Below are 119,293 nucleotides of genomic sequence, written 5' to 3'. Positions count from 1 at the left end.
CTGTAGAACTATTTGGTTCTCTTACTGGGAATAGCCTGGTGCTTCCTCCTTTTCCTTTCTTTTTCCTGTCCTCCCTTTTCCCCTTTTTCAAAGCTGTGAAGAAAGTGCTGGATTTATTATCATTCAATGTTCAAGGTCTCAAGATCTTCAGTCACATACAGCAAGCTAATATACATGTTAAATATAGGAAACTTATTTTTTTAATAAAATGTGACATTAATAGAAAAAACCCTACAGAATTAAGAATGAGTTATTTAAAACCTTCCTGACCTGGTTTAACAAGATGACTACTGCATGTGCTTGGTAAGTGTTTTTTATTAACATGATGGTGGGCAATGCTGCAGTGTTTTGCAATCTTAACAAGTTTTACCAGTGCCTTTTCTGAATCAGATTTGTTCAATGGAAGTTAGTAGGGTGGGGACTAGATAAGTTTATATAATAATTACATGACAACACTTGCACTCTATGGAAAGTATACATTGTATATTTCTTTAGACCATTTAGGATTACAAGTATTTTAAGAGTAGGCTGACTTCGTTCTGCAGTGTAAGGGATCAGATGGCCACCTAATTAAATGTATCTGTTTGTATTGTTTTTCAGGTTGGGTAGAATAACAGTTAAGAATTCTTACTAAGGTTTTAGATTACTTAGCATAAAAAATGCATGTACTTGTGCACATTTGCAGGATAGCTGCAAAAGCAAAGAGACATCTAAGTAGTCCCTTGTGACATTTCTATTTTTCCTGCTGAGAAACTGAGCACACTCTTTAAAGACCAGAGACTTCAAACAGAAGTGATTCTTGAGGTTGCACTACATTCTTGTCTTGGAAGAATCTGACTTCCAAACATTCAGTAAAGAGGGAAAAATCAAGTGAGCTTTTTAGCAAGATGAGGAAACTATGCTATTGATTTTCTTTTTTTTTTTTTTTTTTTTTTTATGTCTTGCATAGCAAATGAGTAAAGCAGAATATGTACTATTTTTAATTTCTATTAATATAGTACCTCTGGAAACTGAAATACTAGACTTCTCTTACAAACAAACAGCAGCAATTTCCTTAATTTAGTGATTCATTTTTTTCCCCTTCAGATTTTTAAATAGAATGTATTTTTGGTCACTGGTTAAAGCTTTACATTAATAACATGACACTTGTATTTTAGCATATGAACAGAAGTAGGTATAAAGATGCTTGTTCTTTGCAGTTCTGATTCTTGGGAATGATGAGAGGTACTGCAGTCTGGATAAAGATTTTATTTTTATTTTGGTACAACGCTTCTTTCAACAGTCTGTCTTTAGTGCTGCATGCTCAGTACTGAAGACCCTCTGTGCAATGATTTGGGTTCACAAAGGTACTTTTCCCAGTTTTTTTACTTTCCCCATCTATGTCTGGAAGTCAAAGGGGAGCTGATGTTACAAACCACTCTTTGAAACAGTGAGGCAACAGCCATTTTGCTTATCTTTCACCACCATATTTTTGAAGTAAATCCTTTCTGCTTAACTCAGTAATGCCAGCGCAAAGAAGTGATGAAAGATGTCTGTTTGGTAGGCTCCAGTCTGGTTAAGGGAGGATGTAATCTGGAGGTGATTGTTCTCTGAGTTGTGGTCTGTTGTAGTTTTCAGATAGGCTTGATTTTGCTTGTTTTTAAGAAATTTGCATTTGGAGTTGTGCAACCCTGTGGTTGCAAAAGGAAACTGGGTAATGTACACCATTCCTTAGGGACTCCTTACTCAGTTGTGAGAGTAATTGCTAGCTACAACCTAGATTCAAACAGCCAGGCCGTTTCTTTGCTAGGCTTTTTTTCCGTTTGTTTGTTTGTTTGTTTGTTTTCCTTAGTTTTTTTTTTTTCCTGTGAGACTCATAGTTGATGTTCCTGAGGGAGCGTAAGCAGTGCTATTTCCAATGCGTGATACTTAAATAAGCTACGTTCATGCATGAATATATGTGAACAGAGGGTTATTTGGATTTAAAAGTATCCAATTTCGAGTAAATGAGACAGACTTGACTTACCTGCCTTTTTTATTTTTGTCTTCCCTCCTTTCTTAGTTGTTAATGCTTGTTCGTTATTATCTAACTGTCTACAGTTCTTTGGGGTATGACTTTACCCAAGCAATCATCAGGTAAGTAGTTCAGCAGTGGGAGGATGAAAACTTAAAAATTTTTTTAAAAAAAATTCTCATACATCTGCAGCAGTAGGGCTGAATGTACTTTATAAATAGATGGTTTATTTTAATAGAATAATCAAATCCACACAGTACATCTGTCCATTTGCACAATGTCATAATTTTAGATGATACTTAAAAGTTTCATTTTCAGGACCAGGTTCTCTTCTACTGTAAGCTGGATGCATAAGGTAATGGGAACCAGACCAGTTTGATTCAGCTATTTGTTCCCCATAAGCTGTGAAGATCCACTTAGAGGAAAAGCACTGTGCTCTGGCCAGCCTGAGCTTCCTGCATGTAGAGTCTGTGTAGACTCTGGCCTAAACACCCAGAGATTAAAAAATGGTAGATTTCCTCAGTGGCATAACTTACAGAAATTTATCAACTATTTACAAAAAGCTATATCTGTTTAAACATATTCCTAAGTTTAGGAACTGAGTTTACTTTTGCACATACACTGATGTCAACTAAATATACTTTAACTAAAGACACCGATGCTGTCTCACAGCAGTAGTTTGCAAACTGTTAGCAAACCCCTACCCTCATTGTCCTCCAGATGTAACTATTTAAAACAAGCTCTGTGGCAGTGTCTGTTTACATCAGGCTTCTCCTTCCTAACACAAATTTTGAAAAACTAGTGGGTTCCCCTGTCTTGGTTTTGGAGACAAAACTTCAGGAGGAAATACTCCAGAATGAGTGTCTCTTCCGAAGGGGAAGGGGCCTCCCCTTTTCCTCCACCAATAAGACAAGTGGGTCACAAGAAGTGAAAGTGGAAAAAAACAAAAAAAACCTGTTTATTAACACACAAAACAGGGTAGAACAGAATAAAAAAAAACAAAACTCAAAATACAACAAATGCCCAGAGATAGAATAGACACATGTCTCAGACCAGCAGGGGCAACCCCCACAGGCTCCCTGGACTGGCGAGGAGGGAAGGGAGGCAGTGAGGCAAGGGGAAGGAAAGGGAAAAAAAACCAAGAAAACCCAACAGAACCTTTCTCCCACAAGCCGTAACACAAACCCAAAGCGCAGCACAGCGCTCCTGGCGCACTCCCTCTCTCCCGAGCCCTGCCCAGCCCCAGAGCCCCCGAGCCGCTGGGCTGAGCCGTTCAGCTGCCCCGGGTCCATCTTAAAGGCACGGCGTCCTTGGGCATTGAGTGGACGGTTCAGGAATAAAGCAATCACCTCGGGACATCCCCATATCTTTATGTGTATGTAAGAAATGTGGTGGTAGCCTGGAGAGGGACATTACATTGGACCAAACCTATGACATTAATTACAGGAACTCTCAGGAAATACTTTGGAATTTCAAGTTTCTAGGATCTAAAGATTTAGGAATGGTTTGGGTTGGAAGGCACTTAAAGATCATCTCGTTCTGATGCCTTTTCCTGGTCTTAAAATCAAGAATCAAAACACAGTTAGAAGGGAAGAAGGGATTTTTACCTCTGGATTTATTTTAAGGATCCTTAGGTGCACACGTCTAGGTTGAATGCACCAAAATGCACCCCGCAATGCACACACACGATAGATTGGGTGTATATATATATATATATATATAACCTTATAGGTCTTACTAATTAGCGTATCTATCAAAGATTCCCCAGTGGGAGGCTCGAGTGAGCCCCCCTCCCCGAGGAACCTTCTATCTTAGTTTACAGAATGTGTTCTGGAGAGGACCTTGGGGTCTGGGGCACGCTGATCCCTAGCTACGAAGCTTCTAAAATGTTTAGTCTCCTAGCTTTACACGTAAGTCTAAGAATGTCGGCTAAAAAACACTAAGAATACAGAAGTTACAAAAAGGTGTAAAAAAGAAAAGGCAAAAAATCATCATGGCATCAGTTCCAACCCTGCTGCTGTGGGCAAGGACACCTCCCACTAGACCAGCTCAGAGACCCATCCAACCTGGCCTTGATGAATGCACTGTTTATGTAGCAGACTGAAAACTGTAATTATTTTAGTTATAGAGAATTTCTTATTTGCATCTTCAGGCCAGAAAATTTATTTTATACTATACATCAGTAATATGCCAGATAGTGTGTCAATTGTGTAATACAAAAAAATCAGGCTAACACCAAAAGAGCTCTATTACAATATGGCACTTTTCTCACAGAAAATGGCACTAAATAAGTCATAAATTGTACTGGAATGCAAACAAATGTAGTATGTTTCTTACTTAATGTTCCTCAGTCCTGAAACTGAATCTGCTTTGTAAACAGTATTGTAATAATATCTCCACATTGCAAAAGGGCATTAAAAGGCCGTGAGAATTCGCACAGCTTCCTCCCATCCTATAAAACCACTGAAATTTCTAGACTTCAAACAAAATTTGCACTGCAAATGAATATTTAGATTCCCAAATCAAGAAAACATTTTTAAGCAAATGTCTGTAACAATGTGTTGAATGTGTTTGTATGGACAGTTACAATGCAATATTTAATTAAAATGTCACATAGCTTTTTTTTTTTTTTTCCTTTCGTGGAAGCCAGGTCTTTGTTTTGCAATGACAGTGTTCTGTGAATGAAGAATATATTAACTAATTTTTTGCACTACACCTTACTGTATGGTCTTTTTGTGAGTTTTTCATTCTGCTGTCAGTTATTTTCTATCTTTCATACATGGTTAATGAATTTGAATGCAGTATAGTTAGCCTGATTTCTGACTTGCTTTCTCGCTTGCATCCCTGTGTCTTGGTTGTCTGTGTAAAGCAAGTAAGTTTGTGGAGTCAGCAGAGGTTCCCTTTTTCATAGGGACATTGTTGAATACAAATAGTTTTTTGAAATTTTTTTCAGGCCAGTTAGATGCTAGGTGGGGTGAACCTGGCTTCGATCTTATTTTGTCCAGTCAGAGTTGCTCCACATCATTGTCTCCACATTGCAAGTAGAGTGCTGGAGTTCAGGGAAAGATGTCAAAAGCATTTTAGTTTAACTAAGTTAAGCTACTCTAAACTGCTGAAATTCATGCTTCAGCTACTCTCACTTGTGAGCATTGAAAAGTAAGCTTAAAAAGATGCTTGCGGTTTACGTAGCTACTTGAAAGAAACCAGTTTTGTGGTTAGGAGAACTGTTTGCCATAGACTGAAATTCTATGGACCTGAGATTTATCTGAAGCCAACATTGAAGTGAGTGTTTAATTCTGTCTTCCAATTTTTGTTCTGTTCTATACACAGTGAAGTGCTTTCAACTGTATTTATACAGAGCTGGTTTTTGACTGCTCTGGGTTTGCAAACTGGCAAATCTGACCCTAAACATCTCACATTGGGGACCCGAAAATAAGAACATAGCTAATGACAGCTGAAAAATATTTGTAAGCAACTTGCCAAATGGATAATTTTCCTGTAGCAATAGGTCATGTACTCATGTTTGAAAAACAGTATTTAGATGATTAAAAAATACTTTTTTTCATTACATTCTCATGAATAGGAATCATATAGCTCGTAGTTGTCTTTACTGTGAAATTTTAAGTGCTCTAAATACTGACTTAGCATCTGTTGAGAGAATTGGTATCTGAAGAAAGCATTACATGCAATCACGTAGAAGTTTGTACATGAAAGTGGACTAAATTAAGACTCCTTGTACAATTTAACAATTTTTGCATGCTTCCTACCTTCTTGGTGCTTATGTTTGTCTTGTTTAATGTGTATTTTGCATTGTGCACACTTTGGTTTATCTGACTTCCATTGTCAGTATATGATGGTCACACAGAACGATTTCCACAGTTCTCGGTTCTGTTACTCCATAAGCGGTCATAGTGTGTTGTCATTTTCATGCTTACTTAGATGAAAACGTGTGAGGGGAGAACTTGTTCTGGTGGTTGTTACAGATTTTACCCAAGCACCATTTGTCCCTTGCTGTTTTCCATCCTTCCAAACCCCTGATGAGATCCCTTGTGTACTGGTTCTTCTCCCAGTCTCTCTTGGCTCTTACTGTCTGTTAATCTTTATCATGTCTCTAAGCTCAGTTCTTCAATGTACACTCCATAAAAATGGCCACTGCTAGCTTTTTCCCTATATGACCCTGGGTTGCCAACTTCATCAGCAGAGAAGCTGAGGAAGTATGGGCTGGATGAGCAGGTAGGGAGATGTATTCAGTAAGAGCTGAACATCTGATCCATGGTACAGTATCTGGCTGGAGGCTGGTAACAAACTGACCAGAGGCAATGGACACTAACCAAAACACAAGAGGTTTTCTCTGAGCATCAGAGAAAACTTTTTTACTGTGAGGATGACCAAGCACTGGCATGAATGGCCCCACGAAGCTGTGGAATCTCCATCCTTGGAGATACTCAAAAGCTGTCTGGACATGGTCCTGGGCAGCTGGCTCTAAGTGTCCCTGCTTGAGCAGGGGGTTGGACCAGATGACCTCCAGAGGTCCCTTCTGACTTTGGCCACTCTGTGATTCTGTGAGCATGCTCTGAGTTCCTGTACTTGGTGTGACACCTGGCTGACACTGCTGCAGCGGGAGTGCTGCAGTTCCAGGTGTGCTGTTCTGAGAATGAAGCTACAGGGTCAAGGCCAGCCCACAGCTGACACTTATCAGAAGTTCACAGTTTTGCTACATTTGGTTGCATTTCAAGACTGTTGGCAAAAGGCACATCTTTGGCATAAAACACAACTTGCTTGGCAAATTTAAAAGTATGCTACAAGTCTCTAGGTAACTTTATTAGAAAGTATAACCCATGTTCCTGTTCTTTAACAGTGTGAGCAGAACCATTTTAGCTAGCATTCAATTTGTAGCGAATACCTAATTTGGAAAACTGTAAACTGGTCAGCCAAAGGTTAGTGGAGGTATTATAAGCAACTGAAAGCAAAACACAGCAGTTTTTGATACCTGCTATTTTTCTGGAATAATTTGAGTAGTAGTCCAATTCCTACAACTGTTTGTGAATAGATAGGTGATTCAGATTTTTAGCACATTTAGTAACTGAGTCAGAACTGGACAATTTGGCATTCTCTGGGCCAAATAAGCATGCCAGGAGAGAACGTCATGCTACAGTGAGTGTTTAAGTTCTCAGTGAAGTCTGCCTTATCTTGCACTTAAAGTCCTACCAGAAGGGGTTGAAGAGCTGGGGGTGGAATTTACATGTGGATGTAAAACCCAGCTCAAGGGCTGCTCACCAGCAGGAAAGCACTCATGATGAGGTTTAATATAATCTAGTTATCCCACATATGGGAAGGGTATGGGGAAGCAACTTGAGTCTGTCTGTGCTTTTGGTAGTGTTCAAGTGCACGGGTAACTGTGCTGCAAAGGAATAGAGAGAGCTGAAACAATGTGCTGCTTTGGCAGCCTATTTTTCTGGCAAAAGAGCATTATTCCTTCATACAGTAATCAGTGGTCCCTCAGCAAGTTTGGTGAGTGGTTTGCCCAGATGGATAGCAACAACAGAGTTCACATCTTCGAGAGGGGATTTATTCAACAAGCAATGTAAATTAAACTCTATCTGTTCTGTATAATAACCCCACAGCGATAAGTGAAGGCCAGACAGGAGGGAGGTGCCTGCAAGAGCTTTGCATTCCTACCTCAGCAGCATTAGTAATCTTCCTTTTCAGCATTTTTCTCATGTATATTTTTTTCTTGCTTCTTACATCAACATGAAGCTAAGAATTGTGAATTAGGTTATTGCCAGACCTCCTCTGGTCCCTGCTGACAGCTGTGTTAGAATTTCAAGGGGATTACTTATCTGTCATAAACTTTTCTTTCCCAAGACTAGCTCAAAAACTAAAGTTAAAAATGCCTAACATGAACAGTCTGAAATGGGATGGAAAAAAAGTCCTCAAGGTATGTTTAACAGAACATAATTGTTCAGGAACAGACTAGATGAACAGTGGCTTTTACAGAAAGATTTACAAATTAGTTAATAACCCCATAGAATTCCCTTTGCTAAGAAGTGTGAGAAGCTCTCAGTACCCTGATCTCAGTGCTGAATCCATACTAAAGTTCATTTAACTGCAGGTGAGTAGCCCCTGCTCCACGAAGGAAGGACAGCCCAATTCCTGACATCCACAGGTTACCTATTTACTGCAGGCTACTTTTGTTTTTCAGATGAGCCTGTGGTTATTTTTTTGACACCTGCTGTTCATCACCAAAAAGGAATTCCATACAGGTGATCACAGAGTGCATCAAGGGGGAGTGGGGGCAGGAAGCTAAAATTTAAAAAAGCCAACCCTATGATAATTGCTATTGTGTGTTATCTGTGTGGCTTTTCCTGGGTACTCTTTCCTACACTAGAGCTCCTCCCTGTCCTCCAGATGATGTATCTAAACCAGTGGGGCCCATTCTCTTTTTAAATATGCATGAGAGTGGGCCCATGATATCTTTGCCGGAGAGAAGCTTCAGCAGAAACAAAAGAAATTCTTTCCCCAGAGACATGGGGCATGTTGTACCAGGAATGGAATCCATCTGTCTTCAAATACTGGGATGGCTCCAGGAATATCTTGCAGCTACCCTGGGGTACTGTAATCTCATTTTCCTGTCCTCACCATTTGTGTTTATAGAATGAATAGGCTCACAAAAGTAAAACAAAAAGCAGTGGACTTCAGAAGGATTGCAAGTTCACAAGTCAGGGATTCCCCTTACCTCCCTTCATGCTATTATTTATGCAAGCCTCATTCTCTGGAGCTTTCAATTCAAAATAATCTATTTGCTTAATTGAATTATCCTTTAAGGAGAAGAAATTGAAAGATGGGGCCAGTCCAAGAGACTTACTCCCAGTTAAAAAACAGCTTCAGCAACCAGCCACATATTGCTAGGGGTGAAAATGCAAAACCATCAACCTTCCTAAACTAACATGCTGTCAAAGAAGAAACTATTCGTGAATTGAAATGAAACAGGAAGACTTTAAATAGGAACTCTTACCTTAAAACATAATGTCTAAAATTTTTTGTTACTTGTATGAAGCTGTTGAAATACAGAAGGCCTGTGGAAAAGTTGGAATATTAAAAAAATTCCGGTGTAGTCAAAATAGATGTTCGTGTAAAGTCTGCAGGAAAGAGAAAAAAAAAAGATAATTTCACTACTGTCAAAATTGGAGAATTATGTATGTGCACATAACATTAAGTGAAAGGGAGCAGATAAAATAAGACTTACACATTTATTTCCAGTAAATAATTTACATGATAAGGAAATGAATGGTGTTTATCTAGAGTAAGCCTGCTTGGAAAGAAACCAAAGATTGATCCTGGAAGGAACGTCATCTACTACTGCTAAAATCCCAGCAAATTTTTTTGTTCTTTCTCTGTCTCTGAACATAAGCTGCTAAACCTTGAGCCAGTTAGAAATGTTCTTTTGCAAACATATGAGCAAGCTATTCTTTATCCAGACAAATAATAGATAAATTGTGCTGGCAGCTTCAATAGCCACATTTGCAAACTCTGCATGGGTAATTCCAAAACTGTTACATAACCAGTGATTTTAGTTTTTATCAGAAACTGATTGTAAAACTATAGAATAGTTTTGGGGGAGTATTTTAAGTGCTAAACCTGAATACTCAGCTGTTAGGAAACGCCAAGAGTTGATGCTGGCAAGCTGTGAGGTATTTTACTGTGACCACATAACACAGATACAGTGTCATTACCTCACATCCATATACACTTGGAGTTTGCCAAGAAAACTGTGTAAAGTAAATGAACTTCTGGCCTCATATTAAGTCATTGGCTGTGACTTAAGTCAGTGCCCATGGACATTTTAGCAGGCAGAACTTTACCCATTACATGTGATGTGTAAAACAGTTGTAGCTATGTGTAATCCACAGGGAAAGCCAGCTAATACCACCATGATTCAAACACAAGCCTTCCGCCTGGATAGATGCACACAGTAAAGGCTTGTAATCAATGTCAAACCTGATTTTTCCATGTAATTTTTCATCATAAAATGTGGGGAGAGAAACTGAGCAGTCATGATACTAAACACTTAAGCACAACCATCTCAGGAGTGAAATTTCTAATCATGCAGGTTTGAGAGCCTTTACCTTTTCCAATTTCTATTGAATAGTCTGAAGTTTGATCCACTGAGTTATACATAAGAATTCACTTTCATTGAAATTTAAGTAGGATATGGTATGATATTCTTTGAAAGGAAAACGTGTAATATCCTCTCGGGGTTTTCTGAGAAGTCGCCTGGAGTGCTTTACCCGCTCATCCTTTCAAACTACCATTTGTCAAGGCCAGGCTGGATGGGGTTCTGAGCAGCCTGGTCAAGCAGGTGTCTCTGCCCATGGCAGTGGGGCTGGAACTAAATGATCTTTAAGGTCCCTTCCAACCCAAATCATTCTGTGATTCTATGAATACAGATGTAATATCCTCTCAGGGTTTTCTGAGAAATCCTCTGGGGTGCTTTACCTGCTCATTTTTCCTACCATTCAACAGCTCTGACAAAATATGGTGGTTCCTACAATTAACACATCTTTTTAAAAAATATCTGGCAACTTTAATGACAAAAGATGTTTACTATCCATAACAACATTCATTCACATTAAAATGTTCCATTTTAATATCTGGGTGAATGAAGACACCTTGGACATCTGGAGTATTGTCAGTTCTTTGCAGCAGGGCTACAAGACATGCCTGTGCATGTTCAATGTCAAAATGTCATACTGCCTTGTATTGTTGATCTTTCTGCCTTTGGGATGCCCATGGAATTCCTGGTAGGCCATCCAGAGCACGGCGTTTGCACATTTAAGATGGTGCTAATGTAGCTCTGGTTCCTCACAAGAGACCCCCTTGTTGTGGTGTGCACAGTGTGAGCCTGCCCTGAGCTCAGCAGTGCTGACACGCCAGCTCCGTGCATTGCCACTTGCCAAAGGAGGCTTCTCCAGTGCTGTTCGCCCCGCCTGGTGCACTGAGGCGTGGGAGGAACAGGGTGATGCCCAAGGCACTCTGCTCTCCCTCCCAGCCTCAAACTGCATCTGTCCTTATACAGCTATTAAACAAAGACTGGTTGGCAGCTCCAACCCATCTGCACTGTTCCTGGTGTTCTCAAAAGTCTCGGTTAGACTGAAATGACAGAGGTTCATCCAATTTTCCTAGGAATGAAACCGGAAATGCTCTTTACATACAGGCAAGGGGTACAGTAAAACATGTTTTGCCTTGTATTCTCTTTCCACTTTCCCCCCTTCTTTGCTTAGGTTGAAGTTCTTGCACTCAGATTTCACTTGAGAGCTTTCCTGTATTTTCCCTGAAGATTCACAGAACAGATGTTGCTGTGTCTTGGGTTATTTTTAAATTTTCCAGGGAGAAAAGAGGGGAGAGAGTAGAGACATGCTTCTTCCGATGAGGGAGAGGCACATCAGAGGGTGGGATAGTGCTCAGCATTGCTTGGATTGTTTACACTGAAAGTATTTTGTTGATCATTTCCTGACATTATATCCTGTTTTTCTAAAGAGGTGGTTTTAGCCAGTCACCAAATTTACATTTTCATTTACTTGTCCATTCACTTTTTTCCCCCAGATAACAATTATCCTTATCTCTCTCACAAATAAAACTAAGGCTGACCGTACAAAGTACTGTGCTGAAACGTAATGCCAAAGACAAGCTTCCATTCTCTAGAAGTCATACAATGTTTTAATTTGTCCAAGTGAAGATGCCACCATCAAAGTCACTTTTCAGGCATGTGGAATGTTTTATAAACCAAAACAAGCTCACAGCACATTTCAGGAGTTGTAGGAATGTTAATGTGGACACAGGATTTAACTCCACCCATGCTCTGCCCAGGATGCAGGATTACTCATGCACCTAATGTACTGCCATTTTCCTTCCGTGTGTACATCCACTCTGATCCTTGACAGAACCCCCTGAGTTTCTCTAGGTTCTCCCTAGAGAAGCCCCTGGGATTTCTCTTTGTCCTCTAAAAGAGGCCAAGGCATTGTTATGACTATCTCATCTACATGGGCAGCTATGGCTGGAAGAAATCTGTGTAAATTATTTATTAGCTAGTGGCTGTACCCACAATGTCCCTGGTGTTGTACAAACACTCAAAAAGGGTGCAGTGAAGCACACCCTGCTTAAAGAAAGGTAGCTAGGGCTGCAAAATCAAGGAAAACACAAGATTTTGATGCATGAACTGTTTTTTTTTGTCAGCAAAATACGTAGGAATGAACCATCAGGTGGAGAACAAGGAGGCTTTGCACATACAGTCGGGGTCATTGTGCTACTCACGAACTATTGTGTGGAGAGAAGCACAGCGCTATGCGAAAGCTGACAAACCAGCTGGCAACGCTAGGAATGAATCGTGGTAAAGCCAAGGGACAGGGAGGCGACGCAAAGCTGCCGCACGGGAGGGTGGCCGTGGGTAGCACCAGCGGTGTGACAGCCTGGCTGAGCATGATGCAATGCCGTCCAGTTGGGCCACTCTCCCCGAGCCACAGCAGCGCACCAGCCACAGGGACAAATAGCTGGGCGTAGGCACATGCCAGGGAAATCCCGCAGAGCCGAGGCTGGCCCTGGGCTGCCTTGCAGGAGGTACCGGGGGCACATGGCTGGGGCAGACGATGCTGTTCTGCATTCAGCAGAGGGTACGACCATCGCTGTTCCCACCCGTGTAACATCCGCCAAGGCAGGACCCTGGGGACACGGCGGGGACAGCACAGGGCCAAGGCCAGGGCCAGGGCCAGGGCGAGCAACCGGGCTGAAACAGCCTCAGACTCCAAGGTTTGTGCAGCAGGAGAGCCGCCACCTGCTCGGCACCTTTCTTTATGGCACGATGTTCAGTAAAGATAAAGACAGTCCCCAAAAATAACTCTTTATTGTTGCAATCGCTATATGTAACCCCATTGGTAAAAAACAGAGGAAGAGACCCAACTCCCACAAAATAACCACGGGCCAGCCCCTCAGCACCACCTCTGCCACGGAGGCCACGGGCTGCGGGCTCGGTGCGCCCGAGGGGCACCGGGGCGGCCCCACCAAGCAGCCCCTGCGCGGAGGTAAAGCCGGGCCGGCCTCCCCAGCTGCCCCCGCCCCCGGCCGGCCCTGTGGCGGTGACGTCCCGGGCCGGGCCGGGCCGTGCCGGGCGGCGGGGGCGGCGCAGAGCAGCGCAGCAGCGGCGGGAGCGGCAGCAGGAGCAGCAGCGGCGGCAGCAGCAGCGGCAGCGGCGGCAGCAGCAGCGGCGGCGGCGGGACCGGCGGCAGCAACAACAGCAGCAGCAGCAACAGCAGGAGCAGGGCTGGCAGCGAGCGGGGCGCCGAGCGCAGCACCACCACCTCCATCAGCAGGTAACGACGCGGCCCCTCGGCCTCCGCCGCCCCCTCCTCCCCGCGGCGGGAGGCGCCGGCGCTCCGACCCGGCCGCGGCGCTGCCCCTCGGCTGCCCCGCCGCCCTCCCGCCCGGGCAGGTGCGATCGGGGCGGGCGAGGCAAGGGCCGGGCCCTCGGCGGGTGAGCGCTCCCGCCAGCGCACCGCGGGACCGACCTGCCGGAGCCGGGGCTTCCCGGTGAAGTGCGGTCAGAATCCCTCGGGACTGAGCTTTACTTCCTTAAATTAACTGACGTGGGAAATTCTTTCCTTTGTTAGGATTGTTTGGGTTTTTTTAGTGTCCTCTGTGAAATCCCATCCCTGTGGAGTTACAGCTGAGCTCCCTTCCTTGCTTCAGAAACATTTCTGTGCTGGTGGGATTATCCTTGTCACACGAAATAAAAATTTTACAGCCTTTACTGGCCGAACACAGTATGACTGGTAGTTCAGTGGAAAAACATCTTCTGGAGTATTTCTGCTTGAAGTACTTTTGCAGGCTGCAGTTTTGGAGAGCAGCGTGTGTCACTGTGATGTACAACTAAAAACCAATATCCCATTCCTGTGACTTGCATTCATTACTGAATAGGAAAACTTAAAAGGGTTCGTCCCCTTAATGGTCTAGAATACGACTTGCAGTGCAGCAAATACATTGTTGGTCCTTGTCTAGTACTTGGCTCTCAGGGTCTGAACTAGTAAATGCCACTAGAGGCCTGTAGGATGGAGCTAGCTGAACTAATTGATGACTGGTTCTGTAAAAGGATGGTTGTTATCTGTTGTTTCAGCGAATGCTGCTGACTCTCAGCCCTGTTCTTACAAAGGTACAGAGAAGTAGTCTGTCGTGACTTGTGCCCTATCGTGCTCCCAGAGGGAACAGACCTTTGCGGCGACCTAATTTCTTACAGTTCAGTTGGCATCTCCGGGCTGCAGGGCGGCCTATGGACTGGTTCACAGCAATCCGAGTACAAAGGTTGGCCAAGGGACTGAGTCTTCCTTCTGTTGCAAGTGTGACAAATTAACAGGGTGGAGATGAACTCGTGAGTTAAATGTCATCGGCGCTTTTAAACTTTGTTTTTTAGTGAAAAAAAGCTTAACAAAAATAGAAATCTTTTAGTTTTTAAAATCTTCGTTTTGAAAATTTAAAAGTATAAGCAAATCTCTTGCAGTATTTGTTTAAATATAATAAAACTGCTAACACACAAGTTAACTCTGAAATGTATGGTTAATAAAATAACCGCAGAAGATCTCAGTGTTGTTGAGGTGGGAGAGAAAATATCAGAATTATCAGAGAACAAGTTCCAAACCTTTGTGATGCTGCTTTTAATAACGTAGAAATTAAGATTTAGCTTGACTGTATTTTTACTGGATGTGTTTTTAATGTGTCTAAGTTAATAAACTATTTAGTGAAGGTACAGTTATGCCTTTGACTGTAAAACTATAAAGCCAGCAGTGCAAACATAAAGGCAGTAAACTTTCCTGGAAGGCTGAATAGCTTTCTGAATTAAAACCATGTCAGTATTAGCTTGCAGAAATTCTAAGTTGAACTAATTTCCCCACCCCCATTATTTCTAGTCAGAGTGGGCATTCCTCTATAATCTGCACTAAGTACTGTGTCCTTCAGCCTCCGGCATTGCCATGTGCCTTTGTTTTGATAATGGGTCAGTATTTTGACCCATTAACAATAATGTTCTCATAAGGAAGGTGAAATAGCGCTTTCTTGTGCCTGGTCTGCCAGGGTGGAGAAGGCTTTGTGACCCAGTCTAGCCTTTGTATTTTTGTGGTATTTGATAACACTGGTCTGAGGAAAGATTTCAGGATTTAGAAATTTTGACAGTCATATGAGTGATGTGGCAAAGTTGAGTAGGGACTGACTTTTTATCAGTACAAAATGTGAAAGCATGCGATTAAGCTGGCAGGTTCAAAATGAATAAAAGGGGTGTGGTTTTGGTTTTGACCCAATGTGTGGTTAGTTAAGCTTTGGAAATCCTTTCTGAAGCATGTGGATACTGAAAGTTTACAGGGACTTGAAAAGCAGCGGGACAAATTAATGGAAGAAAAATCCACTAAGGCTGACTTGTGCAGGGTACTTCAAGTAGCTCAGGGGGTCACCAAGGTGAGCATGGAGCCAGGGACAGTAGGCTGGGAAAGTGCCATCAATTATTTATCGAATTTTTATATTACTTTCAAGCACTGACATAATGCAGACAACAGACCCAGTAGGGCTGCTCTTAGGAAAATTGTTCATTTGAAGTAAGTGTTTGAGAACAGCTGAACCAAAGGGACCACATCTAGAGATAGCAAGTCTAGGTGATAATTCTCAGGAAATGATTATGAGTCACCATCAAACTGGAAGTCAGTTTAAGCAGTGCCAGGGGCAGTTCTGGTACCTTTGTACTTATTGTCATTGATGTCTTTTATCAACAGAATTAGCACAAAATCTGAAGGAGACTGAGCAGGGCTTTCAGACTGTGTTTTTGATGCTCTACTTTGGAGGACAAGAGGTTTTTGATAAGTTTGAAGGCAGTAAATGAGTACAAGATACTGTTTTCTGGAAGAAGATCGCATAATGCAGATGGGTAAAGTTGACTTGGCAGCAATGCCGTGGAAGCAGATCTGAGGGTTCAGTGGGATCACAGGAAGCACAGGGATGCAGTACTGCTGAAGTTCAGAATTTAGCTTTTCATACTAGTGCAGCTTAAGTTAACAGAATAATGTCCAGTTTTGGCCACAGCCTGTTAAGAAAGATAAATTCCAGTGTCTCCATCTACCAGAAATGGTCACCAGGGCTTAGGAAGGTTTTGGAAAACATATCTTCAGGGACTGTGTTTGGAAAGTGTGTTCCACAAAGGCTATACAAGCTCATTTTCAGCAGAAAGAGGAGGTAAGATGATAGGACAGGAAGATTCTACAGTCTTAAAATTAGTGACAAGTGGTCTGTGTTCTTCTGTCAGTGACTGTATCGAAAAAGATGAAACTAGTTTGCACCAAAGACTTCATGGAAGTTCTTAAAATCTGTTATGCCTTAGGGAAAACTTAAAAAAACTGAGGTTGTGCAATCTCATTTCTGTGAAAGTCAAATAGGACTTGTGTTAAAGATATATTAAAAACATTTCTCAAAACTGTTTTACTTGTTCTCACGCAGGGGCTTGAGCTTGATGATTTCTTCAGGTGCTGTTTGTATTTGGGCTTGAGTTTATGTGGAAAAAAGTAATTTCAGTCCTCAAAAAATGCACAGTTTCTGTGATAAAGTCCTAGAATCTTTCAGTTGCTGGTCATCTCATGTTACAGCTTAAGGCATTTGGTTTTAAAATAATTAGTGTTGAGGCAAACTACTGCATTTGACAGCAAAATGTTGTGGTTTAGGAGTATAGCCTGTAGGAAATGTAGGTGTAGGACCATACTGTGATTTAAACCAGGAAAATCAGAGGGATAAAACCTGAGGTATTCATCATCTACTGTAGAATATACTGTGTGTGGCTTCATAACTCGTGTCCTAGCGTTACAGCATCTTTGGGTCTGAAACACTTTTAGAAAGGACTTTCTAAAGTCCTTACTGAAAAAAAAATGCTAAATATCATATGTTTCTCATTTTGTTTCTGCTTTTTAAAATATGCACAGGCATTTTAAAAAGGCAACATTTTAACATAGCTTGCCATCTGTTTAAGTTTCTACTTCATTATTTCTTGGAATGACTGTCTTACCTTTGTAGTAAATACTAGTGACAGTGACTTGTATTTCTGAAGTATTGTTGGTACTGTATCAATATAAAAAACACATAGGAAAAATGTAGTTTTTGAACTGATGGCTGTGGATAAATCTTCCCCTCCCCCCAAAAAACCCCAGTAAAACCCGCAGTTTTGCAAAGGTGAATGTGAAGCATCAGCAGCCTTCGTAGATTTTATGAAGCCTCTGATGTCAAGAAAAGGACCAATAAATCCATGGGCACTTTAGTCTCTGGTAGAATCATTTCTGTAAGTAATGACCATACAGAGTTAATATACGTATTTAATTGGGGAGAGCATGCTAAAATTGTCTTTTGATAAGTGACCATCTTAGAATGCCTATTCAGAAAAACTGATTTAGCCAAAGCAAGTTCTTGCTTTTTTGTTGTTGTTGAGCTGTGTACAGAAATGGAGCAGGGGGTGATGAGGCTGAGGAGAACTTGTTCGGTTTGGTCCTGCTGCTCCAAGGCAAAGCCTGTTGCCATCTGGCAACAGCATAGCCTGGCCTTGCACAGGTGGTTTGGGACTCCCTGCTGCATGCTGGCTTTTTCCTGCTGAAAAGGGACTTGCAGCCAGATGACATTTAACCTGCAGACACAGTGCTGGCTGCAGCTCCTGTAGGCATGTGCAAGCTCTGTGAGCTAAATTGCAGCTACTGTCAGTAGCAGGGCATGCATGAACGCTTAAGTGTGGGTTGGTGTCTGGCTGCTGTGGCTGTGCTGCAAGTCATACCCAGGCGTTGTGTCACTCCTGAAGCACTTCTGTCAAGCCAAGGGACCTTCGTCAGTGCTTCTCCTCGCTCTGCAAGTGTGTGGATGAAGGGCAGTTTCTGCTTGCTCCAGGGAACGAGAGACGGATGAGGCATCTGGAATTAAACTTCACTTTTTGTATGCACAGCTTGCAGCGCTGCTGCTGTGAGGAATGTGGCTGGTCTCCAAACTGGGATCTGGTCCTGGCAGTGCTGAATGGAGGTGTCATGAGCACTGTCAGAACTGGGGTGGCCACATCTGTATGTACATCTTTTGGGGCTTGATCAGAGAAATTAAAAGAGAAATTCTCAGTCTTGAGCTGAAAGTCTGAATGAACCCTGGATTTGTAAATGCTCAATAGAAGACCTTATTTATCACAAAAGAAAACTTTTTTTTCTTTTTTAAGCAACATCTTATAAGAGAGCTTGCTGAATTTATTTTGCAAAGGTAGTTAAACAGACAATTGAATTAAGAGTATTATTTACATATTTCACGAGCAAATTTGTTTTTCTTGTAATTAACAAGACTTAGCACACTGATTTGAAATTCGTGGAAAAAAAAAAGAGAAGTAGAGAATTTAACAAAGCCAGTTGTTCACAAAAATCTCTTCAATATTAGCAAGATCTCTGGCTGTATTTTACAAAAATAGCAGCAACTCTCTGAATTATATCTAAATGTTTCTATGGATCCTTCAGGCCTAAGCTGAAGCCATGGAAATATTGTTGCTTTTTGCATTTTGAGCAAGTTCAGCTTGTGATTTGTATGATCCAGAGCTCCATCCCTCTCATCTGCTATATTGTCTTTGTTGCCATGCTCTCAGCAAGGTTTTGATCATGTCAGGTGTGTTCTCAGTGTTCCAGATCCAAAGGAGCCAGCTATAAGGTGATACTGCAGTAGCCATGTTTAGGAAGAAGGTATCTGTGGGAGGACAGCATGTCCTTCTCCAGTCTTTAGATGTGACCTGTGAAGGAGGACACCCCTTCTATGTTTACATCTGTGCTTCACTCTTTCCTGATTTCTTCAAGTGCAGCCCATCACAGCTGCTCTGTAGTGGGGGAATTGATAGCAGTAAAACTCTTTCACAAAGTCCTGCATGCCAAAGATAGACAGTTTTGCTGTGTCTCCTTTTGTCTTGTCTGGGTGAGCGCTGTGTGCAGGCACACCAAACCTGCATATCGTGGCACTCTGCTTGTTTTAGGGGAGGCATTGGAGAGTTTTGGGGAAGGGATGCTCTGTAGCTGCTCATCCAATTCAAGGTTTAACAGTATGCGGTAACCTCATGTGCTGTTGGCCTTGCTTACGTACTGCAAAGTTTCCAGGACAGGGAGCAGAGCATTCAGGAATGAAGAATCTGACAAACATTTTTGATGATTTCAATTTTAACAATTCTGTTGGGCTGCAGTTTTGTGAGCAGTTGGGCTGAGGTGATTGCCTGCTGGACCCTGAAAAGAGGAAATCTTAATGGCTGCATCTTCTGCGCCCTTCCCAGCAGTGCGGATGGTCATGGGGCTCCTTCACACTCCAGTGCAAACTGCTGGCTCTGCAGAAAGCAACAAATCCCATCACCTTTCTTTTTTCCATATCCATGCTGCAGAGGTTGAGCAGCAGAGATGAGGGGAGGCAGATGAGGGGTGATGCGTCATTGCCGTTCAGTTCACGCTCTCTCAGGAAGCCACAACATTTTTTGCAGTCTCTTAGACCTGTGTAACCTTCATTGCCTCTACCAAAAGTTAGAAAAATACCTCCAGAGCCCTTTGCAGAGAGAAATATAGAAATAAAGAGTATATGTAGGGAATTTAATAGAACTGTAGAATCACAGAATGGCCTGGATCGGAAAAGACCCTAAAGATGATCTAGTTCCAACCCCCTGCTGTGGGCAGGGACACCGCGGCGCAGTCACACACAAGGACAGAGTCATAGAGTAGGATGGGAGAGGATTGTAAAAGACCATGGACTTCAGAGGGCCCTAGGATAATATGGACTTTTATTACTGTGTAAAGATAAAAACACTTGGGTTTAGTATTTGTGGTGGTTTTGGGGGTGGGAATGAGTTTATTTTGTGGCTTTGGGTTGGTTTTGGTGGTTTTTTTTTTTTTTTTTTTTTTGGTTTTTGTTTCCCAGAATATTTTAAAAAGATAGGAAAACTGATGATATAAATCATTGTCTCATTTTCTAGGCTCCTATTGAGTTATTTTGTCATTGTTTGCTGATTGCTTTAAAGCTGTGGCAGTGTTCATGCAAGCAGTCTTTATGGCAGGTGCTTGTGTACACAAATGGCATTCTGCAGAGCGTTGTATCTCTCTGCTGTACAGCAAGGAGTGTTACTTATGTGGACATGCCAAGAATGATGCTGTTTCTCCCTCTCTCATACTTGTTGGCTTGCTTTTCAATGGCTGTGCTGTTGGGCCTTTTAGTCTTCTTACATTTTTTTTCCAAAATAGAACCTCTAATGGTTTTTACAGATTTTAGTAGCTGTTCTTCTTTTGGCTGTGTTTAAGAGCATTGCTTCAGATTTCAAAGTTCTTGGGAAATAGAAGAGAGATGGGCTGTTGTGTGGAATTGGAGCTGTTGGGAACAAAGCACTCCTGTTTCTTCTGTACACTTGCAGTTTTGCAGATGGTGGGATGATCTCTGTCTTCGGTTGTCAGCCTTTTACAGTACTCTTGCATCTTCTCAGCTGAAATTAGTTCTGGTCAGACACTCGATCTTGGATTATTTAGACCTTGAGATAGTGTTTGGTTTACTGCATGAATGTCCTCTATTAATTTTTTTTTTTGTGTGTTTGGACATGCACTATAGACTTTCTCAAAAGTTTTACCCCTTAGTGTTTTTTTTAGATAATTTATACAAGAATGAATTTTAAGTTTTGTTTAGGGGAAAGATGTTTTTTGAAATACCTTTTGTGTAATACTCTGATGGTAATCTGAAACAAATTTTAGATCTTGTTTTATGTTTTGCTGTAAAGTTCTACATCCTTTCAAAGGAAAAAGAATATTTCTTACTAATCCAGGGAGAAGAATCTTAGCCATGAAGTTTCTTAGCCTTTTATGATGCTGTACAAGTCATAACTTGCTCAAAAGGTCAACACCCACAGAACATGTTTTTTTACAGTTCAGTGGTCTAAGTAGCTGCTTTTCTTGTGGCCGTAGGAATCTTTCCTATTGTCAATGAACATGCAGTCTTTTGATGATATGACATCTGATGCTATGGGTATTTCTGGGTTGCACACTAAATTATATATATTCAACACTAAAGCAGCAATGATAAACATAAATAATGTGTTGACCATATACTCTTAAAGATGATTCTCTTTCAGTTTAAATCCTTGCAGCTTTTTCCAGTTTTGCATACATGTATGTATTTTTGTAAAATATTACATCAGATTTCTTTTAACTTTGAACTGAAAATAGCTTATTTTAGCAAGTGTTGGAGTTTAGCTTCTTTGGTTTTGTTACTACAGAGTTCTGTGTCTGTTCATGTAGTAGTCAGCCTAGAGGGGTTATAATATGTAAAGTTGGTTCATATACTTATTTTAAATTGCCCTTTGCAGCTTCTGTTACAGTCTGGGATCAGTTACTGATCTCTTCAAAAGGAAAAAAAAAATGATGCCTTAAAAAAATAAAGTTCTGTTACTTCCTGATTTTTTTTAGATTTTTTTTTTGTTGTTGTTTAATAAAAGCTTGGGATTTCGAGTGAGTAATAAGTACTGACTGCCTGAGTACATAGGATGGAAGTGGAAATTTATATGGTTAAAAAAAGCCAAACCAGCTGTTTGAGATGAGTTGTTTTCAGTATTAATCCTGGTCTCTTTACAAATCCCTTTGGAAGAGAAGAGGGCAGACAAAAGGCACTTCATGTCACTGGCTGTTTACTGAGTGACTCTGCTGCTTTCGCCCTAGGATGGAGGTAGAACCAGGGGAGCAGGAGACTACTGGTAAGAGGAAGAGTATTTTGAGGTGAGCTGCTTCTTGAGAAACAAGTGAAGGCTGAAGGGTGATGCCAAGGTGGGAGAGTCTGAGGAGCCAAGAGGACCAAAGGGATCCCAGCAAGTGGAAACACTTGGAGATTGTAGCAGAAGAAAAATGCTATTTTGACTGCTTTAATGCAAAACTGGTTAGCATCAGGGGCTGCCCGTCCTACCATGCCTGGGCAGGACTTTGCAGCCATGTTTTCCTCATCGAATGGAAGATGCTGCCGGATGCCTGTACATGTCCAGGCACTGACCCTGGGTGTGCCTGCTGTGGGTGTAAGACCATGAGGCCTTGCAATTTGGGTAAAGTATTTCACCCCAAGACAGGTAAAGATTTTGGAGTGACTTCTGAAGGTGTGCAAAGGTGGTAATTAATGAAAGCTAATTGGCTTATGTTTTTCTAGGACTCAGCATGTGCTCTCTAGCAGCCTCTCATTTCCATTGGTCATCTTGTTGGAAATGTCCAAGAAGTTTTTAGGGGATCCAGGTAAGACAGGAGTCTTCTCAAAAGGAGCTGTTAGTTTCTCCACTGTACATACTTAAGGGAGAAATTTGAATGGGCAAGATGCAGCTGTGTGTGAGGCTGCTGTACCTTTGTTTTGTTCAGTTTGATCAGCTGCTTCATTCTAAATTTGTGGCCTAATTTTGTGAGGAACATCTTAGAGGCAGGCGAACCCCCAAAACTAACCGATAATCTCCAGTCTGACAATGGAGGAGGCACATCTGTGTGATAAAGAGGACTTTCTTCCCACACATTTAATATTATTTGTTTCATGCCTTTGTGTAAGGAAAAGCTGTGTAACTGTCACACATGCAAAGACAGAGGAGAACTGAGTTGAATGTGAAGTAATAGCCATATTTTCAGAAAAAAATCAATTTTATGTTGTGAGAAATTAGCCTAGTAATATTAGCAAGCATTTAAACAATGATTGGTGGGGGTGCTATTTATTTTTGAAGTTTGTGTTTTAGCAGACTTCAAGTTGCTACTGTTGAAAAACAAGGGTTTTTTTTTTCCTTTTTTTCTGACAAATCACCACTTCCCTCAAGTATCTCCTGCAAGTGTTCGGACTATGCTGTATTTCTAATATAAGCTAAAAGCTTGTAATAGTACCCAGGGAAGTAAAGAAAAACTATTGTACCTTCTCTATTGTTACACCGCTGTCAAGGTCTTTGTTTCAATACTAACAGCAAGAAAATGTGGGAGGAAAATGAATGATTTCTAAAAGTCTTCCCACAGGTGAGGAGCTTTTCCCCTTTTTCAGGTACCAGGCTGTCTTCCAAGGGCTTCCACCCAGCTGGGACAGGAATGGCATGGTGTGGAGCTTGGGTGCTGCAGGCTGTAGCAAGTAATGGGGATGCAGACCTTGGTTCAGTGATACCACCTCTTTGCACTGTTGCATGTAATGGCAGTCTAATTTTGACCCAGATGCATGGGATAGCATTCATCTGGAGTTCAGCAGAGTGTAGAACATAATGAAAGCTTCAGTGTAGCATGTCACCTTGTTAGCATGTCACCTGGATTGCCTTCCTGGGTTGCACTGTGTCTTGCCTGTCATTCATCTGCCTGGATCACTCTACTGCAATCTGGATCCTTACTAGTGCTTCATGTGCTGATATTTGTTGATGGCTTCACAACATGTCTTCCTCTGGATCAGACGTCTTTTTTCAGGATCAGCTTCTGCCCTTAAAGAATCCCTGTGTAAGTTATTCCCAGGACACATGCCTTTTTTTTTTTTTTTTTTTTTTTCATTTATGTTACTTCTTCCAGGATATCCTGCCTTTTGTGTTTCACAACTTGCTGGCAATGGGAAGGATTTGCATGGCGTCAGTCCTGCAGATGAGCATGCAGCTTCGCATGCTCTTTGTGGGCTGCATATACCAAGACAGGTTGCAAATGGAGTTTGTACAATAGAGCAAGTAAAACTGGCTGCATCAGTATGGTTTTCTGAGGATGAAAGAGATGCTGGTTTTGCTTTACTTATCAGCCAGGCTTGGTGTCTAGTCAAAAGGGTAGTGGAGAGATGCAGGACAGAACATCTGGTAGAAGCAGAATTTGAAGATTGGGAAGAGAGTTTTAATCAAAATCCGTATTTTCTTCTTTGTTTTCTTCCTTCTCTTGTTGAGAATGACCAGTGTCATACCAGTTAGCACTGGATTGGGGATGGCTGTAATTACTTGAAAGCTGTCAGCCTGCAGTTAACCCTGCTCATCAGGCTGAGGTTTGGAGAGTGATGTGGAGGACACATTTGCTGCAGGGAGCATTCCTCTCATGGCAGGCTTTGCTCATATGTGTGCCCAGCACCGCCTGAGAAGCCCTGCAGTAGAAAGTGCTGGCTCTCCATGCGAGTCAGCAGGAAGGAATACTTTCTGTTGTTGCAGGCTGTTGTGAGTTGCTGCTCTGCTGGGGATTCCTTTGGCTTTTCACAGTGGTCTTTGCACCAGATGGTAACACACTGAGCTTGTTCTGGGTCAGCAAAGCCCCTTGTCACTGTGCCAAGAGCACTGTCACAAAGAAAGCCCTATGCCTTTTGCCACCTAAAATGCATGTGAATTCACTACATTCCTGAACCAAAGTAGCAGTCAGTCTTCCTGTTTTGAAAAAATGGAAGTGGAGAGAGTACTGTTGCTTTGAGATGAAGATCTGCTTTTCAGGCTAATTTTAGATGCAGCTTAATGTGTAAGGGAGAGGCAGTTTAGAGTAGAAGGGCTCGACAAGGGGAGTAACTACTAGAGGTCCAAAGTTATTAATGCTGTGTTGAGCAGGGTGGTGTAGGCAGAAGCAGCCACATAGGAAAGCATGATCTGGAGCAGTTGCTGCTGAGCTGGGTGCATGCTGGACAGGGGAGGCTGAGCAGATGTGATTCACCTTCCAGGCAGAGCCTTGCTGACTGGCTGGGCTCAGAGCCTGGGCACAGGGCAGGATTAGCACAGCTCCACTGGCAGAATGGGCAGCTCCAGGCCTCCTGTGTTCCCCAAAACATAAAAGCACTCCAGAGCATTGCAAGGAGTTTTTTAGATGATAGTTTTAATACTAAATGAGAGTTTCTTTCTAGAAAGAACTTTTTTCTTAAAAAAGGCATTTTGAGGCTGAGAGAAAAGATAAACTAAGGGATTCCTAGAGAAGGGGGAGAGGCCAAGTATCGAAGAAGATGAAAATCATTCACTACAATCAAAGCACATCTTTAGTCAACTGTTACAATAGAAGAGCAGGTCAGGCAAGAAGTCAGTCCTCTGTCCTCTACCTCCGTGGTGCTTTTCAGTATAAATCTAGTTCAAGAGACCCTTAGTGGCAAAAGCTTACAGAAGGCTGCTGTAGTTATTAGAGCGCTTCCTGGGTGTTCATCTCTAAAGCCACACCTGGTGTATTAGGATTTCCTATGCTGTTATTATGGGACACGTTTCCAGATTGCTGTCAAAAGCTTCTGTATCAAAGGAGGATCATCACACAGCACAGGCTGCTGGATGCGTGAAGAAATTAGGTAAACTACAGCACCCAGTAAAACTTGAATGAGTTTTAGAGAGTGGAAGCTGAAAAAACAAATGCTGTTTTGATAACCTTCGAAATATAATTGTGTTCTCTCTTGTACTTGAATGTCAGCAATTTTTGCTAACTTGTCACTTCTAAGAAACGTTTATTATTACTTAACAGACATGTGGTGATATTTTTATTTTAGGAAATTTAGATTTGTGTTCTTCACTGGTCATAACACTGTGAAGTTAGCCAGCATGGTTCACCCTTGTGTCTGAAGGCAGCATGGAAACTGGATGTGCAGGCATTTGAGAAGGCATTTGATTGATCTTTTTCCCCTTATTGTTCCCAAGTTATTGGAGTTATTCAAGAGGCATGCTTTTTTTTTTTTTTTTTAAGTTAGAGTAAACTATTATAGCCAGCAAGTTCTATTTACTAATCACCCAAATAAAGCAGAAACTCTGGAAGCTGTGAATTTCTTTTGAACAGAGCATTGATACCAAAATGCAATGTCATGTTTTTAATTTATTAATAGAAATAATAAGATAATTCTTCATACTTTGCGTCTTTTGTCAATAAAAGGAAGCACATACTTCCCTGTAATTGAAGACAGGTATGCTGCTGTGGAGGGTGGAACAGGACTCTTTGTAAAGAGAGGTGGAGTCTCCATTAACATGGTGTGACGAGGGTACTGATTCATGTGTTGATGCCTTTTGGAAAATAGGTCTGTTGGTTGTGTTTTGCTTTGGCTTTTTTTTTTAGTTCAGTGTGTTTAAAGTTGTATCAGTTGGGCTGCTCTGTACTACATCTTACTCTTTTTGAGCTCAGTTGATGTCTTGCCTCAAGACTTTGTATAGGTCGCTGGGAGGTGGCTGAACCCCATGTGATTGTTGCTGTCTCAGCACCAAAGCAACTGGAGTTTTCTGGGCTCCTGAGGAAGCGCCTGACGTGTAATAATCCTCCAGGGTCTTCGTCGTAGTCACATTCTACACAATTGTTTCTTTTATACTGTGTTTTGAATTTTTTCTAAGATGACCTTAGAAGATCTCTAATCATATGATGATGTGAGACAACTGGAAAGCTTTTAGTTTTCTAGTTGCCATGAATAATTCAAACCCAAAAACTCATTCCCAAGGTGGATTTTTTTACTCTAGAAAGGAAATACAAGAAATCTATGAGGAGTTCACTATTAGCTTCCCCCTGCCCCTCCAAGATGACTCTCAGGTCATTCAACAGTGTGAAGAAATATCCATTGTGAAATCAGGTTTGAAAGATTTCTGTTCACAAGGAGGAATTTGAATTAGTCATATCTAACTTCCGTGTTGAATTCTTGATCATTGTAGCTTAAGCTCCCGTGGAGCTCAGGTTTTGAGTGAAAGAAAATATATGGAAATATATATATCCATATATCTGAAATAATATATTTGCTGGAATGTAGGAAGTGCTGAAGACTTCCAGACTGGAGTTCTAAATAGAATGCTTGAGTGAACTTGGCTTGCAGCATTGTAGACCACAAGTCAGGAAGCTGAAGAGGATGCTTTGTAAAGCCCTGAGAAAGAGATTCATCAGGTTGTCTTGTTGTGGGTCCACTGATGATAAGTCTCACATGACCTCACAGTCTTTCCTTCAATAGCAGTACAGTCTCTTCTGCATTGTATTCCTCGTCTTTTAAAAGCTAGTTATGTATTAGTTTTCTGTGAAAAAATCAGAGTCTGTTTTGTGGTTTGCTTTCTGTAATCAACAGGGTGAGGGTCTTGCCTGTACTCAGGAATGTATCAATTAAATGTTCTTAGCATGAGGACTTTGTGTGTGACTTTTTGAACTGTCTCCTAGGCTTTGTGATTGACATCATTAACAATTCTGAGTCCATGGAATATCTGCAAATGCTGAAACCAGCCAGGAATTGACTCAAGTGTGTCTGTCAGAGGGCACTAGTGCTTACTTTTGGCTGTATCTATGTGACATCTTGCAAATCAGAGCAATATTGAACTAGGAAGAAAAAAAAATCCAGTCTTAATTTAAAGTCTGTGTTAGTGTGTGGGGTATGCCCAGCCCCTGCACTGGAGGGATCTCTGCTGAGATAAGAGATTTTGCAATCGCCCAGCAGGAGTCCCTGGAAAGGCAACCACTTCTTTGGTGACAGCGAGAAAAGACAGACCCACAATCCTTTAGGAGACCCTATGCAGATCCTTCGTAACCCATTGGTCCTCACCCATCCCAGATCCTCTGTAACCCAGTGGTCCTCACCCATCCCCTGTATCCCAATAAAAGCAAGCCCTCTGCCCCTGTGCAGAGAGAGTTGCTGTCCCCTTCGCCGGAGGGGACCAACAACAAAGCTGCCTCTGTGCGGAACCAGCCACACGGGCCTTCTCGTCTCTCTCTGGTCTGGTTTGGCCTGGGGGTGCCCTGCAGAGCTGAGCTGGAATCACGAGCTGACAATCACTAAAGAGCTGACAGCCCCTGCACGGGCCCTCCTGCCAGCAGCTGAGAGGAAGACACTGGGCCTCGGGAAGGCGATTCCTTTCGGGACTATCTCTCCGGACCAGTCACCTCTTCCTGGGTCAGAGCTGCTGATCCCATCACCAGCTGTAATATTAGTGGTTAAAAGTAATTCTTCAAAACATTTTCAAAATTGTGTTCAAAGTAGTTCCTGTTTCTAGTGTATGTGGTCTCTTTCCACCAGCTGTGTATCACTGCTTTTTCTGCTAGATTGAAGTATTCTGTAGTTTGTTTTCCGTGTAAATATTACATATATTTAACTTGTCATTACATGACCCTTACCATTTTTTATTTGGCAAAGAGTTGTTTAAAACCTCATGGAATTTCTGTGTGGCTGGTACTGAGCATTTAGAGGAAGGTAGTAAAAATGTGCAAGATGTTTTGCCTTAACCTTAGAAGAACAAAGGGATGTGTCTTCAAGGTTAGAAATTAGTAATAAATGTATTTTCAGTGGGAAGGATTTTGAAACTATAGATTTAGATTGTTCTAGAATTTGAGGAAGGCTTTAAACATGCTGCTTTTGATCATGGAAGGTGTTAGAATTAAAACTTAAATCCTCTTATATTTTTTCTGTCTTTGAAGCATGCTTAAGAACTATTTCACGTTATCCTCTTCTCTAATTGATTAACTGGATAATAGGTTTAAATGTGCCAAATAACAAAACCCATGGGTTTTATAGCAACTGATCTGAAATTATCTAATTAAGTTTGGGTTTTCCTCTTGTGTCACCTGGGTGAATCCTAATGATGTATAGCAGGTTGCATTAAATTGGGCTGTGCCTGCTTCTTGGAAACAGTGTTGAGAAAATCAGAAATTTCTTCAAGAATGTCAGTTAAAGCACTAAGCAGAAATGGCTGTTTCGTGCTTTCTGGTTGTTCTCACTCATTTAGGCAAATCCATTTGATTGCCTTTCTTGATGGTTTTGCTATTGAGTATATTGACCTCCCATGGTATATGTAGACATATAGCTGAGACATGGTTTGAACCTATGATGTCAGTTTTGCTCATTAAAAAATCATTTAGTCTTTTTGATTTCTCGACCCCCTGAAATTTCTGCTGAGCACCATTCTGCTGAATTTCTGTCAGAAATTTCATGTGTGAGGTCTTTGAAATATTACTTTTTTTTAATCTCCTTTTTGGGGCCAGCAGTTATTTTTAACTGTTCTTAGAGGAGTGTTATTTAAATCCTAAAGTTTATATGGGCCAAATTCTGTGATCCACATAAAGTGCCCTACTTTTATAGTGGAGAAACACTATGAATGTCAACCATACTTGACATGAGATAGCTCAAGGAAACTGGTACTAAGTTCCAGAAGGTTTGCTACTGCAGGTTCTGTTACATTTTCCTTTTTTCCCCTTTATGTTGCACAAACCCAAGAACAAAAAATACAGTTGTTTGGTAAATACTATATGTACACCCTTCTTTTTGAAATAAAATAATTTTTGAAATAAAAAAATATTTTCTGATGATCAAAGTCACTGTTTTCTAGATAGGCCTTGAAGATCTGAAGTCAGGTTGTGTCCAAGTAATTCAGGCCATGCTTGTATGTAGTTTAGATTTTTTTTTTAATTTTAAAAATTTTTTAAATGTTGCAGGTAATATCAGTTGGGAAGATGAGAAAACCTGCTAAAATTTTTTTCCAAGCTATGGAAAAAACACTGGGTTTGGGAAGGTCTGAGGTTTAAACCTGAATCATTGTGAAAATATGCTTAATGTTTTGGATATTCTTGTACTGCTGTATCAAATATTTTGCTTTTAGTAAAGGGAAACTTTTATGTCTACAAAAGGATTGTATGCTCCTTGAGTCTACTCGTAATTCAAAGTTCTTGCAGACGTACCTTGTTTATTTTTAACATAGAACCATAGAATGGTTTGGGTTGGAAGGAACCTTAAAGCTCATGTAGTTCCAACCCCCGTGCCATGGGCAGGGACATGTTTTACTAGACCAGGTTGTTGAAAGCCACACTTCAGGATGGGGCATCCACAAGATCTCTGGGCAACCTGTTTCAGCACCTCCCCACCCTCTCAGTAAAGAATTTCTTAGAAGTACAGATCATACACATTAGCAGAGATATTCTTCCATTGTTGCTGGGACTGGTTCTGCCTGAGCTGGGGAGAAGGGTACCAAGAAATGGGAAATGGGACTTTTGTCCTGCGTACCTCTTGTCCTGGCAGAGGGATGAGGGAGCTTTACTTGGGGTTTTTTTTGGTGGTGGTATCTGTGGTTTTGTAGGGAAGAGTTAACATTGCACCAATCTTGTATTTGGGAACTTCAAGCTTCTGTGTGTGAGCTTTTCACATTTCCCTTGAGGGTACATTTAATAGTATTTTTCAGCGTGTCTTTGAAACAATTTGGAGTGGTGTTTTATATATTGTCCATAAATGAAATAAAAGTTTACTTTTTATAATGTGATGTTGGAACAGGAACAGAAATTTTGATACATGGTTAGGTCTGCACGATTGTAAATGCTAGCTGTGCTTTTGACTTAAAGCCCTAATTCAGATCTCTCCTGTCTGACAAGCAGCAGGAAGATTAATCTCTGGAGAGAGGAATCCATACCCCAGTTTTACACAAAACACAGTCATTAAAGTTATTTGTAGGCTGAATAAGCACAAGCCTTTGTTCGGATTGCTGAGCAGGGTTATGTTGAAACGTGCAGGAACAGGATTTACTCGCATTCCTGTTGCTGTTGCTTCCACATTTCCAGTCCGCAGTATCATCTGATAGGGAGCCAGTGGTGAGTTACCAGCTGAGCATAGAAGTGACTTTGAGACCTGTTTGGTAAGACAACAGTGTCTCTGTGTGTCCTTCCACAGCTGGGGTGAGGGCTGCTTGACAGGCACTTGGAGTGCAGTGTCCCTGGGTGGGCTGGGGAGAGCTGCCTGCTGGGGGCTCACAGGATGGGGACTGCTAAAGCATCTTGGGACAGTTGAAGTGGAACTAAAGATAATTTTAATCATACTTTGTGTTTAGAGGGTGAGATCACTACAATTATATAAGCTCTGAAGGGTGGAACTCATTTTCAGCTGGTGTTTGTACTCTAAGAAGCATAAATTTAAAGTATTGAACTTTGGAGGTCTAAGGCAATATTTTTGTGTTGTAGTACCTATAGTCTATCCTTGAGGAGGAAAGAAGGAAGAAAAATGTAAAAAGCATAAACTATCTTTGGATTGTTTTAAGACTGTTTTTCCTGGTTAAATGATGATGTATGATTGGTAGCTATATATTATATGATCACTCGTGCTTGGTATTAAAGAATAAAGCCTAGATTAAAATGGCAATGAAGTTGAAGTGCAGATAAGAAAGGGGGAAAAGTACCGTAACCTGGTTTGTCACTATATTAGAACCAGAGTCTTTTCTCATGCCAGTAACCATCAGCAGCTGGATAAAGAACGAGTAGAGGTGTGTCTCCATTAGTGTTTTAGTTCATCTTAGGAGTTTACTATTGTACTGAACCTCCTAGTTGTCTGCATTTATGGCACTGCAGGCCCAGGCACCAAACTGGATCCTGTTTGGATGAAACCAGACTGGAAGATGCTCCTTAGAAAAATGCCTGATAGTCTGCAGCTGTAAATTCATATTCAGTCAAGGGGACCAGTCTAGAGATACGTGGTACAAACTAGAATTAGTAAAACCCTCAAGATGCGCGTAGTATGGGCACTGGTCCCTCAGTGCTGCTGTTTCACTGTTATGCAGTTACTCCTTTTGTACCATGTTACTTGCTAACGGAGATGTATCCCTTGAGTTTAAAACTTATCTTTCAGATTTATGTCAGGAAAAATAATGACTTGGAAAAAAAAAAGTGTAAATAAATATGCCTTCTGTTTCTGAAATTCTCCTTTTATTGACATAATGGGTATTGTTAAAAAAGGAAAAAAAGAAAAAAAATCCAAGCCAGGAATGTCTTATATTGACCATTCACGTCTTCTATAGGGTATCTTTGGTTTTGAAAGCATAATACTTTGTTTGCTCTACAATGCATTCAGTTTAATTCAAAATATTGTAGGAAGGACTAAAGAGCAACAAAATGGAAGAAGTGTGTTACTTAGAGTTGAAAATAGTATAGGTGTTTTCATTTACCATTTTGTTCCTGAGGTGAAAATTATATATATGATCCTAATCCCACCACAATGTTAAATTCTTGAATATTTTTTAGAGAGGAAAATGGAATTGAAACTAAATATTCATGTAATCGAAAGATAAAAAGGAAAAAGTGCCCATGATAATTGCAGTATCTTTTTATTTAGCAGAACTTCACTCTGTTGTCTGATCTTAGATCCACTACCCCCATAAAAATGTCTAACCATCAGATTATCACTGGATGGACAGTTCTTGACATCTAGATCGAAACCATTGCAGCTGATTGAAGTGAAGACTGCATGGACAGGACTTCATGACCTGGTGTTATTTCTTAGGTGACATTCCTAGCCTCTGGAGATGTATTTTTCATATAAAATATTTTGCATAGTCTGAAATGAAGGCTCAAGTGCCATGAATAAATGCTCTTACCTTTGAGCTGCTGACCCCAATTGGGAAATAGCAGTGGCAGCATGACAGTGCTCATTCTCCCAGAAATTTTTTCCAGCTGTAATTGTTCAGGAAGTTTTGAATTTAAAAACACCTGAGCTGCATTTTGTGTCTGAATTTACAACCTGAGTAAAAGCTTTTCTTGACTCCGCTTCTTGGTTCTTTGCCAAAATAAGCAGTCTGATCTTAGCATGTGACTGTGGTGGTTTGTCCTCTGCATGAGCTTCTGTACAGAATTTGTAATTATGTTTAAGGGCTGGTCCTGGGAGCCATGATTCTGCATGAGTTATTTTCTGTTTACTTTTGTATCAGATATATTGAGACCGTGTGTGCCTGCGGTTACTGTGCAGTTCCCAGCCCCAGGGGTGGTTCTATTGCCTGTGAAGAGAGAGTGTGTTTGCTCTGTTGCCTGCACGACGACACCTGCTATTGAAAACCTCAAAGGTCTCCCAGATTTTTTCTAAAATATGCATTCAGCTATGCCTGATCTCTTGTGTAGGTCTTTTAACACTTGGGCAGAAAATTCATAACCATTTTTGTGGTGTTGCTGGTCGGTAATTTCTGCTCGTTGATTATAGCAGAATCATGAGCGGAGATCCTCTTTCTTTCAGCATTCATATTAAATCAATAAATAATACTTTGTACATGATGGGGATGGGCAGAAACATTCAGGTAATGTATTTGAGGTATTAAAATCAGTTGGTAAAATGCAGTTGGACTTTGATCTCAATCTTCTAACTGTTTTCTGAACAAGAAGTGAGCATGATATACTTGAGCTGGATTTCTTATAACTCATGGTTCATAAAAGTATTGGAGCTATGGGAGCTGCATCAGTCAGTTTCTGTGGCTCCCTGGGATACTGAATCAGTAGTAAGAAAAACAGCCTGTTTGTCTTTGGCTGTGGTGAAATTTGTGCAAAGATTAGTCCAGAGTCTATAATCTGCATGACCCTGTACCAAGGTTTAGGGAAGCCTAGAACTTTCTCATATCTTGGAGAGAGTAGTGTCTTACCAAAAAATGAGAGAGTTGAGCTGTGGTCAGGATGTGGCTAATGTGGAAGTTGTTGTGGTCTGCAGTTTTTCCCTGCTGCCAAGATTGCCAGTGGTAATAGCAGATTTTGTCTCATTTGTTGCTGGTCAGATGCCAAGCCTTTACTGTCCTTGGCCTTCTGTGAAAATACAAACTATTCATGAACAGTACAAGAATTAAAGGTTATTTTAGAGTCACAGAATGGTTTGAGTTGGAAAGGATCTTTAAAGAGATCAAGTCTAACCCCTCTGTCCTCACTAGGTTGTTTAAAGCGCCATCCAACCTGACCTTAAAGGTTTCCAGGGATGGGGCATTCACAGCTTCTTCAGGCAAAACTCATTGTAAAGAATTTCTTTCTTACATCCAGTCTAAATCTATCCTTTTTCAGTTTAAAACTGTTGTCCCTTGTCCTGTTACTAGGGGCCTTGATAGAAAGTCTCTCTCCATCTTATAGGCTGCCTTCATTTATGGAAAGACTACAGTAAGGTCTTCCTGGAGCCTTCTCTTCCCCAGCTCTCTCAGCCTTTCTTTATATATAGAGAGATGTTCTAGACCTTCGATAATTTTTATGGGTTTTAAGTGGATTTTATTCCTAAATCATATATTCCAGATAATTTTTTTGAGATTGAGAGGGTGTAAATGATCTTTTGCTGTAATTACTATTTTTTTGTCTCATAGTAATGGGCCCACTATACTCATCTTCCCAAGGAAACTAATGGATTTGCTGACACAACATGGTCTGTGTCCCTTCTTGGAATAGCTTTCTTGTCTTTGCTGTTAAAATTGTCTTAAATGACTCTTACGATCTTTTATGTTAAAGAGTAAGCTTTCAGTCACCTCCCTCAGAATTACTTTTACCAATGAGATATGTGAACTTGGCAGTAGATTCTACTTAATGGATTATTGATTTATTTGTAGACAAGATTTGAGTAGATTTTGACAAGAATCTTCCTTTTTTAGTTGTGTGTTTCTGAAGGGAGAGTTTATCCGGAGTTCACTGGTCTATAGCTGATTGTCTGTTTCAGCTCATTGCCTATAAACTTCACCCATACTTTTTGTAATAAGTACAAGCTGATATGGAGAGAGTAAAAAGGAGATTGAAACTGGTAATGTAAGTATTTTTAGGAACTAATTCTGTCTCTGAAAGAGTTATGGATTCTGTACAGAGAGGGATGGCAGTAAACAGCTCCTGGACTATACCTTTTAATTTGCAGATTGTGACTGTCATTAGTTTCTAGTATTTTCTCCTCTAATAAAGTGGCCAAATCAAAATACTATTTAAAAACATCATGCTATTTGTTATATTGGTAGTAAGTCAGAAAGCACAAATGTATTTTTTTCCAGCCCAGGCTCTTTGTATTGGTCTGAGGTCAAGCAACTGAGCTTTCCTGCACACACCCCAGCAGCCTTTGATGCTGCCATCTGCAATGCTTAGTTTATTTGACTTGACTTGGATCCTGGCTGAGTATGTATTCTTATTTGTCTAAAATATCAGTTCCATTTTCAGGTATGTATCAGGAAGAGTTTGGCAATGTTTTTTTATTGTTGCACTTCAAAAAACAAATTATCATGCAAATTTGTCTCTGTTCAGTTATTTATGCGTATGAATTTATCAAACTGATAAAACTCAGTGCAGGTTGGTTGCTTGCTTATTTCTGTATTTGCTTAGTTTCATTTGATTATTCTGCAGCAAGAGGGTTATATAGCTGAAGTTCAAAACTTGACAAGACATGGGTTCAGAGAAGTGGCCAGATATACCCTGTGGGATTTCTGAAGCATTTGCAGGGGCAGCTGGGGAGAGCAAAGTTACTGATAGGCTCCAGCTTATGATTCAGCTCTTGACTTTCTCTGTTGGAATTGTAGGGCTGCTTGAGTGTCAAGGGCTTAGCATCACTCTTCTAAAAGTACAAAATAGATGATATTGTCACTAGGTAGTGTAGGCTTTCTACTTCAAGTATTTTTCAGTAAAAAAATACTTAAGTTGTGCAGAGTTCTTGAATTGCTGGTGAATTAACAAAAATTCAAAAGCACTCAAAAATGGGGTTTGTTTTGTGGTTTATTTTTTTCTGTTTGGTTTGGGTTTTCCCCCCTTAAATTGGTGGTTAGGACTATTCCTCTGATTTTTTTTGTATGGAGGATATGAACTTTTTTGGCTTTATCTGTGTTCATATGAGTTAGAATAAATTACTGGGATTCAGTCTACCTCAGCCTGTTTTTGAATCGGCTAGACAGAAACTGGTATAAAATGCAATATATGCTTCCTTTAACTGGTACAAGGCTTTGCTGGCCACACCAGCGTGTGCTTTAGCCATCACTGATAGTGGTCTACAGAGGATTAAAGTTCCGGGATCCTGATTGCTTATCATAATGGGCAGCTTCTGCAGTTCAGATTATGGAAGCCAGTGACCAGGCATTGGTATTTCTCTGACAAATAACCAGTATTTATGAGAAGTGATCCATTTTGCTTTTAAGTATTTGGGAATCAAATTAAGGACTTTCTTACTGGTTTTTTTTTTCCATTTGCATATTAGATTTTCTACTTTCTATGCTGGAGGCGAGGTCCCTTGTATTTGGTAGACTTAGGTCAATTGGTTGCTTTTGTTTTACCTTGTATGCGAAGCTCAAAGAGAGACCGATGGCCGCACAGTCTTAAAAGAGAATAAATGTATCAGTTCTTATACTGGTCACCTGAAGATGAGTAATAGCTTGGCAGCAGCACATGATGGGTGGGGAAACAGGGCACTCTAATTTGACAATAGGAGTGTATGAGATACAGAAGATGAATGGGTGGGGAAGGCTGGAAAATGACATAACCAGAGGAGAATTTAAAGTTCATTAGCTTAGAGAGAGTCATCCTCAATCTTCAAGAGGTATTTGTTCTTTCTCATGTTTACACTTGGAAAAGGTGGTACCTTTTTCACCTAAAAAATGAGGATATAAACAAATACACCGTTAAAGTGCTAGCTGAAGGGGTTTGAAGTTACTTGACCTTGTTGAGGCTGTTCATGGAATATGATTCAAGCCAGCGTGCTTGAGCACTGCTGCCAGTGATCACACAGCATGACTACTGCCATAGGGATAGTTAACTCCAGAGTTCACCTTGTCTGCCTGAACTACTCCAGCTAGATTTGCAAAAGTGCATCCTATGTGTTCTTTATATATCATGAGATGGCTTAAGATACTTTTGATTTTGCTTTGATGTCTTTGTCTGTTGGGTGACTTCTGCCTTGGTATGCCTTTTTCTCCCCTCTCGCTGCCTGCTGGTTTCACTAGGGCTGACTTGCAAAGCCTGGAAGAGTTAAGTTGAACAACCTCTTTCAAAATCTTTCTCATGGCCTTGTTAATTTTCTTCTGTTTTTTCTAATCCTCATTTCTCTTTTGTTTTGCTTCTGAGGTAGTGTCCAGACCATAACTGAGGAGCTTTTTCTTTAATTTTAACTTTTCTGCTCAAATTTGACATGGTGTTTTGCTACTTTTCCTCTTCCTGCTTGTTGCTATTACTGGAGTAGGCAGTGCTGTTGGTTGAAAATGCTTATGCAGATCCCCTTGGCATACTTAATTCTTGGTTTGTCAGGAAGCTCCACTCAGGTTATTTTAATGAACAAATGGGACAAAGACCTCTCTATTTTCTTAGTAGGAACTAAAATAAGAACAATGTTCTTGAGAGAACAGTAGCTTAAAAAGCTTCCAGAAGAGCAAGAAAATCAGAGAGGAAATCGTCAGACCTTGCTGATTCTAATACGAATTGAGTTTTAATTTCTCAGTATCATAGTCAAAAGGCCACAATATCTGTGGTTAGAGTTTTACGAACTTCCAAGCTGTACAAAATTCATCTCGGTCTTGTATAACAGCAATTGAATTGGACGAATACTTGCTACTGAAGTTCACCAAAATTTTAAAACTAGCTAGAATTTTGTTAATAACTTAATTAGAACTACCTTGCTGCAACTAAGAGCTATTTCAGCTTAGCTTTCATGAAATTTAAGGGTTTTTTTATTTGTTTTGTTCTCATTTTGAGCTGTTGCTGCAGTAGGATATTACTGCATAAGCCATACCTTGACCAATCCAGTCAGTACTTGCCATGGAGTGAGCAGGTGGGCAAAGTGTGCATGGGGGACAGTTAGGTCAGGTGCCACAAACATTTTTGTTGCTCATGGGGTCTGGTGAGGAATGCATTAAAAAAAACCCAACTAAATCCGGTTAAGCAGAGTCCAGTGGACAAACACTTGGTCCTGCAGCCCCCATCTTTGGCAGACTGGAAAACTGTCCACTGAGGCTTTTGCAGCCAGTGGTTTTGATTAGGCTTAATAAAAGTGAGATGTTGCCTTTTGGTAGATTTGATATTCTTGAAGCTGGAATTATTGTTAACATTTTTATAGGGTCCCTAAACAAAGCTTCATATAAGATGGTGGCTTGTTTCTTTTAATGGTCTAAGCTAATGCTTCCATACAACAGCTTGCAGAGAGCTAAATCTATTGGCATTGATGACATGGAAGCTGCTTGTTGCTTTCAATTTATTTTTTAAGGTGTATAGAAATTAGCTTTTCTTTCTTCCCCTTTCTGTATGCCTTGGTGCTTCGCCATTCCATCAGGTCAGGTACAATCCATGGTCATGATTACCTCAGGATTTAATATGAGCCAATATCAATCTGCTGATTAACATGACATATATGTTGTTGTCTTCCTTTGCTAAGTCTTATTTGATCTTCCATCTTCCCCACTCCATGTCATCATCTCACATGGTACAGAATGTTTGCTGTTTCTCCTTTGCTGGTGTGCCACAAGTGATCTTTTACTGTGTACAGCCTCTCTTGTGGACTCATTTCTTCTGCCATACTTGCAGAGTTGGTGTGTTTGTTAAATTTGCCTAAACTCTTCTTCCTCTAGATTTCCTGAAGCTTCATTGTAACCTCCAATGGCAGATTTCCTTGTCCATGTGAGGTTTATTTGTATTTTTTGAGCAATACTGAGAATTTAGCACTTAGTAAACAACACCTGAAAGACACTTGGCCTTACAGAAATCTGTTCAGTTGATGTACAAATTATGTTGGATAAGCTTCCTACAAGAGGTGCTTTTTTAATGGGCTACATTTTTGTTATATGAAAGGTGCATATACGTACAAAAGTGCTGATTGACTGAACATGATGCATGTGAAAAAGCATGAAACGTATTTCAAACCTGATGGCTCCTGAGCAATGCCTGTATCACCTCATTTTCAGGATGATGATATACATGAAGCATTCAGTTGCTGTAGGGGAAATTTCCTGCCATTAATTGAATTCCTTCTTTTTAACAGCTTATTTTGATGCAACAGCCATTTAAATATTTGCTGATAAGGTAATATGGTTTTTTTTTCCAAAGTACTTGTTCTTAGTCAGACCATCTCCTGCCCTGCATAAGTACTTCTCAAGGTGGTCAGCAGGGGAGGAGGCAGGAACAGGGAGCAAAGCCAGGAGGGTAGCTGGGGTGAAGTGGCTCAAGCAGCAGTTAACACACAGGAAGGTGAGATGGTTTAGAGGAAGCTGTACAGGTCTTTGGCTAATCCTGTCCTTACCACACCCCTTCTTTTGCTCCTTAAACTTTGTTCTTCCAGGAGCATGGATGTTCCAGGCAAAGGTGTTTTCAGAAATGATATGGAATATTGCAGTTGTGCTTTACTGATTAGGAATTGCCATGTTTAATGTAGAGAAAATAAGATTTCTCCTTTGCTTTAAGCATGAGGGACTGTCTTGTCTTTTCTTATTGAATAGTAAATACAACAGCAGAGGAGGTAGTTCCAATGTGAATGCTAAATACAAGTGAATACAAATACAAAAGAGTGGTTCATCTGGAAATACTACAGAAATCAGTTTCTGGCTGCTCATTATTGAAAACATGCTGATACATGCAAATACTCAAGAAAATGAGCATGCCATGAGAATAATTTCCTCAGCTGTTGTGCTTAAGTTGTCCCAAGCAGTCAGAGCAGGTAGCTTTAAAAGAAGTTTTTATCTAGTAGTTCTCAGACGTGGAATGATTACTCTTTATTTTACATGCATATATCTACAAAAGGTAGTGAAAATTAACAAGTCAAGATTGAGATTTTCAAAGCAAGCTGGTTTTGAAGGTACTTTTGTGCTGTGCTGTAGTCCAGTCCGTTTCTTCTTTTCCAATTTGGCAGAAGTCTCTGTTTGACAGAGTTACTTTGCTGATGTTATTTTAGGTAAGAAAAAGCTGCAGTGTGACATGGATAAACTAGAATGTGTTAGAGCAGAGTTTTGTTGTGAATTGGAAAAGTAAATAATAAAAATAGAATCAGTTTAATACTCACTTAAACAATGCATTGTAATTAGCTCAAATAAATCTCTGCTATATCTGCAGTTCATTTGAAATACTGTGTCACCTGCAGTAGAGTGCTGCAATGCTGTCTGAGCTTTGATTTGGAGAAGTTTCAGTTGATCAGTAAACTAGGGTTGCAAAAGTAATTTGTCTGACAGTAAGCTACCACTATGCATGAATGGTTTTTTTTGTCTGGTCTCTTCTTTATGTTTACAGGACCATTCCCAGAGCATTCTCGTGCGCCTGCTGTAATCAGCAGAATTTTGAGCAGCTCTTAAGCACACAAGTGCAAGGTGTTTTTAGTATAAAACAACCTAGATGTTTTACTGTGATAATTTACTACTATACCTATTCTAACTAGTTTATTTTCCTTGGACTTAGCCATTCTAGTGAGTTACTGTTGGTTGTTTAATGAACTCTAATTTTTCATTTGTTTTAATTAGTTAATTGAGCAATCAGTACAGTGCCTTGGTATATAGCAGACTGTTCATAGGATAGTAAGTAGGATCAGATCATGCAAATGCCTGCCTCTGGGCTCTGGCAACAAGTTTAGAATTGCATTACCATATTTTGCCTTTGTGGAATTCTTTCACCAGATGGTAGCATTTGATTTCCTTTTGAATAATCTACAACACCCAAATGTAGTTGTATTACATTCTTTTAAAATCAATACTACCTATGTAAACGTTAAGTGGGAGGATAGTGTGTCAACTTTCAACTGAGGAATTCTTAGTTGTTTCACATACTCAATTCATTATGTAGATAATTTTTTTGTGAAAAAAAAGTCATTAAACATTCTCCAAAAAGGGGAATAATAGTGCACAAAAAAGTTACAGAAATGTTGGTGGGTGTTTTTCTTGGAATCTGGGCAGTGATTTGTCTTGCAAGTAGTTTGAACACTAGTTCTAGTGTTTAGCCAGTGCTGAATGTGTTAAGTACTCCTACTGGTAGTTAAGGCAAGGTCTATTATTGCGTACCAATTATGAAGAAATAAAATCTGACATTTGAAGGAATAGCTATTAAGTTTACCGGCTTCAGGCAAAGGCTTATTTTATTACTATCCCTCTCCTGCTCAACAGAGAGGAAAACTCCAATACTAGGTTCCCGATGTCTTTCTATGGACTGTAGAAAGAGAAGAGGGCAGTTGGCTTCCCACTTCTAAGCATAGCCTGTGTGAATTCTCTTCTTCATTTTGGAGATGTCGTAATTGTGGAGACCAAAATGATCTAGCAACTTAAAATCAATTACTTGAATATATGTTGAGTGCATATATACAAATACAAATGTGGGAGATAACTTCACTGGTCTCTTTTTTTGGAAGCGTCATTCTGGTGACTCCTTGTGTTTGGTGATGTTGCAATCAAATTTGTTGCCTTAGAGCTTTTAGCCTGGGCATGAGTCTCTTTGCTTTCATTGGTTTCAGAAACAGTGTGCTCTTTTAGCAATATGGTGGACTGCATGTAGACTGGATTTAGATGGATGCATATTGGGAAAAAAAGTTTGTTCCCACTGATAGTTTCTGTTCACTGTAAAATGTGGGTCTGGAAACTGGCTATTCAAGAGCTTGTTTGGGAATAGGCTTCATGCATTTGTCTCAAGGCAATGGCACATACATCAGATGGGGGTGTAAATAATAGAGCAGATAATACCTGGTAGGTTTTTGTATCCAATTTCAGTGTGCTCCCTGTCAGAGTCCCAGCTGACAGAGATGGAGTGGTGCCAAACCCAAAATGTTACAACTGGTTTTATGTCACTACTCAGCCAGAAGACTATGTTTATTAAGAGTAATTGTCCCATGAATAACTTCTTCACTTGTATTTAGTTTGCTTTCACCCAGTAGCTTCTTAGATGCTTGCAAAGCCTCAGGTACTTTTCTTAAACTTGCGTTTCCTGGTGGTGGTTGAACTCAATCACTGCTTTGTCCTTCAAGAGGAGTTTTTCAGCTTGTGATACTTCCCTATTATAATTTATTAATAAAGTATGAAGTAGCCTTAAGAATATGTAGGAATGCAAAAATCCCTGTCAGTGAACAAAGAAGAAGCATCTGGATGTGAACTGGGGAGGTTGGATTCTAACTTTTGCTGAAATTTTGGCAGTAATTTCAGGGTTTGTTTCTTGTGTGACATGTTAATGTCCGGAGCCCTGACCATGCTACTTGGGGTGTAAAAGACAGCCTTGTTTTTAGTGGTTGTGTGACATATCGCTTAACTACTATTTTGAACTAGCGTTTTAAAAGGAAATGATAGGTTTGTGAAGAAATGAAGGCTTGGTTATATCCAGAAATAAACTCAGCTGTTTAACAACTATGTCCACGATGGCAGCTGGATCTAGAGGTCAGGTCTGGCTGGGAAAAAAAAAATCCTTTTTCAGTACCATAAACTAAAGAAAAAATGGCCAACAGCCAGTGGTGAGTGAATACAGATGTTGTTTACAGGATTTATCATATGGTGATGGCAACATATGATGAAGATGCTGTTTCATAGAGTTCATGGACTGTGGCAAAATGCTGGAAGTAAGCAGAAGTAAATGTGATACTGCAGGTTTTAGAACATAACTTTGTGTGTAGTTAAAAGAAGTTAATGTGCTCTGTTCATGGGAGAAAAGTAAATCACAAGTTTTCTGTAATTTCACATTAAAGTTGCCAAGGAACAAGACAGCTTGCTAAGACCAGCAGCATTCTCAAAGAGATCACAGCCAGCCTTTTCCTTCTCTTCAAAATTTTCTAACCTGTCCTTGCAGGCAGTAAAAAGCAGGTCGTGCAGCATGTGCTGACAGATCCTCTGAGGGGCAAGAGTGTCCTTTTCTGCTCCTAGTTGTACAGCTTTCTGGTGGGCCAACTACTCTCCTTACTTGCTGCTGCTTATGGCAAAGGGGTCTGAAGCCTTCATTGTTTGTGAGAAATTTTGGATCCTCTTTTTCCTTCAGATATAGGAAAAGAAAAATGTGGGACACTTTCCCAAGCTTTTCCTAGACTTCTGGAGTTTGCTGCCAGTGTTTTCTTTGCTGCTTGGCAGGCTTGTGTCTTCCATGCTGAGAGAGGCAAGTTACACCTTGGTGGTATGAGATTACTTTTTACAAATTTTGGAATCACTAAAACATGTCAGTTTAGTATGTGAATGAGTTTTGGAGGGGAGTAAGGAACAGCCAGGAGAAGTGAGCCTTTTAAGCTGAGTGGACTCAATTCTTACTAGGGTAAGGACTATAAAGTAGATTAAAAAAAAAAAAAAAACCAACAAAAACCAAACCAACAAAAAAACACGAAAAAGGGAACCAATTCAGCATATTTAAAATGGCACCATTAGCCATTCAAAGTGTGCCAACCTTGGCAACTTTCCTGGTTAGCTCAATGGGTATAGCATGCAATCAAATCCTCCTTTGTAACTGGGAGCTTATTTAGCTGTATAACTTGAGGAGCATAAGGTTTGACTATCTTGGCCTTTGCATCTTTTTCACTTGCACATCAAAGTTCTTTCAAAACAATTTTCATGTCATTTTTTGATAGAAAATAAAGTTCCTTAAGAGGAAGAGCTGTAATGTTACAGTATCAGGAGGATCAGCCTTTAAAAGACTTACAGGATGATAAATCGAGACCAAAAATATTTGTGGGTTATTTGAAAGCCATATGCTCAGCCACACAAAAAGAGTGAACACATTCATTTGTCTCAAATGCCAAGAGACTGGATTTCTGCTCACATGCCTCAACATGTGCTGTTGCAAAAATAGAAATATTTGTACACCAGATCAAGTACAGACAAGTATTTATTAGTCATATGACCCACTGCATGCATATACATATATATGTGTGTGTCTTTACATGTGTGTCCATATATGGCTATATACACACTCCTAGTATATTCTTGGCTTTGAATCTATCTTGCACTTCTAATTTGATCATGAGATAGACTCCCTTCTTGGTTCACAAGTTAGGGCAGCTGGATAAAGAGCTGCAGGGAGCAGTGTGTGGATCCCATGAGAAGTGGTTCTGGTCTTGAAAATCTTTTCCATGCTGAAGCATGAAGGGGTGTCCTCTGTAGGCAAAGCATTGCAGGTTGTAATTTGCTTCAGTCTGCAGGGACTGTCACCCTTCATACTGAAGAATAGAAATAAACGTAATAAACTAAAGTCTGTGAGGTAAATCCTGATGGTTTATTAAATTTGTATACAAAGTGTTTTGATTAATTTTAGTTTTATTTTTTTCTTACAGGAAATACTGGATAGATCCCACAATGGAAGACGGGAAGCCCGTTTGGGCTCCACACCCAACTGATGGGTTTCAGATGGGGATGATTGTGGACATTGGCCCTGACAACTTAACTATTGAGCCTTTGAATCAGAAAGGCAAGGTAAGTGTCTCACAAAAAATGGAAAAGAGAAAAAACATACAAGAAACCATCTTACCTGTAGGCCAGATCTTTGCCAGTATCTTCAATTGCACACAGCCTGAAGGAGTGGAAAATCAGTTTTCTGTTCTAATTTTGGCTAAGGATCTTTGTTGAGCTTTAGCTTGTATTGCAAATGACCCCTCACAGTGATGAGAAGCGTGTACTTTCTGTCAGTTATCTGCATGTGCATTGAGTATGTGCTCATGAAAGAGAGGAGGTTTGAATCTCCGTAGCCATTTGATTCAGTACTGTATGCTTTATTTTTCTCAATTAGACACTGATTAAGAGGCTGTTGTTGAGATTAGCTTCTCTCTTTTCCCTTACATGCATAGGAAGGGTCCTACAGGGATGTGCTAGGCCCTGGCTAGGATTAGATACTATTAGACTGATGAAGACTGAGAGATGAATCCTCTTAACTCAAGTACCTTGAAAAGTAATATGATGTCAAACAAAGGTTCTATGGAATTGCTACATCAAATTAAAGTCAAAATAAATGTAACTTTTAAAATGAAGACATAATTCATCCTAATTAGGGTGTTCCAATGGCTTAATTTATCATGACATCTTTCCGACTCAGTATGTCATAACTAAATGTCAGTTTTTACAGGAAGCACCTTGTAGCTATCAATTATCCTAATTCAAATGGTCATATTCCTGGGCTGTACAAGCTAAAATAAGATCAGCACCATTTCAAAAGTTGTGATTTCAGTCTTTTTGAATATGTTTTTTGTGCTCTTTCTTATAGTTTTGTCCTTTCTCTATATTCAAGGATGTAAAAAAGACAACAATGTGTTTTGTAACTTCTTTTCTTTATGTCAGCAGTAGTAGAGAATGCCTTGTCACAGGTCAAAAGGTTATGCAGCAGTCCTTCCTTTAGGGGGAATGTTTATAGGCTTTCTTTTTTGTGCATCTTGGAGAGGAAGTTGATTTTGCCTTCCTTAGAAATACAAAGCAAGTGTAACATCTGATTTTTGAGTGTGAGAGATAAAAGTCTATAGGTTTCGTAGTAGTAGTATGGATTCTTCAATCTGAGGAAGAGCAGGATTATTCAGACAAGGATATTAAATATTCTAAATCTATGGCTAATATTAAAATTACTTAAATAAATTTCACCCCCACTGCTATTTCTGTCTATATTCCCAAATGGTCCTGATGGGATAAAGAGCAAAAGCCTCTACATTGAAACAATAATAAGGCTAAGGATATTTCTGAGTCACTATTTATTTCTAACATACCCTCCTTTCAGGGACCATATATAAATAAAAAAAAAACCCAAAGCAACAAAAAAAAAGATCCTAAAATACAAATATTTTGTTTCATGGTTTTCTTAACAAAAAAAAAGTCTCTTTCGTCTAGAGAGTTTGTTATTCTGCTGTTGGCTGTTTTAAATTAAGCAGATCAATTAAGAGCCTAATGTTCATTCATCTAAGGGAACAAACACTTCACAGTCTAAATGCTGTAGAGACTATGGTCCTATATTTTTAACTAGAAAACTTAATTCATTAACCTTATATTAACTGGTGGAGTAAAAAGTTTTCATGGTTACCTTCTCAGTCTTCTCAAGGTGTCATTGATTTCTTTTTGGAGAAACATTTCTCATTGCTTTTTGTCTTTTTAAGAAGACTGTCCTTGTGCACTTAGATCATTCATTTGAAGTAGTCAGCATTAATACTCATTATCGCTTTGTTTTCTTAAAAGGGTAGTTCAGAAGTGCTCTTCAGCAAGAATGCATGATCAAGCAGCTCCAGGGTTGCTCATGATAATTACAGGGAGGAGAGGAGTAACCTGATCTTGTAAACATATCCAGGCAGTGTAACTTATTATTATTTTTTAATCTGGGTCATTACCATGTCATATGTATTCTCTGTAGGCACTGGTAGCTTACCAGGGGTCAGAGTCTGAAAAGGAAATGTGTATGCATGTGTTTGATTATTGCCTTTTATGACACTATTGTCAATAACTGCAGTAAATGCTGCAAGGCAGCAGTTTCACCCTGTCTTAAACCCCTCCCTCCCATCCCCACCCACGGCAGAGTGCCATCCTCCCAGCTCCGCCTGCCAAGCTGTGCGTGACACCACAAACCAGGTCAGAGAACAGATCCAACTTAAAAATGGAGAAGTGGAAAGTTTTCAGGATGGCAGCAACCAGTGGAAGGGGGGCAGAGGAGCTGAGGCCATTGTGGTGCCTGGTTACTTCATATTGTGAAACCAAGTTACCCAGTCCAGACTCTGTGGAGGTCCATCACACCAATTCACTTAAACCCCAGTAGCAGCAATTTTGGGCACCACAGCCCATCCCCAAGTGTTTACAGTTCTGTGCAGAGGCTGTACAGGGGGGAGGTGGGGATCTGAGTCACCCAGCCTGCCCTGCACGAAGAACAGTACTGTGAGCTGCAGAAGCATTTTATTGGAACAGAGGATGCATGTGTTATGTGATAGGAACCTCTTCCCAAAAACTAGATCATTGGCTTGCAAGGCTTATAAATGCCAGGACTGGAAAAAAAGCCAGAGAAACTGGAGAGTGCTTTGCTAATGAGCATGGTCCCACACAGAGCTGGAGTCCTGCCCTGAGAATGGGCTCCAAACTGGATTGGTGGTACCAGAGCTGGTAGTCCTGGCCCATGGCCCACCAGCAGTCACATGCTGGTGTACAAGGAAGGAGTCAGGTAGAAAGGGAACCAGCTGTTAAACTCAACTAGTATTGCATTTTCATTTCTCCTTAAGAGTGTTCTTTTCTGAATGTACTGGGATTCATAACCTCAGATCCTGTTGCATATATCTTTTTGTTCCTTGAGGCTATAACAGGGAGAAGGCAGATGACAGTGAAATTGCCAAATGGGGAATTTACTCTTTTCCTGGAGGTAGCAAATCTAAGTAGAGTGATTAGGAAGAGATGCACTGGAAGGGCTTGTACCCTGAGATGCCGTCCCGGGCACCATGGGGCACTGAGGAGTGGGGGGCAGGCATTTCTTAGAGCATCATCAGTCATGAATTTCTGGCAGTCATTGGGAGGGTGTGAGATGCTGCAGATACTCACTGACACCCCTTCTGCCATCGACTGAGAGACACCTATGGCTCTGTGCCACTTCTGAAGGGTCACGGAGGGCTTTATGGGCCACCTGCTCTGGTATGCTGTGAATAACCAGAAAGGTATTTTTCCCAGCTAAGTATGAAGGAATAAATGTACTTTGAAAGCAAGGATCAGAATGTTCAAAGTTCAGGGCTTCAAGCTAAGGTGGTTTTGTTGTTTTTTTGTTTTTTTGGTTTTTTTTAACAGTGAGCACAACTTGCTTGCACAAGTGAGACATGCTCTTGTCTGTCTTAACACACGGTTTGTACTGCTGTAGGTTGGTTTGTGAAATACAGCTGAGAGTAGGGATGTCTGCTGTCTGTATGTGGAAGGTATAAAGGAAGGCATGGTTACACATATTGGATTACATGGTAGAAAGAAGATCCTGCTTGAATGGAAAGATATCTTTTTTCACTCATCTAGTTTCTGGGAGAGTAGTTAAGATGGCCATTGGATTTCAAGGGTTGCTTCATTACAAAGATGACAAAAAAACCCCTTCAGAACCCCCTAAACCTTGTTTTGCTTCCTAAGACCACTCTATTGTCTCCTAAGATTTATACCCTCTCCACTTTCTTAGATCAAGCTTGTCCTAAGCTATGATTAATGCAAAAGTCTTCCCTCAAGTATCTGAAGCGTTTTTTCCTTAAAATAATTGTTTAAAAAAAATTGAAAAATGGGACAATATAGTAAAGAATTTCTTTGGATATTTTCTTATTGATAGATCTGGGATACTTTGCTCATTTTCTATTTAAAATATTAGATTTTAGTAGCTGGAGGTCTGCACATTTAGCTATCATACTTACCTATGTAACAAGTACCTTACCTAGTGTAAAGCAGTATTCCAACTGTGACATACAGCAGTGAATTCTTTTGATGACATAGTTGAAACTATACTTATGTTCTCTTGTCTAAAAAAGTTCAATGGAAAAACATTAGCTTTCAGATAAGTCTTCATTTTGCTTTGTTTTATCATCTCTGAAATACTCAAGAAATTTATTCACAATTTACATTGAGTGAAAAATGGAGGAGATGATACAGCATGAATTCTCTCTTTTTCTTTTTTTCCTTTAAATTTATCTTTAATCAGAAGGCTGAGTTTGAGGAAATTGAAAAAGCCCCTCCTCTTCTGGGATAGTTCCAGCATGGCCAACTTTAGTTCCAGAAATGTTACAGTATCAGAGGTTTATGAAGAGTCTCACAGAATAGCTGGGAATAGCGTTCATTTTCTCCTGTCATTGTTAGTGGTTAATGGGTTTACACATTAGCAGACAAGAACAAGAAGTGAAGTTACATTTTTGAAAACCTGGTTATACTATTTTTAAACTTTCCTACTGTTTCACGTACAGGAAACTGATTATGTGGGGAACTGTTGTATTCAAATACATCTTTACCAAACAAGATTTGCCTTTACTGTTGACAAACTTGTAGAGAAAATGATTATGATAATATGTAGTTACTCTACAGAGGGAGAGGGAGGAAAGGGTGTGGTGAATCTCTGCTCTGCCAAAACTCTGAATAGCAGCAGGGGTCTTTGTGAGGTAGGTAAAGACGCTGAAGGCTTCCATGACCCTGACAAACTCTGATAAAGGATATTTTGGAGGAAGTTGGTGTGATGGACGTTCAGATGTTCCAACATCATCAAGCAGCTTTGTTTCCCTTAGGAAAACATCTTGAACATATTTTTCTGCATTAGATTCTGATAAGGAGATGACAAAATATACTTAATTATGACTACAAATTGCATACTTTATGATAACTTGGTAGGGAAGGGATATTGTAGATTTAATGTTTTCTGTCTGGCAGTAATTAGTTCTGCTCTGAGACATTTTTAACCCTTCCCACTTCAAAGAGAGTTGGAATATGTGGCTGTTAATGATGGTGTAAACCCCAGGAGCTCTCATACTGTTGTGTTCAAGCAAATATGAAACAAGTTGCTGTCTTTCTCCTGAATTTCCCTGTGAGAGATTTCTCATGGGGCTACCTTGCTGAGTACAATATTAAACAAACAAACATGTTTGTTTATTAAGTTAAGTCTTGAGATCCAGTTGGTTGCCGTTTCAAATATTAGACTAGACTTCTTGTCTCCATTTCCACGGAGAAAAGGAGCCTGTGCCTGCAGCGGCACGGTGGCTGTCGTGTTTAATTGGTACAACAGGGGTTTTGTTCATTCATCGCTAGCTCAAACAAGCTATTACTACAGTAAACAAAAAAGTATAATTAAAAATCTGCCTTGTACAATAGGTATTTTTGTGCAGATGCTGTAATGCATGTGTGCTTGGATGTTTTTCCTTCCTTTTTACAGTAATATAAATGATGATTTCTGGAGATGAATAAAGAAACAAAGTTGCTTTTGTTATGAATTTTTCCAGTTGGATGTGAACACTTGATAAATGGTCGTTTTGTATAACTGGAATACAAGGGCTGAAGGAAGGTCTTGTTTTACTATGGTATTGATTTACTGAAGAAAAACCCCAATAAAAAACAACCAAAGCTACAGTATTTGGTGGTACAGAGGATGTTATGTATTGAACATGAATATTTTAAGTAGGAATGTTTTAAAATAGCATATGATAATGACAGCACAGTCCTTTGACTGAACTAATGACTTGCATTTTATTCTTTCTTCTTTGCAAAACTGAGGAAGTTGTGTGTCACTTATAATACTGTTACCTTTGCAGTACTTTTTTAAGTCTTATTTTTTGTATTGCACAGTATGACATGCAGTTTTTGACCTGAGGATCAAATATTATTGTGCTAAAATATATATTACAGTGAATTCATTTTTTATAATGTAGTGTAGTAATAGAAATGCAGCAGCTTTTTGTCTGCATCTAGTAACTCAGTAAAATTTCCAATTCTGAAGTATAAAGCTGGTGACTTCATTTTAAATCATACACAATTACAGTGCACTCCCTTGTATGATTGCATGAGATGTCTTTGAGCTGTATTTCTGGTTTATGGAATTCTGACAATGTTAATGTTTCTTACCAAACAGACTTTCCAGGCTGCTATCAGTCAAGTGTTTCCTGCAGAGGAGGATAGCAAAAAGGATGTGGAAGATAATTGTAAGTTATGAGTTTAAAAATAAATTATGCATTTGAAAAAAATATCTGCAATGAAGTGAATATTATTTCTTTACAAGCTTCCTGTTTCTTCCCTGTCATCTTTGTACGAATTTATGTATGACCTTTGCTAGTCCTTCAAACTTCTTAAAGTAAGCGCATTTTAAATATCATTTGTTGTGGTTTTTATTTTTCATTTGAACGCCTTAGAGGAATGGATAGTTACATAATTTCCATATAGAACTGTTACTTGACTTCAGAAATACTCCATTCAGCATTATCGGTATAACTGGACTTTTTATAGTGTGGCCAAAGACAGTGTCTTTATCAGCACCTGTATTGTATAGCATTTTCCTGCATTTAAGGAATTTCTCAGATAGCATTCCTGTGGAAGTAGGGGTAATGGAAAATAAGTATTAAGATTACCTTCCCAAAACTGGAGATGGGAATCGGGACCACTGAAAATTGATAGACTTGAACTGGATACAGGAGTGCTGGTGGAGAAGGAGTTTTGAGGTGAGCTGGTGTAATAAACATCACTGTTGATCTGCAGGGCTTTTATTTGGTTAAATATTTGATAGTTAGGTGGATGGAAACAGTTGTCAAATCTGGGGAGAGGGGAGAGAATACTGAGAAAGCTGAGTTACTGCTGTGATCAGCTTTTAGAGAACTATTAAACAAATATTTTTCTACTGCTGCACTGTATGAGCAAATCACAGAGCCTCTCTGGTCTTGAATACTGATGAATGCAAGTCTTATAAACATTTCCTATAGTGTTTACTCCTTGGTGAAAATACTGATGACTTTGTAAATAGTGGGCAAAAGTATCTCCTATTGTTCTTCATTTAAAACAGAGGCTAGGGATCTGGTCTAGGTGATGTAACCCAGTTTCTATCCTGGAATAGGGTTTAGTATTTATGTCCAGTCACAGGAAATACAGCTGTTACAGCTTCTCCATAAGAAACAAAAAGATGATATCTGAGTCTTACGATCTGACTTAGATGGTGCAGTGTCATTAGAACTAAGCTGATAGCCTTGCTCCCAGCTGGTTATATTTTTGCAAACAGGATGTGGATTTAAACTTTTCAAAGCTGGTATCTGTGTTCTCTGTACATGGTGATTGTTAGGGAAATGCACTTAATGTGTGCCTCTGTCCCAGTGATTTTACTGAGATGTCCTGACACCTCTGTGTCCTAGTCAAGGAATTGAAATCTGGAATGAGATTATGGAAATAATTTGAGATTATGGAAATAATTTGAGATTCCAACAGAATACTATTCAACTAAATTAGTCAGAGAAAATATCTTCTTTGGCTTCCTGAGTAGAAGATAAAAATGCTTTGTTCAGTAATCCTTTCTGTATCAAACATTATTTTAACTTTCCTAACATATTCTGCCTTGCTGGTCACAAGTTGCAGTTCATTTGCAGGATGTGTGAATCCAAAATTCATTTTCTGTCTCTGTCAGAGAGCATTTGTGTTGGGTGTCATTGATTTTTAAGAAAAATAACTATACTGAGTGTTTATAATACTGTTCTAAAACATTCTGAAAGGTGGGTATGAGGACAGGGTATTGGATAAGACTGTTAAAAAACCCCCATATCTACAGATGCAGAGCCTTGCAATTACTTCATAAAACAATTTTCGGTGGAAACCCTGCATCATGGTATGTGCAAGAGAGACAGTGTGAGTAAATTTGACATTGACTTTTCCTCAATTTTTAGTGCCTCACTTGACTTACGTGAACTTTGTGTGTGTGTAAGTAAATATATGGACAACTAAATACACATACATACACTGGTTATATTTAGACATGAGCCATATGAATATTCAGAATTCTCTCTCTCCAGTGACTTCCTTTGCCTCTGGACATGGATGCCTTTTCTAAAGGATTTAATATAAAGAAGGTGCATTTTGAATTTGCTGACATAAGGCTTAGTTTGCATGTCTTGAGGTGGTGACGTTCCCTCGGGGGAACAAGCTCCCTTGTTGCGCACTGAGTCTGCAGGTATAGCTCCTTCTATGAGGAGTTGTAATGAGAGCACTGGGGACACAATGAAATCTGGGGTCCTTTGCTGTTTAGAGAAGCTACCTAATAAAAAGCGGATGATTACCAGTTTCCTTTAAAACATACTGCGAACACTGAGAGGTTCTTACAGTCAAGATTGTTCAAAGACAATTACTGTGTAATAGTTTCTCAACTCAGTACTGAGAATCCAAATTACTTCAAATTGAAGTCTGCTAATTTTTTGCCACCCTGTCCCCACCCAGGCACATACAAGGGGAGAATGAGACTTCAGCTTTCATTAGAGCAAGCAGGAGTTTCTGTTTCTGGCCCATTTCCTTTTAATGTCTCTTTCTCTTGGGATGACCCCAATAAAAGAGGTGAAGGCAGACCTACAATTTGTGGTCTCAGTGCCATTTTCTCAGCCATGTGAACCGAGAATGCCTGGGGAGGGGAGGGCGAGTCCTGCTGTGCAGTGCTGGGTGTCTGTGCTCTGTTGCTGCAGCTACCCATGACTCTGGGGTTGTGGGGGACTGTGTGTCTGCTATGGTGGCAGAGGAAGAACTGTGGTGATGGGGGCCAGCCTGTTGTTTCATGAAGGAATTGTGCACAGCCACGATTTCCAGGCTGTCGTGATCCAAAGGGAGAGTTTACCTAGGGTAAAGCTAAAGCATGCCTTGCATGCCTCTGCCAACACAGGAATATGAGTGCAAGGGATTTTTTGGAGGAAGGTGGTTTCTTCTGAGCAAACCAGAAGCTACAAGGTCCTTTGAGAAGTGGGAATGATTCCAGGTATTTGAAACAAAGCTGTATTTAGTGATGTAATGGAAGGAAGGGCTGTTATTCAGCAGAGCTATGCAAGCCAAAGGGAGGCTGCAGTTGGCTGGTGAACCTGACTTTGCTTCAGGCCAGTGTAGTGCAGGTAGGAGGGGACAGAGCCACAGCCACTCCTCAGTTCACAGCAGGAGGAAGGGTAAAAGCTGGAAAACAAAAACACTGATGTTTCTGAGAAGCTCCCATTTTCCTTTGCCACTATACTTCGGTTCAGCAGGAGGAGTGTTGAAGGAGATGTTAAGAGCTGCTTCAGGTATCCTTGTGGGGCAAGGTGGCTGGGCAGGTTGACTTTAGGTCATGCAAACTGGCAGCCCTTCTTGCACATTTGTGTAAATAAGTTAGAATACTTTTTTGCTGCTGCAGCCCTTGAGAAAGGGTATCAGTTCAACTTGAAACAATCTTAGTTGGTCATTATAGATGAGAAGTGTGTATGTGACCCTTGTGTATGGTGCAAGGTAGTGGTTACTATTACAGAATCACAGAACCAATTAGGTTGGAAAAGACCTCTAAGATCACTGAGTCCAACCTATGACCTAACACCACCATGTCAACTAGACCGTGGCATTAAGTGCCACGTCCAGTCTTTCCTTAAATAGAAAGGACATTAATGCCACAGTGCTTACTCCGTCCACAGTAGCTGGATGTATACAAGTTTTTATACTGTATTACTGTAAGTTTTATCACTATGGCAGTCAGTCAGTTTTAACTATGCAAAATAATGTTGTGCATTTGAATTTTAAGCAGTGAGATAAAAAGGATTGAGGATATTTGAAAATGGAGGCTGTCTAATGAGTAATGCCCTCATTTGGTTCAGGGATAATATTTTTAACAGCATTACAGTGGGAACTGGAAATGACCTCTGTAATTAAGGCTGCTGACACTTTCCAGTGCTTTGTAGCTGAAAACAAGGACCAGCTTTGCTGGAATGTGAACCTGTACTGTCTGAGCTTTCTATGGGTGCCACCACCCTGTAACATTTCAGCAGTTACAGAATCACAGAGTATTCTGAGCTGGAAAGGACCCACAACAATCATTGAGTACAACTCTTGAATAATAGCCCATACAGGGATCAAACCCATGACACTGGTGTTAGTAGCACCATGCTCTAACCAACTGAGCTAATCTTAGGGTCAGGCGTTCTATGTTAAAGAGCAAAAGGAGAAAAATACAGCTAGGTGTTGGTGCATTAGCTTTTTTTTCCCCTTTTTCTCTGAGGAGGCCTAGTACTAACAAAATTCAGAATTGAAGCAGGGAAGGTTGGGTTAGTGCCTGGTGTGAAGCTGCTGCTGCTGCTGCCTCCAGATCCCGATTAGATGTTTATATTCATCAATTCAAAAATCACCAGTAGCCACCTGTTACTCCAAATGTCAGCTGGGTGGCATTAGCCTGGGGACACTGTGGCTGAGATTGGAGAGGGGAGCTGGAAGGAAGGAAACAGTCATTGGTAGGATTTTGGTAGGCACCAGTTTCTGTGCTTAGAGGCTGGTATGAAGGCAGACGCACCATGTTTGACTGACAGGCTTGTTAAAGGAGCTTACACTGAGCAGAGCCTGTATTTGAGGCTCCTGCAGTCTGACTCTTTGTTCAGCAGCTTTCTGTAACTCCAGTTGTACAGTTAAGAGTAGGTCTGTGGTTTTTAAAATGCATATTGAGTCACTACTTCTGCCTCGAGACAGTGTAAAGAAATTATAGGATTAAACTGTAAACGAAGAGGGGAAGAAAATTCTTCTTAAATCAAGATTTAGTTTTTTGTCTGTACATGAAGGTAATCCTGAGCTCTTAATGGTGTGTGATTGTTTTTCACTTGCAGGTTCCCTGATGTATCTAAATGAAGCCACTCTCCTTCATAATATCAAAGTTCGGTACAGTAAGGACAGAATTTACGTAAGTATTGTGTGTCATGACAACCAGTCTAATAGAGATGTCCTTTCAAGAGTTCACCAAGTGTTTCCAATTCTGGTTTTTTCCCTGTAACAGGACTGCTAACATAGAAAGATTGAGGTTGTAGGCTTTTTTTTTTGCCTTTTTCCCCTTACATTATACTTTGAGATCAGAATCACATTTATTACATTATTGCCAGCTAATTTTTAGCGGGCAGAGCAATAGATTTTTCTCTACATGACTGTTCATGTGCAACCAAAGCACAGCACTGTATCACAGATGTTCCTACAGGTAACTTACTTCACTGTTAACAAAGATGGTTTTCTTTCTTCATTATTTTTGAACGAAGCAAACAGGTGCCTTCTTTGACACCTCCTAGCTCAGATGTCCATCTTAATCTTTTATATTGCTATCAAATTGCCTAATTGTACTTAATGAATTCTGACTAAATTACATTTTGTCCTTGCCATCTGCCCAGACACTGACAGCTGTGAAACAGAAGATAACAGTTTTCTTTCTTTCTTATTTTTTTTCCTCATAGAAACCTGTCTAGGGTTAATACAAAACAGTTCTACATATTTTTAAGTGTCTGTGTTAAAATAATCAACTTTTCTTTTAGCATACTATTGTAAAATTAATTTAGCTAAACCCTTTTATATAAATGTAAAGGAAAGTATAATTGTTTTCTTCTGTTGCATTTAATTTACATAGCTTTAAATTTTTTATGGTTCAAGATCAAGCACCAGCTTTAAAATAAATAAATAAAAAAGACCATTTGAATGCTGTTTTGGAAAAATAATCCTTAAAGAAACCCAACCAAACAATAAAACCCCCCAAGGAAGTAAAATTTTGAATATGAACTGATCATGGGGTAGGATAGTATTTTTGTTCATAAAGCCTTTCTTCAGTGTAAATAAGTACTACAAATATGTTTTCCAGACTGTGTGTATTTTCTGAAGGAAAAAAACGAAAAAAACCTTTTTTTCCCAGTTTATATTTTAACTACCTTTCCCTTGTAGACAGTTTCATGCCTTCTTTTAAATCTTGGTTGACAATATTTATCTTGTCATTAAAAGGAAAATTAATATTAGTACTTGCAACTCTTGAAGAAAAGTTTTCCTTCGGTGAAATAAGTGCTGAAAATAGAACCATCTAAGAAACGTCATATATTGTGTGTTCCAGCCTTCTATTAATGTATCACAATAGTGTCCAAATTTCAATTTTCTAGGGCATTCTCAGTAACAACAAAGCAAATAAGGTATTCAGATTGAAGATTTATCTCATTTTCTTCAGATCTTTTCCTGCAAATCTGATTTTTAATTTGATTCTGACCCTTCTTCTTCCCTGTATGTAACCTGGCAATTATAACCAAGCTATGAGAGTTTTTCTCAGAAACATTTAAAAAACCCCCTCTCTTCAGTCTTCCTTATCCTATGGAAAGGTAAAAAGCAGCCTTTGTCTGAGAGTCCTCTCAAATTCCTTCTCTGTGTGAGAGAACATTTGCATTCTGTATTTCTCTCAGTGGAAGGAGCTATAGCTAATTTTCTCTTTGCTGAATGCTTTTATTGCCTGGCTTGAATGCATTCCCAGGCAGGATCCCGTCAGTCCTTCCTGCTGAGTTGCTTCCATTAGATATTGAAAAGCTATCCTCCTCACTGGAGGACAGTGTGTTATGCTATCCACGAGCTTAGTTTATTCGCTTTTGAACAGGAGATTTTGGCGTCCTGTCCTTGATCCAGTAATGCAGACAATAGGAAATCATTTAAAAGGAGGTTGGAAGAAAGGTCAGATTCAGGACATACTCCGCAGCTCGGTGATTAGGAAATTTTCCCAGGATAATTTCACAGAAGTGCTGAGAAGATAATTAAAATAACTCTGAAAATATATCCTGTCTTGTATTTGCATTAGCTGGAGAGAATCATAAATGCAATTGTTATACAGAGGCTATAGTTTCCAATGATAAGACAGTTGCTCTTAACCACTTGCTTGGATACTGGCTAATAATTTTCTGTTCATTGTTTTCTTCACAGACCTATGTCGCCAACATTCTTATTGCAGTCAATCCATACTTTGATATACCTAAGTTTTATTCTTCAGATACTATTAAAAAGTACCAGGGTAGATCTCTGGGAACATTGCCACCGCATGTTTTTGCAATTGGTATGTATTGAGCCTGTATTTGCCTCTTTAAAAAAACCCATTGAATACTTCAGAGTTATCTGCAAATTACCACCTTTAGCAGTAATTAATGTATTTTGAACTATTATAAAATAAAACCACTAATGGCTAAAATTGCAAAGCTTCTTATCTTTGAGATGCCGTTTGAAGAACTTGGAAATTAGCAACCATGACAACCCTGTTAGAATTCTTCTGCACTTCCAGTCTTTTAAGTCTAAGCAGTATAAAAACATAATTTGCAACCATTGGAAAAAAACTAAAATAAATAAAAAAGAAATAAAGAAATTCAAATTTTATAAGTGAAAAAGGCGTAATAATGATAGGCACTGTCTTTCAGTGTAGTAATTTTCTTTGTCTTATATTATGTTGCCAGAGCACATACACTGTTTCCTTTTATATGCTTCTGTTGTAGTGTAGACAGAAAGTACATTGAAATGTTAATTATGGCATAAATCTGATTTCAGTCACTTGAAAATAAAAAATAATTGGAAACTATAATCAAAGTTTGACTTGTTAAAAGTCTTCTCACTGTTTTATATTTTATTTTGAAATCAAAAGTATAAATACCTGGGGTTTAATACCAGTTGCATAACAAGAGACAGTTTTTCCAAGTTTCTTCAGATGTTACTTGTTGCAAAGTACAACTCAAAGTTTCCCTGTTAAAAATAAATAAAAGTAACATTGATTACTATTTTGTAAATACATGTAATTAAAAAGATTTAGTTCTAGATGGTTGATTTTGTTTTGTTTTATCCTGGATATAGTTTAGTAGGCCTTTGTTTTCAAGACTGAGTTCTTATATCTCAGTGTTGGAAGAATTACTACTGTAGTATAAATAAAAGGGAAACAGACTTTAATAAACTGTAAGGCATTCAACTGTAGAGATTTAGTTTTTATTCCTGAAAATGTTACATTTTAATTTTTCCTTTGTAGCTTAATTTTATCCTTGCAGTTCTGCTGAGTATTAAGTTTTGTCATGTTAACTGTATTCTTCTTTTTAAGCTGATAAAGCATTCCGTGACATGAAAGTGCTTAAGATGAGTCAATCCATCATAGTCTCTGGAGAATCAGGAGCTGGCAAGACAGAAAACACTAAATTCGTTTTGAGGTTTGTGTGTTTGGACCAAAGTTATTATGTGAATCTCTTCTGTTTATGCATTTGGTTGACATAGAGGCAGAGCAAACTAAGGTAATCAGTAGGTTTACGATACAATCAGTAAGATATGTATTAGCTCCTACGTGCACTTTACTACAAGAAATTGAGTTAAATGCTGACATGATAATATGCAGAAACAGCTACATACTCACAGAAGCCTTAACTCAATTGTACTGACATCATGTAGTTATTATGGTCTGTGATGCATGATGCAGTCATTTTGGTATTGCACATCCGGTATTGTGGCTGATAAAAAATCATAACTAGACATTTTAACTGTTTCTTGTTGGTTTTGCCATAAATGTGTATTTCTGTGTTCTCCCTTAGTTTTTTTTGGTTGGTTGTTTTTTTTAGTTTGCTTGAGTGTCCAGGGTTTTGAACGCTAATATGCTTTACCCTAGTTCACTGAATAAGACTGAATAATGGGATTTATTTATTTTTTTATTGATGTTCATGTATGACCAATACTAAATCAGGCGTATTAAACTACGTGGAAGCCATATTGCTGATTTATATCAGCCTGCCTTCCATATTTGCATTATCCTTTAATGGTTTTTCATCACTCTGGAACACTGTAACTGGAAAGAACTGCTCCATTAAATACACCTATATAATAGGTGGCCTGATTATGCAGGGAAGCACAGTGCGGGCAGTGTAAATACACTCCCTTCCCCCCTCCTTGGACTTGTATCCCTCTATAAATCTTTAATTCCCTTTTCCCTAACGTCATGTATTTTCTAGTATTTATGTACAGTAGAAGTATTATCTTCCACATCCCGTGAAGAATTGTCACAACTGTCTGTCTGTCCTTCATACAGCTCTGTCTGCCCCTGTGCAACCTCTCATAGATAGATGCAAGAATTACTGCAAGGTGCTGGTAATGATTTCTTACAGGGCATATCCTGACTTTATTCCTGCTAAGAGTAACAAAAAAAGACAGCAGGTACTGGGAGAATATCTCATGAGAGATGCTCTTAAAGGAGATTATTCTTCTGCTTCTCAGCAAAGGAAGAGCTCATTACACAACAGACGAATATCACTGCTGTTGCTTCTCCCCACCACCCTCCACCACAGAGTCCATGTACAAAACATAATTGAGTTTTAAAAGCTGGAAGATTTTACCCTTGTGTGATTAGAAAGTAAAAGGTACTAGTACAGCTCTTTCAGTGCTTCTGAAGTTTTTTGGAAGGCCCCATTTTCAAGAACTGTTTTTAACTTGTCCCAGATTCACCTGTGAATTTCCATAAAGCATGCCCTGTGTGCAGGGGAAAAAAAAATTAAAAAAAGACCTGAACTTTGGAGCCAGTACATTGTGGTTTTATTTTCAAATTCTTTCTTCAGTTACTAAATTGAATCTTGCCTTAATTATACACCTGCAAATTCTTATCCTCACCATTTCTATGTGGATTTTTATTAACACTGATAGTTATGAATACAGAAATTGTATCCATGGAAGCAGTCTTAAATTCAGCAAATAGACATGAAACCTTATGTGCTTACTAAGACTATTAATAAATACAGACAATACAGTAATAGTTTGTTTATATTTCTATTAAACAGTAATTTTCATATGCATGTCTAAAAGAAATTTCTAGCAGGCCTTGGAATATTGAAAAAGGAAATTGAAGTGTGCAAGAGTATTTTTGTCTTAATGAAAAAGAAAAACTAAAAATTTAAAGAAAAATTAAAGCTTATTTTAAAGTGCATATGTATTTGAAACTTAAAATCAGCATACTTTCCGTATAGTAAATGGCTAGTATTTTTGCACAGCCATGTTAAATCATGTTTAATTGAGGTAACCTGACATGAATGATACTGATATTTTTATCTCGGTTTACAGATATTTGACAGAATCCTATGGTAGTGGCCAAGATATTGATGATAGAATTGTAGAAGGTAATGAATTTTCTTTTGTTTAACTAAAGGTTCCAACATTACTTTTTTCAGAAATGTGAGTCAACAGCAAGTGAATAAAAGCTAGCATAGAAATACTATCAGACTTTCTAGGGCATAATTTACAGGTAGTTTACCTTGATCCTAGGTTCTGAAAAATTGGTTTTTTTTTTTCATGATTCACTTCATTTTTATTTATTATAGTATCATATAATCATTGATCTAGAAAACGTTTACATGTGTGTTTGAATTGAACTTGATGTACTCCAGATAGTACCCAAGGTGGAATTTTAAACTGCATAAAATCTGCAAGGACAGATTTTATGTTTTTTCATTACTATCTGTTAGTACCAGGAAAATGTAATTCCTCCTCCTCACCATCAAGTTCTCAAAGTCAAATAAAGCAGGGAAGTTCTTTTAAATTATGATTCTGGGTCATTTTTCTGTTACATCATTTTTGCCAGAAATCACAGAATTCAGATTAGCACTTTGATTGTATCTATCTTTACAATAGACTCCCAAACCAGGTAAAAAGAGACTGTGTTGAACATCCTCATTGAGACTCTTTAATGTTACATGTACTTCCTAATTGAACTGAAAATAGCTTTTTGAGAAAATACAAAAACAAACAGCCCTCAGCCTAACTGAGCCTCATACATCAGTTTTAGTCCTCTATAGCATATAGTAAATTTATTTTGAAATTTCTTGACTCTGTGTCTTTTTCTTCAAAAAATTACTTACTTTGCTTTAAAGTTTCCTGTTGTCAAATTTCAACCACTTATTCAAGAGCAGTACTGCAGGCTTTAATCTCTTGTTGCTGTAGGTCTGCTTAAACCAGTTTCTTAGTGAAATCCACTGTGTGTTAAAGGCACTCAGAAACTGGGCAAGAGTTGGATAATGCCTGATGCAAATTAATTGGTACTTGTGGGTATTCCTCAAAGAGTTTGGGCTTTTTAATTTAGAACAGCATCTGATGCATGAATTCTGAAGGTTTTTAGGCATGATTTTAACGAGTATGCTTATGGCATATATATTGCTGGAGGAACCTTCAGCCTAGCTGAAAGACCTCATACAATTTGGCTTGCTTCATAAGCCTTTCTTTAAAACTTAATATTACCTAAAATGCCTGAATAGTTATCAAAGATCTTGTAAAAAGTCATATTTGCATTTTCATAAGCTTTAAGTATTAAAAAAATGAAAATACAGCCAAATAAAATACAGCCAAACTAAAAAAGTTAATTCTCATGTCCTATTACATGATGCATTATCATCCACACTTTGTCCGAGCATTGATGTTATTTCTTCATTCTTTAATTTTTGTAGGAGCAGATATGTAAATGGTTGTCAGTGGAGTTTTAAATCTGAGTTCCTGCTCACTTAGTTTCCAGTGTTTATTTTCAGCTAAAAGCCTCAAAATATCTTGCAGATATTTTTAGTGGTTTATTGTTAACATGATTCAGTAAACTATTTTTCTTTGATCTTCAAAGCTAGTAAAATGCAGTCTTTCAGAGGCCTTCTATTTAATAACTAATAAGCAATTTCAAACTGCTTAAAATGTGCATGATGTTTGTGGTGTGTATTTATATGTATATGAGAATTAGATTGCTTGCTGCCATTCATTCTGTATGGGCTTTAATGTGCTGAAAAGCAGCAGCCAGTAAAAAATAAAATAGTCAGTCACTTAATTGACCTAATTTGAAAGGGCAATTTTAAGTGGTTTTTGAAATCAACACACTTTTCTAATATGATATTTATTAATTCCCTAATCAATCTAATACATTGCATGCATGACATTTAAGTGGCATTTTTGTCTGCAAGATAAGTGGGTAGTTTAGATTTCATGAATAAAAACTAATTGGGAAGTGTCAAATTCTGTGTTGTCTCATATAGTTTATATATCAGTTATTTACCTACTTCCTGTGGAAGAACATCACTGAATAATTTTTGGCATTTGTCTGAATTTCTTGCAGTATTGATTCAAGTACTTTGCAGTGTTACCTGGTATTAAAGTACTTAATTTATGTTCCACCACAATATATCCAGTATAATTTCCAAAACTGATTATTCCTAATAGGTAGTATTTTTCCTTTAATTTTCAAACCTTATTCCAAATAAGTTCCCTGATTAAATATAATATATTTGTTTTCTCTTTCTTTTCAGTAGTTTCTTGATTGAATTTTAACACTACAAAAATTAATTTTTTTAAACAGCAAATCCTCTATTAGAAGCTTTTGGAAATGCAAAGACTGTTCGCAACAACAACAGCAGTCGTTTTGGGAAGTTTGTTGAAATTCACTTCAATGAAAAGGTACTGGCATTTTGTTACAGATAACCAGTGATATTTTTTTTGTCATAAAATGGAAATGCTAGACTGGCAGAAGGCTGAATGTACTTATTAGTCTTGCAGCAAATAGCCACTGTCCTACTTTACAGATTTTATTTGTATTGTGTCACTTTGAAAGAAAAACCAGAGCCACACTGTACTGTCTCATTACTGGAACGCAGTGGCAAGTCAGTAGAAAAATTGCTTCCAACCACAAAAGATCAAAAATGGGTCCCTTCATTGCAAAAAAGCCTGGATGAAGGCTAACTCACTTGCTGTTAGGTATTCATGCATTCCTTTGGTGCACAAGTAAGCGTGAGTTGCGTATTAGATATAAATGTATTTAAACTTCAAATGAATTACTGATTTTTTTAATGCATTTGTATGAAATTTTAGGACCTCACATAGTAATCTATGTGACAGAAGTCAAGAAACTGGTTTTTTAATAGGAATACTATTCAACTGTGTATCTTGAGAAGAATTTTCTTTGTGTATAGTGGTGTTTGGGTGGCATATGTCTACACACGTTCCACAATTAAGGATGACTGTATGGCTGGTCAGTATGTCCAAGCTGAAGACTCCTGTTGATGTTCTCTGTGGAGATTACATACATGCTTCTGCATCCTTCTGATTGAGGACAGACCAACTGCAAGATTTTGTTTCTTTTCTTGCAGAATTAAAGCTCGTTATCTGGTCTCGAGCTTGCAGTCTTTTCCTAAGTTTTCATCAATTGGTTTGTAATTTAACTTCAGAGCTTTTGTTAATAGTTTAGATAGTAAATAACTAAATTCCTTCCTGGGTAGAGAGCCTTTATCTGTTGGTCTGGGTTGTGTTAATAAACCCTTATGGAAGGGATCAAAATTTTTACTTGAAATGATGGATTCATGATCTCTCAGTTTACTCATCAAGACTGACATGGTGTTTCAGGTCAATTACTTAAGCTGAAGCAAATAGCCCTCTGAGTATCTTGAGAAACTGCTTCAAAGCTTGTTTCAGCTTTCCACTGCAAGATCAGCCTGTTTACTTGAGCCCCTTTTTTACAAGACATCACACCTCACTTTGTGGTCACCTTATTAGGTCTGGTTTCTCAAAGTGATATGATTACAGACTTGAGACCTCCTGAATAAGTGAATGACTGCATAACTATAGTCAAATTTGTCAGTCAGTGAATCCTTCTTAGTTCCTGTAATGGCCGTTAAGTTCAGGAATTTCCTTGCTATTAAGATTTCTCTAGGTACAGCAAATTTTATCATAGGCCAGATAACAAATGGCTCTCAAAATCTGTGTTAGAATTCCTTCTCCGAAAAGAAGTGCAAGTGTTGGAAATAAAATGTTGTGTCATAATTAATTTGCTTAAGATCTTGTCCAAATATGTATTCTATAATTTTAACCCTTCCTTTTATTTTACAAGAGTCTCAGTCAAATGCAACTAGGAAAGGTTGTAATAGCACTGTCATCTAGTAAGGATGGCTGTAGTGATGCTCTTTGCTGTAACTCCTGAGATTCTGCTATGGATTTCTGCTTTTTGGGGTGAAGAAGATCCTTCTTTTAAGAAGAGTGTATGTATATACAATACATGAGCTGGGGAGAGAAGTAATGGTAAAGGCCATGGTTTCTTTCCTAGGCTTAATATGTATTAGGTATAGATAGATTTTAATTGTCTTTGGAGCAGTTGCTATTGAGTGAGTCATGATCAGGCAAATGTAAATTGAAAACCTGAATATCAAAATAATAATCCAACAAATATTCAGATAATCAGAAAAATATTTCTTTTTCCTAGAACTCGGTGGTTGGTGGATTTGTGTCACACTACCTTCTGGAGAAATCTAGGATCTGTGTGCAAGGCAAAGAAGAGAGGAATTATCATATCTTTTACAGGCTTTGTGCTGGTGCTCCAGAAGACATTAGGGAAAAGCTGTATCTAAGCTCTCCTGACAACTTTAGGGTGAGTATCAGAGTCAGCATTTGTAAAACTTGCCATATTGTCATACATGGATTTTTCATATAGATCATATTAAAATCTCTATTTATTATCTTTGACAGACTCATTCCTATTAAGAAAATCAGGGGGGTTTTTTTTGTTAAATCTATTTGATCTTGGAATAAAGTTACCTGACGTTTTTCTTTACTGGAAGAATTCCTATACTTTTTCTCTGTCTTAAAATTGAGGAATCTGTGCTTTTCCAGAAAATGTGCTGTTGTATACCCACCCAGCTGTTAGTAATGCTGCTACAGACTCTTCTAGAGATGCAAAGTGTGAATTTCTTCAGTGCAAAACAAATCTCCTCACTAATTCCAGTCAGTTCTTTGCTTGCGTTCTGTCATTTGTTTCCATCTCTCACCACCTCTTGCCTTATGTTTGGCTTGGAACATCATGGAAGCGGAATTTTGTGTATTCCCAAAATATGCAGGCCAAATCTCTTGGGTTTTGAGGGGTTTTGTAATACAACAATGTGGAATTACAAAGACATAAGCTAAATGACTGTCATCTCTTTAGACTCCCTTGATCTTAAATGAGATGAGAAGCCCCTCTAACAAAGAATTCTGTTATTGTGCTGATTGTTTTCTCTGTTGGTCTATCTTCCTACTTGGATTTCTAGATAAAACTTGGACTGTGCTTATCTGTTGCTTTCCCTTCTGTACTCAGTTCCATCAGAATTCAGCAGAGGGCTAGAAGCTTTAAATACACAAATGTCCTACCAGTTTTGTGCAAAGCGGGGGTTGCACAGGTGGGACCTAAATTGATGCACTCACTGTGGGGAAGGTGGGGTACACTGGTCACCAAACAGGCAGCTGCTGCCTCTTGGCTTGGCCAAGTCAGTCTCTTCTTAAGGATGAGCCAGGAAATGGGCACAGAGCTGCACTTCCATATTGTGTGCAGTGTACCTTTGTACTGTGGTATCAAGGTGATCTTACTTTACCTATGTGATGGAAGCTTGATCTCATGCTTATTAGGAAAGAACTGCTTCCATTCCCTAGAAGGAAAGTTTTTATTTTGAAACACCCAACAAACACAATGCTTAAAAACACCCAACACCACTTATATTTGTAAAATGTGGATTTAGTTTTCAAAAATTTCTTCTTTACTCTTCAGTTACTCTGTGCAGTATTCCCTTGTATGTTTTAAAGCTAAAATATTGAACAGATTTTCAAGTACATGTTTTTATTGTGCAGCCACTTTTCAATTAAAATATATTTCTTGAAGTTAATAGCTTTTTATTTCTAGAATATGTGGCCTACCTGCTCTTGGAGATTTTTTTTAAATCAAGAATTCTGCTCATGAGAGCACCCAAGGTTGTAGATATCAGGGTCAGACTTAAAACCTTCTTAAAATCAGGCTGGTGCAGTACAGTAGTTAAGAGCCTGAGTTCTTTTACAGAGGACACTTTCTTACATATTTAATTTATAAAGAGTTTATTGTCACATCAGCCTTATCACACTGTGACTTTTTTTTTTGACTTCTACTAAGATTGTAGCAGGCACTTGAATTTCCATTAAGGATTTTATTGCTTTACCGTAAGTTAGTATTTGAATTCTGAGTTCCTTGCATGTGAAAGCTCCACTGTGCATGTTAAATTAAAAAAAATTAACAGAGTTTTTCCTCTCCCTTAAAGTAGATTATCTTTAATTAAAAATCAAACAAACAAAACCACAAAACCTTAGGATAATTTTCATCTTTGCAAGCTTGTAAATGAATATAAATATTCTTAAAGTTTATTACCCATATTGCACTAAATTTTCATCAAGTATCACTTTATAGGAGATTTTTAGGAAACCAAAACTGTAAAAGATCAATTTTCCTCCTGAATTTGCATTTCTTTTCTCAAGATTTTTTTTTTGGTGTTCTTTATTCTCATTTGCTGTTTCTGAATGGTTCTGGATAAGCACACTTGTGTCACTTTTTTTTTACCACGTTTTGTTGACTGCATGTCTGTCTGGTTCAGAATTCATAGAAATGCCATCTTTCAAGCTTCTGATAATAGATTGTGATATTTATTATACGAGGCAAGGTTTGATGATTGATCAGTATTTTCCTATCAATACTAGTTTTGTTTACAAGAAAGATATTCATAAAAAAACCCTCATACTCTAAAATTGGTTATTTAGAAAAACTCATCCCTTAAGTTACAGTTTTGCATTGGCTCTATTGTGCCCCTTGTATTGTGCCTTTTAGCTTATCAAATCAAAGTCCAAATTAGGGCCAGTTTGAGTTCTAAGACTCAAGTCTGGTTTCTCTTAAGTACACTTTGTTGGAAATAGGACTGTCTCCAATTTAAGGTCTTTTTGTTTTGCTTTGTTTTTCACAGAAGCAAAATATAATTAAAAGATAAAGGATAACTTAATTCTCTTTACCCCATGGGCTTGCTTCCCTTTGACTTAAGTGGTCCCTTGGAATCTTCCTCCCTATACATTTGGCCATTGTGGCATAGGGACACATTGCTCTGGGCATGGAAACCAAGACACTGCATTGGCTGCACCTGCCTGACCTGTCCTTTGGATTTCAGCAGCACTGATGGCCATTACCTCTATATTGGTTCATCCTTCCCCTGCAGGTTCCCTGGGGAAGTGAGAATTTACTTGCCAAGGATTATGCAAATAGTCCTGCAGTTCTGCAGGTTTCTTACTCACCCATTCTCCAGCACACCCACATGAAAGCCGGCAGTCCTGGGTGCTCGTGTTTTAGGTTGCCCTGCAGAGGTTTTCAGAAATTCAAGGTCATGAGGTAACCCTGTGCTGAACCTTGTAGGTCTTTGTGCCTTGGACTGAACCACATGGCTGTGAAAGTAAAGCTGCACAGTAAATCTGTAATTCTGTACCTGGAGTATAGTTGATGGGGATGAGAAGCTGAATTTCTTTCACATCTAAATTTCAGGAAGAGAAGTCAGATTTGCCTTATGTTTGGGTTATTGAAGTTATAATGGGGTGTTGTACTTCACGAAAAAGAAAAATCAAACCATACAAAGCAAAACTCAAGTACAATGATATTTAGATGTACTATATGATAACTTGAAACTGTCTATATGTGTTCTTTAAAAATATAATTTCTCCCCGATTTAATATATAAATTTACTCAAGGTTTTCACTTTCAAATGAAAGCCATTATCTTGTGATTAAATGTCTTCTACTAAGTTATTATTGAATGCCATACTGGTTCACATTCTCAGCCTGTCAGATAAGTTTCCACACTTTCTTTTTGAAAAGTATGACCTTTTTCACTTCCCATCCCCAGTTCCTGGGATTGTGTTACTAATGCTGTAATACAGGGATATATTGTGTTTAAAATACGCTGTGATTTGCATTCTTATTGGCTGATAAAGAAAACTTCAGTACTTTGTTAAATACCAAGCTAACTTTAAACAGTTGTCACTTTGTTTTAATATTAAATTTATCACCAAGTTTTCTTCTGCTGTTAGAAATGCTTTGAAGAATATTTTGGGGTTTTAGAATTTTGCATGTAAATTTTAATCAGAGAGTAGAATTGTCTGTGTTCACCTATTAGAAAACATCTTTGTTCAGTCAAAGAGCAAAGAATCAGTTCACTTCCTTCAGACAAAGGGCTCTGTCCAAGCTTTTGGACAGAGTTCTTACATTAGCTGAACAAATCAGAAAGAAAAAAGCTGGCGATCCCATTTTGCTGAAAGCAACAGTAATTATTTAAATCTAAATTCAGTCTGGTTTACTGAACAGTAAATCTGAGATTACTATACAACATGAGGTGGATATCAGAAGCCAGATTCTAAATAAGGCTTCTGCTTAGACCATGCTATAAGCTTTAAATATTCTTCAGGCTTTTTAATACACTATGTCTCCTACTACTTACAGAAATACTTCACTGCTGAGGAAAAATAAATAGTTTCATATTACACGTAGGCCAGAAAATTAATTCTTTTGGTTCCTAATTTTGGTTGTCTTTTCTGTAATCCTGGACTCCTTGAATAGGTTTAATAGAATCAAAAATTAAGAAAATATTGTGTAACTTAATGAATATCTCATTGTGCCAAAAAGTATTTTAGTTCTCAAAATCAAGAAACTTTCAACAGAAGCTTGGTACTGTTGCAGTTCTTTAATTTTGTAGATGTAAATAAATATGTTTTCAAGAAATGAGTTACGAGCACTTACCGTGTTGTTTGTATCAAATGCTTAAATCAAGCTGTGTAGGGTAAGCCTTAAATAAAAGCATATGTTTTCCTTACTTCGGTCTTTAAGTATGCATTTCCACTTTTTTATTGTTACAGTACTTAAATCGAGGCTGTACCAGATTCTTTGCCAACAAAGAAACAGACAAGCAGATTTTGCAAAATCGCAAGAGTCCTGAGGTACGTTTTTATCGTCAGTTACTTTATATTATTAAGTAATAATAGAGATAGAGTTGAAAGTGATTAGAATTTTACAGTGTGGAATGAAATGTTCATTTTACACATCTTTATAGGTCTGAAAGGGTACTCTCAAAGCTGCTGTATTCAGAACTCTGCTTTGGAGTTCACTCCTAGAAATACATTTTAACATGCATCATAAAATCCCAAATGGAACAGTGTATATAAAATGGTTTCCTCTTCATTCTTACAATAATGTAACACTTAATGATGCAGCTTGTCTTCTGTGGCAAACGAAAATCTAAAACGTTTTGCAATTTTCTTTTTTAAAATCTTAACTGCTGGTAGGAATAGGTCAGAAGCAATGTTTTTTTCTGAAGCTGTTTTTTCTACCTGGAGCTTTGAAATCATCCTCCAAACTGTTCTATAAATCACTAGTGCAACCTCACTTCTAGCCATGACTATATTCTCCTTGGTACATTTTAAACGTTTTTGTTTCCCCTTGCTATTAACTGCTATTTATGCCAGAGCATGGCATTTCCTGGATGAGAGTCTGAAGCTTCAAAACATTTATATCTTCTTGCTCCATCTCTCTTTACATTTTTTAGAACTGGAATTACCAGAATTTGTTAGCACTTAGACCTTTGAGCTGTTCACATGAGGATACTAAAGAATTTGTTCTGAATTAGTAGTATATATGAATTGGAAGTTGTTAAAACACTTAATTAAACTCTACTCTGTTCTCTAATAAAATTTTCATCCACTCATACTTAAAGTATGAAATTCACATTTGTGTAGCTGGAAGCTATTTCAAATATTAATCAAATCCATATTTGTGATTCAGTAGCAGGGTAAGCTGCATACATATCTGACAAAAATACAAAAATAACTTTACTCAAGAGCCTCTTTCCATCAAGTGGCCATGCTATCTCTCTCATAACCGTCTTGAAGCTTGTGCTCAGCTATGAGAGACTGTATAGATGCTTCATTTGCTCAAATCAACGTTGGTAGGTCTACCCCTGGATTTCTAGTGGGTGTATTATTGTAACACTGAGCATGTAATCCTGACTGTTGTTAAATGTAGGCTATTTTCTATAATCAGGGCTGGTGGAGAGTGAGATACAAAAATATTTATTTGATGTCACTGTGAGGCAGAAAGCTGGTAGATACTTCATTCTTGTCAAGCATATAGGCTAGCATTGGGGAATTTTGCCTCAGTTTACCCAATTTGCCTTTAATGAAGAATTGTAGTGAGTAGGCATTGAGTATCAATATTCACTTATTTTTGCTACTGGAAGATGAACCTGTGCAATCTTCTGTTATTGATGTGATTTACCGGTGGGTGTTCTGTCATAAAACTTGTCCCCTAATGCACTTGAAATAAGAGAAGACTTGATTTGAAATAAGTGTTTGTCTAAATTAAAACATACTGAGAGTATAGTTATGAAAATATATATAAGACATGAAGTAGCAGAACATATGAGACCATAATACTTGTACATAACTGCCATGTCCCTTTGAAGGCTCAATAAAGGATCAAATTTAAATTATATTTAAACCAAGCATAGCCATTTAAACAGGAAATATCATGCCTTGTGCAGGTTTTTAAATTGGAAATTTAGTATTTGCTCTGTCATTTTATAAAAAATATTTAAGTTTGTTTATTTGAATAAAAATAGCTGGAATAGTCAATTAATACTTCAATTATTTTTGTGTTTTCCTTATCAGGAAGATGAGGTGATCATTTTACATAATTAACATGTAGTTTAATGTTATTGATGTGCCTACATGTTGTGTGAAGTGAATTTTTCAGATGCATGTGGTGCTTTGTTTTGATAAAAATCATGTTAGCTTATTTAATATTAACAAGGCTATTTAGTTAATTATTCTCTTTAATTGAAAATATTTAAAAATAAGTGTAAAAATGTAGCTCAGTTTGTGCATGTTCATGTAGTTTCCTGATTGCATGCAGATGTGTTACTTTCTACTGTTTAAACTGGTTTATAGCTAAAATAGCTTTCAATATATTTAAATTAGAAAATCCAGCAAAATGTTAAAATTGGTATTTCAGAACATAGCCAGTATTCTTCTAACCCGTAGAGCACTGCAAACAACTTTTCTGTTTCTTAATTACTAGCAAAAGCTAACAAGTATATTTCTCTAAATAAGTCTGTTTAGAATAGGGATAACTGTCCTCTATTTATCCTGTACTCCTTTCCCGTGGCCTGCCATTCTGTCATCCTATTGCAAGGACCTCCATCTTCTTTCAGCTGCTTGGGGCTAGAAGAATTTCTTTATGTTAAATGCTCTGATAGCTCCCTTAGCCAAAGTCTTCCTTTCCCCTGCTCAGTATCTCATATTCCCCTGTCCTTAGCAGTCACATTCTCTCTAGCTTTGGCTTTCTGAATATAGTTTGAAGCTTGCTTTGAAATTTAAGTTTGAAGATCATGCTTCCAAGTATCAACAATTTAAAATAAATTAAGGTTCTTGCGAAGCCTATATTGTATGAAGAGCTCGAATCTCTACTTAGTTTGGCATGCTTTTGTATGCTTTTTGTTATGACTTATTCTTGGCTGGAAATAGTTGCTTCCATTTACTTTGCAGCGCTTACATAGAATTTTTGTTTCTTCTTGTTTTATAGTATCTTAAAGAAGGTTCTTTGAAGGATCCACTGTTAGATGATCATGGAGATTTCAACAGAATGTGCACAGCAATGAAAAAGATTGGACTGGATGATGAAGAAAAACTTGATCTTTTTAGAGTAGTGGCCGGTGTACTTCACCTTGGAAATATCGATTTTGAGGAAGCTGGGAGTACTTCAGGTTGGATGAAATATAAATTGTTTTTTGTAAAAATACTGAAAATGCCTCTTGATTAGAGATATTTCCTTTTCATGTGAACTGCTGCTTTAGAAAGCTTCTTTGTGTTCACAGGTAATTCAGTCTTAATTCACCCCGTTTCAAAGTCAAGTTTACCTGTTTGTTTTAAAGTTGCACTTTACATGCTCTGCAAGCAAATAGGCTTTCACTGCAATTGTTCAAGAACTTGTTCAGTGAAAAGTTGGATATAAAGAAAAGAGCCATTTTGTGTCTCAAAACAATACTTGTGTTTTAATTATAGCTTTAAAGTCCAACTTCTGTATAATGTCATGAAAAAATACCTTGAAATTAGAAATTAGCAACTCCATCTGTAGGGAAAGGCACTGTGTCCTTTGGCTTCCAAAAATAACATCATGTTAGTATTTTGAGATGTGAAGAAAAAAAGTTAAAGCAAAAACTTAGGTAAATATAACTTCCTAATTTTAAGACGTTACTGGCAAGATGAAGTAGTACAAGCGTAGTTGGGACTTAATTGCAGAATGTGCATGAAGGTTGATGAAGGAGAATTAATGCGTTGGGAATTGTCCTTCTTACCTTACTACTGAAATCAGCCTCTCTAAATTGAGAACTGCTGTCCATATATTCCTGAAGGACTGGTTCCTCTGGGTCTGGATGTGCTACCAATACAGCTATAGTAGAAAACATAAGTATGTAGGTCTATCTTGAGTTGCAAGATAGACTGAAATTGGTTCCTCTTGGTCTTACTTCAAGTATGTATAGTTGTTGGTGCAGTTGTTTGGAAGAGCAGACCAAAGAACATTTTAAAAGGTGTTCTGAATTAAATGAATTAAATGAGTACTAACCTTACAGGTTCACTAGCTTCTGACCCCAAGTACAGAATCAGCACAGAAGTGTACAAAACATTCTGTTCAGAAGGGATCATGGGAGGGCTCTAGTCCCATGTGTCCTGGTCAAAGCAGGGCCAGTGCTGAATTCAGACTGGGTAGCTTAGGGTTGGTACATAGGTGGGTTTTTTCTTCTTTTTATTTTTTTTAGATCTCTGTACTATGTAGATCAAATCAGAACCTCCCCAGTGTCAGTTTATGCTGTTGCCATCTTCATGAAGATGACTGAAATGAACATGATTAATGTGAATGAATCTGGGAAGATGCAGGTGTACAGAAGGGTAGTAGCTTCATGTAATTCAGCAGTAAGCTTCCCAGAGAGCTTCCCTGTTTGGGCCTTTTGTGAGCTGTGACTTAAGCATTGATAAAGTGGAACAGTGAAAAAGGTGCAAATGTGAGTGGAGAGGCAGTCTGGGGAGGCAAATGAACAAGAAGAGTGGGAACCACTGATGGTGAGGAAAGTCAGGGTTTAGAAGAGGGAAGGTCACCAGAAAAGTTACATCCTCTAAATACTGAAATTCAGACACATTTTTTTCTGGAATAATTTTTTGAATTTCTAAAATGTAAATGAACTTCTAAAATGTAAAAAAATGTATTGAACTTCTAAATTACAAATACAGGTTTTGTTCTTCCCTCACCTTGTGTGTCTTTGCACAGGTGTGCATTCAAACTGTTCCAGGCAGTGTCTTACTAGAGACCCTCTAAAGTTCTGTTGCTGCTCTACTGTGAACAGGAGGAAATACATGTAAATAAGTGCTAGATTTTACTAAAGCAGGTGGTGTTCCAGTTGGAGATCTCTGCTGGCTGAGCCCAGGCGCCGAGGCAGGTGCAGAGCAGCACGGAGTGCACCCCTTGGCTGTTTGCCTGGGACATGTACAGAGCCTTATCTGAAAAATCCAAGTGCCAGGAGTCTGCCCTAGCAGGCACTTCTGCTGCATAGCAAGGAAGCCTGAAGGATTACAGGAACATCTAAGTTCAGAAGTTTTAAGTCACTAAGTTAGTTTGTAAGGCTTAGCACTTATGCATTTTGGGATAGTTCTTCCCTACAAGCAGGATGGTTTTTGAACAGCCTGGAAAATGTTCTAGAAATACGGAATTTCATGCATGTTTTTTTGGGCGGGCTGTTATTTTTGTGTTTGTTTTGAGGGGTTTCCTTGGGTTCTGAGAACTGACTCTTCCCACTTAACGGGTCGGAAGTAATTCCCAGAGGCAAACGGTTGATTCCCTCCAGGCCGATGCTGACGGTGTGTGTCCGCAGGGGGCTGCACGCCGCGCGCGCGGAGCCAGGCGGCGCTGGAGCGCTGCGCGGCCCTGCTGGGCCTGGACGAGGGCGACCTGCGCGGGAGCCTCACCTCGCGCGTCATGCTCACCACGGCAGGGGGCGCCAAGGGCACGGTCATCAAGTGAGTGACGGCAGCGGCGGGGCGGGAACGGGGCCGGGGCGTGAGGGAGCGGGGCGTGAGGGAGCGGGGCGTGAGGGAGCGGGGCCGGGGCGGGAGGGAGCGGGGTGTGAGGGAGCGGGGCCGGGGCGGGAGGGAGCGGGGTGTGAGGGAGCGGGGCGTGAGGGAGCGGGGCCGGGGCGGGAGGGAGCGGGGTGTGAGGGAGCGCCCGCGCTGCCCCCGCCGCGGGCTGGCACCGCGCTGCCCCCGTGTTATCCACCGGCACAGTCGGCCCCCCTCCCGCGTAACCAGCTGCAGGTGAACTGAGGTGCCCTCGGGCCAAACGCAGCTGTCTAAAGCGCTTCCTTTAATGGTCTACCAAGCACAAGTACACCCCCATGGTCCTACAGAAATCAGAGCGTGCCGAAGGCTAGCAGGCTTACAGTGCTAGTCACTTTGAATAAGTAACTCCTGCGTTGTATAAAATCTCTCATGTGTCAGTGAGTACGCTGTGTGGCCAAAGTAAGTATAGCAGTCAGCCAGTTAAATCCACAGACTACGCAACAAATTTGATATGCCAAAAGATGTAACAGATACGTTGTATCAAGGGATGTTAATGCGGTCCTAAAGTCTTTCAGAAGACAATTGAATCTTTGTCATGAGGGCTGCACAGTGCTCCCGTGAGTGCTGCCCTGCAATAATTAGGGCTTGGATGCTTTAATTGGAGGGCAGTATATTCACCCTTCTTAATGTCTCAGTGATCAGTGTCCTTGTGTTTGTTACATCTAGTTCTTCTGAAATCAAGTTTCAACTTTAAAAACACTGCTGCAGATGGTAATCCAGGAATGTGCTGCTTTTTGCTGGTTTTGGTAAACACTAATGTAATCTTGACTGCAATGTTAATAATGTTTCCCAAAAATATTGTTAGAAAGTGTGTTATTTTGTTTGGTGGTTTGGTTTTTTTTGGTTTCTTTTTTTTTTGTTTTCTTTTTTTTTTTTTTTTTATTTCCTGAAGCTGTTATCAAGGTAACTTCCTAGGCACAGGAGCAGGATAGTGATTTCTTTCTGTATGCACATGGAGAAGGAATAATGGCAAAGAACATGTCTAGACATGGTACCAGTGATAACATTTCAATACCATGAAATTTATGACTCTTGCAAGACTGAGTTTTTTATGAAAATGACAATACAGTTGCCTTTTATTTATGAAAAACCTCTAGCTTCCACCACAAATTTTCTCTTGCTGAGATTGATCCTAGCATACAAGCTGTCAGGGGTGCTAACCAAGTTGTCTGCAAATGAGCTGTGTATTTTAACATGTAGTTTTCAATGTTGCATATATTCTGGAGTTCAAGGAAACACCACGTTAAAAACTGAACTTGGACTAGGCAGTTTTGAGCACATGAAAAGCAATTCTCTGTGTTCAGCTAAACATATCAATCTTTTAGTTAGGAAGCTAATGAAGGTTCACTTTTTGGAAGAATACATGTGTGCTTTTTATTGACTTATGGAAACAATCAGATTTTAGTGAATTGGAAATACTTTATTCACATTACACCAGAAGTTTAGTATATGAAACGCCTAATTATCTGTATTAATGTGGTTTATTTACATTCCTTGCGTATTTTGTCTTTGGAAATTTATTACGGAAATTATTATTATGGAAAAAGTTCTAATACAGTGACAAATGGCAAGTAGTGTTGGGGGGAGGGTGATGTGTTATTCTGCCTTCAGTTAAAAGCTCAAGATATAGACCTCTTAATAGCGTATTCAAAAGTCCATTTCTGGAGAGTAAATTCTTCTTCTCTCGCTGCCCAGTGTAAATTCCTCCTCTGTCTCTCCCACCAGTTACTAGAAATTGGGGACTTTGGGTAATTATCATCTTGCTGCCTTATCAGATGATATGGAGAGTTACAAGTAATTTTTTCCCTTCATTACAACCTTTATGTGTAGGAAAATGTTGGTCTTGCAAGAAAAAGTGCTTCCAGTGAAAAATATTGACCGAGCTTTTACTATTTGCTCTTTTCCAGACCATGTCTAAATTGACAGCAAAATCCTTGATATATTCATCCAGGACCACCTTTATCAGTATTGTGGATAACATTAGAGTTGAAAATTATACATTATACAGTGCAGATGGTACTCATAGTAATCCATGGCAATATGAGCATTGAGATTTTGAAAGTCAGTAACATATTTTACTTAAATCAGGTTGTGATGCACAATAATTGCTGATCTTTCTGTTGACTTACTGCTTACCTGGTTATTCTCCATCTTCTATTTGTATTTTTTAATTCTCTTCAGCTTACCACCACCCACTCTCCTTTACTGAGATATATCATGTGGATTTTTACATTATGAATTTTTGAAAATAATTTTGTATGCTAATCTTGTTACCAAGATTTTCTGCTTTCTTAATTCAGTATTATTAGCCCAGTTTTGAGAATACCCTTAATTTCACATTCCTTTTAAGTGAAAGTATTAAATAGAAGCAAAAGGGCTTAGAAGAAGTTGTGTTCATGTCAGATTCAGATGACACCCCACTGGAAATGCTCTCAGTGAACTGTTTATTTAGCCTTTGAGAACAGATTAGTTTTGGCTGTTGTACATATAACACATAGATAAAGCTTGTCTGTATAGTTTCCTTTTGAGAGTGATTGGTGGGACATATCAAGCTACCACCATTATAAGGCACACCCTGTCACCACTTCTCAAGTGAAACCGTCAAAGAAGGTTTCTTAATTTTTGTTACAGCTTCTAGTTTACTTTGGATTAAAACTGTAAAGATTTTCTGATCAGCATATTTATCCTGATAAGCCTGGGCTGTTATTAGCAGTTTGCAGTTTCAAAAGTCTGCAAACACGAGGAGCTATGTTTTTGTGCCAGCAGATCTTATTTTTCCCCAGTGTTTTATTTTGGGGGTGTCAAAAATGAGTTCAGCAGACTCCTTACAATATCTCAATGATTAATGCATTAAGCCTCTTTTGCTAGCATTTTCAAAACTTGTGCATCTAAAAGCAAACATACTCTAATAAATACACCAATATCATCTTCTCCTATGGCTTACTGCATGTACAAGGAAAGTGGATTGGACTGTTTTAGATACTGGTTAAATAGACACCACTTTTTCTGTGGCAGTGTGGTTTAGAAACTACTTGACTGCTATCAGTATTAGAATTTTGACAAGTACATTGTTTTATTTTGTTCCAGCAACCCAAAGAGCTAGTCATTTCTCTCTCTTTCTTAGGGACCTTTTGTGTGCAAGCAGATCATGTGAGTCCTAATAGGTCACAGTGAATAAATAGCTCGGCTGAAATCACTGTGCTCAGAGTATAACAAAGGCTTTGTTCTGCTGGGCACAGTGGAGCCAACAAGGAACAGAAGGAGGGTGATGCTAAATGCAGTCTCCGTGAATTTTATTAAATACTCATGTGCAGTGAATTGCCAGGGGGACTTGGCTACACTACGTCTATCTGTCCTTGTCTCCCAAAACCCCATAATAATTACCTTGTTGGATTATGTTTTTGCCATCCATGTGAAGTGTGTTTACAGAGAGAAATAATGTTGTTAGGATTCAAAATCTGGTGCTTCTCCTAGACTGTAAATGTGCTACTGTGCTACTCTCTTGCTCAGTTTCTTCCTTTCCAACAAGACTTTCAAAGAGGACTCCATCATCACAAACTAAATTATTTTACAGGGTGAAAAAATTAACTTGTATCATTTCAGGTCCTCCAGCTTCTTCTGCAGTACATTTTCTACCAAAATGCATTTTTTTTTAGTGTGCTACTGAAGCCTCAGTTGGAAAAGCTTTTTCAAAAAATACTTCTCTGCATTTTTTTGAACTTAAGTTTTTCTCAAATTACAAATGTGCTTGTTAGATTCTTTAATTAAGTGGAGTATTTAACTAAGTAGGCTTATTTCATCCAGGCTACTTTATTTATGAATCAGTAACCATATTGGGTGACAGTAATTGATGGATATTGCTTCACCTGCTCTCTCTCCCTCAGTTGTTGTCAATCATGGGCAAATTATACGTATTTCTAATTGAAGTTTATTTGTTCTGGAATATATTTGGGAACTGCATGGACTTCCACAGGCTAAATCTAGCCCATCAGTGGCTAGGTCTCAGACTCTAGATCAATGGAAACCTTGCTGAAGCAGTTGGCATGAAGACCAACAAGGGTTTTTCTCGCAGCCTTAACAAAGTGCTTAGAATTTGGAAAAATTTTTCTCTATTCCTTTCAAGTAGCTGATGCATGGAGGAGAGTAGAAGAAGGTGAAACAGAGCAAGGACAATTTATCTTTTCATGTTCAGGCAAGAAACAAGAGGATGAAAGAGATTCATTTGTCTTTGTGCATACCAAAGAAAAAGGAAGAGCTGAGGGAAAAAAAGTTTGTGAGAAGAAAGTTACTTGTTCTGAGTGTCAGTTCTGTGATAGGGCTCTTGTGTATCTACTGTCTCCGTGCATTTTTAGCATTATTTTGTGGTTCTGAACTTTCAGTTGGGAAAAATGTGTTGCAGAATTACATTTTCTCTCCATGTGTGTTTGCTGCATACTATGAAATTTAACAAGAAGGGTTTGTGCAGTCTTCAGAATTGTACTTAATAATAATAACTTAAGAATTTGCTATTTTGAAAACCAGGACCATTTTGTAAATACATGCTCTAGCAGTACAACTATTTGTCATGTTGTTTAAAAAAGTAAGTGAAGAACATAAAACATTTTAATGTATTGTATTATGTAATAGCTCTGCAGCTGACGTAGGAATTAGTATTCTGATCTCTTAAACGTATCAGAACAGAATGCAAAGGTACCTTCCTTCTATTTATAAGCTAAGATTTCTGTCAGTACTCATTACCTTAAGATAAGATAGATACTTAGTGGAAGACAAGATTGTGTGTTAAAGCTAATTACTATCTAATATTATGTAGCTGCAAGTGTCCTTTGGGAATGGACTCTCTGGTTCTGTGCCTTACCAGTCACAGTAGAAAGTGATCTCCATCACTCTAATGATTCTGCATCAAAAGTATTCTCCTTGAAGAAATAAATAAAAAAAATATTAGTTAGTTTAGTGCTTATGAATTCTGGGAAGTGACAGAAATGATGCACTATGTGTAAGCTGTTGCTGTGGTTTAACCCCAGCTGGCAACTCAACCCCACAAAGCCACTTGCTTACTCCCTGCCCGTAGGATGGGGAAAAAAATTGGAAGGGTAAAAGTGAGAAAACTTGTGTGTTGAGATAAAGACAGTTTGACAGGTAAAGCGAAAGCTGCACGTGCAAGCAAAGCAAAACCAGGAATTCATTCTCCACTTCCCACTGGAAGGTCAGTGTTCAGCTCCTCAGGATAGCAGAGCTTCATCAAGTGTAATGGTTGCTTGGGAAGACAGAATTTCAAATTCTTAACATCATTCCCATTTCCTTTTTCTTCTTCCAACTTTTATTGCTGAGCATGATGCCATATGATACGTAATGTCCCTTTGGTCAGTTGGGTTCAGCTGTCCCGGCTGTGTGCCCTCTCAGCTTCTTGTTCACCCTCAGCCTCCTCACTGGTGGAATGGGGTGAGGAGAGGAAAAAATGTCAGAGCAAAAACTAAACTATAGGCTTTATTCTAACAAAACAAGTCATAAATAAATAGTTGAAATATATTTTGTAGATGGGGATTGTCAATAGAGTTTCTAATTATCTAGTAAACAATTACGAAAGCATCTGAATCTCATGTCTACTGATGGTAACAAAACATTATTCTTGTTTTACAGGTAAGATAGTCTAACTTGGCAAGAATGTTTCATACCTTGGCCTGGGGGGGGGTTTAGGTCCTAATTTACAGTATTGGCTGTTTTTAAGTTTAGAGTCTAATCTCAGCATTTCACAGTAAGGAATTCTGAAAGATAAGATCTGTATTTTGCTTTTTTAGGGTACCCTTGAAAGTGGAACAAGCAAACAATGCTCGTGATGCCTTGGCTAAAACAGTATATAGTCATCTGTTTGATCATGTAGTGAAAAGGGTAAACCAGTGTTTTCCATTTGAAACTTCTTCTTTCTTCATTGGAGTTCTAGATATAGCTGGTTTTGGTAAGTATACTTAAAATAATTTCTAGTTGTCACTTTTTCCCATCAAAGATTCAATTACAAATTCTGTAATGAAGAGTGGGAGGGTTTTCCTTTTGGTGTTGGTGGTTCCTGTAAAGATTTTGCTGTCTTTGGCTCACTGAAATTCAAAATAGGGCATGTTTTGTGGTGTTCTCTAGTCCTGCTAAGGTTGTCCAGACAAACAGTCTTTGGTTTTCAGGTCTTTAGAGCTATGATATCCTGTGCCAGCCTGTTGTTACATAGATGCCTGAGGATATATTGGTACAATTTCACTGTATGATAGCATCTTGCTTTGGTTTGCTGCCAGCTGTCTGTCATTTGTCTTAGAAATATCATCTGCTGCAGTATTTTTAGATGTCTTGTGTACAACTTGGAAATCTGTAAAAGATTTCATTTTGCTGAGAGAAATGGCCATGGATCTGAACACATCTTTAAATAATAGCACTGTGAAGCTTCTCTTGTTTACTATTTAATATAAAGTCCTGGAACACTCTTTTATCATAAAAGTTTAACTTCTGTCTTTCAGAGTACTTTGAACACAACAGTTTTGAACAATTCTGTATAAACTACTGTAATGAAAAACTGCAGCAATTTTTTAATGAAAGAATTCTGAAAGAGGTATGATATATTTACTGTTATATTGGAGGAATTTCTTTTGTTTTTGCTGAAGGGATATTTAAAATAGCACTGCTTTTCATAAGATTGCACATTATGTTTGAATTGAAAAAAAAAAAATCAGTTAACATACTGTGTGATATCTGGTTGTGTCAGAAAAGAATATGGAATTTTGAAAACCAACAATATTTTTTTTCTTCAATTTTAACCACTCATTAAAATGAGATATCCAGAGATTGGATAATCGCTAATATGTAACAGGAATATTTAATTGAATGGGCTTACCATTACAGTGATAAAGTTGGACTATATTAAGCTGTGTAAGGAAATTCTCAAATGTGTGTTGATTCATGTTATATTTTTTAAACTTACTTCATGTGTATTAAAAAAAATTATTTCTTTTTTGGTCAGTAAAAAAAGAAATTAAGAGTGGTGTTTTCTCTTTTCAATTACTTTATTTTAACTTTAGGAACAAGAACTTTACCAGAAGGAAGGCCTGGGGGTTAATGAAGTTCGTTATGTAGATAATCAGGACTGTATAGGTATGTACTTCTTGAATTATAAAGCTTTTTGTTAGTGTCATGGGGAAAAAAGCTTCAAGCGCAGGAGGCAAAATATGCATAGCACTAGTAATTATATGGTTTTATATATAGCCTCATTCAATTCACAATCTAAGAGTTCATAGGCATTGCTGCAGTACAAGCATTAGCAGTTTCATCCTTTCCACAGGAAAAAAAGTATGTAGTAAAAATTCCTCTTACAAGAACAGTTTCACAGAGAATGGAAAAATGTTTCAAAACTGAGAGTTTGTGTCTAATAGTTTCAACAGCGTGAATTTCTGTGCCAGCTTTCAAGGACTTCAGTATATGTATGTGAGAGGTCAAGGCAATGCACTTGTTATAAGTTGTGAAACCACCACTGTATGCTCAAGTCTGGTCTGCCTTTCCTAAAACAAATTTCTGTTTCTCACTTGATCACGTTATCAAATGGAAATATTAACCTTTTAGTTTTGACATGTGGTGAAATGTGGATGAAAACCTTAAAAAACTCCCTCAGCAATCAAGGCAATCACCGCGTAAAGAGCTATGATCATACCTGTGGGAAGACTTAAGCACCTTTTGGATGACTAATTTCAGCTTGAGACCAAGGGTTAAAATCAAACAATTGCTTCCTGATCGTTTTCTCCCATGTCCCACAAGTTAGAGTTAGAACTTGTAGATTTGATGGATATCCTGTACGTACCAATTAAGATATATAGAATTAATTTGCCATGATTTCTTGTATTTTGTTTAATGGCTTTCCCCAAGTACTTTTATACAGAACCAGATCAGCAGCATTTAGATGTGTAATGTTTAGTTCTGATACTAGTTGATCGATTCAATTTTTGTAAATATATGTTTTTTAATTAATAGATTTGATTGAAGCAAAATTAGTAGGTGTACTGGATATTCTGGATGAAGAAAATCGTCTTCCCCAACCAAGCGACCAGCATTTTACTTCAGTTGTACATCAAAAACACAAGGACCATTTCAGGCTCTCAGTAGGTTTATTTTTGTTGTCTGTCTTGCTTTAATCAAACAGTTCTTGGAACAGTTGATAGTAACACTTCAATTTAATGAAAACCTTTCGTAAGAAATCTCATACCACCCAGTCTGCACAATCTGTACCTCTTTGTTAAGGACAAGTTTGGTTATTAAATTTGATGAAAAGTTCACTGAAGGCTTCAAGCAATTCTAATATCCTGCTGAAACTAAAGCCATATTCTTCACTTACATCTGAAGTTTGTTAGCATGTGAAGCATGAAAAGGAAGTCAAAACATATTTTAATTTAGATTATTTCCTATCAGATGAGTTATTTTGTTGTTCTTTCCAAAAATTGCTTGCTTTGGAGAACATTTGACTCATGTCTTGTGTCTAGCAAGCACTTCAGAGATGAAAATAGGAATCATACTAGGAAAATGTTTTTATTTAGTTTTTAACATACAGCATTGTGTGAAAGATTAATGCAAATTGTTGCAATTTATATACATGAATTCTGTTGATATTAAAAAAATGCTGAAAAAATGCAAGCAGAGGAAGCCATCCTTTATCATCCATTTACCAAAATTGTCATCCATTTGCCTTTCATTAAGTTTCCACTTACTCCTGCTTGCCTGAATTGCTGTGCAATGAAACATTTTGGTGGTATATGTGTGATCAGCTGGGTTCTTGCCTATTAAGAGATACCATCTAAAGCCATATCTTAAACTTCTGTCTAATCCTATTCATATAACAAGGCTATTCATCAGCTGTCAAATGAATGAGACAGAAAGTGTTGATTAAAGACAAAACCAAAATCAACTGGCTGGCATTAGCAATCCTGGTGACTTGTATTTTGAATGCAATGTATTTAAGAGTGTGAAAGAGTTTGAAATTAGGTTTTTGGAATACCATGGTTTGGACAGGAATGGTGATGATCATCACACTTGTGCTTACAGGAAATATGATTTTTAACACCTAGTGTTCCTGGCAGATCATGGCGGTGTTCTAAGGAAAAACTATTTCTTAGTCTCCCTTGTAATACTTCTTTGTAATTCAACTTCTTAATTCCAGATTCCTAGAAAGTCTAAATTGGCTGTTCACAGAAATATCAGAGATGATGAAGGCTTTATTATCCGACACTTTGCAGGAGCAGTATGCTACGAGACGGTAATTTGACCTATGGAACACTGTTTTTATTGTGTTTTGTAGAACATTTATATTGTTTCAGTGCATATAGCTTAAATCACAAAATTTCCTTTGATCAGAAAAGAAGTTCAAAAGTTGATAAGTCTTAACTTTGAAACAAAATTTTTGAGTATTTGACAGTTCCTTTTAACTTTTCAGGTTACAGCCAGTTTTAGTGTCATGTTTTGTGTAAACGTTTGTTTCAAATCTATAGGTAGTGGTGTCAATATTATATGTATTGTTTTCACAATCTACTGTAAATCTTGCATCAAAAGGTGTTTAAATCCTGGGGAGCAAAATAAACTATGTGAAATAAAAGTATTGTTAGACTGAAGAGTACCTCTTTGGAAGCATGATTATCCTTGTACACAGTCCCTGTCATACTTTGTATTTTCCATTTCTACTGGCAATAGATTCATTTGTGTAAAAATACAAAATACCTGAAATTGCTACCCTCAAAATACGTTCCAGATTCTTGTGCTTTTTTGACTATTACTTATTGTACAAAAACATTGTAGGACCTGAAGCCAGTATCTAGACCACCAATTTTCAAAAACAAGAGTTTAAAATAAAATGAAGATCCATAAAGCTTTGTTATTCTGGTCTGTATAAGTCCAGCATGTATGAAGGAAGCTACTTCCAAAGTTGGTTTTTTTGGTCAATTGAAAAAATTTACTTGAAGGGTTTGTCTTCATTTACTTCAAAATACTCCCAAAAATAATAATTATTGCTATGCTGTTTTGAAATGGATGCGTTCTGTAGGTCATTTTACAAATAAGGAAGGTGAAGGTGTTACCTGCATGATTTTTCTGAGGTTGCTCAGAGTAGATACCAAAATAATAAATGAAATTGGAATTCCAGTAAAATTGGAGCCAATTTTTATTTGTTCCAGGTGCTCTATTTTTAACTGTGTACCTCATCATGATACACTAATAATGCCTTAGAGTGTCTTCAGGAGCAGACAAGACAGATTTGATCACATAAACTCTGCTGTCAGAGCTCATCAGATATATGAGGTCCAGAAACTGTTAATATGCTTGACTTACCCTCTCCCTCAGAGGGATTTTCTGAGCTTGGGCCTTAAAACTTTTGGACAACAGCTGCCTTGTAGTACTTCCGTTATTTGGTTGGTGTTTTTTTCCCTCACTGCACTTTTGGCAGTTCTCACAGTCTGATTTGGGGTGAGGACGTGGATTTGGCTGCATTCATATTCCTGTCTTGTCTCTTCATGGCTGAAGTCAACTTTGCAGGCCTGTGTTTTTGCTTTGATTCTTATCACCATTAAGGCCCTTTTATGGGATATCTTGCAAATTGGCATTTTCTTCAAAGTAGTCTTGGCTTCTTCTGTTCATTAATATCAAAGTCTCTATTGTTGCACCAAAAGCTATTGAGGATTTTATTAATGTGAAATTGGATACTGGTGTATTGATCTCCAAGTTTCAATGGATATACAAAGTTTGTAGGAAGGGACAATATGTTTTATTAAATCAAGTATCCATAAATAGTCATAGTACTACTAAAATAACCTGTTTTCATTTCATTTTCCAACTGTGTAAATGTACCAATTAAAGTATGCATGTTAATTCCCATTTCACAACAGATCTTAAGTGTATTATAAGCAGTGAGGAATTAAGCTTCTCCGAATTCCCAGGTGCTGATAATGTGCTGAGTGCTGGAAATAGAAGGAGTCATTGACAAAAAAACCAACTGATTTCTTTAAAGGCACCAAACCTTTCTTTGGTTTCATAATTCCAACAACACCCTTCAAATTTAAGAATGTCTTTTCTCTCTGGCATTTTGTGTATCCACTTGAAAAGTTTGTTTGAAATAATATGTGAATATTTGCCCCACATGTTCTTGCTGATTTTTGAATTAAGTATGTAACTTAGTTTCCTTTAGTTTTCTAATTAGACTAAAGTAACTTGGACAGTAAAACAAATGTGATTTTATCTCTTGGGTTGTCTTTTCAGATGCAATTTGTGGAAAAAAACAATGATGCTTTGCACATGTCCCTTCAATCTCTTATATGTGAATCCAAGGACAAGTTTGTTCGACAGCTGTTTGAAGCTAACACTAACAACAACAAGGATCCCAAACAAAAAGCTGGGAAACTCAGTTTCATTAGCGTGGGAAACAAATTCAAGGTAACAGTGTATAGCAAAGAGTCTTATCTTCTTGAAACCTATGCCAGTTTTAAGTTACTTGAAGTAAGTAGAATGTAAGGTTGGGAGAACTAGCAGTACCTTGAGATTCAGAAGAAAATTTGGTTAAATAGATGTTTTTCTTCTGTTGAATTACAAGAAACTGTTATATTCAATCTACATAGTTTTGACAGAAATGCATAGCAATCTTTCACAATAGTCGTTACAGAAATTATACAGTGATTTTTAAGTCAGAATCTTGCAAAGCCACATGGAAGTCCTTATTCAAAAGGTTTTGAGATTTAAATTTGGATTCTGTGGACTTTAGGAAGTTCTAGAGTGACAAAATGTGTTCTTCCATCCTATTATAATTGTGCCTTCTAGAAGATGTATTGATTCACCACAGTTGGCCAAACTCTCAAAATTCACTATCTAACCTAACCACTGTTTTTCCTTTTCTGAAATATATACATAGTCATGGCTTACACAGGAAGATATTCATTGTGCTGAATGTTTCCTTTCTCAATACCTAAATCTGATGCTTCTCATTTTCTCCTTTCTTCTGATGTCATAAAGCTGACCTTCAAACCTTGTCTTCTGCAAATGTTTTCTGCATCCTTTTCTCATTCAGCAGTTTTATTTTAGCTGGACTATTCCAGCTCAGGATGGCTAGAAAGAGAACAATAGGGGAATTAAGAGAGGAAAAGCAGGCACATCGTGGGCTGCAGGTAAATTTTTCAATCTCATGGATTAACAGTTGGTAGAGCTGCAGCAATTTCAGCAGGAGCTCTTTTCAACACGTTTGGGCCAGATCCAATGAAGCATTTGTATGCCTTCAGGTCAAGTGCTGAAACAGTTTTGGTATGCTACCTTACCTAGGGCAACCAAAAACCCACCTCATGTTCCCAGGTGGACTCTTTACACAGTCCCTGGGGGATGCAGGTGTTTCAGATAATCCAAAGGCCTTCATGTAGAGTGAGACACTACCAGTAGCAGAAGAGTGTTTCTGCATTTCTGCTCTGTATTAAGGTTATTAAGTACTGAATCAGGATTGCAAGATAAATTCCTTCTTGCATAATCATATCTTGTGGCTATCATTTGGAACTGTTTTCTAAAGATGCAGGGGCTGAAGAACAGGAAGGATATGGTAGCAGCACTCTTGCTTTTTATAGCAATAGTATTCTGCTTCGGGTCTATACTGTATTCAGTGTTCGATGGCTATTTTATTCCTGTAGTGAGTGCCAAGTTATTGGTCAGTCTGACAAAGGGTGTTCTTGTTACATCCTTCTGGAGTTGTTTGGTTAGGTAGCCAGAAATAAAATTTTAATGGGGCCAGGAAGAGTAGGAGACGGAGCCTGACTTGTAAGGTAGTGGTTTTGGCATTTAACTGGGAATTGGGCAGACTGCTCTCTTGAGTTTTGCTCTGATGATTCTTTTTAACTCCTCCCTATTCTGTAGTGGTTGTTGAATTAAACTGTAGCAATTGGTTTAATATAAAATACATGATCATCAGGTAGACTGAAAAATTGCATACAGGTAAGCCATGGCCTGAGGAAACCTTGCAGCCATGAGTCTGCTGTTGTAAGTGAAGCTAGGATCCACAATTTTTTAGATGAAATCAACTGGGGGGATCTTTTGAGATCGTTTCCACTTCCTTCCATCTGAATTTTCAATTTCTCTTGAGTGTAGCACCCCATGTTCAGGTGATATGGACTTGTGCATTATACCACTGTCCAAGGAGAGGTGAATTTAGAAGGGAGGCATTTTTAAAGTTAAGCAGCAATGGAGTGGGGAACTTTTTGGGATTTCCCTTTGAACTTTGGTGTTCACCCCTCCACCTAGAACAATTAATGTCCTCTTTGGATCTGGCCCATCCATCTATAATTCTTTCAATGTTTTCAAGTTTAATGGCATTTGAATGTATGTGTTACTTCCAATAATTCATTTAGTGTTACCTTCCCAGACACAGCATGTGATGCTGATGAACACTAATAGCCTTGAAAATTTCACTTCAGATGACATCAAAATAAGGTCTTTTATCTTACTAGATATTTCATCTCTTTAAGAATAAGAATTCTTAGTACATTAATTTGTAAGTCAGTTTTCTGAACTACTGAAATTAGAAATTCTTCTAATTGTATCAATTATTAGATGATGTTGCAGGGACTTCTATTTATGAAATCCTTCACACATCCCTTCCTTATAACTAATTAAAATTAATTGTCATAAATCAGTTGAGAAAATAATGATTAATTTATCATCAGATCTCTTCAAGATTATTTGAAATGATTTTACTGTATGCTACCGATGAATTAAATTGTGACAACTCAAAGAGCAGCAGTTTTAGCAATATGCTTTACTTATATACACATTTTGTTGGAGAAATTCACCTGACAATAGCTCTGGCTTATTTCTTGTCAAATCACAGAGTATAAGGAAGGGGTATTTTTCCTCAAGCAGAAATGTATTTTGTTGATGGAAATTAGTCTGTCCCTTGCAAACTTAAGTGTTTTGAATTTAAGAAAACACAAGTGTTATGATCAAGCTGAGATATAAAGAGTATGTGTAAGTGAGAACTGAGCAGGAGGTTATTAGTGTTTGTCATGCTTCTTGTGGCACTATTTCTAACCATATCCATGTTAAGTTGAAAAATCCCAAACCAATTTTATCTACCAGAAGGACAACTGGCAGCTGTAGGTGATGCACACTACCCATACAAATCTTGTTTCTTGGATTCAAGGTAATGGAAAGATCTGGCTAAAAAAAATTAGTCAAAAGTCAGATCCTTTGAATTTTGCTTCCAGTGCTGAAAATGAATATATTAGGACATACTGATTTTTGTATTACTGCAGTCTATATACTTCAGGCTTGCTAATAAACTAGAAAGGCTGGCCCAGCAGTAATCTATGTGGCAAAACAGACACATCTCTAAAGTAAAAATACTGTGATTTTCCTGATGTGGTTTTGGAATATTTTAGGTCCCTACCAATTACTTCCAATAGCAACTCTAATTTGTTTTCTCTGATAGCCTTTAGTCTCTGGTTATCCTGAAGACTTGATTCCAAATAATAGTAGTATTGCAGTCTTTCCTCATCAGAGTATTTTTAAATGCAACCTCAGTAAGTGTAATTTTAAAGCTGTAGTTTTTTTGTCATCAATAGAGAATTAAAAAAAAGTTGGAAGCTTGGAAATAAAAATACATTATTGCAGATAAATGTTGACTTAGCTTCAAAAAAAACACACTAGAAAACCCTGAGAATGTATTTTCTGTGTTAATTATTTAACATACAAATAATGCTTGTTATAGATTAAATTTGGGATTTCATGATTTTTCAGTGTTTTTTTTTTTAAATGATTGCTGATTGGTCTCAGTTTTCTTAATAATTTTATTACATAGTCATTATTTTTTATTTCTCCAAATGGACATGCATGTTTTTTTTATAACTGTGTTGTAGTAAGTGACCAGTCCATGCAGTATTGTTGTACAATTAAATACAATCAATTTCCTCAGGGCCATTCATGCACACTTGCATGATTTTGTCTATTAAACTTCGTTAGTGTTTGGTTTATCAGTTCTGTCTCACTAACAATGAACATGCATGCAGTAATGCTGTACCTCTATTTGGTGTGTGTATTTCTGTACTTGCCATGGTAAGGCTCTTGAAATACCTGTTTTCTTTTACAGACTCAGTTAAATTTGCTTCTTGAGAAGCTTCACAGTACTGTAAGTATATATACAGATGTAGGTTCACAGTTTTCTGATGTAAGGCAAAATAGATTATCTCAATATTATGGCTTACAAGAAATGTAATTAGTAATTGCTTTGGAATTTGCAGCTACATGGCACTTTGGGAACATCTTGCTGTGCATGTGATGGTTATTGAGTTACTTGAAAAAGGAAAACCCACCGCCTTCAAAAAAGTTGTAGAATGAAAGTTAAACAATTTAAATAAGCAATATGAAATCTGTCTGTGCTGCAATCTCCTTTTTTGTCACTTTTACTTCTTTCTGTGCATTGGTTATCATGGATGACTAATTTGCGGAAAATTTAGAAATACTACTTGGAAGTAATTTATTTAAGAAGTAATTTATCATTAATTACTGTTTCCTAATTCCATAAAGCCATTAAAAATACATTTTTTCATTTTGCTTTTTTGATAGGCTGTAAATGCACAGATGGTCAAAAGAACCTGAGCCCCGTAATGAACATTTGTTCGCTGATGGGAACTGTAGAAGACTGAGGCACTTTAGTGCTGTGACTGTAGAATATAATGAGGGTAGTAGAATCTAGAGTCATAAATCATAGATTGTATACATGTTAAGGAGAATAGTTGAGTGAAAATTCAACAAAATTGAGGATCCAATTAATAGCTTGAGCATTGATAGCAGTTATATCAAGACCAGGGTTACAGTGCAAAACTGATATATGAGAGAAAAAGAATGGGGCTGTGATTTGATTGTCTTTAAGACCCTTTCCAGCCCTTTAACATTGATTCTATGATAATGTCAGCATTTCTCTTTTAGAATACTATTATTTTGTATCTTTTCCCCCCCCCCCCCCCACCCATAAGTCTTAAATCATTAAGTGCTATTTTAGGAGTTTTAAAAATGTGTAGATTTTGCTAACTTCTTGCTTTGGTTATAGGGGTCCAGCTTTATTCGCTGTATCAAACCTAATCTAAAGATGACAAGTCACCATTTTGAAGGAGGACAGATCCTCTCTCAGCTTCAGTGTTCAGGTAATGTATGCCTCTGGTATTTTTCCCTCTGTTTTTTACTTTGGGGAATATATATTAACCTAAATTTGAAATATGTGGGATGAAAGCAGTATTTCCTTGCTTGAACTGTTTTCTAGAAGATAGGTGATTTATGCCTTATGAACAGCTATTTAGATTTTTAGTAACTTTATATTTTAGTCAGTAGAACCCTAGAAATAATTCATTTGAACTGCCATTAGGTCTCTTCTTCGCAAGAAGAGTTGATGCAATTTTTGTCAACTGTTTTTATTACACTGAGAGGTCAGACATCAGGTGCATATGTAAGAAGCTATGTAGCCATTTTTGGGTACATACATTTAGATTTCCTGACCTGGAGCTGAATCCATCTCTTTGTGTTGCCTGTTGCACTGTTAATAGGGCACCAGTTCAGTCTGGAACAATAGAATTTTAAATTTCTGTGGCAGTTGAAGTGTCAGAAACTTGTGTGCATTTAAAGGCAGTCAATGTTAGCTGAGATATCTAATAATTGAAGCACATCAGTGTTCTTTGGTTTTATAGATACTATGATAGCCTTTAATCATACTGGTTTACTTTCTTAAAAGTTTATTTATATCACTATTAACTTGATTTGATGCTGAAAATCCAACATGGACACAATGCTGCATCTTCATTATTCTTGAAATGTTAGATGCTTTCCAAATTTACAGCTTTATTTGCTCATGCCCCACTGAACTTTTTGAAAAACAAAGATTTAGTATGAACAAATTAAATTTCTGTTGAACGCAAATATGCAAAAGATTAAGTTTTAAGACAGCAAACACAAGTTAAGGGCTAACTTGAAAACCTACTTGCAGCCTTGCTTGATAGGGTTATGTAAAGTAGCGGGTAAAAACTGGTATGGCCTATGCTGCTGAAGTAATTTGAGTCTTACTCACTGTGTCTGGGCTTCACTGGTGTCCTAGTTGCAGCCAAAATGTCATAACATTATTCAGGACATTAAAGTTACATCTTAGCAGGTGATACCTTGTATTTCAAGTACACTAAATCTTCTAGCGCTGCATATGTATTTGATGTTGCATCTGCACCAGGTCTCACAAATACCGTTCACATGATTAAAATAAAAACCTGGTTGGGCATTATTTGGTGGTTTGGGGGTTGGGTTTCTTTTCTTCCCTTTAAAAATGAACATTTCGAATGTGCTGAAAAAGAAAAAAAAATTTAGAGAGAAATATTAGGAAGAAAATCCTATGCACGATTGAGTGTTACTTACCTCTCAAGTAGGGAGAAAACTATGGGTTCTTCTCATGTGTTCAGTATTAACTTTTTGTGGCTGATCACATCATCAAAAAATGCTTGAGGTTTGATCAAGTCCCAGCTGAGCTTTGTGGTTTAGTCACTGAACAATGTCTTTGAGTCTTATGTCATAAACTTACTGGTTATCATAGAATTCACTGCTTAATTTGTATGTTACTGATCCCAGCTTTTGTGCATGTGTCTCTGTGAATTTAGGGATGGTGTCAGTTCTGGATTTGATGCAAGGTGGTTTCCCGTCACGAGCTTCATTTCATGAACTATATAATATGTACAAGAAATACTTGCCTGAAAAATTGGCTCGACTGGACCCTAGGCTTTTTTGCAAAGTAAGAAAGAAATTAATTCTTCTGTATCATCCAGGAGAGAAAATGTATTGTAGCATTGGTTTTTGTGGTTTTTCGAAGGAGGCAGAATATAATCCTTTCTGTTTTCTGTATTTCAGGCCCTATTTAAAGCCCTGGGACTGAATGAAAATGATTACAAATTCGGGCTAACCAAGGTGTTTTTTAGACCCGGCAAGGTAATCTTCTTCTTGGAGCTCATGATTATGAATCTTAGAATAATTTCAGTTTGAAAGGACCTTTGAAGGTGACATTGTTTAACATATTGATAAGTGTGGCCAACCTAAATAAGATTGCCCAGGATTTTTGTAAATAATTTTGTTCATTTTCTTTGAAAAAAGCACAGTATTAGTACCGATACAATTGGTTTTATAGTCTTGTTGCTGATGCTACAGTATTTCTAATGCAATGCTTGTATTCCAAGAATTATGTTGACTTTTAAAAAGACGAAGTCAGAGCCAAGAAGAAATATTTTCTAGTAAAATCTGTTTATACCTGAAATCTCTTTCTGTGATTTTAAGCATTGCTGCTGCTATTCAGAGAAAGGAGATGAAGTAGAGAGCTATTGTGATGAGAAAGGAAAATTATTGTAATCCCAGAAGAATGTTCTTCCTATCATATAATTACTGAAAACAGAAGTGCAGGATTTTCAGAAAATGTTGCCTTCAGTGGGAACCTTATACAAAGGTTAAAAATTGAGAAGTGCTTTCAGCTTTTATTGTTTTCCACAGATATATAATTAGATGTGTCTTGAAGTTGTGGAAGGCCAGAGTTCATTTCCAGGATGTAGAAAAACAATTGATTTTTAAAAATTTTGGCAGTAAATAGTTTTGGTGATTAGTAAATGTATATATTATTCAAAATGCCAAGTGTTGGACATCCATAAAACAAACAAAAAATCCGCAGTTGTCATTTCTGTTATCATTAAACAATAAAGTGTAAAAAAATGTGCCTGCTCACTTTAATTGAAAACTGATATAATGACATACAGTTTACATTAAAAATATTTAAACATTTTTACTCAGCATGATCTTAAATAATAATGTCTAACACTCTCTGTCCTCCTAATATGTAAAACTTGTTTTAATTATTATTTAGTTTGCAGAGTTTGATCAGATAATGAAGTCTGATCCAGATCACTTGGCAGAGCTGGTTAAACGTGTGAATCGCTGGCTTATCTGCAGTCGTTGGAAAAAAGTTCAGTGGTGTTCTCTCTCAGTGATTAAATGTATGTACTTTATGTTTTATTAAATCAAAATGTTTGTTAAAAATGCAGCAAAGCAATTATTATCACCTTGAAATATGGCCAAGGACATGTATAGCAGATGGTTACATACTGAAGTCTGAGTAGTTGATTTCAAGGTTGGTGAGATTTTTTTTGTGCTGTGTGTTAGGTACATAAGGAGGGGTTACAGCAGAAGTTTTACAAAATGGGCATTAGTCTCCTGTGTCCAGGCTGCCTGGGTGCTTACTGGTCCTGGCAGATCCCATGCACATAACTAACCAGCTATCACAGGTCTTGCCAGGAAGAGACGTCAGCATCAGCAGGAGAGAGCAGTTCCACTCGTAGCTGGCAACATGGAATCATTTAGTTCTGGGAAGTGCCTGCCCAAAGGTTGTCATATTCAGACAGAAACTGCGTGTTTGGAAGTACTGACATAAATTACAGGGCAAATAGCTCCACTCCAGGAATTACTGCTCATCAGCAATTAAGTCCCTGTTGCTGTTGATACGCAGTTTCTAAGTGCTTGGCCTGCCCAGTTTATAGAGTCATAGAATGCTGTGGGTTGGAAGAGACCTTAATGATCATCTAGTTCCAACCCCCCCTGCCATGGACAAGGACACCTCCCACTAGACCAGTTGCTCAGTGCCCTATCCAACCTGGTCCTGAAGTTTACTGTGCAGAGTAGGAGTAAGATGGTGTGGAATAGAGATTGGCACTTGTGGTGTTTCAGTAAAGGTAGAGATGGGGTCTGTACATGTTTCATTGTTCTGTTGGGTTTGGGTGGGAGCCTCTGTACCTGGCTCAAGATTGTGAATTCTGCTGTTCTGTGTCTTAAGTGTTGTGGTTCCAATATAGAACAAGCTCTTAAGCATATGTAGTCTGCATACAATTTTGAGACATCAAATGTGTGAGGAAGACAGAAGTTGTGTTAGGCTGTATAAAACATTAAGACCCGATCCTCTGTGTGTTTACAGTGAAAAATAAGATAAAATATCGAGCCAGTGCCTGCATTAAAATACAAAAGACTATTCGAATGTGGCTTTGCAAGAGAAAGCACAAACCACGGTAAGAAGATACTTCTTGGTTGAAGAAAATGTGTTTTAAATAGTATTTTCTTGCGACTGTAAGAAGATGATATTTACTTTACTTAATATAACTGACATCATAGAATAATGCTAAGTACAATTGAAGGAGGCTGAGAGGTTCCGTGTTCCTTCGCTCTTTCCCAAGGATGAACCTTTCCTAAGAGATGTTTCTTTAGCTCTTTGTTCATAAAATTGTTCAGTGACAGCCTTGTTTTTAGAAATCCTTTATTAACACTGTCTAACTTAATTTAAGCTCATTAATTTTTGCCCTTTACCCATTGTCGTGGTTTGACGCTGGCTAAGCACCAGGCACCCACGAAAAACCCATCTACTTATTTTCCTCTGCTATAGCTGAGCAGAGGAGGGGGAATTGAAAACTTCATTTTAATAAGGATTATTGAAGAAAAAAACTTTAAGGCAAAACAAGTTCAAAACTTAAATAGTATAGAGAAGATTTATTATTAACAGAATTAAAAGTAAAAAAGGTAATGAGAACTAAAGCAAACCTTCAGAACACCTTTCTTTCCCAGTCTCTCCCTCTTTCCACCGACCCCACAAGGAAACAAAACCTGGGGTTTTGGTCAGTATTTCACTTCTTAAAAAATCTTCAGTATGCTTAAGCAAAGAGTTTCTTCTGCTGTGCCGTGGGATCCTTCCCACAGGAGACAGTTCTCTGTGAACTTTCCTAGCGTGGTTTTAACTTCCACAAGCAGCAGTCCTGCCCAAACCTGCTGCAGTGTGGGTCCCTCTTATGGGCCAAGCAGTCTTCCCAGAACTGCCTAGCAAGGCTCACTTTAGTTCATGGGGTTTAGTCTGTTAGGGATGAGCTGTTCTAGTTTGGAAGCGAAGGCTCTCTCCCTCTAGCTCTAAAAGCAAGGGTCATCTCTCTCTGTTTGAGTTCCTCACTAGATTACAGCTTTTCAGTATCCATGTGCTCCAGTGTGAGTACTCTTCCTCACGGGCTGCCACTGGATCTCTGCACCCCCTGTGCACCTCATGAATTACAGGGAACCAGTTTGTTGTATTATAGTCCTCACCATGGCTTGCAGGAGAATCTCAGCTCCGGTGCTTGGAGCAGTTCTTCCCTCTCCTTGTTTTTCACTGACCTCAGTGCCACCATGTTGGTTCTCCTCACGTGTCCTCACTTTTCCTTTTTCCCCTGACTTGGAAGGAAGTTGGTGTCTGTAAGTTTCAGTTGAGAGGTTGATCTCGTCTGGGCTCTGCATTGGGGAATTGCTCTCCATGGCTCTCGCTGCTGGCAATGTGGTCCCTGCCGGTACCACATGGGCGGCTCCAGCCTCAGGAGGGCTTTGCCCTCATGGTCCCAGCCTTGGGAAGGAGCCGGCTGCACGGCCCCTGGTGGCCCCCTCTGGGATGGGCCACAGCAGCCCCCGCTGGGATAGGTCACTGCTGCCACTTCACCACCCCTCGGGAGAAGGAGAACTTCCTGCGCTTTTTCCTTTCTTAAATATGTCATCACAGAGGAGTTACCAGCTTCTCTAATTGGGCTGGTAACCTGCCCATCATCAGAGCCTTCAGTGATTGGCTCTGTGCTGGACATAGAAGTTTTGAGCAGCTTTTCTCCTGCCCCCACCAAAAACCAGGCTGTGTTAAACCAACACACCCATTCACATCTTCCTTTATAGGCTCCCTTCCATTTTCATCTTAAAAATAATTGTGTTCTGTCTGTCTTGTCTCCTCTTGGAATTAATTTCATTAGCTGGTTGCAGGGAATACTGATGGAAAAACTACTTCAGTCATTAAGCTCTGCTGACACCTCTATGTTCTTTGACAGAGATGCAATTCTGTTCTAGTAGCGGGCTTCTTATAAAGTGTTTTCTTTTATATCCTTTGAGAATTATATTTCATTTTGAATCTTGGCATTTCTGACATTTCCTTTATTTTTGAGCTATATGGTGCTCAACTTTAATTATTTGATTTAGTTTCTACTTTTGTATTTTGATTTTGTGAATCCCAGTTCAGTGATTTCTGTTTAGAAAGAAGACTGTCTGCAGAGTTGTAACTTCTGTGTGGGGCCTTCAGTAGCAGGTCTTAAAAAAACTCCTGAGTTTTCCTGAACTCTTCCCCAGCCTTGTTTTCTCACTCCTTTGGGGTGTAATGACTGTGTTCCCTGCTGTGTAGTTAAGTTTTATCTGATTCATTCCATTATTGCTCTTTGAATACGTGGCACTACACTACTACCTTTATCCCCTCCAGTTAAAATCCTCTAGTGGATACTAATGATTTATTATTGTGAAAAAAAAACCAAAAAAAAACAACCCCAATTAATTCTCAAAATAAAAATGCATTTTTCCATTTTGAGTCACTGTCTGCTTATTAGTATTAGAACTGTTTGGAAAAGGCTCCATTACTAAGTTACTTGGTGTGATAATGTTTGAATTTCAGAAAAGAGGGTGAGTTTTGTCAGAAGGCATAACTTGTCTTCCCTGCTACCTTTTTTATATTAGTTGAGTTTTAAAAAATACCACCTTCCAAAATCATCTCAAGATACAAGTAAGCTGTCTTACCTTCACAGCATTGATGGTCTGATAAAAGTACGTACACTGAAGAAGAGACTTGACAAATTTAATGAAGTAGTAAGTGCTCTGAAGGAGGGGAAAGCAGAGACAAGCAAGCAGGTCAAGGAGCTGGAGGATTCTATTGATGCTTCAATGACCAAAATTAAGGTATGTGATAATAATGAGAGAAATATTGTCTTGGTACTGGAATCTTTAAAAAGCTTCATCTAAAGAAGAAGGCCAATGCATTTTTCTTAATAGAAAAGATACTTTAATATGGTGGTCTTAATTTTCAGTCATTGGGTAATTCCTGTTTAAGATTATTTGTGAATATAACTGAAGGAAATCCGGAAAATAGATGCATATATCTAGACTTTGGTATTATCATTTGTGTGTCAAAACTAGCACTGAAGGTTTTAAAGAAAAAATGTATCTTGATATTATGAGACCAAGTGTTGTCAATAATTTCTTTGTTGCTTTCTTTATTGGAATAATGCATATTACCAATATTTTAACTTAATAAGGCCTGAAACAGACAAGCATTTTTCACAGAATAAAAGCATTTCTATTCCAGTTATGAGATTTTTTCAGACTTGGTAGTAAAGAGAATTCAACTTGCTGATTATGCTTCAGGTCTATAGCTCTCTGTTTCTTACCACAGAAGCACAAAGACAGAATGAAAGCACACTGGCATTTATCAGTGTTAGAAAAAATTTGGTTTGTTGAATTCTTGTTTCATGCAATATTATGGCTTTCTTAGTGTACCATATTAAGATTTCTTTATTTAAAATCACTGTTGAAAAGATGGTAGAGTTAACCTGTCAACTTAGAGTTCTCTTTTCTAATAAAAATGATATAATTTGATTGTCATCATGATACACCATCGGAAAAGGTCAGCAAACACCCCATATTGCAGTTGTATTAGTAAGATGTGAATTGTAAGATGAAATTAATTTGTACCTATCAATAAAGTTTGAAAATGTGTGTAGCAAAGGCAATTTTTGAAGCATTTTCAACCTGTCATTTGTTACTAATAACTTTTTAGAAAAAGTTAGTCACAACACATTGCACTGTTTTTTATAAGTGCTAGCAAAAATATTAAGAAAAACTATTTTATGCTACAACATAAAAGCAGGGCTGTAAATAACCACTAAAGAAGAACACAATGCAAAATACACATGGGCAGGCCTTCCATCCTAGCATGTTAGAAATCAATTTCTGTTGCTTAAAACTGCAAGATTTAAAATATGAAGGCATGTTTTGAAAAGAAGTCATGTTTAATTTAAGTGATGAAATGGAGATTACTTTGTGTGGTTTTATAGGAGAGAGGAGAGTAATGAGTCCTCAGGATTTTACTAAGAAAGGGAAGAATGGACTCAAGCTTCCCCACTCTGAAGTGTGTATACGATTTAAGTATAGTGCTCAGTGATCTCATTTCACTTTATATTTTTTCAGTATATGTTTTCAAAAGTGAAGTACAAATGAAAAAGAATACCCCCCTTATTATTTTTGCAGACCACTATAATGACTAGAGAACAGATACAGAAAGAATATGATGCTTTAGTTAAAAGCTCAGAGCAGCTTCTGAGTGCACTGCAAAAGAAAAAGCAGCAAGAGGATGAAGCAGAGAGGCTACGACGCATCCAGGAGGAAATGGAAAAAGAAAGAAAGAGACGTGAAGAGGAAGAACAAAAACGAAGGAAGGATGAAGAGGAAAGACGGCTGTGAGTCTTGAATTTGAATAAGTTGCTGGTTATAGAATGAGTAGAAAACAGGAAAGGCTTTTTAATGAGGTTGTTTTTGATACACTTACACTTAGAGAGTCACTTGGATTATATTCTGGGTGTGCTGCGCAGTGCTGAAACATTTCCTTTCCCACTGATTTATAAGGCAAGTGTGAAAAGAGCATATGGAAGAAATTATATGATGCAGCTGGAAATACAGATGAACTTGAAAAATTTCATGACTTACATGTAGTGTCCTGTCATCAGAACTGCACTGACTTCTGGATTACCATTCAGTTTTATGAAAGAGACTTTGTATTTCTTACTGTTTCTTGTTCAGTTGCATCATAATAACATGTTTTCATTTTCTTCTCCTCTTATGTAATAGGAAATCTGAGATTGAGGCAAAGAGAAAACAAGAAGAGGAAGAGAGAAAAAAGAGGGAAGAGGAAGAAAAGCGTCTTCAGGTTAATGCTTTAGCTGTGTGTGGCTTTGGGGAATTTTTTGTTATTGTGGTGGTGGTGGTTTTGGAGTTGTCTGTTTGCTTTGTTGTATTTATTTACTTATTTTAAAATCTTTTTTGTAGCTTAGGTTCTCCACTGAGTCTAATGGCTTCTTTCTATAAATGGGTGTCTCAGAGTCATTCACCAGTGTTGCTTCAGTAGTAAATGTAAGGCAAATGTCATGTTTAGGGCATCCCAAGACAGAGCACCTATTTCTAGTTCTCAAGCAACTTCAGGTCTTCTGAGTAGAGGTACATCTGTTTTTAAAGGGTTTTAAAAGTTATTTTAAAGTTAAAAATACACAACACTGGAGAATCCTAGCTTAGCCTTTGAAGGTTTTGTGGGTGTCCCGTGTCAGGCAAGTTTGGCATTCTTTTACTAAAGTCACATCTGGACTTGGACTGTCATGTACTTGCTTAACTGCAAACACTTTGAGAGTATTGGTAATAATGAGCGGATGCAGGACTGTCTTTGGTAACCCCTTTGACTACATTCATGTACGCTAAATACATGCGGCTCAAACCCTACTCCTTCACCCTTCCCCTGGATTTATGGCAAATCTTACTGATTTCATTACAAATTCTCAGTCTGAGATGTGTTTGGCCCCTATATCCTTCTTTCCTTTTTTCTTGGAGATTCTTGGGTGACCTGGGATAGCAGTTGTAAGAGAAAAAGAACATCTATTGGGATTGTCTTTATCAATGTTTCTTTATTTCTGAGCTGTGGATATCTGCAATGCAGAATGTAATTTACACTTTTACTTAAAAATGCTGGGTTTGGATCCAAGCAGATACATAATCCAGTAGGGTGTTTCATTCTCCCACATACAGTTAATTTCTCATTATCTTTCCTCCTGGTGGTTGGTCTTATCAGCTAATCTAAAATGGGATTCATGGGGTAAAGTCACTGGTGGAATTGTATAGCTTTAGTGGTGCAACTTCACAATGATGAGTGGGAAACAACTGTGTTTCCTTCGTTGATTTTTGGACACCCATAAAGGCACTGCTAAAACTTGGTGTACATGCCTTTTGAAAGTAAGAATTGGATGGTCCTGTTTTACTTACTGTGCATGCAAGGCTTTTTGTGAAGTAATTATGGTAAGCTGCTGTTGTTGTTTGGCTCTGCAAAGGCAGTATATTTGAATTGCTCCTGCATTGCACTAAGTTGGAAGTTTTACTGTTTGCTTAAATTCAAAGCCAGATCAGTTCCACAGAGAATTCCAGTGTCTGTCTTAGTCCCTTTTCAAAATGAGCCACAGACCTATGTGCAGTGTGGTGCCTAACACGAAGTCCTGTAATGCCAAGAGCAGAGTATCAAGGACGTATTGTGTTAGTGCTGTGGAGGAGTAACCATAGTCTCTGTTTCATTTGAGTTTTAATGATTCTAAAAACTTTTGTAGGCTAATTTTTGTAATAGTGAATAAAATATTTCTTTTATTTTTAAATAAGTAATAATTACTTGGCACTTTATTTGAAAAAGTGGACAATAATTATTTGATAAACTATATGAAAACCAAGATTCAGTTTGTAGCTGTTTCATTTTTCTTGGGTCAAACTAAATACTAACAGTGTTAATTTTTCTGTTCTGTAAAGTGTACATGTTTTGAAAAGCTAATATACTACTTTGCATATTTTTCTAACAATGATTTTGTAGCATTTTGGTTTTGACTGGGTAAGGTTGAAGGTGTGTTATTCTAAAACAGGCTGAAATTGAGGCTCAGCTAGCCAGAGAAAGAGAGGAGGAAACCCAGCACCAGGCAGTGCTTGAACAGGAACGTCGTGACCATGAACTTGCAATGAGAATTGCCCAGAGCGAGGCAGAACTCATCAGTGATGAGGCTCAGCTTGATTTAGGTTTGCGCAGGTACGGAGTTAAGTAGTTACATTTTCCTCTCTGTGGGTTTTGTTTTTTTTTTTTCTTCCTGTCCTGATTCCTTTAAGACTATGCTCTTGTCGTTTTTGTGTAACTGTGTTTATGAAGTGGACCCTCTTAGTGTATCAGAATGTTTTTCAAATTAACTTTTGAAATTTGTTAGAAATAGATTGCTTTTGCTTAGACTTTCTTCATTTTGCATCTTGGTACATCAGTAATTTTGTAGGTGCTTGTGATTATGACTGCAGTTCTCTTTCTGAGTTCTGACAAGGATGGCAAACTTTAAATTCTGATTTTTATGACTCATTTAAAGTAGGGAATGGAATTTCTTCAGTGGTAAGTAGTAATAAAATACATCTTTACTAAGATTTGATGGTTCCATTTGTACAGTGAATTAGTGCGGGATTTTTTTTTTTTTTAAACAAGAAGCCCTGTTTGAATGCAAAAATAATAGTTATTTCTGGGTCATGGCCGGTAAGATTTTTTCAAGTGGAATGAACATACCTAACATAGGTTCAAAAATGAAATGTTCGTCTTGTTTTGTGTGAATTTTTGATGTGTCATAAGAGGAGCTTAACTTTTGATATACAGAACCTCGCTGCCTGTCCACAAAGCAAGAGCTCTTCATGTGTAAAAGGTGATGCCTTAGAAGCATCTTAGAAGTTCCAGTAAAAATGGTACTTATTGGTCAAGTTGCATAAAGGGACCTATGAACATGATTGCATGACTTCATTAGTACTACTCAGTTTGTTGTTGTTGAAATGGGTGAAAGAAAATCTGGTATGGAATTTCAAACTCCCAGATGTGTTCCATTTGCTACCCAATTTTATCTAGATGTATACTTTTCTTTTAATAACCGTATGCCTACTTGAGATAGGTGGGTATTTTTTTTTTTTCATGTACAGTATTGAATTTTAGACAGTTCCACTGAAATAAGTTGTCGTTTTCCCCTCAGTTCTACAATAGCTGTGATATTGTCTCCGATGAGACTGACATGCTCAAATTCACAGAATCAGAATGGTTTGTGTTGGAAGGGGACTTTGAAGATGATCTTGTTCCAACCTCCTGCCATGGGCAGGGACACCTTCCACTAAACCAGGTAGATCAGAGCCCCATCCAGCCTGGTCTTGAACACCTTCAGGGATGGGGCATCCACAGCTTCCCTGGTCAGCCTTTCCAGTGCTTCACCACTTTTCCTGTCTGGATTTTGGTGCAATACTTTGAAGGTAAACACAAAGTCACTCTAATGTTGCAACCTGGCAGAGCTCTCTTAAATATGAAAGAAAGGAGGCAATAGACAAGAAGAGCTCAGAGAATTCACTCACTTTTCTGTCAGTGAAGCTCTAATCTCCACAGTGTTTCCTACTGCTCACAGGTGATTTGACATTTGTCTTTCTTGTATAATCCCAGAATGGATGGTGAGCTAATTGTCATTGTAACTCTTTGACTGCCAGTTTCTCTCTGCTGTGTAGCTAGTGGTAGGAGATTGAAGACTCTTCTGAATGGCTGGAGAGTGCTGAATCGTCTGAACATGTTAGCATAGAGATGTAAAATCATTCCTTGAACAAGATAATGCCTATATCTAGAAAAAAGTAATAGATTTTTCTGCTTATGTGAGATTTTTTTTATCTCATTGGCAAATTGTTTTCCCTTTTGTTTCTAATGTCTACTTCAAATAGTTTAAAGCACATTAAAAACCTGAATAGAATACTTTTAATTTAATTTTTGATTTGATTTTATTTTAGTTTGTTTAAAACCAAAATACTAAAGCATTCCCCAGACCCCAGAATATCCTACTGAAATCAGAGGATAGATTTTCATGTAATTTCAGGAGTTGGCTTAAAGGTAGCAGCTATGGAAATTCAGTGAAATTAAAACTATTGGTTAAAACAAAATACACAATTTAATAATTAAATAATAAATGCTTAGGGCTTATTTTATATAATGCCAGTCAAAATTTTACTAGAGTCCAAAGAAGTTCTAGTCTGCCATCTTCCACATTTGAGGCTGACATATTACATACATGTGATGCACTAAAATAATTTACTTTTATATTAGTATATATACCTTTTCTGTTAAATTTTGCTGTAGTAAGATAAAGCATGTATGACTTTGTACTCAATTCGTGCAGTGTGCTGGTTCTGCAGTGTTTTCAAACAGTTTTATAAAAAATGGTTTTCATGCTCACATATTGGCATGAATAAAAAAGGGTATTTTCCATTGTATGGTGCTAACTGTGGAGTGAAAAGAGTAAGAAAAAGGGGATTTTATGTGCTTATTTTTAAGGAAGATGTGACACTTTAGTGTTGTCATATTTGAACATGACTAGCCTCTATTTTATTTTTTTTCTCCTCAATACCTTGCTGCATTCCCCATTAGCTTTCATAGATATTTCAGGGTGCGTAAGTATTAGCAGTTTCCTTGAAAAATCTATTTGTTGGCTTCTGTAAAGAAGAAAAGTTGGTTGTTCTGGTAGCAGATTCAGCATTTTCATTCATGCTTATTCTGTGCTGGATCTGCTGGACCTTGTCTAGCTTTATCCAATTTTACTACTCATCCACAGTTTGAAAGGATGTGTAGTAAGTGATTTACTGCATCTGGGGGTAAATTAACAGTAGGGCTTAGCACTCAAGGAAAAAAAATAATTTAAATAATAGGTATCTGCTTTCAACTGGGCAGTGTTTTCCTGTGGCTTATTGAAACATACAATATGGCATATAACACCAAAAGAAGCTAGTCTTAGAGAGTGTTGTGAGTGTATATGTTCTAGGTGTTGCATCAGAACAATCCAGAAAAGTCCTAATTTGTAGCATGTTTAGTGCTATGTGTGTGCACCTGTGGGTTTCCAGTATAGCAGATAGACTCAGCATCTGTCCACAGCTTGCAGGAAGAGCATCCATCCTGTTCCCAGAGTAGCTACAGGAGGATTGCTGCTGTTTCTTGTGATACACTTATCCAAGCATGAAATACATCTGTAGCATGTCTCAAAGTCTCTGATTTTGAAAGATGGGACAGGGAAGAAAGGCTGGGGGAAGTTTTCACTTGTGCATTTTTTTTCTAGATTGTAATTTCAGTCATCATTGAATGCAAAAGTTGGGATGGAAAAAAGCTTTATATATAATCAGTCAAAAAATAATAATAAAAAAATTCATAAGATAATAAAGAAGATGTGAGAGAGCAGGAAATGCTATGACCCATCTTTTCTCACTTCAGATTATTGGAATATTAACTAGGCAGTAGTCTGTCTAACATAAATGTCTTCTATTTGCAGAGCCAATGGAACAAAGCCACAAATGACTGCGTATGGCATTTTTTTCCATTTGAATGCTTTAATAGATAAAAGCCACACTAATTAATCAAAAGAAATTGATATTGTCCTCTTATATACTAATACCCCAGCGTAATCTTTATTAGTATGCATCTGTAATGTCTAAATCAGTTTTTAATAACTTATATTCACTGCTTTGCTTGTGTCTAATAAACCCTTTAATAATCAAATATACCTAATAATATATATTCAAAAATTTTTATATAATTGTTGTAAAGTTGTTCACATACCATCCATTTTTCACTGCCCTGTGTGATTTATTGCTCTTTACAGAATCAGGACTCTGTGTGTGTGTGTGTGTATATGTGTATATATATATATATATATATATATATATATGTATGTATGTATGTGTGTGTATGGAAATAATTTAAAATGCGTAGCCATTTCCTGTGCACTTCATTTAACTTCAGTTTGATTGTCAAGAGACTTTCACAGTTAAAAAGGCTGTTTTTATATCAATATATTTTGGTTTATGCTCATTTACCAATTTTCTTGTAGGGAACAAATGGCCACTGAAATGTCAGCAATATTGTCTAGGTAGGTGAGGAGATATAACACCAGTGAATCAATCATTTTATAAAAACAAATCACACATGAAATGGGTTGAATTATTATGGAATTAAAAGTAATGGAATCTGGTTTTTTTTAAGTGATAAGAAGATACACAAATTATATTTTTCAGGTAAATTTCCTTTAACAATACTCTTTTTTTCAGCAGTTATTTTTCAGCTATTTTAATTGATTATATTAAAAAAGAATAAAAATAATTCACCTACTCTGTTATTTTGTGTAATTTTGTTAACGTTTTTCTAGCTTTCTTTTCTTTTCACCTATGTGATAATAGAACACAAGGCTCCACATCTTTTAAAGGTGTATTTCTACAGATTCAGCACAGAGTTAATGAAGTTACTTAATAGTAATATAACTGTTTGGGCTTTTAGTAAGAAAATATTCTAATTAGAGTTCCCATAAAATAAAAGCAGTTTTGAAAATTACCATGGTAAGAGCATATTAAAAACCCTCTTAAGATATCTAGACGGATTTCTTGAATTTGTTTTGAGATTTCTTGAATGGTAATGCAAGATTTTATGCACAGTGAAGAAGGAAAAATAAATGCAGGTTTTGGTCTGAATATAGTTGGTAAAATACTAATTCTCTGTTGAAAGAAATTTTTATGATTGTTTTCCATATCAGCAAGTAATTAGAAAGTTTTTTCTGCAACTTGAGGGTAGAAATAACCTCAGACATTGATTTTATGAAGCTTACAGAAGAAGAAAAATTATTTAGAGTTTTTAAAAGTGAATCTGTTGTTAAACAAGTTACTAAGCTATGTATAGATAGTCTGAAGATGATCACTCTCACGTTTGATGGGTTTTCTAGTGGTAGCATGGATAATTGGAATGCAGCTGGTAAATAAATTTTTTTCCTGCAGTATTATTTTAAGAATAGGAATAAACCACATTGTGCGTAATTAAAGTAGCATGTCAATTTAAAGTTGTATTATGTATAGTGACACAGTTCCAATGACAGTGGCCAATTTTTAATGTACTAAAAAATGGCAAAACTTTGAGGCAAAATCAGAGGCTTTGTGTTTTGGTGGAATTCAAAATGCAGTACCTCTTACTACATGCTTGTTTAACTAAATTTGTCTCACTTTTCATACACTGGAAACTGTTGACATGAGACTGATCTTTTGTATTTTTAGTCTGAAAATACTGTTTATGATACATAACTCTCATACGGAGCAGTGAAGATTGAATGTCAAGTGTGATGCTCCTCTTAATGCCAGACTGTTATGCTTAAAGTCATGTAGAAAACAAGTAAGTGATCTTCAGAGTGCAGAGTAGTACCCTAATAGAAAGACTAAGCCATTCAATTGGATTAGCATTCTTAAAGATTACTAGTTTAACTAGAGATCATACAGCCTAGTTCTGCTGCTCTGAATTAGGTAGCAAACTCTTAGAGTGGTGGGTAGTGTTGTTAAATAAGGAAAATCCTTAGGATTTGTCAAATTAGGTTCAAGAAGGTTAGACACCAGGCAGCGGAAATTATTTATCAGCAATCCTTAATGTCCTACAGGAAATGCCAATAGTAACAAAATATTAAAGTATATATTTTGAAGGAGTTTGGTTTTTTGTTTTACACTCACAAGTACTGCTAAGTGAGAGTCCATTTTTAAGTCGAACTTCTCACATACTCTTAACTGGAAGCTGTGTATGGACTCGGATTAGTAGTGTGAGTAGGCACTAAGCTGCTACTGCAACAGAAAGGTTCTGTAGTTTTAATTATACTGAAGAGATGGTTCAGTTAAGAAGAACGTTTGGTTTATTCAATTGTTATTTCTGCTTTCAAAACTGCTCTATCTGCATAAAGAAAATTTTCAGGTAATAATAGTTATTTATAATCTAGTAATTAAAAAAGGAAAATAAACATGAAACTTTGCAGTACCACATGAGACCTTTATGGAAAAATAAATGTTAAAATAATATTCACTAGATTATACCTATTGTAATAATGTGCCTGTCCCACAAAGATATTACTGCACAAACACATCTTCCAATGAAAAGGCCTGGTTTCATCTTCTTGCATCAAGAATTTTGCTACCCTGTTAACGATTTAACTTTAATTTTTCTTTTGAACAAATTCACTCAGATCCTGAAATAATTCAATTTATGTTCTTAGTCCTGAGCAGAGGTTGGTAAAATCACGCGTGTGTTCTTGAATTCCTTAGTGTTTAAAAGGTGTGCAGATCGCCACTGAAAGTTGCAATGTTTTGAACTTACTTTACAGGCAAATAATCCGCAGGAAGTTTGCCATTCCTAAGGGAGGGTTCTTCCACTTACCCGTACCATATTTCTTGGGAAAAAAAATAAATTCAGGCCTATCTTTACATGTAACGTTCATTTTGTACATGGAAACCTTGTACATTTTCTTAAAAGATTATTGAGATTTTAGTAATAATTTCTCACTTGCATTTGCTGTTGACTTACTTGTATTACCTACATGGTGAAGTCTTTTTGCCTTTGGAAAATGTGGGATTTGGATGAGTCTTTTCTTTACTGGTCAGTAAAAAGTGGTCTTTTTTACCGTGGTATTTCTTGGTGATCAGTATCATCACCCCCAACCCCAGAATAAATATTGCTGTTATCAGATAGCCACTGTACAGTGAATATAGAATTAATTTGGTTTCTTCTCTTAAGTATTCATCAAAGAGACTATTTTCTCAAGCTTTGGAACAAGGATTTTTGTCCTAGACCAATTTTAAATAGAAGAGGAAAGGCCTTTTCTTCCTTTTCCATTTTCTACTTCAGAAATAGTTTTCCTTGTCTGTTTTTTGAATGGAACTATAAATGTCTATGGTCAGTCTTTGTTTTCTGTGTCTTGGTCAGCACTAAGTAAAATGTACATCAGTGTGGGATGAGATACACAGAATATGTGTCTTTTCATATATGAACAGTATTAATGACAATTCCTTTTAATCTCTAGGAGGCCAGTCAGATTACGATATGATTTTGTGCATAAAATATATTTTCATTTTCTCTTAATAATTTGAACATCTTGAAAATAATGTGTTTTTTTGCCTTAGAATTCAGTCCCTCTGCTACTGGTCTGCAGTAAGCATACGATGCATTGTTGATCATGGGCTCTCTTCCTCTTCTTAAAACAATTCCTGTTTAATACTTGAAAAAAAAACCATATATATTTTTAAAATAATTGTAGGGGTCCTGCAGTGCAAGCCACAAAAGCTGCTGCTGGTACTAAGAAGCATGATCTCAGTAAGTGGAAATATGCAGAGCTTCGTGATACAATCAACACATCCTGTGGTAAGTGTTTTTTTCTGATTTGAGAAAGAGTTCAAGTTGTAGTTCTATGAAAGGTGTTACTTTCTGCCTATAACAAAGAAAAAAAATTTATTTAAGTTAATGTGAATAAAAAATTATTTACAAAAAGTTCTCTTACCCCCAGAAGAACAATAAATGAAGCTGTTTCCATATTAAGGAAACAGAATTTCCATTGTTATGTCTTGTAGGTATTATATATTTATGATATTAAACTGCTTGGGCCATAAAATACATGTTAGAACTTCTTAATTACGTTCACTCAGTTTGATGAACTTCCACAGAGGGAATAATAGTTATTATGCTTTATCTAGAATTTGCATGTTCTAAGAATTTTTTTATTATCACTTTTGCTGTCACCAGATCATAAAGAAAGCAAAAATGTCACGTAAAATACAGTGTAAAAATATTTTCTGTCTTAGATACTCATATCATTCTTTAATTTTCAAAATGTGTAACTTCTTTTGGGAAGCTTACAGTGGGCATTAATCACTTTATCCTCAATGCTATGAAGATAGAAACAGATAAGAATTATTCCTTTTTTAGATATTACTGTTTTTTCCTGCTTCCTATTGAAAGCAGGTGGTTAATTTCTTATTTAAGATCACTCAGAATTTCTTCCTGGATGTAGAAATTGGAAACAAATTCTACCTCTTTTACTGTTTTTACGTATGCAAGACTAGAGCAACATTTTCAGCTGTATAGGTGGTGCAGTCTGTGTGGGCTGGGAGTTAAGCTAACTTGGATACTTTTAGATGACTAATGAAAAAGCCTTGTCATCATTCAGTCTCTTAGTATAATGAAATTCAGAAAAATTAAAATAGGTAAAAAAGAATGCAAATCTGAGCAGTCAAATTGCTGTTTTTCTTTATTTTCAGTTGCAGAAATAAAGTTCAGTGCTGCAGTTTTATCTTTTTTTGTTTGTTTCTGTTCTGCTTGTGTTTTGATACTGTCAGCAGAAATATTTGTAGCATTTCACGGCTCCAAATGTCCCAGTACAACAGCTACTTTGGGGACTGCCTTTACTCTAAAGGATGCATCAAACTCTGAGGGACTTTCTGGGCCATTAAACGCAGGCCCTGTGCTGCAGAGAATGAGGGTTTTATATATTACATTGTTGCATATTAGTGTTACTGCTTGATCGCAAATCATATATCTATCAATATAGAAAAGCATTTAATAAATAATTTTTCTGACTTTTCTCACTCATGCCTTCCCCTTCTCCTTTTTTTGGGATAGATATTGAACTCTTGGCAGCTTGCAGGGAAGAGTTCCACCGAAGGCTAAAGGTGTATCATGCTTGGAAATCCAAGAATAAGAAACGCAATGCAGAAACAGAACAGCGTGCTCCCAAATCAGTCACAGACTATGGTGAGGAGAGATAATTTTGTGCTTATAATAATTTTTCTGATAATATTCTGAAGAAAACATTTCTAGAATGAATTTTTGGTTTGCTAGGTTGAAGAAACTTGGAAGTTTTAGGAGTGTTTTTATGTTGATTTAAAGTAAATATTTTGGAAAGATTGAAACTGGCAAATTCTTCAGAGAAATTAAAATTCTTTTTGGTAGACTCAGCTACTTGTGCTGAATAGCTCTCTGTTAAAACCTTTTCTCACATCCAGCTGACATCTGTTAAAAAGAGTTCTTGATCTACTGATGCAGTTGCTGGCATTTTTTGTTAAATGTTCATTGCTGTACTACTTTATTATTTCATAATATATAGCTGTGTCAACATAGATGTAGGTATGTTTAAAAGGTGCTAATAATAATTCTGTTGTTTACATCACTGCTTACATACATCATGTTACATCCTCTTTTAAAAATTCTTTGAGTGTTGATATTGCAATTTTGGCTCATGGGGTGACAAACCTTGCATAGACCCTGCTTTCTATTTAAACCCTCATTCTACTGATTTCACAGATGGGTCTTCATTGTCAAAGCAACACACTAATCAGAGTTACTTCCTTTCACATGCATCAAGAAAGTGTAGGAGTTTGACTGCCAGACCTGAAAATGCCGTATCCAGTTTCTGGAGTTACATTAACAGAGTGGACTGTTACTCTTTTCCCAACATCCCTCCTCAAAGTCCAGTGATGATCTGTTATAAAAGGAATCTAAGAAATTTAAAGAATCACAGTAAATGCATGGAATAATTTAGTCAGATCATTCCTGCTGTCTTCTGGTTCCATGATATTTGTGCTCCTGCCACACAATTCATGGGAGAGACAAAGGAAAGGGAAGATGGGGAGAAGGTGCTCTCCCCAAAGTCACATGAGCCTGAGATTAAGGCATTGTCGTGGGACATGGAGAATGAAGATCTCAGAGTATGCAAGTGCCCTATGTACTCTCAGCCCATGTACAAAGGCATCTCCTTTCCCCTTGATTCATTTACTTGAGTTATGCATTGCTTGAGCATTACCTGAGTTTGAGGTTTTCAGGGAACTTTAGTATGGATATGTGGCAGGTGAAATCTGGACCCCTGGAGAAGATATTATCAAAGAATGGGTCCTTATGTCTGAAATGTGGTTTTAGGTGCTTAAGAAAGCTTGTGACTGAAATGGCAGGAAAAGACATTTGAAGCACTTCTGCAAAGTGGTAAATTGCTTTGAATTTGAGCTCGCAAGTTCTCTCTGGAGTTAAATGGGTAAAATATTCATACACAGTATTGCTGATGGGAAGTATCACAGAGTAGATGATCTTTGGATTTTTGCACACAAAGCTGGGAATATTCATGTTCTCATCTCATTTATTCAGACATTTGCTGCATTCTTTTCAGTGTTTTTCATTGCATTTTTTTACCTCCATTGAAATATAGCATCATTTTTTGAAGAGAACCATGCAGTTCAAAAGAAAATGATAGTGACCTGTAGAGACTCTTCATGTCAGTATAAATCTTCCTATTGCAAATAATTATACTACATGGGCATTTCACATATATATATATTACAGTGATCTGAAAAGGTCGTAAGAAGGAATTCTGATTTCTTAGGTGTTTAAGCTAAAAGTCTTTCTGGTGTCAGTGGATGTGTGCTTCAAATGATGTAGTTTATTCTTTCCATTTCTTCAGTGATTTAATGTAATTTTACAGTATCCTTTAATGTAATTTTATAAGTATCCTTAATTAAATTCATGCATTCAGTATAGAAGCTACACACTGATTTATATATTATTGTTGGAATAGACAGGTTTGGTATTGACAGAGGTCTGGAAGTTTTTTTCCTAGCAGAAATGTCAAAAATGAAAAGTACTACATTAATTAACTAGCAGATTTGTCACAGCAGTCTGTGCTGTGCACGTATACCACTGAGGCTTTGTAACAGGCATCGCAAATTATTGAAGTGATTAATTTCAGGGTTAAATCCTAATGAAAATAGAAGTAGAAAATAAGTAGAAATACTTAGAATCTGTGTTTATTTTGTAACTAGAATTCCCATTTGTCTGTCATCAGCATTGGTGAAAAATGTTGAAGTAATGAAACCATAACTTATAAAGGATCAGCACTTTTGTGTTTTGTTCAACATGTAATATTTGTTCACAGATTTTGCACCATTTTTGAGCAACTCAAGTAAGTGAGGAGATGGTTGTTTAAGCTAACTTTGAAGAATAGGAACACTTGAGAGCTCTATACTAACATTGATTGATCCAGTGTTTTGCTACACAAGTACATAGAAGTTAATAATAAAAAAAAAAATTTACAATTCGACAATGTTATTCATCTGATAGTACTTACACATTATTGTAGTAATTTACAAATGTACTTGTCTTCATGAAATCCTACCCATTTGAAGAGTCATGGGAAGGGAGAGTGAAATAACCTTCTTATGTAAATTTTTGGAAGGTATAATCTCCTGTGTTTTTCCACACCCCCCATGAAATAACATTCTTGTTCTAACATTTTTTTAATTGTCTGCACATGGCTTTTTGTTGTAGCAAAACTCTGGAATCAACTTAATATAACAACTGTTTTCCTAGCACACAAACTAACATTCAGGTGAAGGTTTCTTCTGAATAAAGAAGTTCTCTACAGTTCTGTAGCACTGAGTAGAGGCTACATTGGCTGCTTAGCATTCCTGTCCTCTAGATTTGCCCTTGGATTTAGATATGCTTAGGGGTAGAAATGAGCCTTAGCAATTACCATTGCAGTGCCAAAAGTATTTGACAATACTAAGGCACTGATCTGCTGGGATAAATGTTCAGATAATTTTTAGAAAATAGAATTAGTTTTTTATAAACTCTGTCTCCCTGTAAGGTATGCATTTTATCAGAGTTGATATATAAAAGTAGCATTCACCTGTTAAAATCTGTGTTTTTTTCTTCTATGTTTATTTTTTCTGCATACATAAAAAAAAGATTTGATATGTGTAACACATGGGGGTTTTCAAGGTTCTTCTCTTCAAGTTTAGAAAAACTATTTTTGCTTGAATCTAAAGAGAAGAAATTTCAAGGTGCAGTTGGTAGTCTATATTAGTCCTGTTCATGACTGTAAAAATACATTAGTAAAAGTGATTGTCATTTTTCATATCATTAAATATGAGCTCAAAAATTACCTTTGTTGCTGAACAGACAAGGAAAAAATTGGAATTCACTTTAATTACCTTTTATGCTGAGACATGCAACTGTTAATACTGATTTTCTTTTATAGAGATGGTAAAGGTTCTTAAAGAGGGTATTTGTAACGGTGGTGTCAACCACTGAAACAAGATCAGTCACAAACTTTTGCAGGGGCAGTCATTAAAGGAAAAGATTTTGCCTTTAAGAGCATTCAGTATTTAAAACTAATTATGATAGTGTATATGCAAGATTAAGAAGGTTGATCATTTGATAAATTAATGTAGAGAGTATGTGCTTTTATTTGAAAGCAAGCTTCTCTCCAGAGTCTGAAATACGTGGAACTCACTCCAAGACTGTGTATGGAAAATATTTACCAAAAATATGTATGAAGCTTGAAAAAATTTCATGTAACTTTCTCCTTTAGAAGTTTGGTCAGTTGATCTGAAATAAAGTCAGTTGGTCTGAAATAAAGAATTCCTTGAAAAAAGAAAGCAGCCAGAAATTAGCTCTAATGGGAGATTTTGACATACAGAAGTCTAGGCAGAAAATTGTTTGGTGGCAGCCTTGTAATAAGCAGTATTTATTGTCAACATTCCTATTAACAAATTAGTAATTTCTAACAGTATCCTTTTGTGTTGACTGTCAAACATTATCAAGTGATGCTTTGTATGCTTGTAACTGAAAATGCTTCTGTGCAGTGACCTTGTTTTTTACAAAGAAATGGACTGAACTAAAGCAATTAATGATAAATGTTTCTGATTGGTAAGAAATGTTGCATGGGAAGTTTTGCCTTACATATTGATTTAAAGCAGAATGCGTTATTTTATTTACTTTGTTTTGTCTAAACATGCCATCTCCTAAACATGGAGATACAGTAGTTAACATGAGCCTTTTTTGACCACTGTTCTAGCTGTTGTGATTAACAGAATGCACATTATGTGAGATGGGAGTACTTTTTAGGTTTGCTGAGACTTCAGATAACCTTGAATTCAGAGAGAATCTCTTGGGTTTTGGCAGGAGTTTATTTGTTTTCTTGTTTGTTTTGTTGTTTTGTTTGTTGTCTAATTTGCTGATTAATAAAGCAAGTATTATGGCTTTCTTGTTTTCTAATTGTTTTGTTTGCTTATTTTTGGGGGAATTTTTTGTATGATAGCCCAACAGAACCCCACAGCCCAGCTACCAGGCAGACAACAAGAGATTGAAATAAACAGACAACAGCGCTACTTCCGCATTCCCTTCATCCGCCCTGCGGACCAGTACAAAGACCCCCAGAACAAGAAGAAGGGTTGGTGGTACGCACACTTTGATGGGCCCTGGATTGCTCGGCAGATGGAGCTTCACCCTGACAAGGCACCCATTCTGCTTGTAGCAGGTAGGTATTGAAAGCATAATTGGAACCTTAAAAAGGTTTAGGGTTGATAACGAACCTTAGAAAAAGAGGCTGAGGTTACAAGTTTCCCAAGTTGTATCCTCTTTTTTTTTTTTTTTTTTTTTTTTTCTCTCCAGTTCTTATCTGGGCAGGATTTGAGTATTTGGCACTGCTGTTGATGGTGGCTGAATGTTTAAGATGTATCATTTGTAGATGTAACTGGCTACATGTTTTACATCAATTTGGGAAGCCATAGACATAGTGGGAATAGAATTATAAAGGGTTTTATTATTAGGAGTCCTCAGACTACTTATTGAACTGGAGACAGCGTGAAGATAAAACATCACAATTTATCCGGGAAAGGTGATAGCAACCTTGATCTAGCTTTGATTATGATATGCACTATCATTTCCAATACTTTGATTGGGCATTGCAGAAATCAGAAAAGGTCTGTATATCATTGTACTGTTTTTTAGTTAGCTATGAAGAATTACAAGCAGTTTGTATCAAAACAATTTGTGCATATGTTACATTGTCTTTCCATAGCATGGGGCTATTAGCGAGCTGATGCTTTTACCCTATTTATGTTACCTAGTATGGGAGAATAGCTTTTTAATCTTAAACATTTACAATAAATTTGCAATGAATAGGTAGAGATTTATCTGGTAGTGAAATGTATCAACGTTTTCTGGAGGATAATGAGCAGGGGAGAAAACACAGGAGAAATGCTGCTTATGGTTCTGTGTTTTGAGTCTTTGTATTTAACTTAGAGACTGAGGAAAAGGCCATAACCAATTTGTTTCACTTCGGATTTATGCTTTACTAGCAACAAAAGTTTGTTTTCTGCAAATTATTTTAGGTAGAATTCCTTATACCAACTGTCGCTGTTCAGCCCATAGCTAAAGCCCATAGCTAAACGTAGCACTGCTGTCGTGATCACCTGTTAAAAATAAGATTACAATTTAGTGTGTGAGCTACACCTATCATTTCACTGGGTTGTCTGTGTTGGTCCCATTTGGTAAACAATGTTTGTTTTGAGTGGTAGGCTGGCAGATTAGCTACTTGATCCAAAGTCAGGAATTCTTAGTTGCTTTGCTACATTTAAACAAATAGTAAAGCAGTTCACTGTGAAGTGGCCTGAAACTGAAAGTATATGTAATCCAAATGCAGTTGTCATCCTCTAGTGGGTTTCAGAAGAATATATCAAGATGATGAATTTTTAGCTTCTTTGCTTTATTACTTTTTGCTTGGTGTTTAAGCACAGCTTTGTCAATTGCACCATCTGATACTAGTTTATTCCCATACTGCTTTAGTGTTCTCTGTGTAACAAAAAACCAGAAAACCAGCAGATAGCTGTGTCTGAGGACTTCCTCATAAACTATGAAGTCTACTAGCAAACCAGAGCTACAGAGAGGAAATGTAATTAACAAAGGTCTAATCTTTATTAATGGAACCCTTGAATGATGTAAAAAATGTTTTCTTTCTCACTTTACCATTTCAGGTAAGGATGATATGGATATGTGTGAGCTTAATCTTGAAGAGACTGGCTTAACCCGAAAGCGAGGTGCTGAAATTTTACCAAGACAGTTTGAAGAAATTTGGGAGCGCTGTGGAGGTATCCAGTATCTCCAAAACGCAATTGCAAGCAGGCAAGCTCGCCCTACCTACGCTACGGCGATGCTGCAGAACCTGTTGAAATAACTGGGCATTTGGCACGGGAGCGTTCGGATGAGAACCTTGCCCACGATACAAAGGGAAGAGCTCCTCTGCGCTACAGAGGGCGTAAACATTCTATAATCAGAGTAGATGTTTAATATAAAGTGAACAGATTTTATTAATCATGTGGTTTGTTAATTTGTACTTCATGATGTTTAATTTGTGTAGTGAACTTTACCAGGTATGAGGACCTTGAAGAAACTCCAGTCAGTGTAGTTTGTTGCATTTTGTTTATATGTTGCATTTTCTTAAACAGTTTCTGTTATAACTCTTAACACTTCTAAGCAATCTGTCTGTTCTTGGGTACATATTGCAAAGAACTGCACTGCAACCACTTTTTTATAAGATTCCTTCTTTAAAACACTGAATAGTTGGCTTCAAGTGGTGGCCTAGTAAAGAGAATATGCTATTTTTAATAACTGGAATTGGGAGGCCTTAGCTTTGACTTCTGGTGCGGAGAAGTCGGAGTATGCTTTTATATAAATCTGAGACATTTTATGTCCTGATTTGCAAACTGGTTAGTGTCTGTATTTAATGATTTTTGGTTTTCCAGAACCTGATGGATAATCCTCCTAAACTTGAGACCCCCATAAACTCTTATTTAATGCATTCTCTATCTTAGTTTAAGAGATATGGTTTTCTGTGCATGCCAAGAAGAGCATTAATGTATGTCAATATAATGTAATATTGGAGGTCCTCAAAGAATGTACTGCTCATTAGGGCTTATAACACTTCTCTCATAAATTCTTTTTTTTCCTTTTAAGTACAAATCTGCTTTAGACTGTATTTTTCTGACCACATTTCTCTTAGCAATTCTTGGACAGTTTGTTTAGCCAAGTAGTATAATTTCAATATATTACACAAATTTGTCCAAGCCTTGTATCTGAAGGTATGTAAGATTAAGGATAGCATCAAGGGAAATATGTTCAGCTTTTTGCCGGCAGTATAACTTAACTGAATATTGAGGCCTGAGCCTCAGAAATCCTCTTTATTTTAATTGTAACGAGATATACAAGGTCTGTACTTTTTGTTAGACTGTGTAAAAAACTGGTCCAATAACATAATGCATCTTAATACTATGTGCTGATGAAATAGCTACAATTTTTAGTGTACTGGAATATCATAGTGATTTGGATGCTGAGCTTTATATTAATCTCCTTTGTCAAGTTTCGTAGCTTGTAACAGTTCCCTTATTAAGCAGTTTGTTTGGGGAGTTTTTGTGGGTGGGAATCATTAATTTCATACAGTTTTAAGACACAGCTCTCTCACTTATGTGAACATTGCTTTACCTTGCTGGCCATTATTTCAACAAATTAAACATGACCATTCGTTATCTCTCTGATAGAAATCCAAAATACAAGTAGCTTGATGTCCAATTACGTAGCTTGATTTAAAAATAAATTCTACCCCTTTTTAACTGACAGAGTTTGCTGACAGTATAAAATAATTTCCTCACTCTTTACTCAGCATGAAACCTCTTGGAAACTTTAGTTTTTAAATGCATAAATATACTTAATTTTCAAGAGGTGTGGTTCTGTAGCACAGAGAAAGCTCCTTGCTGACCTTAGACTGTGGTTGCATGCCACAGTCTGCTTGTTGTTATAAATGCACTCCTTACTGGAATAATGTGGAGATACTCAAGTGATAGTTAACTCTCTACACACCCACTGCATCAGGGAATCTCAGCTTCCACTGCAGATTCACTCTACTTCCTGGTCATATGATTGCAAACAAGAAAATAGTTTTCATTTTACCCAAATTCTTCACTGAAACAGGCGTTTTTTGCTGGAAGATGCAAGGAGAAGTGCATCAGACTGCTGGCTGGAAAGTTGTGTGCAAACCTGTACAGTGTTGCATGAATTTAAAGGTGCAGCTTTTGAAATTTAGGTTACTGGTTTAATGTGTTAACTGCATTGGAACCAAAATATCACAACTTCCAGTCCCTGGACACTTAGCACTGCAAGCACCTGTGCTTGCCCATGTGATCCAAGTAATAAAAATCACTGGCCTGACCTGTGTTTATTTCTGTCTGGGTTTAGCTGCTTGACTTAACACATTCCATCTCAGTGTATATAGCTTTAAAAATCCATGGATTTTGTGAGACTGAACATAGTAAGCAAAGAACCTCAAACGCTTAAGTGTATGTGTAGGTATACACACATATATGTGCTTAAATATTTTAGTACGTATGTGTGTAAACATACCCGCAGGGAACTTTAAATTAACTGAATTTTTCCAATCTTTAATCTTTTAGTTATGTCAGGATTTCCTTGACTGGCGTCAGAAAGAAAATTTATTCTTGAGACTGGAGTATATGGAAATTTTTCTTTGCTAAACTACTAACAAATATGAGCTATCATGAAAATAAAATGGACTTGTAAATAGTGTAAGAGGGTCTGGTGGCTGGACATCTCAAATGAGATGTTCCCACCTCTCTGCACTGCTCCAGCAGTATGCCTGAGGGAAGCAGAAGATGCATTCCAGAAATCAGGGTATTCTAGTTTGCACAGTAGCAGGCTGCTTTTTTCCCCCTTTTTTTTACTACACACCAAAAGCAGCTTCTGCTCTTAGTTTTACTTACCTTTTTGTGCGACGACGTTAATTTGCAGTTAGTTTCAGATTATTTAATTTTTTTACATGTCTGGCAATATTTAGCTGCTTACCAGTTGTTTCTGTGGTCCCTCGTACTGTGCCAGGTAATTACACAGTTGGTTGATTTGGAGAGGAAATGTGAAAGGAGGCAAGGTGGTTGATCTTTAGGACTGTAGGATGACCTAATGCCCTTCTGATCTAGTTATAGAGAAAATTATAATTTGGGTTTTAAAAAACACTGGCTTGGTTCCCTATGTGTTTGATTAAAAAAAAAAAAAATTCTTCCTGCCTGTCAGTGAAGCTGTCCATTATAGTTGAGATCTGCCTAAAATGCTCCACAAAACAAAGGAGAGGAGGAGAATCACCACACTAGGCTACATTTCTGACTAGGTGACCCAGGAATATGCATTTTCTTGAGAATGCTACTTTGAAGATCCTAAGGTCATTCAATACTTGTCTTTTATCCACTGATAAGATTGTGTTTTCCTTTACCTAGTTGAATCCTCTGGGTTTTTCTCAAAAAATCTTTATTTAAAGTGCTTAAATGACCTCCTAATACTGTACTGAAAATTAAAAATAAAAAATAAACACATTCCATGTTGAAATCTCACTTGTATCTTCTTACCATTTTGTGTTTCAAAAAGCATAAGGGTTAACTAAGTTTTGAGAAAGATGAAATTATTCCTTTGCTGGTACTGTCTGCTGCTTTTCTATCAGATATTTTTGGTGCTTAAAGCTACTTTTTAAAGCTTTATTCTAGTAAATATTTTGTCTTTATTTTCTAAGGTAAGTGTTCCTCCAAAATAACGTTCTGGTATTAAAAAATTCTCATTTTGTTATCTTAAATCTCACACTTAATTTCTCAGTATTTATTGAAACAAGTATCTTTTTACTTTTATTACTGCTTCTTTTTTGACATTTATTGCTATCACTTCCAATATGTCAACCATTTTCTATGCTGTATACTCTGCAGCCTTTTAATTTTAGATTGTGTCAGTCAGTGACTGGTGACACCAACTCTGCGGCTTTGGGGGTGTGCGCTGTGTGGCAAGCTTTATTGTTTGGGATGGAGATGTGGTATTGCTTTTGTGGGGTTTTGTTTGTTTGTTTTCCCCTTAGAGTCTAAGGGAACACTCTTGTCTTAAGGGCCAAATCAGAGTGGTAGTTTTTGAATTTAAAAAGA

At 37.8% G+C, this 119,293-nt stretch overlaps 1 protein-coding gene across 4 annotated transcripts; it reads left to right on the top strand.

Annotated features, from left to right (window-relative positions):
- Window positions 1-13,182: 13,182 nt before the first annotated feature.
- On the top strand, window positions 13,183-118,720 carry MYO6 (myosin VI). 4 transcript variants are annotated; one of them, XM_069011295.1, is made up of 34 exons: window positions 13,183-13,356; window positions 43,862-44,000; window positions 50,104-50,173; window positions 54,818-54,891; window positions 56,919-57,048; window positions 58,069-58,174; window positions 60,063-60,118; window positions 62,326-62,423; window positions 64,219-64,383; window positions 68,675-68,755; window positions 71,394-71,574; window positions 73,735-73,879; window positions 79,774-79,931; window positions 80,476-80,567; window positions 81,034-81,106; window positions 81,977-82,104; window positions 83,157-83,252; window positions 85,241-85,414; window positions 89,097-89,135; window positions 90,057-90,150; window positions 91,639-91,769; window positions 91,886-91,963; window positions 92,883-93,012; window positions 93,984-94,074; window positions 96,631-96,781; window positions 98,129-98,337; window positions 98,726-98,804; window positions 100,543-100,703; window positions 103,984-104,013; window positions 104,542-104,580; window positions 107,764-107,867; window positions 109,122-109,253; window positions 113,587-113,805; window positions 115,304-118,720. In XM_069011295.1, the coding sequence occupies exons 2-34, from the start codon at window positions 43,884-43,886 to the stop codon at window positions 115,501-115,503; spliced, it is 3,831 nt and encodes a 1,276-aa protein (XP_068867396.1). In that variant the 5' UTR covers window positions 13,183-13,356; window positions 43,862-43,883; the 3' UTR covers window positions 115,504-118,720. The 4 variants fall into 4 exon arrangements, with proteins under 4 accessions (XP_068867396.1, XP_068867395.1, XP_068867397.1 ...); XM_069011293.1 differs by lacking the exon at window positions 13,183-13,356 and adding an exon at window positions 22,278-22,299; XM_069011294.1 differs by lacking the exons at window positions 103,984-104,013; window positions 104,542-104,580 and having other exon boundaries at window positions 13,275-13,356.
- Window positions 118,721-119,293: the final 573 nt, after the last annotated feature.

This window comes from Aphelocoma coerulescens, chromosome 3 (assembly GCF_041296385.1).
Source record: "Aphelocoma coerulescens isolate FSJ_1873_10779 chromosome 3, UR_Acoe_1.0, whole genome shotgun sequence".
NCBI classification, from domain to species: Eukaryota; Metazoa; Chordata; class Aves; order Passeriformes; family Corvidae; genus Aphelocoma; species Aphelocoma coerulescens.
Note: the sequence above shows the minus strand (reverse complement) of the source record. Positions and strands in the feature narration are given on the sequence as shown.

Bases quoted from the DNA above. Each gene is read 5' to 3' on its own strand.
- MYO6 (XM_069011295.1), top strand. From the start codon at position 43,884: ATGGAAGACGGGAAGCCCGTTTGGGCTCCACACCCAACTGATGGGTTT. The intron at 57,049-58,068 runs GTATGTATTGAG...CTTCTTTTTAAG, and splicing joins ACCGCATGTTTTTGCAATTG to CTGATAAAGCATTCCGTGAC. The intron at 104,014-104,541 runs GTATGGCATTTT...ATTTTCTTGTAG, and splicing joins ACAAAGCCACAAATGACTGC to GGAACAAATGGCCACTGAAA.